Here is a 144,179-nt window from a genome sequence, read left to right as displayed (position 1 = left end):
TGCCATTTTGTTTATTCTGTGACATAAAGGTTAGCTCAGAAGATGAGTCTGCATGATGATGGTTAAAGAGGCGGCACACTGGATCCTTTACTGAAACCAGGAAAGAAATCTATTTAAAAGATTTGTGTGTGTGTGTGTGTGATAAACACAGTAGTATGGAGAAGAACATGTAAGTGATGATGTGCAGAACTCTGCCATAATCCTGTGTAGTTGCTATACTGTTGTTCTAAGTGGTTTTCTTAAATTTTTGCAGTCATCCTTCAAGGCAAGTGTATAACTTTCCTTATATTAATACCTCTTATATCAAGGCTTACTGTCTAATTTAATACTCCTCTGTGACGGCAGAGAAACCATGACGCAAAATGGGCTGATGGTACAGCTGTGCATTGTCCTGTTTGCCAAATTCAATGGTCTATAAAAAAAATACTGGTACTGTGTAAAATAATTTGCTTTCGTTAGGGGATGTATGTTAGATTTCAAGGCCTTAGGTCTGCTTTAATGGATAGCCTACTCTGTGGCAACCAATAAATTACACCCTGAAATGGCCTGATTGCTCAAAGATGAGTCAATTGTAGCATTTAAAGCAACTAATTCAACTTTTTTTTCCTTTTTTCATAGTTTTAATTTAATTTAATTTAAATATTGCATGATAGTCGTGCTTATACCTTTAGAAATCACCACTAATTAGGATTAAAATGTCCATGAGTAAATATCTAAAAAGCTATATTATATTAAAGAATGGACTTCCTTTATAATCTGTGCAAATGGATATAAAAAGCAAAAAACAGAAAATGTGATGGCTCAGGATTAACAATTGAAGATCATTGTACTGTATGTACTGTAGCTCATCTGTATCTTCTTTAAGTCCCTACAAAATTTGTATATAGAAATAATACACTGGATATAATCACCAAATGTGCTCTTGAGTCGTGGACCAGAACACCACATGTCAAGTTTTATTTCGTGATACTACAGTTTTGTTCAAAATAATAGCAGTACAATGTGACTAACCAGAATAATCAAGGTTTTTAGTATATTTTTTATTGCTACGTTGCAAACAAGTTACCAGTAGGTTCAGTAGATTGTCAGAAAACAAACAAGACCCAGCATTCATGATATGCACGCTCTTAAGGCTGTGCAGTTGGGCAATTAGTTGAAAGGGGTGTGTTCAAAAAAATAGCAGTGTCTACCTTTGACTGTACAAACTCAAAACTATTTTGTACAAACATTTTTTTTTTTTCTGGGATTTAGCAATCCTGTGAATCACTAAACTAATATTTAGTTGTATGACCACAGTTTTTTAAAACTGCTTGACATCTGTGTGGCATGGAGTCAACCAACTTGTGGCACCTCTCAGCTGTTATTCCACTCCATGATTCTTTAACAACATTCCACAATTCATTCACATTTCTTGGTTTTGCTTCAGAAACAGCATTTTTGATATCACCCCACAAGTTCTCAATTGGATTAAGGTCTGGAGATTGGGCTGGCCACTCCATAACATTAATTTTGTTGGTTTGGAACCAAGACTTTGCCCGTTTACTAGTGTGTTTTGGGTCATTGTCTTGTTGAAACAACCATTTCAAGGGCATGTCCTCTTCAGCATAGGGCAACATGACCTCTTCAAGTATTTTAACATATGCAAACTGATCCATGATCCCTGGTATGCGATAAATAGGCCCAACACCATAGTAGGAGAAACATGCCCATATCATGATGCTTGCACCTCCATGCTTCACTGTCTTCACTGTGTACTGTGGCTTGAATTCAGAGTTTGGGGGTCGTCTCACAAACTGCCTGTGGCCCTTGGACCCAAAAAGAACAATTTTACTCTCATCAGTCCACAAAATGTTCCTCCATTTCTCTTTAGGCCAGTTGATGTGTTCTTTGGCAAATTATAACCTCTTCTGCACATGCCTTTTTTTTAACAGAGGGACTTTGCGGGGGATTCTTGAAAATAGATTAGCTTCACACAGACGTCTTCTAACTGTCACAGTACTTACAGGTAACTCCAGACTGTCTTTGATCATCCTGGAGGTGATCATTGGCTGAGCCTTTGCCATTCTGGTTATTCTTCTATCCATTTTGATGGTTGTCTTCCGTTTTCTTCCACGTCTCTCTGGTTTTGCTCTCCATTTTAAGGCATTGGAGATCATTTTAGCTGAACAGCCTATCATTTTTTGCACCTCTTTATAGGTTTTCCCCTCTCTAATCAACTTTTTAATCAAAGTACGCTGTTCTTCTGAACAATGTCTTGAACGACCCATTTTCCTCAGCTTTCAAATGCATGTTCAACAAGTGTTGGCTTCATCCTTAAATAGGGGCCACCTGATTCACACCTGTTTCTTCACAAAATTGATGACCTCAGTGATTGAATGCCACACTGCTATTTTTTTGAACACACCCCTTTCAACTAATTCAACTAATTGCCCAATTGCACAGCCTTAAGAGCGTGCATATCATGAATGCTGGGTCTCATTTGTTTTCTGAAAATCTACTGAACCCACTGGTAACTTGTTTGCCACGTAGCAATAAAAAAATATATGAAAAACCTTGATTATTCTGGTTAGTCACATTGTACTGCTATTATTTTGAACAATACTGTACATGCAAAACACATCCTTCTCAGCTCTGGCTAGAGAGATTCATAAAGTTCACTGAGGGAGGTGGATGACTGCAACCTGTAAGCTGTCTGTCTGATTATAATATGTGCTACCAGGGGCATATATGCCAAAACTTATGACCTGATTCACACTGACGAACAAGCTCTGAGAGTCCATGCTGACATTCAGACCCAACACGGAGTTAACAAGTCTTTTAGTCATCTCAAGCATCTCTCAAGAAAAGACCTGATGTCTGAGTCACTGGGGTTAATGGCCTGAGGCCCTTCCATTGTTAACTAGAAAAATCTCAATGACCCACAAAAAATCAGTCTACTTCTGCCGACTAAAAACAACAGAGAAACCTGAAGAAGTTTGCTATTCTGTTAACATTTGCGTCAGTGTGATTCAAGGACACAAAGGCAGTTCTTCTCAGCTTGTCATGTAGACAGAGAGTCTCTGGCAGTGACACTGATGTTTTATGTTTTGTTGGCCATTGGCTCATCCGTTGCCTGTCCAGTGCACATCTGCCATCAGCAATATACATGTACACCCTGACACAAACCATATTTCAGATCTTTGACTCTGAAAACAGCCTCTGAACACACACACATCCATTAAGGGTGATTTGAGCTCATTCACATTGCTTTTTGTTAGTCGGTCTTGATAAGAGCATCTTCTGAAAGCTTTAAATGTAAATGTTTAGCAGTATTGCTTAATGTCAGTCAGATACTGCACATCTAATAATGTGCAATCTGAAAGAAATGGGAGATGTAGGAATATATGAGAAGCATTTTAGTAGTAGGAATCAGCTAAAATGTAATATTTCTTATTCAGTTTGTGTAAGGTCAAGTTTTATTTATGCCATCCGTTCTATAAATAGGTGGTCCAGTACTTTTAACAGAAAAAAGAGTGATTTTCTCTCTTCTGTCTTGGAATGGACTAAAAGAATACAGTAATTAAATGAATATTATATTGTACAGTAATAACTTACATTTTAAACACAATACTGTACAGAATCAACCATCTTTCAAGCAACACACAGTAACTGTGTTTAGTTCTTTAATGAATCATTGTTTTTAAACAAATCAGTTGAGTGAATCATTCAATGGCTCATTCACAAACACTTTCATTTGTTTCATTCCTGGATAAATCTGTGTTTTTCATTGAATAGGGTGAAATGAAAGATCCAATGATTCACTCATAAAGACAGTCACTTGGTGCCACCTAGTGGAGTGTGTAATAAGAGAGTAAAAAAAAAAATACTGTTAACTAATGTTTATGCAAATATAAATATTTCATGTTTTCATTTTTTCTTAAACATTGTCACTTTTTTCATTAATGTATTTAAAAAAAATTCCAGTAAAAAAAAAAAAAAAGATTTAAAGTTATTTTTGTGCATATTCATTATCAGTGAGTGAGCTGAGTAAAAATGTGTAAATCTAAATTTAATAATCTATAAACTAAACAATTTGGTAATTTGGCTTTACTGCAGGTTGTGGAAATGAATTTAAGCACACAAGCTGAGCTGTACAGAAACCTGCTTTTTCATCTCTCATCCTTGTCAGTCTTCCTTCCGCTTTACCTCGACCCCTCCTCTCCTCAGCACCTCTTCATACACCTGTCACACACTCACACATTCTGCCTCCCTGGATGCGGCAGCCTGACCTAGTTTCTATAGCAACCGCACAGGTCCTCCAGGGCAAAGAAAAGGCCTGTGACAACCACCTTGCAGGTTCCTCCTCTTCTTTCATCTGCAGAGAGGCTGGTGAGATGGAAAGAGAGAAAGAACAAAACAAACAGTGAGCAATCTATCTATTAAACGTCTACTTTTCCGTCCTTGTTTTCTGCATATACATGTTACTATAAATATCCTCTTGCTTTCTCATTCCCATGCCGCTCTCTTCTTTTCTCACGCCAGGGCTATTAAGCATCTGATCTTTCCTGACCTCATATAAACTGTTACAGTGGAGTATTTCTTATACTTTCTGTACAAAAACACTTGGAAGCATTTTTTGATGTCATTTGCAATTTTAGATCACAAGAAATACTTTACATGTAATTAGATAAAAAGAATATGGTCTTCTGTATTTAAATGTGTATGTTCCTATAAATGAGAAAATTATAAATTATAAATAATAAAGTATTGTATTATATATATATATATATATATATATATATATATATATATATATATATATATATATATATATATATATATATATATATATATATATATATATATATAGTTTTTTTCAGGATTATTCTCATTAAGAAAAACGAAAAATTATTATTAAAACATTATTTTTGTTACAGATATAAAGCTGAAATAAAGTATAGATATTAGATAAAAAGAATACATTTAATTCAGTTAGTTGCCAACATTATTATTTATTTATTTATTTTTATTGTAAATTCAACAAAGATTATTCGCGACTATTTTACAAGAAAATGTTTCTGTCTCTCTGCTTCAAAATGTCACATTTAATTCAATGTGTTAATTATTTGTGACGTTTATTAGCCATTTCTGAGTGAAAATTGTTTCTAAATTATTTGTGTGTGTATATACAGTATGTATTTAAAAAAAAATATATATTTCCTTGGTACATATCCAGAAAAACATAGTGTAACCATGGTACCATATTCAAAACACTATAGTACTTTCCTAACAGGAGGGGATCCGACTTCCCTTTGGAGGCGCTACAGGTGTTTTCACCACTGCTCCAAAAAGCCGTGTGTATGTGGGTTTTCACACTTGAGCCAGGCCTGACCACAGGCTGACCGTAGATGTGTGTCCGTGTTGTGAGGAGGAAGGGAAGGTGCCTCAGATTAACACTTCAAAGGCAAAAGAGCTCAGTGCGGAGATTAAAGCCCAGCACGTATCAAAGCCCCTCAGGTGGCCAACAACACACAGGTGTCCCACACAACAGTGTTTGTGTGTGCAGGTGTCAGGGGTGCTATAAGGAGTACAGTGTTGATGATAATGTGGACAAATGACCACGAAATGTAAGATTATGAAAGGAAATGAGCTTTGCTGATAAAAAAAGGACACTTATTTAGCCAGCACTTGTTTTGCTGTTTTTGTTTGCTTTTATTATCCCCTGGATAGGCCTTTTTCACACTAACATGCATGGGTTGTGTTACTCCCAAATCAAAGTAGGAACAAAAACAGCAGTACTACTACTTCTAAAAAAAAAAAAAATCAAATTTGGATATATTTTATTACAATAACAATTAATTTATTTTTTAATTTGACAATTTCCCATTAGTTACCTTTTACCACAATGTTTCTAGTGTTTATATATATATATATATATATATATATATATATATATATATATATATATATATATATATATATATATATATATATATATATATATATATATATATATGTTCTTCTCATAACTGTAAATAGGTTTTTTGAAAATGTATTTTCTGTAATACAGTATTTGTACAGTACAGTGGGGGAGGAGGGGTTCAACAAATATATTTACAACAACAAAAACATGTAGGATCAGTAAGATCTTTATAAGATATTTTGTAATGCAAATAAGTAATTTAGTCAAAAGTTAGTATAAACACATTTTTACATTGTTACAAAATATATACACATTTCAAATAAATGCTGTTATTTTGAACTTGCTATTTATCAAATTATCCTGAAAATTGATTAAATAAATAAAATATGAGCAGCACAACTTTCAGCTTTGCATCTAAGTACTAAATTAAATGAAATCTATTCAGATAGAAAACGGTTATTTTAAATTTTAATAATATTTTACAATATTACTGTTTTTGATCAAATAAAAAGATAAGAATTTGTTCATACAAAAAAAAAAAAAAATCATAAAGATACTTTATGCACTCCCTATGCAAACATACATTGCTAACTGCTGAGACAAAACAGCACAACACAATCATTTTCATTGTCATGTCTATATCTAGTGTAATGCGGCATCTCCCTTTATCACTATCCAGATGGTTACTCCATTAACTTGTTTTTGAACAGACATTTATCCACAGGGTCTTACAGTAGACTGATTACAAATATTGAGGTTAAGTGCAGTTCTGATCTGAATGATGGCAGAACTCTAATCTGTTTCATGAAGAGTTTCCAACTTCTCACCCTTCTCTGATCCTTTACCTCTAAAGACCGCCCCATACAGCAAACGATGTGAAGTGCACCTTACATAGAGGGAATATGTGGGATATGTGATGTGCCAAGTGGATATCATGATGCATCCAGACGCACAAACCTCCCTGAGGATGACTCAACCTCTGAACATCCATTAATTATCCCAAGCATCATGCTCTCCTCTTTTAGGGAAATGAATGCTTGGAAACACACCCACCATCACCTCTGGAGTAAATGATGCTCAGTATTACTCTTTAAACACAAATTTCTTTGTTTTTTTGGAAACCATGTTCCGACTATTTGTCTAAAACAGGGCTGCGGCTGAGAGCATTCTGGGTCGAGTTGTCAAGGTTGTGCTGTAGTTATGACCCGACCTCACAAAGCTGTGATGTGACCGGGACCATCCACATGAGAGAATTTTTATCCGATATCCGGATCAATAAAACTCAGCTACTGATCGACAAACCACGGGGGTGGGAGAATAGAGGGATGAAGAGAGAGCAGTAAAAATAGAAACAGAAATAAAAAAAAGAGGACGGTAAGGTAGAAAAGACAAAAATGGGGGAAAAAGAGAAAAGTAAAAAAGAAACAAGAGAAGACAGATGGGAGGAAGGAAGAGAAATGTCCTGATTACTGATTCTCACTAGTCCTATTTATAGACTAAATGGTCATGTATGTGTGAGTGTACGTGTGTGTGAATGCACGCATGTGTGTGTGTGTGTGTGTGTGTGTTTTAGGGGGTTGGAGTGATTGATGATGTGTAGAAGAGGAAAAGAGCCCAAATCAACCAGAATCACCTGTTACACTTGAGATAACAATGTATGATTCTCAACACCACACGCACTGACACACACACACACACACACACACACAGATAGACATATGCACACAGCAGCCTATACACACCACACAAATACAGTCAAATAGACAGAAGGGGTTGGGGGGGGGGGGGCATGCCCTGGGATTTTTTTTATTTTTTATTTGCGAGTAATTTATTCGCAAAATGCATTTCCATCTCCCATTATTTGCATTAAAACCCACCTCAAGCGAGCGTAAAAACGTTTTTTTTTTTTTTTGCGAATTAAGACATTTTATTCGAAATTCAGCTTTATCATCACTCGTTTCTGATGCGATACTTCAAAATGCGCATAAAAGCAGGGTGATGGAAACCCAACTACTATCTCAACAAATTAGAATATGGTGACATGTTAACCAGTTAATCAACTCAAAACACCTGCCAAGGTTTCCTGAGCCTTCAAAATGGTCTCTCAGTTTGGTTCACTAATCTACACAATCATGGGGAAGACTGATCTGATAGTTGTCCAGAAGACAATCATTGACACCCTTCACAAGGAGGGTAAAGCCACAAACATTCATTGCCAAAGAAGCTGGCTGTTCATAGAGTGCTGTATCCAAGCATGATTACAGAAAGTTGAGTGAAAGGAAAAAGTGTGGAAGAAAAAGATACACAACCAACCGAGAGAACCGCAGCCTTATGAGGATTGTGAAGCAAAATCAATTCAAGAATTTGAATGAACTTCACATCAACTGAGGCTGGGGTCAAGGCATACAGACGTGACAAGGAATTTGGCTACAGTTGTCATATTCCTCTTGTTAAGCCTCTCCTGAACCACAGACAATGTCAGAGATGTCTTACCCGGGCTAAGGAGAAGAAGAACTGGACTGTTGCCCAGTGGTCCAAAGTCCTCTTTTCAGATGAGAGCAAGTTTTGTATTTCATTTGGAAAACCAGGTCCTAGAGTCTGGAGGAAGGCTGGAGAAACTCATAGCTAAAGTTGCTTGAAGTCCAGTGTTAAGTTTCCACAGTCTGATGATTTGGGGTCCAATGTCATCTGCTGGTGTTTGTCCATTGTGTTTTTTGAAAAAAAAAAGTCACTGCACCAAGAAATTTTGGAGCACTTCATGCTTCCTTCTGCTGAACAGCTTTTTGAAGATGCTGATTTCATTTTCCAGCAGGATTTGGCACCTGCCACACTGCCAAAAGCACCAAAAGTTGGTTAAATGACCATGGTGTTGGTGTGTTTGACTGGCCAGCAAACTCACCAGACCTGAACCCCAGAGAGAATCTATAGGGCTATTGTCAAGAGGAAAATGAGAAACAAGAGACAAAAAATGCAGATGAGCTGAAGGCCACTGACCATTTATTGAGATGCACCCGTTTATATATATATATATATATATATATATATATATATATATATATATACATACATACATACACATATACACATATATATATATATATATATATATATATATATATATATATATATATATATATATATATATATATATTTATATATATATATATATATATATATATATTTTATATATATATATATATATATATATATATATATATATATATATATATATATATATATATATATATATATACATAAATATTTATTTATTTATGTATGTATTGAAACAGGTGTTTCACCTGTATTATTGAAATATATACAATTTTGCACTTTGCATTGTGTTTTAGGGTTAACAGAAATGTCTGTATAATTAATGGATTGGTTATTGGCAGAAACTTACCAGTACATTTTCCATAATTTTATTTTATGTTAGTATTAGTATTATTTTACAAAACCAAAATGCTAAGAAATAAAAATAAAAACAAATAAGTTTAAAACAAATTAAGTATAATTACATATATTACATATAAGGCTTTTAACAAGGACACACATTTAGGCATTGTGGGATAAAGTGAAAACGTGAGACAGTGAACAAACACTGACTAAAACTATAAGCACTGAACTTTCACAAATATTTACTGAACAATTATTTACACTAAATATAGAAGATCAAATATTTATTCTACATTCAGTTTATAGGCATATATTAAGATACACAAATATGAATCTTTGTGCAATATATAAGCTACCCAACATCCAATTAAAGTTGCACCAAGATCAATTTAATAACCCAAAGAACAGGTTTGGGAACGGGATTTCTAAGATCGTATCTCTATTCCAATGAAAACAGGCACTACAATGTCCCAGTGGCCTGAAATATGCCCTGGGAAGTTGAAAAGTCAGTTCTGCTGGAACAAAATGGCAAAAAAAAACAAAAAAAAAAAACACCCTTGATGAAATGTAGATGCAAAAATGAATGTGTGGGAATGTAATTAAAAATGAGAAAGGATACTGTAATTGTTTGTGTGTGTCCTCTAACCATCTCCTGTCAACCTGAGAAGGTATTGTAGCATACAGTCACACCTGTGTGTTTCTGCTCCACTGGTTCCATGTTTTTATGTGTCAGATCAGCTCTGCATGAGCACTGCTGGACAGTGATGTTCTGCCCATGATTATTACATCATCATCATTATCATGCTTGGAGATAATAGACTATGTCTGCCTTCTGAGTGATGGAGTGGCTGTCTCTTCATCCATGGTCCAACAAAACACTTTGGCCTCAGTGACTCATGTTGCCATAGCAACAGAATACACGCAATGTGGCTTTATTGAGCATGACACTGATGCATGTGGGCAAACATGCAACACACACACACACACACACACACACACACACACGCACGAAACTAAACGTACTCACGCATCTACGAAAACACTTAAACACAGCTTATACTGGCTCTGCTGTATGAGAACGCATACATTAAAAACAAAAAAAAAAGTTTTACTAACTGGCAACTTAGATGATTTGAATAGACCGCCATCCAGTGGCACGAGCCTGTATAAATCACACTTCACGCCTCGTCTGACTAAAACATCTCATTCAAACAGAAGCTATAAAGAGCATATATGAAATTACTCAACATATGAATATTTGTCTATGTTTGGTTCCCACATATATTGGCACAAATGTATTTTTTAGCTCATGATAAAAAATGGGAGCAGAGAAATATGAATTAGCTGATATTGAACACTAGATGGAGCTAAAGATCAGTTTATTGATGAACGTTTAGGCGGTTATTGGGTTTATTAGAATGAAATCAAGCATGACGTTTCTTGATCAAATGAACAACATGCGCAATTAAGCAAGTATATACTACAAATTAATAAGGTGAACAGGCAAACTGAGTAAATACATGTAGATACATGGAGAACTATTTCATTATATTGCAGTAGAATGGCTCTTAACAGCATGAAATGGACTAATATTTTCCTCTGACAACAGCTCACATCAGATGCTATTTGCTAAAGAACGACTTTGTGGCTGTCTGCTGCATTCTTTTGGTGTCATAAGCCAACCAGGAGGTACATTTCCTGTCACATGACATTTAAGGACTAGTGTATTGGCTCTAAATCACTTACAAAGTTAGAAGAAATACATTCATCCATGTAGCCAGCCAAGCATCTACCACTGACATAAATGCAAACACTTTTACATGTATTAATACATAATAACTTATATAACTATATATGTGTGTGTGTGTGTGTGTGTGTGTGTGTGTGTATATATATATATATATATATATATATATATATATATATATATATATATATATACAGCATTGTTCAAAATAATAGCAGTACAATGTGACTAACCAGAATAATCAAGGTTTTTCGTATATTTTTTTATTGCTACGTGGCAAACAAGTTACCAGTAGGTTCAGTAGATTCTCAGAAAACAAATGAGACCCAGCATTCATGATATGCACGCTCTTAAGGCTGTGCAATTGGGCAATTAGTTGAATTTGTTGAAAGGGGTGTGTTCAAAAAAATAGCAGTGTGGCATTCAATCACTGAGGTCATCAATTTTGTGAAGAAACAGGTGTGAATCAGGTGGCCCCTATTTAAGGATGAAGCCAACACTTGTTGAACATGCATTTGAAAGCTGAGGAAAATGGGTCGTTCAAGACATTGTTCAGAAGAACAGCGTACTTTGATTAAAAAGTTGATTAGAGAGGGGAAAACCTATAAAGAGGTGCAAAAAATGATAGGCTGTTCAGCTAAAATGATCTCCAATGCCTTAAAATGGAGAGCAAAACCAGAGAGACGTGGAAGAAAACGGAAGACAACCATCAAAATGGATAGAAGAATAACCAGAATGGCAAAGGCTCAGCCAATGATCACCTCCAGGATGATCAAAGACAGTCTGGAGTTACCTGTAAGTACTGTGACAGTTAGAAGACGTCTGTGTGAAGCTAATCTATTTTCAAGAATCCCCCGCAAAGTCCCTCTGTTAAAAAAAAGGCATGTGCAGAAGAGGTTACAATTTGCCAAAGAACACATCAACTGGCCTAAAGAGAAATGGAGGAACATTTTGTGGACTGATGAGAGTAAAATTGTTCTTTTTGGGTCCAAGGGCCACAGGCAGTTTGTGAGACGACCCCCAAACTCTGAATTCAAGCCACAGTACACAGTGAAGACAGTGAAGCATGGAGGTGCAAGCATCATGATATGGGCATGTTTCTCCTACTATGGTGTTGGGCCTATTTATCGCATACCAGGGATCATGGATCAGTTTGCATATGTTAAAATACTTGAAGAGGTCATGTTGCCCTATGCTGAAGAGGACATGCCCTTGAAATGGTTGTTTCAACAAGACAATGACCCAAAACACACTAGTAAACGGGCAAAGTCTTGGTTCCAAACCAACAAAATTAATGTTATGGAGTGGCCAGCCCAATCTCCAGACCTTAATCCAATTGAGAACTTGTGGGGTGATATCAAAAATGCTGTTTCTGAAGCAAAACCAAGAAATGTGAATGAATTGTGGAATGTTGTTGAAGAATCATGGAGTGGAATAACAGCTGAGAGGTGCCACAAGTTGGTTGACTCCATGCCACACAGATGTCAAGCAGTTTTAAAAAACTGTGGTCATACAACTAAATATTAGTTTAGTGATTCACAGGATTGCTAAATCCCAGAAAAAAAAAAGTTTGTACAAAATAGTTTTGAGTTTGTACAGTCAAAGGTAGACACTGCTATTTTTTTGAACACACCCCTTTCAACTAATTGCCCAATTGCACAGCCTTAAGAGCGTGCATATCCTGAATGCTGGGTCTTGTTTGTTTTCTGAGAATCTACTGAACCTACTGGTAACTTGTTTGCCACGTAGCAATAAAAAATATACTAAAAACCTTGATTATTCTGGTTAGTCACATTGTACTGCTATTATTTTGAACAATACTGTATATATATATATATATATATATATATATATATATATATATATATATATATATATATATATATATATATAAACACACACACACACACACAGGCCTAGATAGACACACACTAGGCTTAGATATAATAATTGATATATATAACGCTATTAAACGCCTCAGTCATGATTAATAGTGTTATATATCATTATATATTACATCTCAGTAGTTCTTTTAACCCTGAATGGGCATCACTGTAGTACACAAAACGGTCTGCTGGTCCCGATGGGCCAAATCTGCAGCTGTGCTACACTATGAGTGTATTGTGAGAGCTAAAACTCACATGCTGATTGATTGTGGTGAGTATTGAGTGTGGGCTCAGGGTGTTGGCTGTGCACAGAACAAACTGGCTCAATGTGGCTCGTGCACTACACCACAGTTGCCTTGGTGATAGCTCTATGTGACGTCTGAAGTGAAAGGATGAGTATGTTTGGAGTGAATGCGCCACGTGGAGAAGCTCAGAATGAAAGGGAGCGAAGGATGGTACCATGACTGATACCCGGTAGGAGGAGGCTGGCCGTGGCAGAGGGGGCATCTGTCTAACATCGTTCCCTCCCCTCCCGGCTGGAGCTCAGGGCCCAGCGCACAGACACACAGGTGGAGCAGTGCCAGGGTGGCTGCCTGCAGAAGAGTGTGTCTTTGTAATGAATGTATTCAAACACTATCAGTGAAAAGCAGACTGTGGATTATTAGTTGTGTGTTTGTGTGTGTGTTTGGGCTCATTCCAGGCCTTCTCCATCTCAGAGCAGACCTCTTCGCCCCAAAATAACATGCATTGAGGAGCTGCTCACTACGTGAATCACTGAGTGTGTCACTCTCTGGTCATCCGCGTCTTTCTTTTCCCTCCTCTCCATCAGGTCTCCATATGGAGCATTGTGTGTGGGGGCTTGGGCTGCACCCCTTCGTTTCTCACACACATACACACAAATTAGCCTAAGGGGTGTCAGATCGCTGTTAGGGTACCACAGCAGATTATACTAGAATAATACACTTCTGAAAAGGGTTAAATGCAGATGCCTTCATGAGTCCTACTTTGGAAAATTCAACTGAATCTCTCACTGTGGGTTATTCACATATATATTTTTTTAGTGTGGAAATATAATAAATAAATAATTAAAAACAAATAATGAATGAATGTTTTTGTCCTGAGAAAAGAAGGACAACAACCGAGAGGCACTTAATGTGATCACTAACAACAACCAGAGAATAAATACTGTGGTGACAGAAGAGCGTGATGAAACAGATAAGATTAACTACACAAGTGAAAAGGGAACACAAGCTGGTCAAACAAGAGTAGTGAGATTAAAAAAAAGACAGTACTGATCTAAACAAACCTTAAAGAGCTGCCACTCCATTGGTCCACTCTCATTCATGTTCATTCACTAAACGACTGCTTCAGGGTCAGGAGGACACATCGGATTTAAGCTCTGACCTTTAAGAAACGTATATCCCTTTTTCATTTCAGCCCAGTGGTGTGTGTGTGTCTATATCAACTCTACGTCTGTTTTATGCAGTCAGGCTTAAATAACATGATAGATATTAAAGACCGTATTATAAGTGCTGTGTTTGATATTAGTAGAGATAATTAGAGTCAAAGTATTTATGTGCAGATGAGAGGAAAAGGAAAAATGTTGTTTCCACTTTTGCTGTAAAAAACGACCCTTGTATTCTCATATGTCTCATTTGTCAGGAGAGTTCACAGCATGTCAAAAGCTCAGAAAACATTTTGTGACATACAATCAATTTAATTCATATTTATATGATGTTTTATTAGGAAAACTGACTGGTTTGGCAGTGACATCTAATAAAACTACTCTCAAATCAGCATGTACAATCGTAAATTAATGACATTTGTGATCTTCAAACTGTGCCTCTTTTGCCCAGAGGTGATGACAACAGTATTGAGGGCACAGATTTTTTGGTAAAGAAATTACAAATACAAAATTAATCTTAATATGATTTTAAGTTCTGAAGAAAAGTGGATATAGGATCTTCTTGCATTGCACAGTTCTTGTTAATTCACTACAAAGGGGAAGTTAAACAGCCTGATGGGAGACAAGCACAACATAGTAAGATTCTTGCCTATTTTCAAACCATTAAACAATGAAGACCCTTCAAAACTAGACACTGAAGATGTTTTGCTTTAAAAACATAGGGGAACAGAAGATAAATTCCCCCTAGCTGATTCCCCCTCTTTATAATGAATTTTAGGAAAAACATCTCAACGTTGATATTTAAATGAAGCACACTTTAACTGCGAGTTAAGTCTCTCGAGTTATGAGCAATACAGTTTTCCTAAGAGAACTTCTGAAATGCATTTTTCCATATTTGTGTGTTTTCTCATTATGGTTAATGGAGAGGGACAAGGACATAGAGTGTGTGCAGTCTTCCTGATACCACTTCTCGGTTATATTGTTTTATCCTCTGTGCTTTTATACCTCTCTTTACCCATCATTTCATCCTCAGATCCTCAGGAGAGATGCATCTAACACACTTCAAATGGGTATGTTATTGTGAAGCAACATCAAACACAATATTCTCATAGCTTCCAGCTGTATAAAAAAAAACTCCCACAGTCATCATGACTCTGGTTTTTCATAGGCCGGGCCAATTCCAGCACGGCAGGGGAGAGCTGTTTTTCCCCAGAGAGAAGTGAAAGTGAAAAAAAAAAGAGGTTGTGAGCACTGCTGAAAAACACACAAGCGCTCCTCTCAGACAAACTGCGTCATGCAACTGTAGTTAAAATAATTTTTATATACATAATGCTATTGTATGTCCATGTAAATATGATTGCAGAATCCAGCCCTCTAAATAAAAGTTCAAGAGGAAATGGACATTAAACATACACAAACATGTACACCGATACTGTAATGCTAAATCCATGTTCACTTGCATTCACATTCCTGAACAAATCAGTGTTTTTGAACAAATCAACTGAGTGAACGATTCAATAATTCACTTATTGTCATGTGTCATGTTTGTTCCTTAGCGAATCAGTGTTTTTGAACAAATCACATTATTTAATAATTCACTTATTAAGACCATCATGTCATCATTGTCATGTGTCATGTTTGTTTCTCAGTGAATCAGTGTTTTGGAAAGAATCAGCTGAATGAATTGTTGAATCAATTGGAATAGTAAAGTGTCCATTGGATTCACACTTCAGAATCTTGTCTGAAGTAGTAGGTCTCCAGGTAGTTTATGCCTACTGTTTTGTGAATTCAGAAATACTATTTACTAAATAATATTTTTTTACCTACTACTGTATTTAATAGGGAAGTGTTCATATTTGAATGCAGCCAGCCAGTCACTTGTGTAATTAGTGTATTTTTTAATGAATCACTTGAATTAATGATTTAATGACTCACTGGTGTAACAATGTAGCAATTTTCAGAAATAATATGAGAGAGAGAGAGAGAGAGAGAGAGAGAAACAACTAATAGAAAAGACTGAAAATGTGGCATTTATAAATACATATTTCCTGCAGAGACCAATCATTTTGCTTCATAAAACCTCAGTTTATTGTCAGGAGCCATGGGTATTAATTTTGTGTTGCCAGATGGAGCAAGGGGCAGTCAAAATGTTTCAACAGATGTGCATATTGTTGTTGACTCAGTGCTCCAGTTAACTGTAGTGTTCAGGTCAGGCGCATCTCTAATCACAGCAGTGATGAAGTGGAGCACAAAACTGAGTTTGTTTCCATATGGGAGCAGCTGCTTTTCCTAAACTCACCATGGGCCTTTTCCAGCCAGTTAACTAACATACATTCACACACATGGGCACACACACAAATACACTCCAGCAATTACTCTCATGCACATATTCACTCATACAGATGTGCACACATACACTCATAAATACACACTGTATGTACTACAGCAACATTGAAAGAAATCATCAAACCTATCCTCTTTCTTAAAGCATGATTCTGCTGATATGCCAATGAAGCACATTCCACACAAACCTGTACACACACACATTTGCTTGAGTAATTGTGTAGGTGGCACATTTCCTTTGTTAGACTGCTTTTTTCTTTCTCTAGAGAAAGAAGAATATGCACACAAAATGTGACCCTGGATCACAAAACCAGTCTTAAGTCGCTGGGGTATATTTTTAGCAATGGCCAATAAAACATTGTATGGGTCAAAATGGTCTTTTATGCCAAAAATGTCAGGGTTTTGCACTGTGACTTTGTTTTATGTTTGTTTCTAGTGTCAGCACATGGCCTTGTTAGTTATTTTCTTGTCCATGTGCTCCTTTAGCCCCTCGTCCTTGTTTCCTCTTTACCACACCGTCTTGTTACCCAGTTGGTCTAATTGTGCTCACCTGTCCCTCATGTATTTTCCTCCCTATTTATAGTGCATCTTGCCCTTTTGTGTTTGCTGGTCTGTTGTCATCCTCACTCACTCTGTCTGTGGATTTGGCTGAATATGTGTCTCTGTCTCCCTGTCTGGTTGGTCTTGTGCCCTTGTTTTGTCTATTCCTTGTGATTCTATGTTCTTGTCTTGCTCCTTGTTTTAGTAATTTGTTTGTCCTTTGCCTTTTCTTTCATTTGTAATATTTATTTAGTTTTCTAGTCTTGATTCTTGGTTTTGTTTGATCATTCTCTTAAATTGGTAATTTCTTATTTTGTTACTTATTTAGTTTGCTGGTTTATATTCTTTGTCTTGGATGTAACATGTTTTTTTTGTGGCGCTTTGTCCTGTCTTGTGTTCGAGTTCCTGACCTGTCCCCATGTGTCCTGCCCTGGTTCTACCAGCCTGGCATCTGGTCTGTCTCCAGAGTCCGTGGTCAACAAGTTTCTGAGCTCTGCTCTATGGTGCCTTGTGTGGCCTTCTCTCAGCTTGGTCTTGTTGCCCAAGTATTCTGCCAGTTGTTTCCTGAAGCCTTCCTTTAGCTGTTCTGTTTATTGTGTTCCTGTTGTGGTATCTGTTGTGCACTTCACTACCTCTTGTATCAGTCTGTCTTGTCAAAACCTTATCTCACTGCAATTGGGTCCTCCTTCCCAGTTCCACGACAAAAAAATAATTAGGATATGAAGTAAAGATCATGTTTCATGAAGATGTTTTGTAAGTTTCCTACTGTAAATATCACAACTTAATTTCTGATTAGTATTATGCAGTGCTAAAAATTCACTTGGACAACCTTAAAGGTGATTTTTCTCAGTGCTTACTTTTTTGCACCAGATTTTCAGATGGTTGTATCTCGACTAAATATTGTCCAACCCTAACGAACCATACATCAATGGAAAGGTTATTTATTCAGTTTCAGATGGTGTATACATCTCAATTTTGAAGAATTGACACTTAAGACTGGTTTTGTGGTCCAGGGTCACAAATGTTGTACACACAGAGCAACATCTCATAATTCAGAAAAAAAAGTCTCTTATTTGTCTGTCTTCATCTTACACCCTTTAACTTCATCTTCCTGCCTCATATTTACATTGTGTCAAGGTGCAGTGATGGTGAGGGGTTTACTAAGGATTTCTGCATTTGAACAGTTCAGTATGTGGGTGCCCATCCCCGTGGCAGTTATAGCTGGTATGATGTATATAAAGCTCACTATGAGTCACTGTACAAATGTCTATCTCCCCCTCTTTCGCCATGCGTGGGAATGAAACTGTGCCAGCTCTGACTGTGAACATCATGCCTCTCCGTCACGTTTCTCCCATGACAGATATGTCTTAAATAAACATCTTGAATGACTGCATATTCCAAGTAGCTGAAATACTTCCTGTTGGTAGAAGAGCACTCTTTAATCAATAGAACACAGTATCATTTAAATAGGCTGTATTTGATCAACAATTTTACATTTTCGGAAGTTGCCTGTGCATTGCTAGCTTACGGCTTCATCTTGTTCTTCTATCTTCTATATATATATTCATGCATGCATATAACTACAGTTGCAGACACACAGGAAACTTGTTCTCGAGTGTTCATGGACCTGCTTTGACTATATCAATATGGTGGATGGCTTACGTTTAGCAGCCCACAGAAAAAGCTGCTAATAGGACATCTAGCTATACATATCTAAGTGGTTGGTTACTGGCCTAATTTAAAAGATACCTCTGCAATGATAATATGATCCCTTTGGCCACGTACACACTGTAGCTAAATCTGGTTGTCAGATCAGTTGTATAGCTCAATCCTGTTCTGTACACACACAGTTCAGTAATTTAAGGAAGTTACAACCACATTCTACAACTGAATTAACTCTCAGAAACTAGTAGTGTCAACCGCATTCACAGAAACTCACTCCAATATTTAAATGCGGTAGTTATTCCTTAAAGGGTTAGTTCATCGAAAAATCTAAATTATGTCAATTAATAACCCTCATGACGTCCAAACCCGTGAGATATTTTAGATTTAGTCTGAGAGCTCTCAGTCCCTCCAGTGAAGCTGTGTGTACGGTATACTGTCCATGTCCAGAAAGGTAAGAAAAACATCATCAAAGTAGTCCATGTGACATCAGAGGGTCAGTTAGAATTTTTTGAAGCATCGAAAATACATTTTGGTCCAAAAATAGCAAAAACTACAACTTTATTCATCATTTTCTTCTCTTCCGTGTCTGTTGTGAGAGAGTTCAAAACAAAGCAGTTGGTGATATCCGGTTCGTGAATAAATCATTCGATGTAACCGGATCTTCTTGGACCAGTTCACCGAGTCATTTGAAACAGTTTGCGTCTCCAATACGCATTAATCCACAAATGATTTAAGCTGTTAAACTTTTCAAGGTGTCTGACACTCACTCTGAGTCAAAATAAAAAAAATATCCCGGAGTAATTCATTTACTCAAACAGTACACTGACTAAACTGCTGTGAAGAGAGAACTGAAGATGAACACAGAGCCGAGCCAGATAATGAACGAAAGATTGACTCATCGGTTTTCAGATCACCAGTATTTATTTGGACAATTCAATTCAATAAACCGGTTGAAGAAAACGGTTCACCGGTTCTTTTGCGCTCGACGTAATGGCATCATTGGTGATAATTGCCCTTGATTAAAGCCTTCGGTTTACCCGTGCTCATAATAGTAGCACAGAATCAGTTCAGAATCAATCACCAAAATAATCAGTTCGGTTCAGACGCTCTCTGTGTGTCAGTCTGCTTCACGCTGAATCACACATGCTCAGTATCATCAGCTCCTGGGTTCACGAATCGGACGCGTCTGACAGAATCGGTTCTCGACTCGAGAACGAGTCAATCTTCTGTTCGTTATCTGGCTCAGCTCGGTGTTCATCTTCAGTTCTCTCTTCACAGCAGTTCAGTCAGTGTACTGTTTGAGTAAATTAATTACTCTGGGACATTGGTTTGTTTTAACTCAGAGGGAGTGTCAGACACATTAAGAAAGTTAACATCTTAAGTAATTTGTGGATTAATGCATATTGGAGATGCAAACCATTTAAAATGATTCAGTTTGATTTGGTGGATTGGTTCAAAAAGATCCGGTTACATGAAATGATTCGTTTACGAACCGGATATCACAAATTGCTTTGTTTTGAACTCTATCTCACAACAGACACGGAAGAGAAGACAATGCTGAATAAAGTCGTAGTTTTCACTATTTTTGGACCAACATTTATTTTTCGATGCTTCAAAAAATTCTAACGGACCCTCTGATGTCACATGGACTACTTTGATGATGTTTTTCTTACCTTTCTGGACATGGACAGTAAACCGTACACACAGCTTCAATGTAGGGACAGAAAGCTCTGACTAAATCTAAAATATCTTAAACTGTGTTCTGAAGATGAACGGAGATCTTACGGGTTTGGAACGACATGAGGGTGAGTTGTTAATTACATAATTTAGATTTTTCGATGAACCAACCTTTTCAACTTTACAGTGTGTATTCTGGCCTACAAATCAGCTTAGAGTGGCTGTTAATGTTATAAACAAGTTTCCATTCATTTTCATGCACAAACTAATCATTCCGCTTCATAAGACCTCGGTATATCGCCAGGAACCACGGGTATTATTTTTGTGTTCCTTGATATGCCTTTTTTATTCTTAAAAAAGTGCAGTTGCTGACTTGCATTTAATGAATCTCCATGGATCATGGTTCAAAATCTTCTTTAATGTTCTAAAATTTTACATTTTTAAGTGAACTATTATGTTAACTATGAGAAATACTGTAATAATAGTAATGTTTGCCTGAACAAGCATCGGTAATTCAGTACACACATGACTCTCACCTCACAGTTCTCAAGTACTGTCAGTAATCCACACTTTCGTCATGAGAGTATGACTATGCTTCTCCCAGGCAGTTCTTGCAGGTGATGCAAGACTTATCCCCAAATGCTCCATTATTCCATCCCACTGATACTTCTTCCCTGAGATTGGTCTCCCTAGAGGTTCTCGCTGAAATCCAGGACTCTTACTGGAGGCTCGAAACAAGCCTAGAAGGATGTGGGTAAATTGGAGAGCCCACAGGTTAATAGAGATTAGTAGAGCAGATGTTTTGTCAAGATAGGGAACTCCCAGGTCTTCACAGTCCCACACCACACTCACACACAGATGTTTGTGAGCCGTACCAATGAGATACGGCTACACATTAATAGAGTTAGTTGAGGTTTAACTCCCAGATCTCCTCCGGCGGGCCTCCTCCGTGGAACCTGTGACTAAACAGATTTGCATCTGCAGTGCATCATTATAGTGGAGATCCGTCAGAGATTTTGTTCCTTTACCTCACCACAATAAAACCACCCAACACATTCTCATGTAGCTCGGTTCACGATTGCACAGAAACCAACTCACACAAACAAGCTTCCAAGGTCTCCGTTTTACAGCTACCCACAAACAAACACTTGGCAAGCAAGTAAAAACCAGCAAACGCTGCTACAACCATGGTGCCAATTCACTCCCAAACTACGTTATATTTTGGGTGAAAATAAAGTTGGTAGAATGAAAGAAACGTTTTTGGAACTTTTAGACAATTTTATAATCAAAACAAGAAAACTAAGAATATGAAAAATAAATATTCAAATAATGTTGTGTGTGTGTGTGTGTGTGTGTGTGTGTGTGTGTGCGTGAAAATAGAGTTAGTAGAACAGTGTAGGAAACGTTTAAAAATAAACCTCTAAATAAAATTTATAATGACAAGAAAAACAGACATTTTATTGTCTTAGAAACACTTCAAAATAATGTTCCCATAACGATTTTAGAACCGAAATGTGTTACCCGGGTCACATGTTATCCATTTTTCCAAGAATAAAAAGATAATGCTTCAGTAGTTCGGGTGAAACATCACAAAACAGTTAATCCATGAAGTCTGACCATCTCTTGACGAGACTGCATGATTGAGTTGACCAATAATATTTGCTTTGGAGCAGAGTTTCCTCTTAACTGAAAAAACAAAAAAAACAAAAAAACAAAAACAAAAACAAAAAAAACACTTATGTTGCCTACAATTACCAAATTCAAGCCTTGAATGAGATTCATGTCAACCTATTATATCCATCTGAATGATTTTTCAGGACCAATAAAAGCTAATGTGGCAATATGTAAGATATGATACAGTTTATCAAGAACAATATTATTTTTGAAGTTATTGGAAGAAGTAAATGAAACAAAGATTATTGAAATACATTTAAAAAGAAAATACTATTTATATTTATATCTATATTTACTCTCAATTTTTTTTAATTCAATGTGTTACTTGATGTTTCTTTGAGAGGATTAAGATTGTGTTAGCTTATGATAAACACAAATTCCCTATGCAACCCTTAACCGTCAAATTAAGACACAAAAGACATACTCTCACACAAAGCCTTGGCAGCAGCAGCAGTTTGAGATGCTGTGGGCAGACAGGAGATGATATTGGTGCAGTAACATTAATTCCAGCTCTATTCTCCAGTCAATACAGCAAAGAAACTCAATACCTCTAAACTGCATTCGGCAGAATCTACTAACAGAATCATTAAATACACCATTCACAGGTCAATCACAGGAGTGCTAACAAGAATTAAACTGTGACAGAAAGATAAATAAATAAGGCAATATACAAGCAAGCAGATGAGCTTGGAATATGAACACAATATGCTAAATGGTTAAGTATTTTCTTTATAATGGTTTGCTATGGGTAAACATTTAATGTGAATCTTTGCACATTACACTTTTATTCTGGGTTCATCTTCTTATTTGTGCAAAGTATGCATCATCAATAAAGTGTATGCTGAATTTGGGCTTTAAATATCACTGTATTACTACATTACTACTTAATGCAAACAACTTGAAAATAAAGCCTTGTTTTGCACTCCATGTGGGCGTTCCTGAGTGTGATGTTACATGAAAACTATGAATTCCTACGAGTGTTAAAACTGGTTGCTAGGGGGATTTCTATTGTATACTATGTGGTTGCTATGCCATTGCTAATTTATTTTGATGTTTGTTCGAAGTTTTGAAAAGTTGGTTGCTCAGATGTTCTGCATTTTTTTTAAGTTGTTCTGGCTGGTTGCTTGGGCATTTAAAGGGCATTGTTAGATGGTTAGGGCATTTTTACACTGTTCTGAGTGGATGATTGCTAGGATATTGGTAGGCAGTTGTTAGGGGTTCTGGCTCGTTGCTAAATATTTACTGGGCATTGCTTGGTGGTTGCTATGGGTGTTCTTGGCAGTTGCTAGGCAGTTGCAATAGACTAGGTTATGACATTTTTGCTATGGGATCGCTGGTGGTTGCTTAGGTGTTCTAAGGGGTTGGTTGGTCTTAGTCACGTCTAGGCAAGTCTCTAGACATTGCTTGAGTCTGTCCTTCAGTGTATGTCTCTAAAATTTTTTCCTCCATTCTGATCACTTAGAAAGGCATCCAATCACTTAATTTAATATCACTATGGTATGAGAAATAGCTGAAGTGATGCTTGCCTTATACTCTGCTTCAGAAATGAACATAGAAACTGAGAAAGCATTAAAACAAAACAGAGAAAGTTCATAGTCACTAATCGGTCAGCTAGACTATTAGCGTTGTCCTTCCCTTTCAGTTTATTCATATGTAGCTCTGATTCTTTCCTGTGTGTTCTCCTGCTGTCATAAGGAACATCAAGGCGCTGTCCTTTCAGAACCCTCCCCGCCTCTGCTTGTTCTCTCTCTCCACCGAGCACCGGTCCCCCTGCCTGGCGCTGAGAGCTGGTACGGCCCCTTCTCCCACTCTTTCTCAATGCATTTTGCCCTTATAAGGAGAGAGTGAGAGCAGCGAGATGGACAATCAAGAGTGTAGTTGGACCATACTATCTGCTCACATTTTACGGGGGTGATCAGAGGAGCTTTGTAAGAGTAAGAGGAAGTGGAGGGGGCAACTGATGGAGATGGTGTGAATAACGCCACCTCTTTGAGTTGCACCGTATAAAAGGACGAAAATAGGTTTTGTAGCAGGGAGGGAGAGAGAGGGATGTGATTAATATGCCTATGGATTTCGCTGTGGGATGATAGCATGTTACAGCATGTTTGTTAGGGTTATTTTCAGACGAATGTGACATCAGTCTTGTACTGAGTATCATTCATTGAGTGGAATCATTTGAAGACTTTTCTTTGTGTCGCTCACTACCTCCACAAATGCACAAACCAAATGCCATCGCAGGTGTCACAGATGAAATACATCACACGGGGACAGGTGCAGACTTAAAGGTACCACAAAAGCCCTTGCCATAGATAAAACCAGAAGAATCCAAGGTTACAAAACCCTCATTGATCAAACATGTCATCTGTTGATAAAAGTTCTCATCAGTTGGTAGAATTCTAGCAAGGATTGCTGCATGAAAAGTGAGTGCTAGCATCTTATGTGACCTTTTTCAGGTGACCAGGCATCTATGGGCTACTTTATTTTGGTCTGCAATCATAGGCAACTGTATGGGTTGACACAACTGACCCAAAAAATAATGGATGTTGTATGAATTATAGACAGCTCAGATTTGAACTGCATGAATTGTTGCTCAAATATAAATATTTCAGCTAGTAGATGATGGAAAAACCTCACTCCCTTATTGAATAGACTTGCATGGCTGACGGGATGATGGTGTGCTACCAGACCTACCAGACATCTACAACCTCAACTTCAAATAGCTTAACTTGAAATAACATAATGGTTGACAAGTAAAGATTTGAACATGTGAACATCTTGACTATACAGCTCCACCAGAACCAATCTACGATGGTCTTCAGAAGGGCAACCTTAAAGTATGTAAAAGCCAGGGGTGCTCAGTTCTGTTACTGGAGATCTACTACATGCAGAGTTCAATTCTTACCCTGATTAAACACACTTCTCTTTATTTATTAAGTCTTTTTTAAGATCTTTTTAAGAACATTTTTCAATTTCACGCATGCACATGTCACCATTTTCAAAGATTCCCATACTGGGTCTTTACAAAGAAACAATAACAGTGGCTTTTTCAAAAACTTGCACTTTGAAATCCGTTTTCAAAAATATGCGTTTTCACTCCCCAAAATGCTGTTGTCGTGTAAACGAACAAGCAAAACACATACAAAAGTTTCCTGTTTTTGGCTGAAAACATTGTCCTGTAAATGCCCCCTTAATGAGCTGGTTCAGGTGTTTTTGAACAGGGTTGGAGCTGAATTTTTAGGAAGGTTGATCTTCAGGAACAGGACTGAGCACCAAAGTGGACCGTGTTCCAGGAGAGAAGTCAGAAAACGAAGATAGAAGAATCCATTTTTAACAATAACACTCCATTAAACATAAATGAAAAGAACAATGCCATATTATCATGTCCAGAAATGGAGGTTGTGCAGTACTGTGATCAGCACTGAGATATTGAGTCACAGACGAAGATAAGTGTAAATAACAATATATTGTTTCTCTTCTGTTAATGCAGCCATATTGGATTCTGAAGTTGGAGCTGTTGCGATTCCTCCTGAGATTCCGAGTCAGAAACATCGACCTGTAAGGGCTTTCCAATTAAAGTTCCTGCTGGGAACTCAGAATTTCTAACTTTCGATACAAATGGTATGCAGCATGAACACAGGATCTCCAACCCTGCTCCTGGAGAGCTACCATCTTGCAGAGTTTAGATCTAACTCAATCAAACACACCTGACCCAGCTAATCAAGGTGTTCAGGATTATTTGACAGACTCAGGCAGGTGTGTTGGAGCACAGTTGGAATGGAAGACTGCAAGATGGTCCCTAACTTAAAGGGACATTTCTTTCAAAAAGATAATTAACTCTGCCTCATGCTGTTCCAATTTTTTGCCTCATATTGTTCATCTTCAAAACAAAGATTTCTGTCCCTCCACTGAAAGTCCATTCCACCAAATAGATGGTTTGGAACAACATGCTGTATTCATTTTTGTGTGATCTAATCATTTAAGAAGAAAACAAAGTTATTCAATAAAAAAATGTACTCCAAGGCATTCAAAGTAGGATTTAAAATTTAAAAAGCCTTAACTGACTCATGGCTTACAGAGATACAAAACACCACATACTGACTAAAAAGCCAGACTTGTCTAAGTTGTGTTATTGTTTCAGGATTAAATGAAGGGAAATCAATATTACAGTACTATCTGCTTAGCACTACTGTCCTCCTACAAGTGATAAATGTACAGTTCCCACTAAAAACCCACTGAACTTAGTCTAGCTGCTACTTCAGAACTTCAAATAAAGTTTGCTTGATTTAAGTATCAGCCTACGCAGAACATTTCAGCAATTGTATGTCATTGCTTCTCTTGCCTCGACTGGACCAATAGTTAAAGGATAATAATGGCAGAAGTTTTGGCCTGACGGTGGCTCTGTGTAGAGATCGGTGTTGGAGTGGTGAAGGCCAGAGTGCTATGATTTCATGCAAAGGTCACACACACTCAGCTAAATGACAATTAGCATGAATCTTCACATCCATTCAAAGACCTGAACGCATTATGCTACATATTTAAATGTGGCAGATCGCACTTCAACATTCATTACCATCAACAGCCTCAAATTACAAGCACAGATTTATTCCTGAACTGTCAGGCATAAGAAAAGGATTCCAAACTAATTTGTCTCAGCCAAATGCTAATCCTGTAACAGACATCGTCACAGACATGCACGCTCTCTCACACGTACACACCAAAGACATTTTAATGCATTTCTGTGTCACATACTGTACATCGTTTCACAGAGTGCTTGGAGTTCAGTAATACAGCTGTTAGCTTGGATTCAACATATCTGTTTACCAAACCAACACTATCAAGCAAGCTGGCAGTTTCACCCTCCATTGGAAGATTTAGGTCACTGGGCTAATATTCGCACAAAAAAAGAGGAGTATATGGAAGAGGATGATAGTGAATGACAGGGCATTGAGGGAAAAGAAAACAACAACTGGTGCTTCATACATGATGCAGTGGCAAAGAGTTTGACTGTATTGAGCTGTTGACCTCAGATATAAGGCATCATTCTGAAAGCCTTTGAAGGGGTTTCCTCTATCATAAAAATGTTTATATTACATTTTAAGTATCTCCTCATAAGCAGAATGGATTTGTTTGTGCTATAATAGACTTTAGTCAGAGTAGCCATTTTAAATCGTTTATAACAGTCTGCTAATGTCGTAACATTGTGTATGTTTGATGTTCAGATGTTGAAATATAGAAATATACACTACCATTCAAATGATTTGGGGCAGTACTTTTTTTTTAATTAAGAAAGATAAATTAATACTTTTATTCAGCAAGGATGCATTAAATGTTAAAAAGTAACAGTAAAGACATTTACAAAGATTATTTAATATAAATGTTGTTCTTTTGAACTTCCTATTTCAAATTATTATTATTATATCCTAATTATTTTCAACATGTATCTTTGCATCACAGGAATAAATTACATTATAAAAATTAAGTTTTAAGTTTTTTTATTGTATCTGATTGAAAGACCTACACTGTTGAGTAAATTCTGTAAAAAATAAAGTAGAAATTCAGTAGAAATTATAACTATGATGTCATGAATAAATACAACAAAACCTAAAACAAGAGATGCATGCACTTATTTGTTAAAGATGTAAATGTATTACAAAAAAAAAAATTCTCCTCATTTCTCATTTCCTGTTATTCAGTCAGTATTATCTCACCTCCAAAGTTAGAATGTGTCATGAGAAAACACAAATGAACGGAATCAAAGATATGAGAGTATTTCCGCTCTGTTCAGGACATTGTCAGGTGCAATATCTTCAGTCATTTTTTTTATGTCACAATAGCATTTCCCCACACACCAGCTCAGCACATCTCTGCCACCTGGCAATAAGCAGGACTGTTTATGACATCAGCAGGAACAGACTCTGCTGATTTGGTGCCACTGTGTCTGTCACTCATACTGCTTCATTCTTTTATGTGCAGTGCTTGCTAAAACAACCAATCAACCTCATACTTTTTTTAATTATACAATTTATAAAGCTCAACTCATCCTCACTGAGTGAGTAACAGACATGTATCATGCCACAAATCATGGAATTTTCAATGTAATAGGACTTATATATACTAATTCTATTTATATTTATAACACTCAATGGGTTATATTAACACAATGCATTGGGTAATTAGTTTTACCCAATAAATATTTATAAAAAAATATAAGTAATTATAAAATACGTAATTTTTCAGGGTTATTTGGCCATACATAAATAAAAATTAACTTACAGCTTACAAATATATTAAATGTATCCATTGAATTTAATAGGGTCACATGATGCTGCTAAAAAGAACATTATTTGGTGTAATGAAATGTGTTTATGCGGTATAAGGTTCAAAAACACATTATTTTCCACATTCTGTACATCACTGTTTCTCCTCTATGCCCCTCTTTCTGAAACATGTTGATATTTACAAGGCTCATCGATCTGAAAAAAAGAGGTGTGCTCTGATTGGCCAGCTATCCAGTGCGTTGTGATTGGCTAAATACCTCAAGCGTGTGACAGAAGTTTTACAGCCCTTTACATACATTATAGTGATACCCTGTCCAGCCGGAGCGACAAGACATTAACATTCTAGTCACGTCCTCTTTTGGAAAGGCAAAATAAAATAGTTTCACTTTCTCAATGAAACAGCATCACACACCGAAGCCTTGAGTAAGTTGCGGTCGAAGGTGAGCAGAGGCCAGCTTGAGTGAGCAGAGGTTAGCCAACTTGAGAACGACACGGCTGATTTAGGTTAAAAGTGATTTAGGTTAAAAACGCATAAAAACCATATTTACAAAACCATAAGTAGACCATATTATGAAATCATTTACTCACATGGTGTGACATTACTTTTGGATCCAATATAGTTGGCACAGCACGGTCTTTTACTTTCAATCTTTCTGAAAATCCTCGTTGAATTATGGCTTGTTTGAAAACGAATCTGCGGTAAAATGAAGTGAAAAATAGACCAAGCTCTTACTGTTTCAAGTCTTCAAGCTTTGAGTTCTGAAACTTACAGAATGTCTTTATGGTACAATGACCTCTTATGTGTTGAATTCTCAGTTCATGACCCCTTTAAAATGACCAAGCAACCATCCTGAACACCGTACCATCATGGAGGCATCTTTTGCACGAAAAAGCAACACGTAGATTTTGTTCATAAAATCGAAACATCTTGTTTACTTTCAAATGAATCCTGTAATTTAATTATGTCCTCTTTATTAAGATATCGCTTTGCAAATTAATTACATACCTAACAGTATAGTCAAAATAATCTAATAATAAGTACGAATATATTTTCAATATAAAAACATTATGATGTTTTATAGCAAATTTTGGGAGAACCAAATTCAGCTAACTGATCTAATTAATAAGAGAGGAGCACAATCAGTTATCAACCCAATAACCAATATAAGAGGTGTATATATACACAGCAGACTTACTGCTGTTCCTTGATCAATCCATTTTTTTATTTCTAAGGTGCTTTATGCAATACAGATTGTACTATTACTAACTTTTCCTATCTCAAACCCGGGGGACACGCTGGGTTCAGGTCTAAATTCCAAGCTCAGAGCCATTCTCTTGGACAGCACGCCAAAAATACTTAAACTTTACTCTCTTTATTATATGTATGTGCAAATTCATGAAAGTATATTTAAATTTGCTGTGAATGCTGTCTACAACCAATAATTCAAATCTAAATAAAATATCCATCAGACTGTGACAAGAGTAAAGCACATTACAACAGGAAGAACATGTGAATAACTCTGAAAGTGAAACCTTACAACATCCTCTTACTTAGGGGAGAGCAGGCTGACAGGAAGGCTTATATCTATAATTAGATATACATTTGTTTGACTCTTTTTTTTAATGCACTGCCATTATGGTGGAGACTCACACCGGGGGCAAGCATGTCTAAAAGAATTCACACTGACACACACACTTGGAGGTCAACACGATCTTGTTCTACTCGATTTCGACAAACCAATTTTTTGTACTTTTCCACAAAGTGTGATTCACCCACTGACGTCTCAAAACACTATGCTGTCTCCCTGAACATTTCGACGAAATGAAAGTGACTAACTCTGTTAAACTGCAACTTTTTCAACAGAAAAAGCAAACCACCTTCTGAGTTTTGAGGTACTTCTGAGTACTGAGTTTTAGTCATCCTCATGCTTGTGCAGAGACCCCCAAACTTTTTTTTCAGCTGAACCCCTATGACAATAAAATTTACTTGTAATACCCCGTGAGATTTCAAGTAAGTATTTCAATAATTTAACACCACATTTGCATATTCACAATGATATGATCTGATGACAGGGACTGGTTACATGACATACTGTATGCAGGTTAAAAAAAGAAAAGTTATTGTTTTAATTTTACAATTTTATGATGTAATGAATTAATTAATAGCTTATCATCAACTCACAAATCCCCAGCAGTTCCCTCATGAAACACCATTTTTGGACACACTGAGGAAGTGTATTTCTATTGACAAAGTCTTTTTCTTCAGATTGAAAATATTGATGACTCATCTTGCATTTAGGCGTGTATCCAAATTTGTGTTCAATCAGATTCTTTCAATCAGAATGATAATGCTCCTCCTACCTATTTTTTTACTAGCAATGTCATCATCTCGCATAGACTAAACATTATTGGCCTTTTAAAAAAAATATTCAGATGGTTCCAGACTTCCTGTTTCTAAAACAAATATGTCATCATAAAGAGTATCACTGACAAATACATTCAGGGCCCTATCTTGCACCCAGCGCAATTGACTTTGTACACCGACGCATGTGTCATTCCTATTTTGCACCCGCGCAAAGCGCGCTTTTCCCTCCACAGAAGCACGTTGCTAAACTAGTGAATGAACTTGCGCTCCCTGGGCGGTTCAGCGCAAAAAAGGAGGCGTGTTCCGGCGCAAACAATCCCTGGTGCTATTTTGATGTTCCATTAAACAATTGCGCCACTGACCAGAAAAAACCTAGTCTAAAGTCAGTGGCGCGTTGCGCGTTGTTCATTCTGCTATTTTAAGGGCGCATGCTTGACCATAATGTATAGCGTGCACAACGCGCATACACTTTGCTCATGTAATCTACACAGATGCAACAGTTATTTTTGCAAATCATAAATTGTTACACTTAAAAAAAATATTAACACATGAGATGACGGAAATCATTGTGGTGTGCCACGAAGATGTGAAAAAATAAATCTAGCTTACAAATTATTCAGGCTAATTGTAGTAATTAAGGATCAGACCTGTTTGAGGTCATATATGTATAAGGACATCTGACAAATTGGTTTGACCGTCAAGAACCAGGAAAAAAAAAAATCGATGAAACAATTGTGGCTATTTCCTCCCACGCCTGTTTAACCGACGCTATTTTGGGTGGGTTTCTCCCATCCCCATACAACACAACTTCTGTCTTTCACTGCTCTTACAAGAACATCAGTCTCCTGGCTGTGAACCGCTCCTGGCGTGCGCCTGGTAAATACGCCATAATAATAGCAATCCATAATGGAACTTGCGCACCTGCTTTTAAAGGGAATGTTGGATGACGCTCTGATTGGTTTATTTCACGTTACGCCCAAACCACACCTATGAATAATGAAGCTACTTCAGACCAACCCATTTTAGATTTGCGCCGGGCGCAAGAGCCATTTATCCCGCCGGGAAAATAGCAACAGCGCCGAGACCCGCCCACAAAGTTACTTGCGCTTCGCGCTTTGACACTTGCGTTTCAGATCGTTAAAATAGGGCCCTCAGTGTATGTTGCCATCTACTTATTTGCAGTACTTAAAAACAAATCAAAATACAGAATGTTAGTTCGCAAATGAAATGGAAGTTGGCCATTGACATTCACTGAAACATTTAGTGCAGAAACATTCAGAAATTGTTAGTAAATTTTAAAAAACTCGAAATGGTAAGAAATACATAGAATTATGCATGACATTCTGAAGTATTTTGAACCACTACCCTGGTTTGCTTGGCTTTAACATACATTTTACCGTACATCTGAAGACATCTTCATACCTTCCCTCAACATCAGTCATGTGCAAGTCTACATGGCTGGATATCTTCAAGTATACATTAGTGGTATGAATCATGTGACGACCACAAACAATAGCTATCCTGGCCATTTAGACATGCCTCATTTCACCTCTCCCCATCGCCGCTGCAACTCATCGCTTTCTCGGAGGGGCCACATCCATGTCACCCACCAACACACGTATACACACACCTGCTGTTGTAGCCTGAAGGAGAAGAGTTAAATCCCCCCACCCTTATGCACACAAATAAACACGGTGCTCGTGCAAATGGTCCGCTCGCATATTCACACACTCCCGCCCCCCCCCAACCCCAGTCCTACACCAGAACTCAGTTGTTGGTTGGGGGGAGGGGGTGTGACGGGCAGAGGCTAGCGGAGGTCTTTGTGAGAGAGAGAAAGAGAGAAAGAGAGAGAGGAACGGAGCGTTCCATTTCTCATAGATGAGCAGCTGCTAGGCAGGACTGTCTTGAAAGCAGAGAGACAGTGAGAGAGACCATTTGGTGCCTGAATGTGAGTGAGCGAGGGAGTGAAAGAGAGAGAGAGACACACACTCAGCGTGAGCCTGTGGTTTAAGCAGACACTAGCCGTGTGTTTAGGGGAACCCACAGTCTCAGCTCCTTGGGATAAAGGAGTGTTGTTTTTGGCCCTGCTCTTTTCCCCCTTCTTATTCTGTTTTGTTTTATTCCCTCCATCCTTTCTCTTCTTCCTTTTGCCTGCGGAGAGAGCTGGACCGCTGTTGTCTCCCTGAAACACGCCGAGCCGGTAAGCGGGCACACTAACTATTTCTGTTTCCTGCTTTTTTGTGTGTGTGTCAGCCTTGTTGTGTCTCATTTCTGCTTCATTCATTCTAATTGCTTGGGTAGAGAGAGGTACGGTTGAGGTGCTAGTGCGATGCCTAGGTGATGCTGTACCGGCATCCATCGCAGCCGGCTGGGTGTGGAAGAAGAAAAAGCGAGGGATTGGAGGAGAGAATGAGAGGGGTGTTCTACTTTCTCAACCCCACGATCAGTCAACTGGGGCTCGTCCTCTTTCACTGCAAAACACTCCAGTTGCATTAGATATACATGAACTGTAAAAAGCTAATTAACACACCTATTAGCCTAATCAATACACATCCTCTCACATTAACTGAGGCCAGTGGTGCATAAGGAGGCGTTATGGGGAAATAGTCAGGGGTGCTTTCATAGGGACACTATAGAAGTGTTTTCTTTCTCTTGTGATAAGCGCGGTGTTCACAGAAATCATCTTTTATTCCCAGGTGAAATTTGCACAGGCATTCAGTGCAAACGATAAGCCACACAGGGCTAATTAAGCTGCATGTGTGTACGTTTGTGCATCGTTGTAGCTAAAAACATGTAGCATGTGAAGGGCTGGGAGAAATGAATGTAACCATGAATGGAGAAATGAACCACTCCTTTTTTCGATCTTCCCTCGCTCTCGTGTACATGAGCAGGATATGGGAGAGAAACTTCTCACCTGAGGGGAGAAGAAAGAGGCGGATGTATGAATGGAGCCCTAAAAAATGGAGTCTGGTCATGCATGTCAGGATACGAATGCTTTTTGTTGCCAGACCCCTGTTATGCTGGTTAAAAAATATCAAGCTGGGTGGCTACAAAATCTGTCGTTTACTTGGAGTGAATTTGCAGGATTGGCGAGCTTTCGCTTTCTCTCCTTATACAAAATCATTTTTCCTTGCACAAGTACAAAAGACTCTAAGTGTGTATTAAACAGAACTTGAATCATAACAAATTTGTTGTGTATCCTATTAGAAATTAATTCAAATAAAAGCAGCTGAAAGCAAAATATGATGCATATTGTGAATAGATGTATTTAATGACCACAAGCAATGATAGAAAACGCTTTTTAAACAAAAACGTTTTGAATACGACCACCAAATACCTCACAAGTTTGTGTCAGCATCCTAAACGCATTAGTTTATCGCAAATATATGCTTTACCTTTACATGAAATCAATCTGAGGCTGAAAACGTATTTACTTGTCTGTTGCTAGGACACTCCCTTTGAACATTTTATACGAGGCCTCTGATTGGCTGCAGCCAATGATGCAAGTTTCTCACCCCAAATCTTTCCCCTTCGCCCATGGAAACATGCCTGTCTGCATTTCTTCCTTTCCATCCTCCGTGTCAGAGACTGTCTGAACCTGATCTCCGTCATGCATCTCTCTATCTCTTCTTTGTAACAGTCAGGTTAGATGGATAGAGCTGACCGTTGACTCTTTGTGGTATTCCTATTTCAGATAAATTGCATAAAAAATCTACTGGCCTTCTGCTCTCTGCTGATTTGTGATTTCTGCCCCTGTGCTGGTGGCAATGACTCTGACCCCCACCTTCCACATGAGCATTATATATGTGCTGTGCTGTACTGTAAGTGGGTCAGAGTAGGGAGTGTGGCATGTCATGTGTGTCACGGGGAAGTGGCCTGAAGCAGGGCAGTCATATAGAGCGTGGGAATCAGAAGCCCCAGGCCCCGCAGCAAAGAAGTCTGCTCATATATACAGTATTGTTCAAAATAATAGCAGTACAATGTGACTAACCAGAATAATCAAGGTTTTTAGTATATTTTTTATTGCTACGTGGCAAACAAGTTACCAGTAGGTTCAGTAGATTGTCAGAAAACAAACAAGACCCAGCATTCATGATATGCACGCTCTTAAGGCTGTGCAATTGGGCAATTAGTTGAAAGGGGTGTGTTCAAAAAAATAGCAGTGTCTACCTTTGACTGTACAAACTCAAAACTATTTTGTACAAACATTTTTTTTTTCTGGGATTTAGCAATCCTGTGAATCACTAAACTAATATTTAGTTGTATGACCACAGTTTTTTAAAACTGCTTGACATCTGTGTAGCATGGAGTCAACCAACTTGTGGCACCTCTCAGCTGTTATTCCACTCCATGATTCTTTAACAACATTCCACAATTCATTCACATTTCTTGGTTTTGCTTCAGAAACAGCATTTTTGATATCACCCCACAAGTTCTCAATTGGATTAAGGTCTGGAGATTGGGCTGGCCACTCCATAACATTAATTTTGTTGGTTTGGAACCAAGACTTTGCCCGTTTACTAGTGTGTTTTGGGTCATTGTCTTGTTGAAACAACCATTTCAAGGGCATGTCCTCTTCAGCATAGGGCAACATGACCTCTTCAAGTATTTTAACATATGCAAACTGATCCATGATCCCTGGTATGCGATAAATAGGCCCAACACCATAGTAGGAGAAACATGCCCATATCATGATGCTTGCACCTCCATGCTTCACTGTCTTCACTGTGTACTGTGGCTTGAATTCAGAGTTTGGGGGTCGTCTCACAAACTGCCTGTGGCCCTTGGACCCAAAAAGAACAATTTTACTCTCATCAGTCCACAAAATGTTCCTCCATTTCTCTTTAGGCCAGTTGATGTGTTCTTTGGCAAATTGTAACCTCTTCTGCACATGCCTTTTTTTAACAGAGGGACTTTGCGGGGGATTCTTGAAAATAGATTAGCTTCACACAGACGTCTTCTAACTGTCACGGTACTTACAGGTAACTCCAGACTGTCTTTGATCATCCTGGAGGTGATCATCGGCTGAGCCTTTGCCATTCTGGTTATTCTTCTATCCATTTTGATGGTTGTCTTCCGTTTTCTTCCACGTCTCTCTGGTTTTGCTCTCCATTTTAAGGCATTGGAGATCATTTTAGCTGAACAGCCTATCATTTTTTGCACCTCTTTATAGGTTTTCCCCTCTCTAATCAGCTTTTTAATCAAAGTACGCTGTTCTTCTGAACAATGTCTTGAACGACCCATTTTCCTCAGCTTTCAAATGCATGTTCAACAAGTGTTGGCTTCATCCTTAAATAGGGGCCACCTGATTCACACCTGTTTCTTCACAAAATTGATGACCTCAGTGATTGAATGCCACACTGCTATTTTTTTGAACACACCCCTTTCAACTAATTCAACTAATTGCCCAATTGCACAGCCTTAAGAGCGTGCATATCATGAATGCTGGGTCTCATTTGTTTTCTGAGAATCTACTGAACCTACTGGTAACTTGTTTGCCACGTAGCAATAAAAAAATATACGAAAAACCTTGATTATTCTGGTTAGTCACATTGTACTGCTATTATTTTGAACAATACTGTATATATATATATATATTTTGAATATTGTTTTGTATACAAATTGATATAAATTGTGTACAGTACACCTGCAGTACAGAGTCGTTCACAAGCTGCACACATGATAAAGAGCTACTTTGTCATTGACAACAATAAAAGCCAATTGCAGGTTTTGTTTTCTACAATGGAAAACAAAACAAATATTCACCTCATCTAGCTTTTAATTAGTTTTCTTACTTATAAAATATCCCGTTATTATTTCTGTGTGGGAAACTGCTGCAAACGATCCAGTGCTTGAGTAAATGAATCAATCTGAAAGAATAAAAATTCATTGCAAACAATTTCAGACTTGTTTGACCGATTACATCAAAAGAGATTATCATTCTTGAATCTGGTATTACTAGTTCAGATTCTAAATGGCTAAAAAACACTATTATAATATTACCAGAAACATTTTTCTTAGGTCGGTATACATTAATGTTCATTGGCATTTAAGGATTTATCAATAATATTTACTATTTTATCAATAGTAATATTTTACATTTCAGTGACGCCCCTGGTCGCGCCAAATTTTCATGGCATTTTATCTTCTGCAAAACATAAGAGAAGATATTTTCTTCTATTAAGAACGTTAAAGTCCAGTCAACCATTGGGAAAAAAAAAACGTACATTTTTCAAAATACCCTCTCTCTGTATGTGAAATGAAATATTATTTGAAAGGAACACCTTGCTCTGCAATCTTGAGCTTGGAGTCGTTTATCTCCACGAGGATGCCGACATCTTTTATGAGAGGCCTAATGGATTCAATCAGAAACTTCTATAAAAAGCAAGGCTACTTTTTGACAACCTGATAGTATTAATAACCCAAATCTAACCCAATCCAGAAAACTGATAACCTGTGTGCCTTGAAATTGCTGGATTAATGTCTACACCACTAACTTAAGTTCAAAAGACATTTCAAATCAAAAGATGAGGGATTACAGATCCATTGTAAAGTGTAAAGACAGATATACTATTTTCAATAGCTTGTCTGATCCATCCTTAAAGTCTCACTACACTTTTACTTTAATGACTTACAGGAATAATATCACAAATTTTCCAATGGATCTTATGGTATATTAATGAAGGTTGTCTCGCTAAACGAGATCAGGCTTTTTATCAGACTTTCTTTAACGCTTATAATTAATTGAACGAATTAATGCAGCAACTTCATGTACCCTCAACGTGCTCAACAGCAAGGAAAGAAATTAAGATTGATTTTGCCATTTTCATGATCGGTGTCTCGCTTCAAGTGCATTTTTGCCACTAATCCTTCAAACAAATTAAACTCAAATTTCTTAAACATATATAAAAATGAGCTATACAATATGAACATCCCTCAGAACGGCTCTCACAGGAAATGGTTACGGATACTGTGTTAGGTCACAGTGACCTGTGTCCAGATTTTGATTTCCTACAGGCCTGAGGCGAGAGCAACGGCTGAGACAGCGCTATGTGAGACGAATAGCATGTACAGGCCAGACACTTTACACTGCTGCAGACTTATAGATCTCTTTCTGAAGGACCATTTTATGCTTTTGCATGCGTTTTATGATCATCACATCACCACATTAAGAAATATGAGAGATTTTCAGAGGTAATGTAAGTCCAAAACCCAATGCCCATTGTCCGAAAGCTCAAAATTTAAAGAGAATCTTGCAGAAATTGTAATACTGAAATGAGTAAGCTTCAACTATGTAGCTTCACTTTACAATCAGAATAGCGAAAATGACTGTTTTCGGACAGGTTTTCCCAAAAGTCTCATTCACACTAATGGGAGCAGTGAAGATTAGATGACCACTGTAGGATTAAATCAAGATAGAGACTTTTGTTTGGCAGACAAGCTCTGTGGAGCAGAGGCAAAGTGAGTGATGGTGGAGCTGATACCCGAGTTCTCATCCTCTCTTATCTGTCTATCTGCCCTGCAAAATCAGACCAGCGAGAGCAGGGAAGTTGCAGCCAGATATCCCACCAGATGCTTTGATGAGCAATCAGAAGCTTGAAGAGCAAGTTAACACAAGCTCAAATATCCTCGCTCCAAAACAAGTTTTAAACTGGGTCATATTGAAATTTCCATTAACTATGGATATCAAAAGCCTCCTTGTGATCAAACTGTGCATCCAAACTCACAGTTTGTAAGGCAAATAAAATAACTAGCATGCAGAGAGGACATAACATTCCCACACACATGAACAAAACTACCAAAGATCAATAGTATATGAACCAAAAGGCATTAAATAATTGTCACTTATTTAAAAACATTTAAGAACATTTGTTTTGTGCGATAGATTTGGCCAATAACAAATACCTAATAAATATAATAAGTAGGCAAAATATTAATAATACGATTTTAAGCACATATTAATATAAGTACATATAAGTGCATTGTATAGTGTTACATTATAAAAAGAATGTTGGCAAGTCAAGTTTATTGCATTGCAAATGTTGGTAACACTTTACAATACTTTCCACTTGTTAACATTAGTAGACTACACTATTAACATAAACTAACAATGAAAAATTCTTCTAAAGCATTTATTGATCACAGCTAATATTACTTTCATTACGTTTTTAACATTACTAATACATTCTTAAATTTCAAATTTGATATCCCTTAATATTATTTAATGGACCTGAGCTAACATGAACTATATACAATAAACAATAAAATTATATTTTTATTAACTAACATTAACAAAGATTAATAAACACTGTAACAAATGTATTGCTCATTGTTAATGTTAGTTATTGTTAACTAATGGGACCCAAATTACCCTAATTTATAAACATGGGTAAATGAATAATAATAATAATAATAATAATAATAATAATAATAATAATAATAATAATAATAATAATAATGTGAAGGGTTTAATTTTAAGGAAATGTTTGTGTACTTTTATTTTTTTTATTGCCACTTGATCTCTAGCATAAATCTGCATCTTAAAGCAAAGTCATCTGAGAATCATTACTTTAGGATGCATATTTCTCTTCAAGCTGTTTTGAATATTGCAAAGACATTTTGATGAGCTATAGTAGATCAAAAGGACCCACATAGCTGGTGTTTTGGATGCTAGTCCTCAGGATGGGAAGCTTGTATGCTAATGACTTCCTCAGTCCACCAGCTAGACAGCATAACAGCTGGGAGCACAGGAAATTCATGTTGGTCTTCCCAGAACAGTTCTGAACTCAGACAACTAAGAGCTAAGACGTGTGACGGGAGCTTTATTCCAAGGAGACTGCAAGTGTTCTTGCTATATTTAGCACCTGGTTTTGCTCCCTGACCTTGAGCAGGTGTGTTCCACGCGGGGAGTGAGAAAGCCAGAGAAATGTGTGAAATAGACACAGACTGGCAGGTAGACCTCGATCACACCAGTCTTTTGTTTTCCCATCAGAACAGGGCACGTGCCTACATGTGTGCAAATGGCCATTCTCTTAATGATGCTTTCTGGTGTTCTGCTGACAAAACTGCTACTAAACACATCATAAACTCTCAGGGGATGTTCTGGTTTTAAAAAAACAAGAGATAAAAATGAGCCTGAGGGTAGAATTTGGTTATTATAGATCTGGATATCTCTGCTGTATTTCTATTAAGGAAATAATGAAGCAAAACAGTGGAATTAAAAATCCATGTATCCATTCCTGACTGTTCATTTGATGTTAGCTAATTGTTTTGCATTGTGTTTGTGCTAATAAGGTCCTAAAAATGTAATTCATTGGAAAATTCCAAAATCTAAGCTTCATTTTGCGCTATAATTAATTCCACTCATCAAAAGGAATGAGCAAAACAGTGAGAGATTCTCTGCGATCAAGACTTTTGTCTCCTGTCAGCCCTTGAGCAAAGGCACACAATGCTAATTAGCAATTGCCCTGCGTGCTATTCTCCGGTCTCAGCCTTTTTTCTTCCAGTGCCGTGGATGGAGAGAGCATGGGGGAGGGGTGGCGGTGGAGAACTGTTCCTTTCTTTCTCTCTCCTCTTCCTGGTTCCTGTTATTCTCTAATATTGGTGTAGGTGACAATGGGCCGATGATGGCCGAGCATCCTCAACCCTGTCAGCTGTAGCATTGGATTTCCATTCATTGGCTTCATCCGGCACTGACGCTGTCATCTCCATCAAGGCCAGAGGCGAGCCCACTGTCAATACCGATTTTTTTTTGAGGACCTACCTTGCTAGGCTAATGCTATCGCCACACACTGCAGAAGTGATGATGCTCATTAAAAAGTTGGACCTGTCAGACAGGAAGTGAGAGGGATAGGTAGAGTGAAAAAGAAAATATAAATCATCACTACTATTATTCCCTGACTTCCACCGTGAAAAAGAACTACACTTTAGCATACAGTACTTTTAAAAAGAATACTTATTGAGGAAATAATATAATTACGAGAGTGTAAACTTAATGTGATACTTTTAAACACTTTCTTGCATGTTTATTACAATTAACTGAAAAGGTATTACAGTTTAAAAGCTATTTATATTAATTGCAATGTGCTGAACTTTAGAGTGTTTTTCTAACCCACTCTAGACTTAAATACAGCTTTGTATGTAATTTCATAATTCTGTTGTATTAAAAAAAAAATTGTTTGTGTTGAATGTACTGACAAGGATTTATAGTAAACTAATATATACTTGTATGGACCTGTATGTTGTGTATTTAAATATATATTTTAATTACACATTTGAAATGATGAAGCTGCAATTAAGTACATTTACATATATTGAATAACACACTACTGATCAAATTATAATCAAGTACTTTACATGGGCTTTGTTAGTCAACACATCAAAATAAGTGTAGTACTTTATAGAATGCTAAAAAAATTTAAGCATGATTCAAAAATGTTCATTAAAGTAAAACTTTTAATTTGACATTATTACAAAGTCTACTACAGTAAAAGAAGAAACGGAGATGAAAGTTTAGTAGCTTTTCATTTCATTAATATTCTATTATCTGCTAAAATACTGTATTTAAAAAATAATTTTAAAATAATAATTTTCTCTGCCTGAGAATACAGAATTGTGTGGAAGAATAAGATAGGGTGAATTTAAGGCCATGTTTCCGCATTCATGCCAAAATGTGTTAAAACACTTTCATTCTTTGGAAGAAATATATGAGACTCAAATGGTATATTTAAGTATATCAGGGAACCATTTTGATAAAGAAAGGTAAAATAATGTGGCCTAGTTTATCCCATACCCATACCTTTATGAATTTGAATTATAAATAAAAGATTCTGATCAAAATGATCAGATAAAAACAAAACATTCTGATCAAATGGGTGCTTCATTCAGGGTCATTAATGTGTTTGTTTGAAGCCTTTTACTCAAGTTTGCAAACAGTATTTTCACATATTTAAGACCTTTCACATTAAGCCTGATTGTTCATTGTGACAATATTTTGAATAAAAAAATTGGAAATATATTCCACATTTAAATTTATGCATTTGGTAGATGCTTTATTCAAAGTGACTTACAAATGAGGATCATCACAAGCAATTTACCATAAGAGCCTACAAAATTTGCGGAACACAATGCTAGACCAATGTTTCTCTTTAAGTAAAAGAGCTTGTCACTGGGGTAGTACACTTAAAGGGACAACTTTGTATCTTATTTAATCCTAAATGGCTCATAGTAGCTCCTCAAGAATATTACTACTCTTAAGTATGAAGATACGCTTCTAGTTTTTGTATCCCTAATTTTTTTTTCTGGAAGTGTAGAGCACTTCACGAGCTACTCTGTCGGTGACCATAAAACAGAGGTGTATTTTCATAAAGTGCTCTGCTAAACAGTTTAGAGTATATTCCCACTTATTTCTGTTTCAAAAAACGAAAATAAAAGTGGCATTAGTGCAAATGGATCTATAAATGGGCTTTAAAAGAGCTTTAAGAGCATTCTGTAAAGAGTGAATGCAGAATAGAACATCTGTTCCAGTTTTTTTTTTTTTTTTTTTAGAAAGCTCTTTATTGTAATGCAAGTCCTTTAGATAAAGTCTTTTTGAAGTGACCGTGTCCTGCCAGGGCTTTGTTAGGATGTTGCTGGCCTAGGTCAAAGTTCATTAATGCTTGACCTTGTGTTTTGTTCACTGTGACATGAACATCGGTCAGACCTACATTGTACAAATCATTACAACTTTATCCTTTGACATTTAAACACTCGTTTTCTTTTGGGGGTGGACAGGTTTGGTCTATGCTCTAGGTACGCTGTCAAAGACATTTCTTGCTCTCTGGTGACCCTGTCCTGTGCTCGGTCAATAAGTCTGAAGTCCCTTAACACTGCAGAGAATTCAATTGCAGGTCATATACTGTTGGACTACACTGAAACTCCAAAGCTTGCAAACAATGTTTTAAATATTAATGGTTACTTTAGCAGAAAAGCATACAACACTACTGTTTATATTCTGATAACCACCTGTTGTACACTAATAATGACACTTTTTTAATTAAATTAATACTTTTTCAGCAGTAAATTGATGAACAGTGGCAGTAAAGACATTAACAATTTCCAAAATATATGCTCAACTGTTCTCTGTTTTATATTGATAATAAAAAGAAATGTTTCTTGGACATCCAATCATCATATTATAATTATTTCTGAAGGATCATGTGACACTGCTGTCTGGAGTAACGATACAGAAAATTCAGCTTTGATCACAGGAATAAATTACATTTTAAGATATATTTAGTTATATCAAAGTTATTTTAGTAACATTGAGATACTATTACTGTTTTTATGAATGAATCAGTTTTTTTTTTTTTTTCCATTTCCATTTTAATTTTAAAGTTTTAGCAACTGTGTCGTTTTGATGTTTTTTCTCGTTTTTAGCTGTCAGTTTTTTTAATGTCTATATAGTTTAATGTATTTCTATTTAGTTTTAGTTATTAGGGTTAGGGTTAGGGCTATTTATTAATAGTAGGTAGTTGTTAAGTTTAGGTATGGGGTAAGATTTAGGGATCTAAAATATGAACATGTGGAATAAGGCATTAATATGTGCTTTATGAGTACTCATAAACAGCCAATATCCTAGTAAAATGCATGTTAATGAGCAACTAGTTAATGGTGAGACTTGGTCTTTAAAATGAAGTGTTACCGTTTACATTTTTTGACCAGTTGAACCTTAAAATAGCCTACTTACTGTAGATGTCTGTGTGTGTTAAGCTAAATATTTTAACATCTTAAATGAACACATTTCAGTGGAACTACAGTAGAACTGATCCTGAGTCAGGTTACATTATACTGGTATGTTAAATGACCCCCAGATGTTATTCTAGATGAAGAAGGATCAGATCAGTCATAAAGCCACTGCAGTGAGCAGATTGCTTTGTGTGCTGCATGATGCTGCACACTGCCTCAGATTTATGAGGGACATTGGCGCATAATGCATTGAGCTAACTGTTTACATGCCTCCTTATTTGGAGGGTGATACTGCGTGTGTGTGATGATGGATTGGTGACCGGCTGTGCCACTCAAGACATGAATCAGACTGTGACTTGTCAAATGTATCCATGAATCCCTCCCCAGAGGTCAATCACTTTATTGTGTGTCAGACTGACTGCTTTAAACCACTATATGTAAGCACATCCATAAGCCAAATTTCAAATTTGTGGTGAATTTAGTATAAGTTTTCAGTGACCGGTTATTAAACTGTGCAGGTCTCATTTGTGGACAGCCGTGTGATCACATAAAATAAATTAATTAATTAATTATTAATTAATAAAAATGTGTCTAAAGAAATTATTACTAATAGCCAATAGTAATAGTTTTTTCTTAATTTTGACAAATACTGTACATCCACTTCTAAATTAATTAATGAGTCCTATTATTCTCAAAGATATTTTAATGAGAATTTTAAAATAGATACTTCACACTTTAATATGAATATGTATCTCAGTAATAATACTATTTTTTTAGAATTACACTAATGCGGGTTTGATGAGGTATGCACAGTGTCATGAAACAATGTCATTAATGCAATAAATTTATAAAATAATAATAAATAAATAATAATATTAAAAATAAAACCTAAAAGGCTTGGTTTCCAAAATTCTAAACACATGTAGAGATTTTGTTAGATAAAATGATCTGGCCATGTTTTTCCCATTTTTAGTCTTTTCTCTGAAAAAAAAATAAAAAAATTATATGACCCTTTCTTGTTGTTTCTTTCAGGTAGGGGAGACTGATGCTGTGATACTGCAGGGTAAAAATACAGGCTCTCATTTGATGCAGTGAAGTGCTCTGGAAGGAAATTCGCAAGCAAAGGTATGGACCAAAAACAATGTAGCCCTATTGGCTGAGCCATATGGCGCCATGAGTGAGAAAAAGATGTGAAAATACAAGGCGGAAAAGGCCACAGAAGTGTCTGAATGCAACTGCATTCTGTCTGCCCACTTTGTAATGGTGCATATTTTCTCATCAGTTTCAGCACAAACAGCAGTCACAACTCTGATCAAAAATAGTCTATGAACAGATGCCATGCAGAAACATTTATAGATATTAGTTTCCATCTTTGAAGCCGTGCTTATTTAATACAGTCAACCGCTCATCTCTCTATGCAGTAATGAAACCAACAGATATTTGAGACAAAAGCTTTAGTGTTAAAGTTATTCAACTTGCTGGATGTGCCATTATAAATAATATGCATTTCCCTGGTCAAGTCTGGAGAAGTCTGAGCGGATCAGAGAGGGACAGTGTGAAATTGCTATGTAAGCACAAGTTTTTGCTCGAGTTTCGATCTCAGGCAGTTGCAATCCATTTTTGGTCAGCCCAACAAGCTGCCACCAGGGTCACTTCCTTATAACTAAGTATACTGGGGCTCTGTTCTCATCAATATTTTACTCTACAGTCTGCTTTAATAAATTTCCTTTTTTTTTTCTTCAGTTTAGCCCAAACTAATATTTTAATATCACAGACCATTTTAAACAGGGAAAAAGCAAAAGATACATAACGTTGGGCACTGCCTGTTACTGCAGAGCATAAATCGATGACTGTGTTATTCTAATTTTGGTAGAGCGTATATTTCATATACAGGAAACTGCAGCTAGAGCGCTCGAGTTATCGGTAAACCCCTGCACTAGTATAAGCCACAAGGACCCTATCTAAACCCACCCTAAATATACAGTGATACCACTGATAAATAGTTTCACCAGGCTCTTTTAAATTAAGCCTTGCCTTTAAATAGCAGTCAGAAAAAGAGAAGTGTGAAAAGAGCAGAGCGATGTTGAGCGCAGAGCTGACTGTTCGTAAGGCTGAGAGGGTTCCTGTGGGGCTGTACAGCAGCCGCATTAAGACGGACTCTTCACAGCTGGGTTCAGGGATTGCTCTGAAGGAGAAATATACAGTGGAGGAAGACTCTCGGATAGGAGTGGAAAACTGAGAGGACTTTGTTAAGAGGACTTTATTCAGAGGCTTTATTAAGGGAAGTCGGCAGAAGGAAGGCAAACATTTGTTGGCTGGTGAGTAAAGGACAGTCACATATGTCAAGCTGTATGCTTTTTGTTGACGTGACAGATACAAAAGATGGATTATTGTTTGACAATTTCCTGAGTGAGAGCTTTGGGGAGAAAAAAGATTGATGGAACTGAGGTTTACGTGAAAGTTTCTGTTGGAATGAGGCACAAGAGAAGGTGATAAATAGATGGTGGGTGGATGGGTGGGTGGATGGATGGATGGATGGATGGATGGATGGATGGATGGATGGACGGATGGTTGGGCAGATAGATAGAGACAGACAGACAGACAGACAGACAGACAGACAGACAGACAGACAGACAGATAGACAGATAGATAGATAGATAGATAGATAGATAGATAGATAGATAGATAGATAGATAGATAGATAGATAGGGTCCGCTCCATGGACAGTGCAATTATTAAAGAAAACAACACAGATCAGGCTACGGAAGCGCTTACCGGATGGCATCAAAGTGAAAAGATGGTTACTGGGGTGGATAGAGTCCTTGATGATTTTAACAGCTCTGCTTTTATAGATAGACAGACAGACAAACAGACGGACAGACAGACGGACAGACGGACAGACAGACAGACAGAGAGTCAGTTATATACTTTAGACTAGGATTTGGCTGGTATCTCATGAAAGTCTCTGATGTTGAGAGAGTACAGGCGGGAGAGGCAATGTGGTCCAGCCATGGAAACACATGGAAACAGGTCTCTACTGGTGGTTGCCAGGAGACAGGCAGAGGGGGAAATATTGCCTCTAAAGTGATTTACAGGCTGAGAGGATGCATCTTTGCGTTGTGTGCCATAAGCAAAGGGTATGGCTTGATATGAAAGATTTAAAAGCCTAGGTTTGAAACAGCTACTGCCAATATGCACATTTGTTACTCTTGGGAAATGGCATGACAGGTTTTGTGTTGTTATCAGTGCCATGATAATCCAGCTATTTTATTTCTTTAATGTTTCTAGATAGTAATGTGTCCAGAATTATTCCTCTAATGAAAACTATTACCAAGAGAAGCTGCCCCATTTGGTGTCCATTGCTAACTGCAGCCGATATATTTAGTGTATGCAAACTATACAACATTATGTTCTAACCAAATCCAATGCAACAAAAAGCAACGAGCAGCAAAAACATTTATTCTATGTAAGTCAGAGTTTTTGTCCAAACCAGAAGTGAACACCACAGGCAACTGGATGTTTTGTCAATTATTTAGTTTCTATTTATGTTTTGTTGAGCTGGTTAGCCCCACCCATGGTGAAATCTCATTGTTCCAAAATCCCACCTCACATAACTGATTATCTAAAATTTCGTCCTGTCACATAGTATTTTCACTTTCAGTGTGGACAGTAAGATTGGCTATAAGCATTAATTCACAGCTAATAAGGACAGACAGACTTCAGCTGTGTGTTATTATGCAGGGTAAGTGCTAGTTAATTTAATATGATCAAGCCATTATAGTAAGTCACTGTACTGTAGGTCTCAAGTCACAAAATGCTAAATCACCACTAAAAGGTTTTTGTTCCTGCTTGTGTGGTTTGCCATGGTTTGACATATCTCTGCTCTTTTCCTGAATTATATTCAAATTCTGCATTGCAGCAAACAACATGGTAGCAGAAAATAAGACTAACATTATATTAACATCTTTATGCATTCATTTTATCCCACCATTATAATGAAGAAAAATACATGTATATAAAAAAATTATTCCTGTATCAACAACAAACACTTTATTACAACAAGGTTACAGAACTTTGTCAGAAGGATTATTTTGTTAAATTATTACAGCCACAGCCTTTTCATTACAATCTATAAAAAAAAAAAATTGCATCATTTTCCAGATTTTCACAATACACAGTCTAGCTTCTTACCACAGCCGATGACATCATCCAGTGTTTTCGCAGGAGAAAATACGCACTGACAGTCTAGGAGTCTTGCAATGAGTATTATCTAGATTGTATTTCTTTGTACTGTATTTATTTGTCTTCCTTGCCCAGGTTTGCCGGCCATGGGGAACCTCATTAAGGTCCTTGGCAAAGATTTAGAGAACTGTCCTCATTTTTTCCTGGATTTTGAAAGTAAGTGTTTCGCTGGTGTACGGTGTGTGTGTGTGTGTGTGTGTGATTGGAGATGGAGGTGTCAGGGTTGGAGCAGGTGTAGACACATCCTCTAGGTGGATTAAGACAGACTGAAGGTCTTTTTTTTTTTTTTTGGAAACTGGTTCTTTTTGCTCTCTTCATGATTCTATTCATTCGTTTTCCATTAATTTATATAAAGAGAGCAGAAAAAACGAGTTTCAGTGTGTTCCATGTGACCATATCAACATTTCCCGAGAATCCATCCCACACCCAATATGCCCCGGACCCCATCCCAGACTCCATGCACATTCACATAAACACACACCCAACACCAGACACACATCTGTCACATGTCCCATGACCCACATGCTTCTACCTTCTCTCTGTTCCAGGGGGATCATGGGAAATCTCCTGAAACCGCTGGCTTGCAGCGAACTGGAGCATGGCCAAATAATTTTCCTTGACTTTGAACGTGAGCCCATCAGCTTCTTATGTTTTGAGTTTGCTTTTCTTTCCTTTTTGATCATGGTTCCTTGTCATTCGCTGTCCTCTACATTTTCACTTCCTTTTTTCCACCATCCCTCTGTTTGTGCATCAATGCCTGGCATTCAAAGTTTTTTTTGGTGACCTCGATTTGTGATGTGACTTTATTTGCACTCATTTCCAGGTCGGCTGTGAAGGGCTAAGCTAAAGGTCGTCGTTCGAATGCCATGCTTTTTTAGCAGTTAGAGTGGGATGGAAAACAATCACATAACACTTAACTTGTCTCCTTTTTTCTTTCGCCCAAAACTTTGCAGACTTGTAAAGTGTTTTGGCTCCATAATCTGTTCCTGTGTGTCCTTGTGCATCTGGATGTGTGTGTGATCTGTGTGAATGCATTATTAACCAGTCTAAGGATTTAAGGAAGTGGGAATGGAAGCTTGTTTATTGAAAGGGAAGCCTCAATTTCCTTTTTCTCTGATGTTGTGTTCGCTTTTAACCCTTACCTAAGCACTTCTCTCCCTCCTGAGTAATCCTTGTTTTTATGACACCTCTAACAGCTACATGCCTAACATCTTTTTTTATGGAGGAAATAAAACTCCTGTGTCTCACATGTGAAAGAAACCAGAAGACTTGGTTGATCTCCAGTCATAAATTGTAGGGTGTCCTTCCTCTTAGAATATTTTAATTGGTTGGAGGTGTTCTTGAATTGACACAAGACACACAGTATAATGCATTTGTCTGTAATTCATTACAGGGTCAATGACATAAGTTCAATTTCTTCCAAATATATTAGTTAATTGATCTGAATATGTCTCTTGTATGATGCACATCTGTTCAATTTGAATTGGTCAGATAATTAGACATTTTAAAGCCAGAAAGTTTGGTTCAGCTTGTCAAAAGCCAAATTGATAAAACATTGTATTCAAGAAAGCACAGTTGAAAATGATGATCATTACTCATATGCATTTAAGGTGTAAAGGAAAAATGTAAAAATACTTTTCTTTGAAGTTTATAACACATTCTGCTTTAAAAATATATAATTTATTTAATGAAAACATTGTTGTAAACGGTATAAAAACAGTAAAAAAAAAAAAAAAAAGCACACAGATATACAATTGATAAGACCTCGTCATGTGTTCTAACTTGACAATTCTTACTCGTCATTGACCCTATAGCAGGATTTGCATAATATAAATGTGGAATACAACAAGGACACAAATTGGACAACAGCCGCTCTCTTGATCAGCGAAAAACAATGATCACCTGTGTTACACCGCACTGGTTTACATTTCCTGAGTTCTGATATGGGGTTAGTGTGCTAGTAATGGCATACAGAAAAATTGATTATCTCCAATACAATACACAACAAAAACAGGCTTTGAGTCCAAGATCAGATCAGTTTTACTGAAGAGCTGATGATAGCCTACATGTAATGAACCAAAAAGAGTGTACTGTAGCATTGACGCCCGTCTTCACAGACTCTGTTCTTTGAAGATCACAGGCGGGATGAGCAAACAGACATGGTGGTGACTTGACTGGGAGGAGCCATTGGTAATTTCACTGAAGTATAGTGTGTGTGTGTGTGTGTGTGTGTTTGTTTGCGCTGAAGTGTGTTTGTTCAGCTGATAGCAAAAACAGCTATGTGTGTATTCAGTCAAACACTGGCAGAGAAAATGCATCAAGGACCTCTGATTGGGGTAACTGCTTCTATAAACATTGCGACACCTGAATGGATGCAGGATAAGGGGATTGTGCTTGAAAAGCAAGCTGAGATGAAAAAAACTAAGAAATCTGATCTAGCAAATAGCATTTCCCAAAATACCTCCTACTGCAGTTTTTACACTTCAAACTCCATACACAGTATAAAAATAAAATGTATTTACTGACATGGTCTCACAAAGAACCTTTCCATTCAACAAAATATTTTGAAAGTTGAAAAATATTTTTTGGATGTCAAAAACAGTTACTTTGTCCATATTAAATAGCAGAGATATATTAAGCACAGTTCACACAGAAGTCGCTTTCAAACCAAGACAAAAACTGCACTGAAGAAAGTCCCAATCACATAGATTCCTACTGAAATTCCTACATTTCACCCAATAGTTCAGGAATAGATGTACTCACCCCTTAGGCTATCTGGGATGTAGATGAGTTTATTTCTTCATCAGAACAGATTTTGAGAAATTTTTTCATAAAATTTATTGCATTTACCAATGGATCCTCTGCAGTGAATGGGTGCATGGGTGTCCTCAGAATGAGAGTCCAAACAGCTGATAAAATCACAATAATCCACAAGTTATCCACACTACTCCAGTCCATCAGTTAACATTATGTGAAATGAAAAGCGTGTTTGTAAGACACAAATACATGAAGACGTTTTATGTTTAATAATCCAGAAAAAGCCTACATCAAAATCCCCTGACATATTTGTCTTAAACTGTTTTCAACTGCTATACTTTGTACATATTTCTCTCCTGATTCAGGTGAAATTAATTTTTTTAAGTAATATTATGAACCAAGTGTAACCCCTGTCTCCTGGGTCCTCACCACCACACCTTGGTTTTGCTCTGAGTGGGCTTCAAACCCAGGTCTCCGACACACCCCCTAATCCTCACTACCATCCGGGTCATGGCACCAATGTAACCCCTCTCTTCCGGATCCTCACCACCACACCTTGGTTTTGCTCTGAGTGGGCTTCAAACCCAGGTCTCCGGCACACCCCCTAATCCTCACTACCATCCGGGTCACGGCACCAATGTAACCCCTCTCTTCTGGATCCTTACCACCACACTTTTGTTTTTGCTCCGAGTGGGCTTCAAACCCAGGTCTCCGGCATGGGAGGTGGATGCACTACCAAGGAAGAATTTTAATGATGAATTTATTTCTAACAAACACGCAGCTTTTTACTTTACAAGATGGGTATTGATGTACTGGAGTTGTGTGCATTACTTGTGGATTATTATGATGTTTTTTTTTTTTTAGCTGTCTGGCCTTCTGTTTGGATGTATTGCATATCATGTGGTTGAAAACTGAAAGCTAAATAGAGGTTTACAAACTAAATTGACGTCCACCAGGGCATGATATTCTGTTTGTCTTCCTGCCTACAATCATCAGCCAATTAATCAAAAGCCTGATGCTTGCTGTGTTGGAAGCTGACACAACTCTTTAAACCCATCCCAGCCTCGCCAGCAACTCCATATGGAGCTGCTTCATTGGCCGTGGCCTTTCATCGACATTTCCCACCAGAGCTGTTAATTTCAGCCCTAACAAATTCTGACACACACTGACACAACCTAAATCCTCCTCATGTACTTCCGACTCACAATAACATCATCATTACCAGATTAATCCATATGGATTTATGGTTCGAAGGTCGTTGGAAAGCGCTTTCACACTCTTGGTGCCAAACGATGAAGATAATCCAATGTTAGCACCAAATTAACTCATGCCATGAAGCTTTCTTGTAATTATTTTTCCAATTTTCCGATGTAACTCTGATTTGACTGGTTGAACGCAACCCAACTTATCCAAAACAAAAACCCATCAGGACTATAAGAAATTCTATCAGTATGATAGTGTGACAAAGGTGATCTATAACTCAGGTTGGCCGAGAAATTTAAAAAGGACTGTGTATATTTTGAGCATTTATGTGCAGTGAAGGTCAAAATTAGAGCACAATCAATAAATACCTGATTTTTCCAGAAATACTGTTCATCGCTTTTAAGCAGTATTAGTTGTAAGTATACCACTGACCCACTAACATGTTTGACAATATAACCAAGGCATTTCAACAAAATCCTTTATTTTGTAGAAAAACACAGTGATCAAAATTAGAGAACAGTAATCACTTTAGAAATAAAGAAGATTTCATCTAACATTTTGGATGGTTACGGCTGTCAGAAATTTGTAGGAAGCCTTGAATGACTTCAGTACATCTGCTGCTGCAGGACATCACTAGTTTCTCACACTGGTCCACTTTTCTTCCACTCTCTTCTATAGTTCTCTCTCTTCCTAGCCTTTTGATTCTTCTTGCTGATGAGAGGCTACATCACTGCAGACTGTGCTTTCAGTCCGACTTCTCTTAAGATCCTTACCCTGTTCAGCACTGACCTGGGCAGCAATTCCAGCTGCAGTGCTGAACCGATAGAATAAAATTAATTTACGAAATATGCTTAAAAAGCTGCCCTTCTACTCCTGCTAGGATGACTTCAAATAGGACTAAGCATTGACCCTGAAATTTAGGAAACTGTTGGTTGTTCTCTGATTTTGATCTCCACTGTACATCGATCACATTCTGACCAACTCAATCTGACTTCTGTCCACAGATGCTCAGCCCACAGAGGCTGAGACAGCCGTGTGGAACCAGGTTAGTGCTGTGCTGGAAGAGGCCCATGGGATACTGGCAGAGTTACAGTCTTACAATGGAGCAGGACAAGAAATAAGAGAGGTGGGCATATTTTTACATTTATTAATTACGCTTACCTTTGCAAAACCTGCTGCTACAATGCTAGAATGCTCTGAGTGGTTGCTTACTTATCTAAGTCAAAAAAAGGAGCCATTCCAATTCTAAAATGCAACTTTTTTTACCTGTTTTATCATCCTCCAGGTTAATTTTGTATATATATATATATATATATATATATATATATATATATATATATATATATATATATATATTTCTATTAATATGAAGTTCAAAAGAAAAGCATTTATTTGACATAGAGATCATTTGTAACAGTATAATATAAATATTCATCCTGAGCCAGGAACCATTTCATCAGTTATAAAACACAAAGGATTTGATTCATTCTGGTCCATAAACAGCAAAAGTGCAAGAGTTATTCAGCTGTGAATGTTTCACAATGTTAAATAAATCTAACAATGTACATTTATTTAAAGTATACAAATGACCTTGAGTTTATAGTCAGTGTAAATGACAGTTGTGGTCTCAAGTGTTCTCGCTCGTCCTCCTCTCCAGGCGATTCAGAACCCCAATGACCTCCAGTTGCAGGAGAAAGCCTGGAATGCAGTCTGCCCTCTAGTGGCCAAACTCAAGAGATTCTATGAATTTTCTCTCAGGCTAGGTAAGTGGGTGGCCATTTTTTTTCCAATGGTCTTTTTCTATAGTCAAGTAATGGGCCTTGCGTGCACGAGTCATCCAACGCACTGACCGTGTGTACAACGAGTGGTGCAAGCATCCGTTTCTGTCCTCCTCTGCAGCTGACCTCGTAAAGACTTGGCATAACAAATGCGGCAGCAGAGTGTAGAGGAGGCAGTGTTTCTGCCTCCCATGCTCGCTGACAATTCAGTATAATGTTTGCAATAGTCGATCAGCTGCCTCTTTTTTCAAAGCAGTGCTGACTAGTGAGAAACACAGATCTCCAGCCAAACAGATAACATGCCGATAAGCTTTTCCCTGCAGAGGTATGGCATCACAGTGACTCATGAGGAAAAGAGGCCCCACCCTCTTCAACACATCCTGCTATCCCCAACATTTAATCCCCAGCTACTAGAGTCCGATTTCTCGGTAGACCTCCAGATAATACATATCAGCTTCTTATTTATGGCTGCTACATATTTGATGAGAGGAAAGGATAGCTCTTCTGGAGACATGCTTAGGTATACGAATGACATCCAGACATTGCTTAGCTTTGAAGGTGTAGCTGTATGTCTTCTCGTCGCCAAACAGGACACAAATGTTAAGAGGTTTACACCAGCAATGAATACAGCAAATACAGCAGTCCTACAGCATGAATTCACTCTCATAACATTAATGCAGTTATAATATTGATTAAACTGTTTATGAAATCTCACTGGAATTCTTGATTCAGTAATGCCATTGAGTGGTCATATATTTTTGAATAATGGTGTTTAAACTGGATATTTCATCGTCATACATGACAATATACTGATGCTATTTTCATAGCGGTCATATATTGCAATATGGCCTATAGGAGCACTTAATACTAATATTAATTTCAATGTATATCCTATGGTGAGCATACAATCTTTGATAGATTGCTAGAAGCTCAGAAGTATCGAGTTAAAGCAAGAAAACCAAACATTGTGGCTAGAAATGATTACATGGAAGAAGTAACTTGGCTGTGTAAAAAAATAATAACGATAGCAATAACAATATAGAGATATATAGATAATACAGATATAATAATAAGAATAAAGAAATAATACATTATTTAATTGTTTATTATTTTATTTAAACCTACAGTATTGTTGTTGTTAATTATTATGCAAGCTGCATATATACAGTAGTGGAATATTGTGAAATATTATAAAATGCCATTTATTTATGTGACAGCTAAATTTTCAATTGAATTTTCTTAAATGTTACAAGATTCTTCAGAAATCCTTTTAATGTACTAGTTTGTTAATATTGTTAATACTGAGTTAATTAAGTTAATATTGCAATATTATTCTTGTTGCTTTGTTGCTAAGTGTTGTAAAAGATAATTAATAAAATTAATTAATTTAAACTTAAATATATTACGTTCATATATTTATAAATTTGGTAAGCCACCATGTAGTAACTGGAATAACAGTCAGCTAGTCATTTTATTTCCCATCAATATTAGTTTGGAGTTTGGTTATCAAATGACTTTTAAAAGCAACTAGAAACATGCATTCATTATCATGGTCATATCCTGCAGTTGGAAGTCATTAATGCTGGCATCAGCTGCGGCTTCCAGTGTTCTTCAGTATCTAGGCAACACTGACGGGATCACAGGTTCTTATGATAAATTGCAGCAATTACAAAAAATACAAAAGAGAGGCGTTCGAGGTAAAAACAATAGTAACTGTTGTGCTGGTGACCATGAAGATCAAGTACACATATTGCAGAGCTGTGCTTTTGATACATTATGTTGGTATGCCGTGTGGATTACATTAGATTAAAGGCCAGAGGTGGGTGGGTGGGTCTGTGTGTGTGTGTGTGTGTGGTGCAAAAGACGATAACAGCTTGAGGGATGACAACCGCATTCACAGTGAATGAATTTGAAAAGACAAATTGCTATAGAAAATGGACTGTATAATCTGTAAAGGACAATAAAATCTGTAATCAATATGTATTTGCAGAGAATGCCCTGCGCAGTCTTTTGGAGGCCCTCACTAGCCCACCCTACGCTCCCATGCAGCATCTGGAGAGAGAGCAGGCCCTCGCCAAACAGTTTGCAGAGATCCTGCACTTCACGCTCAGCTTTGATGAGCTCAAGGTGAGCGATTCGCACACATTGCTCACTTTGAGTTCACGTGGCATGAGTAAAATAATGTAGAATGTGTAGAAGATAACAATATTAGCTGCCAAGTCTGCCTCTGAAGAATTATCCATTGGATTATTTCCTTTAGAGTCAGATGCAACATTTCTCTCACTGCTTGAAGTCAGAAGTATCCGTAATAATCTTTATTATAGATGCTTCTGATGTTTTTAAATCATGTCTTTTGTAGATGACAAATCCAGCCATACAGAATGATTTTAGTTACTATAGGAGGACCATCAGCAGGAATCGGCTGAACAACCAGCAGGTAACTACTTTGGTGTAGTTTCACAGACAGTACAAAGAAATGGCAAGTGACACAATGAATTAAACATACAATTCTGACACTAAAAAAATGAAATAGTATTTAAAACATACTCCAATAATCGATGTACAACTTTTTTTTTTCTTTTACAGTACAGGAGTTTTCACTCTCATTCATTTATTCATTTTCAATTGAAGTTGTCGACTTAATTGTAATGACAAAACCTGAGAATGAAGCTAATGTGATATGCCTCATGACAGTTTTATAGTGCAATGCACCTAGTAGCAACCAGCACTTTTCGGTTAATCATTGTTAGTGTGAATGACCCAAAATGTAAAGGTATTAAAGTTAAAATATGAATTGTCTGAGCAGAGCGAGCATTTGTATGGGGAGGTTACTGTGTGACTTAAGAAAAAGCCTAATCATCTGACACAACATTTACATTTGCATTACAGTTAGAAGCTGAGAATGAAGTGAATAACGAAATGGCCAATCGGATGTCGCTCTTCTACGCTGAAGCCACACCCATGCTCAAAACTCTGAGCAATGCCACAACTAAGTTTGTGTCAGAGGTAATTTATGATTTCACCGAATCTTCTGTAAATACTTAAAGGGATAGTTCGCCCCAAAATAAAAATTCAGTTTTTAATTATTCAATGTAGGTTTTTTTTTTTATTTCCAACCTTTTGATTTAATGAACATAATAAAAACTTGTGTTTTCCTGTGAAATGAAGAGAACAGACCGGTGTTAAAAACCTATGCATGCATGTTGCAGAACAAGACTTTGCCAATTGAGGACACCACAGATTGCCTGAGCACTATGGCCTGTGTGTGCCGTGTCATGTTGGAGACTCCGTACGTTCATCTGATTCAATTCATTTTCAATAAAACAATGTGATTTTGAACATTTATCCGTGTCAACTATTCAGGATTAAATCCACTATTTCCTGTCCAAAGGGAGTACCGGTGCCGTTTTACTAACACAGACACCATGCTGTTCTGCATGCGTGTGATGGTGGGCGTCATCATCCTTTATGACCATGTTCATCCAGTGGGTGCCTTTGCCAAGACCTCCAAGATTGATGTAAGAACACCTTATTGATCTTTGGACCGAAACAAGTATTTGGACACTTCATCCTCACCTACACTATATGTCACTGCATTATGTAACAAAATATCAAACCTCAAATGTCCTCTATTTCCATAGTGAAACAGAAGGACATTTTCCTAGCAAAACATTTCACAAAAATAGTCACACTGTACTGTTTAAAATACGATATCTAGACACTTTCTGAATGTCAGTGGATCACATGCACAGTTAATATGATCAACTGCGTGAATTTGGAAGAAATGATGTCATTCAGTACATCCACCTAAAAACACCATGAAACTAGTTTGGTTTATAGTCACTGCAAAACTGGCTTGTAAAAGGGAAGCTAGCATCACTGGTTTGCACGTCTCTTCATTTGATAATATCTAATGCAATGAAATTCATGCACCTAAGTGTGGCTAAATTGTCTACAGGCAGATGCAACTGCTGCATGTTTTTGATAATATTATACGACTGAACTGCTATCTTAAAGGCACAGTTCACCCCAAAATGATTTACCCAGCCTAATGTAGTTCAAAACCTGTAAACTTTACTTCAGGGGTGTCCAAATCCGGTCTCTGAGGGCCGGTGTCCCGCAGAGTTTACTGTAGCTCCAAGCCTAACTAAACACACCTGAACCAGCTAACTAAGATCTTACTAGAAACTTCCAGACAGGTTTGTTGAGGAAAGTTGGAGCTTAACTCTGCAGGACACAGGCCCTGCAGGAACGAGTTTGGAGACACCTGCTTTATTTTTATCCAGATTATCCACTCTTTTCCATATAATAAAAATGTATGGGGACTGCTTAAGTATTCGATGCATCTCTTATGCTTACCAAGGCTGCATTTATTTGATCATTTATTTTGAACAGGTTATGTGGACTATTTTGATAGTGTTTTGTGTCATATGTGGTCCTATTTGTTAAATTTATGAAAAAAAGCAGCCTGGATAGTTTTACCTACACATGTTTTGGTGCTTCTAAATCTGCAGCAGCGCTAGAGGGGTTTGTGGTTATTCACATATGCTTTTTTTTGGGTGTGTGGGTGGGTGTCCATGATCACAGTCAGGGGTTAGGGACAGAGACGGGTGACCTTTCTTTTAAAGCTGCATTTTTGCATGCATGTGTGTGTTGTGCAGATGAAGGGCTGCATCAAGGTGTTGAAAGAGCAGCCTTCAAACAGCGTAGAGGGACTGTTGAACGCACTGAGGTGAGTGTGCAGTAAATCACTTCCCAACTGTGCATGGATTAAAAAAGAAACCTAAATGTGCCGCACAGTGTATGACCTGAAAGCTTTCTTTGTTTCATCCAGGTATACAACAAGACATTTAAATGATGACAGCACATCTAAACAAATCAGGGCCCTGCTTCAATGAGAGCTGGAGGAGCGTGAGAAAGAGCGACCGCAGAGAAAGAGACTGTCAGAGTATATATGATAGTGGCTGGCAAACCTCTGAAACCTGCTTGTTTACAAGAGCAAAATGCAACTTGATCTCAAATTAAATAAGATATTCTAGAAAAGAGAAAGAAATATGAAGAAATAATTTATATATATATATATATATATATAGATTATTGATGGTTCATCATCATGTGTCATTTTATATAAGCAGGAAAAATAGAGAGATATATGTATATTAAAATTCAAAAATCAAACAAAACTACCCGATACAAATACAAAGGTATTGCGAAAACATGAAACTTTGTGAACATTAAAACCACCAACAAAATGGTTCATATTCCAAGTTACGTTTGAGAGTATTTTTGCACACTTGAAAAGGATTCCCACTTCACAGGAAAGACTTTTAACGTGGCTTGAAACCGTGTATAGTTCATACATTTAGACTCGATTTGATCTGTAACGCCTTTGCCTCATTATCCTCGGTATGCTTCATCCACTTCATTCTGGGAATCTTGGGTTTCCTGACAAAACTGCAGTCCATGGCATTTTCTCTTTGGCACAAAGTCTGTTACAGAATAAATGTAAAGATCACATACTTGAGACACATCTTGACAGAAATCAAACGCATACTATAACCATCCAGCTGTATATATTTGGAAAGCACAGGATAGTTTTGTAAAGAAACGAAGCGTTTTGTTAGACTTCTTCACTAGTGCTGTACAGCAATACTCTACTGAGGTGACAACTGCAAACACGATCATTTAAAATGCCTTCATACCAATGTAAGAGACGCTGGATAATGCTAACAGCTTGTCTGTGGAGGTTAAAGGCCAGTTGCACATATCATAAGACGAACAATCCTTTAAATAGCTTGATTTTTCTTTTTGCTCTTGTAAATTTTGGATGCTAAACAGAGCAAGTAAGCCATGAAACTGACAAAGTCATAAAATTCAGACGCAAACACACATTCTGCCCTGTGCCATAGCTGCTTCGCATACCACTGCATCTCATTCAGAGTCCAGACGGAGCCACATATTATAAACATCATCTGTAGAACGTTAGAAACAAATAAACCAAATCACACCATTGTGAATGACAACACAAAAGCAAATCATTTCCAAACGAGACTGCAACATTGCCTTTTAGATGAATAGAAGTGATGCACTGTGTGACGTATGAGTGATTCGTTTTGTCATGAACACAATCTAAAACCTGAGATACATTATATACACTCAGAAAACAAGCTGTAAAACACGGTGTAAATAAGAGGATTTTTCTTGTGGAATCTTATAAGGCTTAAACAAATGTTCAGTAGAGATGTGAAAAAGATGTGGGCTGAAAAACAAAAGACAGAATCAAAAAGATTACAGCGACAAATGCAGCGATGGACTTTGGGTGTCTCTCGGCATTTGTCAAACTTGATTTGGTTTCTAGATGGAGTTCTGTTGAAAAACAAAAGCTCTGTATGAATATATAGATGGCATGCTGTAAACGTTCAGAAAAGACTGTAAATACGGTGTTTTTATTCATTTTTAATTGTTCGGTGAATCTGAATTGGGTATGTGTTGTCTCTAAGAAAGCCATGCGTTTTGGCTTGGACCATTGGACTTGCCGTAGACATTTGTTCCAGATCTTCAACTTCATATCAGCGGGGAATTCAAACAGGGCAGGGAGGAGGGTGGGGGTGGGGTGGTCCATTTGCTTGTTATTTTGTACATTTTGTGCAAGAAATAAACTTGTCATTTACTACATTCAAATTGGTGTTTTGTCATTGAATTAAACTGCTCTCACAGATCATTTTCCATCATCAAATGAAGCACGATGTATTTCCGATGTCAGGCTTCTGGATAATGAAGCACTGACTCACACTGACTGAATGAGTTGCTGTCCATGGTGCTGTTTTCTGAGCACACCTCAATAAAGCAAATCACTGCCAAGACAGTTTAGAGAAGGTATGGTTTCCCCCTCGGACTAAAACTAGAAAGTCTGTATTTTGGCAGAAGTGAGTGTTTAAGTAATGTGAGAGTACTCTGGTTCTCCAAGGTCTTTGTATTGGTGCATTAAGCATTTCCACATGTTTTAGAAAGTCCTTAAAATTGAATTCTCAAAATACTGCTACATTTTCATAAAAATATTGTTATGTGATTTCCAAAAGCATGAATGTTTAACATGGCACTAAAACTCAGCAGTACAAAACAGAAGTATTTTCAGAAATACTGTATTTAGGTTTTACAACCCAACCACAAGGGGGCAGCAACGTACTAAAATTGAGACTTGTTTATGTTCACAGCCTTACAGCATCAAGGGGCCCTAAAAACTTTAATTATTAAAACATCTACACCCCCATAATTCATGTGTAAATAAATGCTGCCACGTCTTTATGTAAGCCCCAGCGAGTATGAGGAAGGTCTGGTGTATATTAGTGCAGAGAAAGCTTTAGAGACGACGTGTGCACTGTTATTATAGGAAAGCTGTGAAAAGAGCTTTCACATATGATTCATACATAGGTCTTTGCAACAATTCAGGAAAAATACATAAATAAATCTGCACAATACAATCCCATGTTTTTAATAACTTAAAATTCACCAAGTAAAACCGCTTGTGTTCATGTTTGTGTTGCTGTGACATGTTAACCTAATTAAGTAATGACACACACAGCTGTCTAATGATTGAACCACTTGGTTCTGGAACACCCCCTTAATGTAATTACACTTAAGCAAACTAAAGCTCACTATAGTCATCGGCACTACATTATTCAGATTAAATGTTTATTTCAGCTCTCAGTACCTTTGTACATTCAAGACTCCCATCCATTTGAAAATAAATATTTGATCAGTGACTGATTATCCTGTCATAAACTGAGCTGACATGTCTAGACGCGTCCAGTGCTGCTGACCCAGTACAGATGAAGGCGGTCCATCATCTCCATCGAGACTACAGTATCACCCTTCCTGCAGATGATGCATGTTAGACTGGGATCTGCCTTTGGCTGTATTTTTGAGAGTACTGCAGGTAAATCCATTAGCTAGTCCGTTGGCAGGTGAACAAACCGGTAAAATATGAACCAGGCTGTTCCACCCTCGACAGCAAGGGAAAAACAAGAAAGAGAGGGAAGTAAAGTGTGATATTTTCTATCCGGAGGGTATGTACCCTGTGACAGTTACTGGCTCTGTTTTATGACAGAGGCCCTTAAGGGCTGATAAAAGGAAGTGTGAGTCGGTCTCATTTAACTGCGTTTGATTACCTTACTTTATCACTACACTCCCCATAACTTTTAGTTCAGGTTACTAACAGTACAGTTGTTGTGGATATCTTTTTTTCTATTGTTCAAGGGAAATCTTGGCAGAGGGCTGCAGTGAAGTGCGGTTATATTCCCCAACCGTCATCACCTCCACCTGGCCTGTCCACACCCACACCAACTGTAACAACAGAGCGGTTACACAGCATGTCCTATCCAAAACATTAACATGTACGCATGATTGTGTCTAAGGAAATGAGGCTTATCAACAGTGCACTTAAATATATTTGCTAAAAATGCATTATAATTTTTATTTTTTTGTTTACAGTTAAACATAGTTATATATATATATATTAAAAAAATTGTAAATGTTTACCGGTAGTTTGCAATTAAGATGACATTTTCATTTAATGTTTTTTTTATACATTTTAAAATTGATTTTTTTTGTTGTTGAAATAATTATGTACGCAATTCGTTTAGCATTTATTTATATACAGATATTAAATTGATATTTAAATATTTACATTTCTAAATAAATATATATACATTTATATAAATATATTTAGTTTCACACACTTTTATTTATTCTTTTTTTTTTTCTAACCATCTTAACTGTCATATTTAACACATACAAATCACTTGCAAAAATTCACCACTAAAAATAGCAGTCTGTTGCATGACTGTTACATGTTACAATAGTTACATGGAAATGTTCAAATGTTCAAAGACAGTCTTCTGTGAGGGCCAACACAAAACATTCAAACAGCCAGAACTTCAGAAATCTATTTAAAAGTAATGGAAAGATCATTGAGATCAAAACCCAGCAGTCTAACTTACATTACTGACAACCTTACAATAATTACTTAAAACCTTCAACAGCTCTGCATGCAAATCTCCCACACAATGTGTAATAAATGCATTTCCAGGCATGGTAAAGTCATTAACCTCACACCTACAGTATAAGTTCTTTGTTACTTATTATTAGAAATTCACAGATGTATACATGCTGAGAGATCTAGAGTTTCTTTAAGTTACATAACATAAACATACGGTGGGACGGTGCGCTTATGTAAGTCATCTTTATGAGGGGTTATGTAGGCTTTATATCAGCACTGAAACAGTTAACCGCAAATGATTGAATTCCCCTCCCACCAGGGCTTATTTACATATGAGGCATTTGGCGGGAAATCCTCCCCTCTCTGCTCTGCCAAAGCCCCTCCCTAATGGCGGGAAAGTGAGCGCGCTAAACTGCAGCGGACGGCTCTGGCCACGCCCATGCCTGTCTCCCTCGGCAACCGGTGACCAACGGCCCCACCGTACCCAGGCAACCAGTGAAAACATTCAGGGCTTGATCTAGAAACACACAGGCACTAACGTACACGGCTCGAGGAAGGAGATAGTGCTGAACAAACACACCCATATAAAGACTCATACAGTAGACAGCAATGCCACACTTATCAGAAACACACACACACACACACACACACACAATGCTGTAGGGGTTAAAGGGAAATGGTTAACGTCCACATTGTTCTGTCCCTGAATTTGGCGCGAAATAGCTAGAAAAATGAAAGGTTACTTTAAATGAGAGGAGGAAACAAGCTAGGACACAAAAGCGACTGCAGAGCTGTTATTTAAGACAGACACCACACACACACACACACACACACGTATACACCAAGACCCTTTTACTGCGTATTGACCCATATATTGACAAACTAAACATAGACAGTGGTGAGGAAAAACTGTTCAGGTAAACACAGAACAAACGGTGATATCTTCAATCTCACTGCTGTTAAAGACTGTTTTCCCCTCAACTGTTTCTTCATCTGCGCAGCTGAGAGTTTTTTGGCGGGATTTTTGCCGGCTTGAGTCTGTGTGTGCGTTCGCACAGTTTTTTTCATAAACGAGTCATTCCAGTTATGCAGTGCCATTTGAGCCGTGTAACTTATCAAAAACGTGGACGTGTTGTAATGTAAGGAAGTGCTTCTATAAAATGGTACTTTCAGAAATACGATCTGGTCAAGCTCAGACTTCAGTTATATCATATTTACACAATCGCATGAAACAGGCTGTGAAACAGAGTTAGTGTGGCATCGACAGTTAGCTTCTCGACAGTGTTCATTTCATAATTAACACTTTCTTCACTGGCCTTGGCTGTCATAAGTTTTGTTGTTGTTGTTTTATTTCAAGAGTTTGAATTTGACCAAAATGTTTATAAGGAATTACGATCCAACAAGGTATTTAGAATGACAATCGCATTTAAAGTAATAAAGAAACCAAAAACAATTGATTTAAAGATCTTTCTGTGTTTCACAGAAAAGAAAAATGCATAATAAAGTAACACTGGTTTGGATCAGCCAGTATATAAATGCACAGATGATTGCATGCATACTGCATAGTAAGAATGACTTAACAGTGTTGTGGTATGAAGTGAATGTGACTGGGCCATTCTTTCAGCTCTCTTTCCAACATTTTCTAGCTGCAGGGTCAACAATCACAACCAGACCGACTGCCTTACCTCATCTAGCCCACATACACTTCAGCTCTGTCTTATTAAATGTTTCTTACACTCTTTTAATAACCTTAAGAACATTTTTTTTTTCCCCATTATAAAGAATTATAAAGATTAGATTATAAATGGATGCTAAAGTTCTTCATGAAACCAAATATGCCTATAAAAATCTAGTATTTTTATGGGTGACAACATAATTCACTGAATGACTACACGGCATGCCTTATACTGTTAATAAAATGCATGCTTCGACTTAAAAGCCTGGATAAGAGGACACTGTGTAACCCTAAATATTAGGAACAACAATAGTAATGCTCATCTCAGCAATACATCACAAAAACACAACAGCACGACACAAGCACAGGGCATATTATGGTTATGATATCCGAAGTGTTTATGATGCAAATTAAACGTGCAGAAGGGCAGAGTAGTACTCTGGGGTATTGGGGGAAAACCAGCTCTCTGTGAGTCATGGTGGGCGTATCTTCAGGCTGAGCACCTCTCATCCCGTCTCTGGGAAAGAGTCCAGTGGGCCGCTGAGAAAACAGGAAGTTCTGGAAGAGAGGTGCTGCGCAGCTCAAGGAAGAGAAGAAAAAAAATAGCAGGAAAGACCCCACTGCCCTCAGATTACATAACACAGCAGGAAATCTGCAGAGCTTTAACAGTCTACGGCAAAGTCACAAGAAACCCAGCACGCTCTTACATGACATTAATATGCAAATTGGCTACTGTTCCCCACCAAGACATTTTTGAAGTGTGCAAACACAAGGTAATTAAGCTCACTCAGAAATGCGTGCTTAATAAATGCGTCTAAACTGCACTCTTTGCCCCCGGTTTCCTCCTAATAGTGGCAACATTCACACAAGGACAGCCACGCACACACAAAGCAGACAGCAGAACCTCAGATTTCTCCCTGCAGGCCTCTCACATCAGATCAGTGGCATGCGTCCTCTCTGACCTAGCTGGAGAATGAAGCACTCCACTTCACATTGCCGACACATGTCTGCTTCATCCAATCAGATAGCGTAATGCTCTAAAACTTCCAGGCTTATTTTTGTGCACCTTTGAGCTACTAAAAGCCATTACACCACCACAATTATCACAACTGCAACAGCATGCACCAAAGTTTTCAAAAAGCGCTGCATAAATCTATCTGGGATGCTTGATTCTGATTGGTCTTCCGTTGCACTCTGTCAAACTGATTAATGTAAGGACTGCTTAAATCACTACATGCTCTTCTCACATGGTTATTAAATAATTACTCAAGTACATCATTATTGAAAAATGACTAATTGAATCATTAAATTCTTGCACATGCTATACTAGAATGAAGGAAATCTTTGATGTAAATTTAAAAGCATAAATCTCTCTGTAATACTATTGCATTCATTTAAATTAATCAAACTTGTTTTATATAACCACTAAAATCAGAATGAAGATATTCAAAACAAAACAAATTATTATAGTAATAATTTTTATTTTATTATTATTATTATTTTTAATACACAGTGCAGTCTAAATAATCGTAACACTTATTCAGATGAAATCATCCTTTGGCCAGTTCAACTTCCTTCCAGCATAATTAACAACTCAAACACAACAGAAAAGGTGATGCAACATTGACGTAAGAAAGTTATGCGAGAATGCAACTTGCTCATGAGGTGAAAATGATGAAAATCTGTGATGGAGGAGTGTTGTTTTTTCCCCTTTTATTGCGAGAAAGAGAGAGAGCTGGTCTGCGAGTGGGAGCTTGGGAAGAACAGAAGTGGAGACGGGAATCAGTCTGGCAAAGAAAAGAGCCAAGACGTTATTGAAACATCCCAAGGACGAGTTCAGTCTAGCATGGGCCTATTTACACCAACCGCTGCTGAACGGACTCGTCCTCCAAATCTCTAAAGGCAGTGAGGTTAGCCTCGGTAAGAGAGAAAGCAAGAGAGTGAGATGGGGAAAAAAAGAGAGATAAAAGGACATATTCAAGTGCATCTTCAGTATGAGAGTTGAGAATCCCCAATGCCTTGCCAGCTGGCAGTAAGAATGAATGAGAACATATGAGTGTGGTGCATCCTGTCAAACAAAACCAGAGTGAGTCAGCAGCGTGTTTTTAACAGGTGGCTGCTTACCATAAGCCTGAGAGGGCTTCTGACAACAAACACAAGTCCAGAGATATCCTGCATTCGACTGGCAGGCTTCCTCAACAACGACAACTGACCAAAGGACACAAACTGTGGTCAGAAAAAGGAACAGGCACAAATGGAAGATGTGGGAGACTGACTGCGCTCGTAAAAAAAGATTTTAATAAGAGTACAGTTACATAAACCCGCTTCTTGTTATTCTACTCCTGCCAAGGACATGTGTTCAAGCCAAGCTTCTGTTCATCAGCTCTTTCCCACAGCTGCGTGTTACCTATAGTCCTGGGGTTTTTGAACATTTCATGCCACGGACCCCAAATATGATGATCCTCCTATGAAGGAACCCATTCTTAAAACATGAAGGCAGCTATAAATGGTGTGTAAATGTAAAAAGACTGCAATTTATGCAGAGAAACAAATGTAAACATCATTGGGAAATGTTATTTGGAATATAAATTATTTTGGGTACACTTTATTTAAAGGTGTCTTTGTAACAATGTAATTATACATTCTGAGTAATATTAATGAACTACATGTACTTACTATATGATTAGGGTTAGGGTTACTTGCATGTTATTATGCATGATTAATTGTTATTATAATAGTAAGTACATGTACAAGTACAAACGTGTAACAAGGACGCCTTAAAATAGTGTTATCAATATTTTATATAACATCTGTGAATAAGTTTTATACAAATATTTAATGTCATTTTTTGTACTTAGTTATTAATATTTTTTCCGATCTACACTTATGTTAAATGTATAAACTTGAAGATAATAAAATAAATGGGACAAATTCCAAGTTTTAATTAATTAAAGTCTTCATGAAACAGAAAAAAAAAAAAAAAGGTGTTAAAATGATAATTAATTATAAATAAGAAATTAGCTGGACATGCTAATAATTAAACTTGCAAAATTTTAAGAAAAAACATTTTAAACTTTAATAATTTTTCACAATATTAGTTTACTGTATTTCGGCTCAAATGAATGTAGTCTTGGTGAGCAAAAAAAAAAAAAACCTTCTAAAAAAAAAAATCATAAATAATAATTTCATATTTTAACCTGTGGTTGCTCACTGTACAAGATTTTTCTTGTCTAAGCTCCAGTGTGGATCAAGCTTACGCCAACCTCAAAAGTCTGTTTATCTCTCCTCATCTTATCTCAGCAGATATTCTTAAACGTTTATAGGGTGTTCATTCCTAGGAAGTCAGTTAACTGTTGTTACTTTACAGTTGTATCAAGGTACATGCAAATCTGAGGCCTCCTGACCAGGGAAATGCCTAGGGCAGATTCACCAGGTTCAACGGACACAGACACTCAAACCATAAGAAACAAAACTGCAACCGTTTAAGCTGAGGAAGTGCTGACAGAGAAAACCACTCTGTGTTTAAAAGGGAACATGCTGCTCCCAAGTGATGGCTAAGACCGTTCCCTGTGGTATTGATGGTAAAGTCTGTTATTGCGAACTGATGGGCTTTTATCGAACAGATCATGTTAGGCCACATTAGTGTGTCCAATCCACTGTTATTGGGACATTACCAGGCAAGGTCCTTCCCTCACCACAGGAATGAGCTTCAAGCTTCGTAAATATGAGTCTCTGTTTATTTTGCATGACTTTCACGCTGAGAGATGTGTGGAATTCAAGTTCAGCGTTTTAATCCAGATAACAATACCCTGAGGCTTTCAGATGAAAATACTATGGGTTAGAATAACAATATCCATAGAGCATTTAGGGAGTTGTAGGGTGAGAGCATAAACATATACAGACGTAAATGTATTGTTAAGTGGCAGGACACCTATTGATTGAGGTCAAATGGGGACACAAAGTAGCAGACAGGCTGGCAGCCAACTCAAACAAGGAAACGGGCCGTCCCAACCACCCTGCCAGCATCTAACCACCACAATCGTGCAAAGAGGAACTGAAAATGGATTAAATGTATGTTTAATTGAGTCAAGTTATGCAGTCCAGACAATACAGAAGGGTTTCCCTCATTCCTGTCCAGATTCCCTCCAAATTAAACTCCAGGCTCATTCGGCTGAGAAACTATGACATGATAAACATTCAAACCAGACTAAATAGCCATCAAACATGTCAGGAATCCAGCTGAGAAAAAAGGCCACAAATTATAACCTTGAGAGCATGAATGTGAAAAGATAGCGGACCAGGCCTTCACTAAAGTTTGGCGTTAGTACCATGTGTTTGGGTTAGAGCTAAATCTGAGAGAGATATCCTAGTTCTCTTATAAAGATAACATGATGTCTTCTGCCAGTAAATAATGAGTTTTCCAGCTGACAGCATGGTTACGGTGTTAAAAACAAGTGCTAGTGCTGAAGTCATGGGTATTTTGAATGTCAACACAGTCCCGTATTATGGGTTCTCAAATGAGTTTATGGTGAAAACGAGTGATTACAAAATGCAATGTTTGTGTCCAAACCTTGCAACAACGTTACTACTACCCTTACTCTTAACTTCTGGTAAATATTATTCACAGTTCCACACTATTCTGGGCAAAAAAAGGACTGATTCACTCTTCAGGGTTCATTACGAGTGTTCATAGTGTGCCGTCACTATCAAACACTGCATTTTCAATTACATCCAGTTGCTGTACTTAGGAGACGAGACCAACATTGCTCACACGTCTGTCCATGGTAGTTGTGTTGGTTGCGTGTTAAATTGCCATCAGTGTCTGTGAATGCCTGGCTGTGGCGTGTAGATTAGCCGCATTTGTCAGGCTAGCTCCAGATGGTCTGGTGTTTTGTCTAAAGGGATTAGGATTATCTTGTAGACTCGCAAGGCAAGTTTAAGAGCGATCATACTGACTCTGACTACACAGACCTAATCCAAACCGCTCAGACAAAAAGAAAGATATATAGAAGACTAGTCCAATTCAGGCACATTTAAACTTGGTTACAAAATTGCCCTGCTCCCTGCAAGGTATACTTGGGTTTAATACAAACGGGGTATGTGCATTTAGGGCTTGCGATAGAAATTTCATAAAACATGCACAGCCCGGTTTTTCTAAAGACCCAGGTAGCCTAATCTATTTTCCTCATTGCGCTCTGTCAGACACAAAGTTGGACTAACATTTGCATGTGTGCCGTTGTCTGCAGACATCAATGGATTATCCTTATGAAAATTACATTGCATGAACAAAGAAAGCATACTTTCATGTACTTTCTTAAGGTAAATGTGGTTTCCAGTGTTGTTTGGTGTTAACACGTTGCACGTAAGCTAATTCCGAAATACATCAGTTACAATACAGAGTACACAGATAATAAAATAGTTTTTTTATTAGTTTTATTTATTATTTTATTAACTATTGTGTAAACTATTTTTAAATAAAAACTCTTCATTGAATGAAGCAGAATTACATTTCTAGTTGCCGTTTTCCCCAGAGGACTGCCTTCTACATCCAAGGACACATGCATTAGATATATTGTTCTTGCAATTCTTCAAAACTTCCATTTCCATCGTCATGAAGTCTATGGGCTTTTGGCTGAGGTTTGTGGTTAACACAAGTTCAATATATTTTTATTTTATGCCATTAAATACGTCAGAAATACCACCTTGTGTTTTTTAAGATTTACTTTTACTATGCAGTTGCTGATAGTTTCCTGTTATTTCGAAATAACACTCTTAATTCTATCTCAATCTTTCAAGGAAAATGTTTAAAATAAAGACTCAAAGCTGTCAAAGCTTTGTGGTGAAGTCATGTGATTGTGGCATTGATTGTTTTTAGCCTACGTTTAGTTTTTTTTTTTTTTAATTCAAAAGTTTTTAATCTGTGAAGTGACAAACAGCCAAGTATGGTGACCCATACTCAGAATTAGTGCTCTGCATTTAACCCATCCAAAGTGCACACACACACACCGTGAACACACACCCGGAGCAGTGGGCAGCCATTTATGCTGCGGCGCCCGGGGAGCAGTTGGGGGTTCAATGCCTTGCTCAAGGGCACCTCAGTCGTCCTATTGAGTTTAGAGCTGTAATCTGGCCTTAAAAGTTAGGCCCGACAGATTTCGGCCCGAGCCCGACAAGTACATTTTGATTGACAGCTTTTTAAAAGCCCGAACCCATTTACAGCCGACATTATTCAAATGTGCGCACTCACACAGCTCTTTTGCCTTTTGACAAAAAATGAGTCATTTATAAATGTTTTAACAATTTATTCATGACTAACGTAGGCTATAGGCCACTTGGGAGTTGGAACTAAGAAATAAAATAAGTCCTCTGTAACATCGTAACATCTCAGCACTCTAAATAGGCCTAGGCTCATTTAGCCTATAAATAGACCAACGCACCAATAAAAACAAGTCTTTCTTAAATAAAAATAAATTCTAAAATAAGATTGGTGTTTGACAATAAATAAAGATAAAAGCTCCGCCGGATTTGCTTCACCACTAGAAGCTGAAATTTAATAAAAGTTTAATAAAAGAATAATTAGCCTATATACTCTGTCTACATTATGCATTTAAGACACAATTAATAATTAGTTCTAATTTGAAAAACCTTTACTCACCAAGATTAGGCTAGGCTTACATCCACTGTAGATGTTCTTAACGCGTTCCTATTCACTCATTATAAACATGGTCAAAACATTTCCACACCTCAGACTTTGCTTTAGTTGTAGGTGCAACCAAAACGTAATCGCCAGAGGGAAGCCTCCGTTCCTCCATCTTTCTGGCGCTAATCGAAACACATTACATAATCGCTCATTTACCTCGCAAACCGGAGCACAAGCCCGAGTCCATGTAAAATTATATAAATAAAGCCCGAACCCGACCGAACCCATCGGGTACGGCCAAAGATCTTTAGCTCTAATTGAGTTCTTGTCAAGGGAACCAGGGTAATTCAAACATTGAGGTTGGCCTACAAAATTGGTCATCACTGCAGACCTCTATGCTTCCCAGAAATTGGCCAAAATTAGGTATTTAAGGAGAGTCTTAAAGTTGGTATTATACAATGACTTAAATGCTGCCTAGTTAGGAAGCTCACTAGGTTTTGGAACATAGATTGACTAAATCATACCAGAAAACAGCACCTGTTTACGGTCCAATTTTCAAAGCACTCTAGCTTGAAACCAATCCATTCAAATGTAATACCACAGTATTCTGGCATAAATAAAGAAATAAATCCATAAAAGCTACACACACCTGTCATTAATAACTACTGAGTTATAGTAGAGATTAACAGACGCAGACATTCTTGACAGTGCCCACGCCTCAATGCAAACAGATACGACACAGATACAGGTCACAGTACAGCAGGTTAAAAGGCATATTATCAGCGTTCTGGTTTATGCAATGCAATATATACACCTTAACTCTCACTTGTTCTCCCCAGTGAGGGGAGATGGTGAGTTTGAAGCACAGTCTGCTGCATGGCTATAACTTACTCAATCACAAAGTTGACCTCAGGTAAGGACTGTGTGTGCAGACTGTTCCACTGCACTCCAGAACAACATGATTTATTCTCTTTGCTTTCATTACTGCAAGAGAGAGAAAGCGGATAGCGGAGGGAGAATGGGAAAAGCTGAGAGAATATGAAGACATGACTTCCCCATTTAAGCAGTTATTCAGGTAATGGAGGAGAAAGGTAAGGAGAGAGGAGACATGGAGAAAGTGAAGGAGAGAAAGATAAGACAAGGAAAGGAAACCGACTCATGCATGTCGGTCAGGTTTCAGAGGTTACCGGACCTTGAAGGGGGCCAGTGGAGAGAATGGACTGTGTCTAACCATGACGCTTATTCACTCCACACAGATACACGTCCTGATAAGTCACTCAACAACACACCAACACATATAGGCTGAATCCCAATTCTCATACTTGCACAAAGTAAAAACTGATAAATAATATTCAAAATCTCAAGGTCAGTAAGAACGGTTTAGCAAGGACCAAAAGTTACATTTCCATGTCCCAAATGATTTTTATTTCAAATAAATGTTGCTGAACCTGGATATGAAATAAATGTTTCTTCATGTGACACCGAAGACTGGAATAATGATGCTGAAAATTCAGCGGTCATCACAGGAATAAATTACATTTTAAAATATACTAAAATAAACAGATATGCTGAGATCAATGTAATTCCTACAATGTAATGACAACAAATGAGTTACACAAATCCCAAAATTAAACCAAAACAAATACTTCACATAATATTTATAAGCAGGCATATAGATGCAGGAATCCAAAAAGGGCCAGATATTATACCTATGTGCAATACAGTATATAAGTAATACTATGTGCATTGGGAGTGAGCCTTATGATTAAGTGCACACTTTACGCAGTTCTTTTATAATCATGACTTTCTATACGTGTTTTAAATGGGCTATTGGAAATCGAAACACGACTGAACATAACAGGATAATTATCCAACCAAACTTGACCCAATTCTCCAGTTCTCAGCGTGGCTTAACTTGCGCTATTTAAGTATTACATCTGCAAGTTTTCTTTTATTCAAGGAATGAATCAGCAGTTGTGAGGGAAGGGGGAAGAAACAGAATCATTAAATCATCCCAGTGTGAGGTAAACAAATGTTCTGCACAACCAAACTGCATATAAACAAAACAGATTGTCATTCATTGTCACTGAATTGAAATGAGCGACCAGCACATTCTTCAAAATTTCCCACTGCATTCCACAGAAGAAAGGCAAAAGGGTATGTAAATAAATAATACAAAAAAAAAAAAAAAATCTTAAAAGCATTGGTCAAACTACTAAAATAGTGTTAAGTACTACTATTTCTTGGAATAAACAGTCAGATGACATGCAAGGTCAACAAAAGCCAACTGACTGCTGTTTGTCTTTGTTCTTTTTCCATTCGCTTTCATCCTTGAGAAAACTCCCTGAACTAAATGAGCTGCTATCCTTCAAGAGGAAACTCAGCTGACCCACTAAGACTTTCCCGCCAAGCTTTGGTCTCTCACAGAGCTAAAATAAAACTCACAATTGCACACACAAGGATGAGAGGCTGCCTCTCACTCCCTCATACTGGAATCACCAGCACCCGCTCAGTTCAAATCAGTGACCCAAATCAGTGCAAATATGGGACAGCCACTCTCCCTTCCAGCTATTGTATGTGTGATGTATATTTAGCCTGGGCAGGGAGGTTAATGTGTGTTATATTGTGAACTTGCTGTATTTCCACACTGAAGCACATACATCGATAAGGAGCAGGAACCAAAAGAGAAGGAGAAAGAAAAATTAGGTAATCTTTGTTACCCAGCCAAGGATTGAAGGCAGTCATGCTCCCGTATGAGCAGGTATTGGTGGCTCATCGCCAAGCAACCCGGATGACTTCACGCAAAAAGTTTTTCTAACTCGTTTGATTAGATAATGAACACAGATCTGTTTAGATACGTCATTCTAAAAATGATAAAATGCTCTTTAATTACATTTACATAATATATACAGTGACAGACAGATCATTTTGTGAACTCTGTGGAGAAGATATTTTGAAGAATGTACACACTGCTCTTTTCCATACAAGTTACAATGAGACGAAAAAATACATATATGCCATATAATATAATTTATTAAGTCAATGTATGGAAAAGAGCAGGGTGGACATTCTTTGATATGACATGTTGCATGTAAGAATTAATGGTTTTGGAACGGCATGAGGGTGTTATAAATTAAGTTTTTGGTTGGACGTCATCACAGAGCAAAGGCACTGGTAATCCTGAGGATGAACGTCCACCGCTTGAAGTCATAGTTAGATTCTGAACCAAACTGATCAGACAATTACAAAATGTAAGGCTTTCAAATTAAATCTGGCACCAAATTTAACAAAAAAAAAAAAAAACCTCCATTCTTGATCCGCAGCAAAAAAATGTGATGCAGTAATCCAAGATCAGCAGTGATGTGTTTCGAGTTCAGTCAGAACAGCCAAAGTGGTTAGTACAGCTCGCCACAGTGTGGTTTAAAAGAGCATCAGACACGGTGCAATGTGGTTATAAAGTGCACCGCTCAGACAAAACAGCAGGAAAGACATCTGTCCAGCACTAGAATCCAAATCCAGACATCAGCCGTACCCCTTGGTCTGTGGCAGATGGGAAAAACATCAAATCCTCGTGTCCAAAAATCACAGAACCGGAAGTGTGTTCTGCAACTCCACAGGGAGAGTTAAGATATCACTGCTGCTCACTGCCAAACTATCAATCTGAAAGCACACTGATCTAAAACTTAATTTCTTTGGTCCGCCTGTGAGCTCGACCCCAATAGCTCCAAAGAGGGGAGCGCTATAGTACAGGTAACTGCCTGTCACTGACATTTTTGATGTTTGGTAGCGTTTGGGTCCTGATCTGAGGCCTTTCTCCTTGTGCGGACTTGATAAAGATGGTTTCTGGACTTCTGGTGTGCTGGAGAACAGGACAGGACAAACTTGAAGGTTTTTTATTTTTTATTTCTTGTTTCTTGTTGCAAGACGTTTGAGAATGCATTGGTTTGAAGAGAAGAAACTCACCTGTCCATTCGAAGTCACCAATGATCACCTTCTCACACAGGTCGCACATATGATGACTCCGCTTGTTGCGAGAATCCACCCCCTCTGCTCTGATTGGCTGTGCAGATGGTTGTTCTCCCTGAAATTATTTTAAAAGCAAAAGCCCTAAAATAAAATGACTTATTACTTAAAAATAAATAAATATAACTCTTAAGTAAGAAAATGCCACCAAAAATCACTGACAGGGAACTAGCAACACAAACTATTTTGCAGAACTGCCATGGTTGGGTCCACAAGACAAATGATGAACAGCGGGGTGTGAAGGAGACATTATTTGCCAACTAAACCAGAAAGAAAACAAGTCAAACCTTTTGAAGGCAGCCCAGGATCTCTAGAGCAGGAGTAAGTACAGTAGCCTCCCAATTGGTCACATCTGTCACATCCAGACCGTAAACTGGTGGCACATTGCTAGCAGGTCCTGAAGAATCGGAAGATAAATTGACAAAAGATGAAACTGATTAAACAGCATCTTGATTAAACCTGCAGAATAAACAAGGAGCAATGTAATGGTCTGAACACTGTACTAAGCTGATGTTCTCAGACAAATTCTAATTGAGTAATGTTAATGTTAAACCTTAGGCTAATGGATAAATTACTTTTATTAACTTCCAGGCTTGAGTGCTTTGGGGAAAACAATGACCATGATTTGCTGGTTAGGGGGGAAAGGCTAACATACAAGGACTTAAGGTAAAAAATACTATCATGGGATTCTAAAATGTGTTCATCTAACAATTCAAAATGTTGAAGGCAAAAGGGAAGAAGGGAACAGAATACGTCTGGCTATAGTGTGGTGCAGTGAATCAGTATGGAGAAGTGGGAAGGGCCTGCAGCAGCCTGAACCTGCTGAATCACTGCCGCGCAATAATCTCAAACAGCATTCTGACTCTGTCAGCACACTCTGCCGTTCACAACGCTATTGATCCACGCACATTACAGCAGACATCCACAGATCATGAGAGGCCTGTACATTAAACACATGCAGAGGAAAAAAAGTCACAGACACACAAAAAGCACTTAAACTTCAGAAAATATTAGGTTTATTAGGGTGTTCTGGGTCCAAGTAGAAAAAAAATCTCTTTTCATGATTTGAAGCATCATTCATGTCTGCAGCGCAAATGGTGCAGGCTGAGTTAGGTTCCAAAGTTTAATATTTAGGCTGTTCATAAAAACCCAAACCAATGCTTGGCTTGGTAAGCAACGCTTCGTGTGCTCAGAACTTGTTACAAAAACACTGAACAGGCATTCTGAAATGTTGAGAAAAATTTAAAATACTTTTAACACAAACCTTTGAGAGAAATAAATCACAATTGGCCGTCTGGAACAGAAGCAATCTTTTGTCATAATCTAAAAATCTGTCTATCAGCAGGAGGGAAACTCATCTCTGTCTTTAAATGAGAGGTCATGACCTGCTGTCATGCTTTACTCACATCCTCTTCCTTGTCTAATTAGACACAACGACCACATTATCCACATCAATTATAGGTTAAACTCCTCAAAACAAGAGAAGAAATGATATAAGAAAGAATAAAAAGCTTCCATTAGCGAAATCATCTCTCCTCTGACCTTGGCTGTCTGGTGCTGCAATTAAACTCTTACCATATCATACCATAACTCTGACCATATCCTTTAAGACAACATTAAAGACTCTTGATCTGTTTGGGAATATTCAGAATTTTTCAATAATATTACATTCTATGTGCAGTACTGGGGTGGCACCATGTTTTAAATGGTGTCTGGTAGTAATAACTAGTAGTAAATAGAACTGTAATAAACTATTATCATATTCATGGAAAGGGGTTTTACAAGGTATACAAAACCACCTAAGAAAAAACTACACTAACATGTCCTAAAACAAGGTAGTTTAAAGATAAAATTGGCATTGCCATGGTGCATTGTTGGAGTTTTACAAATTAATAAAGGCAGAAACAAAGTAATTATTGTTAAAAGTATTACTGTCTCAGCTAAAAAGTAAATGTTGCATCTCTAGCCTTTTTTAGTGGCGAAAACAACTTGCTCAGCAATTAACTAATGCAATTTGATTTGATCCAAGAAAGCTAACTCTGGTCACTGAAGGGTCACTATGACCAATAGCAGTGGTTTGGCTCAGGGAGGCTTAATTATGTCCTGGTGAAGACATGAACAGTTAAAATGTTCCTGCTGTGATCACCAGTGTCAAAGCAGCATCTGTCTAGCACAATATTTTTTTGGAGCTGCTATGTTCAAATACTGTCTACAATACTGTCTACAACTACTTGAAGTGACATCCTAGACTTTATTTTTTATTTCTTTTTCTTGTACACTGAATATGAAAGATCTCTCAAGATGTCTGAAGATGTGTAGACTGTTTATTCATTCATATTACCGCATTGCACAATAGTGCTATAAAAATGGAGTGTTTGCATACAAGAAGACTGTTACACATTTTTTTCATTTTTTAAAAAAAATTTATTTAAAAAGGAAGAAACCTGGCCTCTTACAATTTCCAGAATGCATTTTGACAACCTTCTGGGGTCAAACATTTCTGAAATTCTAAAACTAACACTAAGCACTAACAAACATGATTTCTTGTTAGTACAAAACTGCTGCATTTACAACTGCTACTATATTTTTTTTGCTGTTTAAACCCTTTTAAGAGATCACAAGCAGCCCAGCTCAAAATGACAACAACAGACAATTTGGGAAAGTCACAATCTCACAAGGACACTGCTGATAATATCATCCAGCCTTCACACCTGTTTGCCTGAGGCACGTTACAGAAGTCTAGCACTGTCACAGAGAAACATGCACTGAAAACACCCTTAAAATGCAAGAAGGCTCTTAGTTTAAAAACAAAACAAAACATACTATGCATTTTATGTAGATCCAGCTTTTGCAAAGTACATATTATAGTTAAATGCTTACTGCAGAAAATCTAATTCTTTGTCAAACAGTTCCACCACATCTGGCAAAAAGGATGCAACAGTTTCTAATTTGACCCTGGGCCAACAACTGGAATGACTCCAAATGCAGTTTACTTCCTTATCACCCTGTGCTTGTTTACAATTACTGCAAAACCACATGACACCACAAAGTATGACATAATCCTGAAACACAACAACAGCAACATCCATAATATTAAACAAGCACAATAAAAGAATTATAATGCGACAGGTATTCAGAAAACCTGAATGACAACCAAATAATAAAATGCATATTGTGCAAAAAATATTCATAATATATCATTACATTTATTACAATTATGATTTTAATATACCTCAAATACATATTGTATCAAATATAATAAATTATATATATATATATATATATATATATATTAATTGCTGGAAAGTAAAAGCACTAATAGCTTTTTGCTTAAGCTCACCAAATATAATTTTTTCAATAAATCAAAACCAATTACTTCCAACTCAACAAAGATTTCCCAGCAAAAAAAAAAAAAAAAAAAAAAAAACACTGAAAGTATGGATCATGACAATGTTTCATGCACCAAATGAGATCCAAACAGCATTATAGGATTAACTCCTTTTAATTTGCCTGCACATGTTTCGCATTGGCATCAAACACTCAGGTGTCACTGAACCGTGTTGCTTCTTGCTTTCAGTCACTTTTAATCAAAGAAAGTTGTACAGTCTTTGTCTGCTATTGTGCTTATCAGAAAAGAGCGGCAGCAGGTGGGCCTGCACAGAGACACCTGGCCTACCTGAGCCATGTGGGGAGTGGTAAAGGATTTTCTTTTTTTTGGACCTTTACCTACCTCTTTAAACTTCTACCTCTCCATCTCTCTCTCTCTCTCTCTCTCTCTCTCTGGGGTATTTTAATTAGAGGGAACAGGGCGACGATGGCCATCTGGGGGTAAACAGATGCTGAACGGAGGCCTTTCCCTCCTGTCCAAAATTAAAATCTCAGTGAAATCTAAATCAAGTAATCTCGCGGATTTGAATGGTGGAAAAGACCAGATTACAAGGGTTTCTAAGCACAGAGATCTGGCATATATCTGCATCAATGAGGTGCTGCCTCTCCAGCACACCCACGGAAGGCAGACGTACATCTGCCGTCTCTTAAAATCTGAAAAGACCCCTCGCTCACCAAATGGCAGATCCACTAGAGTCTCTGAAGTCATGGGCATCAGGAAACTCACCGAGCAGACACACCTGCTGCTGTTTGTGTGATAAGAGAGCCTAGGGCAAGAAAGGATGAAAGTAGATATGGATTTCAGCACAGGACACCTGTTGCAATGCTGGATGGCTGTAGGACTTTGTCAGTCATCTTTGGACATTCCAAACAGGAAGTGAGTGGTATGAAACTGAGTGGCTACGAGGCGTAATCATCAGACTTCCAGCTGTAGGTTGCAGCCAACACATCAGCAGTTGTGTTTTTGCTTCTCTCATCCCTTAATCTCATTTACACTTGCATCGCATTAAGATTATGTGGCAGTCTTCATCTACACAGTACTTCTCTGTATGCCATCTCACAAGGTCATCAACACACATTTATGTATATAAATGCACACAAAGACCCATACGCAAGCAGCTGGCAGCAGTCTTGTAGTAGGACTGTATTTTAAGGAGTGTGGGGGTGTGTCCCGAGGTGTGCAGAGTGTAAGGGGAGACTTTTCTATGTCGCACCTGTTGCGCATCCCACTCATGTTTCCCCTATCGTTGACAAAAGGCAAGAGACTGTTATTTAACGCTCACGCTGCCACCCTGAGCCGTCAACTGAGTCGTTGTCACAGTTACCCCCCAAGCTGCTCGGCCCAATCTCCCTGGGGAAGTATAGGGAGATATGGAGCTCAGGTTCACCCTAATCCCAAATTCAGCTGTTACACTGTCAACAGAAGGGTTCAAAATGGGCTCAGCTCTACAAGGAAGCGTGCTGACCTTTGAGCTGGCTAATGGCTGCAAATCAGTTAATTTTAATAACGGTGGCACATCACAAGAACTTATTTTTCCCAAAAAAAGTTTTGACTGCTCTTAGAGTAATGTTCCCTTCTTGGGCCAACATGATCAATATACCAAACCAAACCTTAGAGCGCAATTCACAAATAAATATTCGACTGAAAAATTAAAGAAGAATTGTTGATTGCCCCATAGAGGCCAGGAGGACAATGAACCCAAGTTTGCTCTCAATGACCCCACAGTCTTTATCCCCTAGAGGCCACACCACAGACTCCAACCTCCTGCCACCAATCTGAATTCCTAGCAGTACACTAATGCCTGCAGGATTAGACCGGTCAGCTGAGGGCCCCATGAGGCGCTGGGATGTGTGGGGTGCGGAGGGAGGGATCAGTTAGGCCACTGACAGACAGCCACAGGAGCTTAACCATACCAAAAGCAGGTCAGACTCCCAATAGGGTCTAGCCACAGACATGTACTCTAAGACTGCACTTGCACAAGTGACGTCACTTGCAATCTTTTTACTTTGAATCACCCAACATTTTACAACAGTAACCAGGTGGTGAAGACAATTAATCAATCAATCAATAAATAAATAAATAAAAAAGAGGAAGTCTTAGAGTGTATGTGCATGTCTGCAGAGCCAGCAAAGTGTAGGAGAGTGTTGGGAATGGCTAGACTTACCACTGGGTTTGACCGGGCTGCAGCCCATGGGCCCCGCTGTGTAGGGGGCCCCGCCTTTCTCCATTTATGTTTGTTTGATTTGGTCAGTTATATGCCAATAAAAAATTATTAGCCGCATTTCCACTGAGCATGCAAGGGCTAAACAGGTCAGCCGGGGCTAACAGCTTCCAACTGTGACCTCCAAGGCCATAATCAAACAGTGTTAACTGGTATTAATCATTATTTCACACAGGAGGAGGACACACGCACTGAATTGCATCTGTGCCAAATAATTTGATCACATGGTTACTTTAAACAGCTCCATTAAGCCTTTAGCCCAAAAGATAGTGATACATTCTCATATGTTCATGACTCATTTCTTTAGAGGATGATTGTACAGTATATTATATTAATGCTCCACTAAATTATGTGATCTGAAGAGTTTTGGGTGCTCGCTCTCATCACGCATATTGGGCAGAAATGTCTTCAAAATTATTAAAAATAAATAAAAATGGCCATTTAGGAGTTCCTGAAATAATGATACAGGACAAATATTCATATTAAAATAGTAGCTTTTTATTTCATTTTTGACATATTACATTTTTTCTACAATTAAATGTTATATTTAAACTTAATTTATGCAGAATTCATCTATGGATTTTGTTGATAGTGATTTCATTTAATTGTTAATAGCCAACATGTCTTATTATTTTGATTGAAATTACTGATTAAATTTAAGAATCTGACATAAAAGGACAATACATTTTTATAATACTAATACTAATACACCCAGGGTTTTGGTTTCTCAACTGATTTAATAATACATCTCAATTTTGATGAGACAAGTTGCATATAATTTGTACTAGATATAAACCTCAAAGCATGTGTGAATCTTTGTACATATGTAGTGTATATGTCTAGGGCCCAAACATAACCGCAAGTCCAGGGACCCCCAGCCATTTAAGTCCTGCCCTGGTGGTGATGGATACAAGGGGCTCAATGAGGACGAAACAACCAAGAGTTGTGACTTGAGACAGACTGGCCTGCTGAACTGTGTTAAGTAAGGCAACAAATAGGTGACCCGAGTTCAGCTGGTTCTTAGAAACCTAATAGTAGTGTTGTAGCACTCTCACTCCAGGTAAGATCAGACTCTGTCTCAAATCTGTCTCAAGTTTGAGACCATATTTTCAGAAGCATGTGAACTCGGCATTGGATTTGGAGCTGGTCTCGAATAGTCATAGAAGATATTGTCTGGAACTCTGCCTTGAGACGGACTGGCTAAAGAGGAAATTTAGAAAGAAATTGTGTAAGGTATACTGTATAAATGGAGTAGGAATTTACTGTGCTACAGAACTGAACACTGATTAAAGTGCCAGAGATGATCTGTTGAAGATGATGACTAAAAGGCTCCTCCTCATATAACTCAAGAGGTGAGGAGAGGCTATGGAGGAAGGCCACGTTCAAAGACATCTCACCTAATGCTGCCTTTGTGTGTAGGGTCCGGCCACATATGGCGAGACACAAAACTACTCTTAATGAGGGCTAGCCACTGTCTCTGCCTAATCTCATTAGGGCTAACAGGATTGCTGGTAGTCTCTGTAGGGATGAGGAGCAAGGGGTAATCCAGTCCACGATCCTCAGAAACAGGGGTCAGAGCCCAAAGTGAATGCCCGGATAATGTTGGGAGGAACAGTCCAGTTAATGGAGGCTATGTACTAGTTTAGCGGAAATCTAAGGTATACCGAAGACATTGGTTAGGTCAATGCTGAAATGTGTACAGAAAGTAGAGTAAGATACGTTAAGAACCAGAAAGAGAACAAGTGGAAGAAATTAATATTTAAATGGAAACTGCCATGTCATGACCAGAAATGTACAAGTTCTTGAGTTTAAGTCAGGAAGGTTTGGAACAACATGCTGTCTGACAATACGATTATTATTTTTGGATGAATTATTCCTGCATAGCTTTTATTAACAGGATGAGTTGTAGCATTCTGTCTGTACTATTGTTTTATTTTTTTGGTTTACGTTCATATGCATCAAGCAGTCCACTATGCCACACCTCAATGTTTTTTCAGCATCTCACTCTACAACCAACAAGTTAAAAATAGTTTAACTTTTAACAACCCCACCCTTGGGACTCCTGCCTGCATTTGTCCCAATCTTTCTAGTTGTTTCTGTATACAAGATAAACCAAAACACAACTCAACCTGTGTAAACGTCCCATGTGCCACACACATAAACACCATCCTTTTAAATTTACAGCTTTTATTATGTGAACAACTATCAGTACATACTCTATTCTTATGAAGTGCCCTTCACTTCCTTTCTCTAGATAAACTTCACACCCTGATGTCACCAGCACACACATACACACACAGCTGTTCATCCATTGAAGGGTTCGCTGATGCGGCTGTTGTCTGTTAGGAAGTAAAAGTACAAACTGTTCTGACTGACCGTGTCTTGAAACACCCAAGCTTTACAAGTATTTGATCTTTTATCAACCCAAGGCCAGTAAATACCGAACCCTGAGCCTTGGAATTTGGAGACTGTCTGTAAGAGAGGGGTAGCCTTCAAACACACACACTGTATTTCTACACAGCCGTTTGTGTGTTTAATGGTCTGTGTGAAGTCCATCTCCTTAAAACGGCTGTGATTAACAGACTATTGGACCATTATGAAAGAAAACTAAAAAAGGCACACATACACAGCTCAAGTAACCTCTGAGTGTGACTTAAGCCAATATACAACAGACAAGCCAAGAGTGAAGCCAACATGTAATGTGCATCAATGAACTAAGAACTCAGATGAGGGACCTGTGGCTGCAATACCTGTGATCCAAATTAAAGCCAGTGGCTACGATGCACTAGCACAGCTGTGTTGTTACAGAGCATCCAGCAGCAGAGACCGTACCTCACACATCATTAAACTCTCAAACGCAAGCAACAGGATGGAAAGGGGAAAAGAAGTCACACTAAAGGTTTCATGCAGTGCAATTCCATGAATTTATTCCAGGAATATTATGGCTAGAATGACCTGCAGTATGGTACCTGCAGCACCCAAACTTAGAAAAGAGTGTATGTTGAGTGAGACTTACTCTTGAGGAATCGTTTGCGGACCCATTTGTTCTGTTTTCGGGCGTAGCAGCGGGTCGCCTGCTTGAGCGACTCGATCCCTGTGAGAGGGGGAGGATATAACAAGATCGATACATGAATGTCACACCAAGTACTATGTGAGATGTTTGTGGGAGAAGAAAAGTAAGAAATAGTCATGGTTTCAGAGCACACCGGACTGTGTCTGGGTTCTACAACAGCAAAATTAAGTCAAATGTAAGATTTTTGACAAATATTGGGATTTGAATTTTTTATTTTTATTTTATATATATGAAACCTTTCACTTGACCTGTGTGTGCGTAACCTGCTTTTAGAGCATTTCATCCCCCTTTAAAAAAATAAATAAATTGCCAGTGCCACTACACAGGACTATGGTGAGCAACTACCGAGCCTATAGGTATAAATAGATTTTGTAACACTGGTAAGTCAGCTATAAGGATAAACACCTGCATCCTAACTTCATCTATGCATTTCTAAGAGAAAATATATAAATAAATAAATTATATATGTATATATATATATATATATATATATGTATATATATATATATATATATATATATATATATATATATATATATATATATATATATATATATATATATATATATATATATATATATTACACCAATGTTGAGGCAGTTCTATGTGCAAAGGCAAATGTTCCAAAGCTTCGGATCTGACACTGCAAAAGCACGATCCCCCACAGTTTATGTCTGGATCTCAAAACTAGTTTATGGTTAGAGGACCTACAGTAAGTGGTCTTGATGGTAAGGTTGTAAAAAAAAAATCAGAGAGATAAGATGGTGCAAGCCCGTTTAAAGATTTAAAGACTGACAGCTAAATGTTAAAATCAATCCCATAATGGACCGGTCACCAGTGTAAAGACAACAAAATATATTAATATGGTCCTTTTTTTGGGGTACCTGTCAACAATCAAGCAGCTTCATTCTGGACAATCTGTAATCGTGACAGCATGGACTGACTAATCCCTATATACAGGGAATTAGAGTAGTCCAGCCGAGAAGACACAAAAGCAAAAATTACACCTACATTTTTTTAATAAATAGATAGAGGGCCTAAATCAATATTAGTGGACCCAGATGCATTGGAGTGTGCAAAAACAATAGTCTCAGTTTTACAATCATTTAGGTGCAGAAAATTTACAGCCAACAATTTATTCAAGTCCTTTAAAGGTGCACTCAGCAAATTTTGCCAAACGATGTTGATATCTGAAAACATCGAAACAAACGCGCCCATACCCCAACAGGACCTCACCCCTATTTTAATAACTCTGCCCCACACGAATGTACACAACCCTGGCATCGACGATGGCAGAATCTGCTACGGCTGCTGGCTGTATGATGTCATCAATAATTGAAAGTAACACTTTTAAAAGTAGGATATTGCAATACCTTTTAAGTGCAGATATATCATGCAACACTACAGTAGTCAACAGAACAGAGTGCAGCCCATTCAATTTGAAAATGCAGACTAAATTAACCATTTTCTTTTTTAAACACTTTTAAAAAAATGATTTCCTGTGATGGCAAATCTGAATTCTCAGAAGCCATTGCTCCTGTCTCAAGTATAACGTGACCCTTCAGAAATCATTCTAATATGCTGATTTGTTGCTCAAGAAACATTTCTTCTCATTATCAATGTTGAAAACAGTTGCTGCTTCATATTTTTGTGGAAACCATGACACATTTCTAACCAGAATCCAAATGCAGGTACAAATGTTCCATCAGATCCCAAAGCAAACCACAAATGGTGCTAATATACACGATTCTAACCTTTATCTCCATATTGAAGTCTCATTTGGCTAGACAGGGATTTACATGAATATGTTAAACTGCTTCCTATCTGGGCTCACAGGAAGCAGAATCCCCACAAAACATAAATGCAATTCACAATCCATCATATAAACAGCAGTGCAACACTAACGAATCCAAGAGCAGTACTGTTGACATCATGGCCTATTGATAAAGTCAGTAATGCTCAGCACTCAACACTAGCAATCCGCACTTATGAGCTTTCAACAGACATAAGTGCCGTTATGAGTTCTGCAACTTTCATGCTTAGCACGCCGGTAATTGATCTTGACACCGATCCAACTGACTGACTGACAGGAAAAGCAAGAGAGAAAGAGAGAGCGACGTCTCCCTCTCTACAGCCCCTCAGCAGCTGTTAACGGAGACTGAGAGCAATGAACTTGTCTGATGGTGGAAGTCATATTTTGTATTACAATGATGATGTAATGATAATTTGAGTCACTGTTGGACCTAGTGTTTTTGCTTTGTGTTTTGTTTAAAAGCTGCTTTGTTTGACGGTTACAAAAAAAACCTGCTTGGAAGAGCATGAGAATATTTTCAGGATGAGTGTCTGAGATTGGGTTTGCTCTGTTTTGTGCGAAGTCAGAAAAGGTTTCATAACTGGTCTCATGCAGAGAAATTTCAAGAACATCAACATTCTCACTATGTTCTCAAGGCCTGAACTGACAGCTGTTTATAGTTGAACAACAAAAGACTGAAGACATTCAAGTTCAAGCAAAATGAAAAGGAGAATGAATCCTTACCTTTAATCATCAGTTTGTCACGTTCTTCCTGACTGATGTTCTCACTTGCTGTCAGTTACTCATGAAACTCTTTAAAGCCAATAGACTGGAATATGCCATGCTGATAGTCCTGACTGCAAACATACAGGAGAAAACTAAATTCCTTACCTACACTGAATTACCATTATTCATGCACAAAAACTGAAGGACTACAGTACATTTGTACTAAAGTAAATGTAAGTGATTTTTGACCACAACGCTAGAATGCTCTGGGTTTTTCTCAGGGTGTTTAGTAATAAATAAATAAATAAAAAAGATAGGAAAACTGGTCCCAAACTTTTAAACAGTAGTGTAAATGCATGCTATACAATGTGTGAATAAATAAATAAATACCAATATAACAATAACAGAAACATTTCTGTACACGGTTTTAAAGCAGCAATAATTTAATGAAAATAAAAATAAAATTGAGGAAGAAACATTTTCTGCATAAACAGCAAACCATAACTGTATTTTCTCCTATAAAATGTAAAGGATAGGTAATATAATGTTTATAATGCTATTACAGCTATGATTCTTTAAGCTATTAATTTCAATTGAAGATATACACTGGTAAAAGTATTTTGAACCCATAAGCAACCTGTCAAAATATCAACAGTCTCATACAAAACTACATACTTTTAAAAAGTTTAAAAATAGTTTAAAGTGCACCCATGTTTTTTTCAGAACCATCCACAGCTCACATTTTTAAAATGCACTTCATTATACAAACACACCTAAAGCTACAGTAATTAAACCGAGACTAAACAACAAAGTTTTTCCTTTTAAACGTTTCATTATCAATGTTACTTCATAGCTATAACAGAATTGAAAAGAACAATATCATAAGTATTAGACCCTATAGGCCAACTCAAGGGTGAAATCAAATTTAATGTTTAATGGGTCTCAATTTTACATGATAACGTAGTCGCTGGGTGCATGAGAACACCAGCCCCTGGGGTAAAAATGAGTCGTCATACAGCTCAGAAAACAGATTTGTCCCTCATAGGGACACAGACTGTGCAGCGGGGGAAGGGGGTCTATTGACAGTACAGAGTGAGATAGACCAAGAGGGAATGGAAAGGAAAGACAGACAGAGGCTGACCTTGCTGCTTTGTGACTGCTCCCAGTGTGAGGTAAGAGCGCTGGCGGAAGGACGGTAGATGCAGAAAAAATAAGAGAAAAAGGGGAGGAAGAGAGTGGGATGACGTGAGGAAAGAGGAGAAAAGAGCTTGGCTGGCAAATCTGCCAATGAAGACGTCTCAGAGGGAAGGGTTGTGTGCGTTTGGCTGGACGGTGCGCCTGGCATTCGGCCATCAATCAGCAGAAGCCACACCCACAGCGGCCCAACCCCAGACACTGCTGTGTCATCAACATTCACACAGACACAGACAACACTGCAGTGCAGTCCATTCACTAACATCCCCGCACAACAGAGCATGCGACAGCACTAACTATCAATAATTAATCACCTTTTCTAACAAATATTGCTAGTGCTTCAGTAAATACGGTCTAAACCATGGGATACAGCATCATGGGCTTCGCTGATGTTCTGATTGCTAAAAGATCTGAACATTACAGCTGAATCTGCTGTGTCATATATCTATAGCCCGACTACAGTGTCATTGGTGGATGGTGGGGCAATTCTATGTGGTTGCTAGGGTGTTTTGGTTGGGTGGCTACCAGGCCATTTCCATCTGATTCCTATCCTGTTATGAGCGGTTGCATGGTCATATCTATGTGAGGGTGTTATGAGTGGTTGCTTGGGCATTTCCATATAACTGTTAGGCTGTTATAAGTGGTTGCCAGGGCATTTTTATATAATTGCTAGGCTGTTATAAGATGTTGCCAGGGCATTTCCATATAACTGTTAGGCTGTTATAAGTGGTTGCATGGGCATATCTATGTGAGGATGCTGTGAGTGGTTCCTATTGGGCCATTATGAGTGGTTTCCAAGGTGTTTCTAAAAATTGTTTGGGTGTCTGAGCAGATGCCATGGAGTCCAGGGTGTCATGCATTTATCGTCAACAATTCCACTGATGTCTGAACCTCAAAAGATGTGGGATAAGTTATGTCTCAAAGTTTAACACTGAGTTATGCCTTTGAGGAGCATACTACAAAGATATGCTGTCATGGCATTGACTGTCCTTGAGAACATTACATTACAGTTCATTTTAATCTTATATTTACATATACATATATGCATGATGATAGTTATAGTCTTATAGTCTAATGAAATGTAAATATCAGTCTATTAGATAACAGGCCCTGAATCACAGTCTAATGCTAATGTCACGGCCACATCAAATGTTAGTCAGCAGTTTGGACGAATTCATTACTTGTATATTCAAAAAGCATACACGTGTAAGTGCAACCACTCGTTACTCCATGTACTCGGACATCCTGGCCTTAAAAAGGGTTTGAAGATTAGTGAGGTCAGGGATGGGGTTAGGAATTGTGCTAAAATAACACCTACAAAAACAACTGTAATATAAACAAGGGATAAACGCTAGTGGTCGACCGATATATATCACCAAGGCCGATATATCGGACGATATTTGCCATTTTTCAAATATCGGCATCGGCTGATAAATCTTTCTGCTTGGCCGATGTGTTTGAGGCGGGATTTTTATTATGATGGCGCTGAGAGTGCACAGTGCTCACACTCTTTCTCTTGTTCGTCTTCATCATTAACAGTTGTGTCTAATATGGATAAAAGTCTGTTTAATAATCAGATAAAACGGTTAAACAAAGGAATTAATGTATAAAGAAAGTATTATAACGATTGCTTTTGTATTAGGCCTGTTAGTAATAGAAAGGCAAACATTATAATACTTTCTCGTTTGCCGTCAGCATTAAGAAAATATACATATATATAATTTAAACAAATCTTTGAATGACTAATTACTATTTAATTTCACAAACCTTGCCAAATTAGTCGAATCCAGCTGTGGGTTCTCTGCGTGATGGTCAGTTAGTGTGAAATGAATGCTTTAACACTCTGGAGTCTAAGGGTATTTTTGGGGCCTGGAGAAGTTTTGTCATGCCCTGACATTTGTGCTTTTAGATGTTTCTTATAAACTTTTAACTAAACAAAAACAACAACAACAACAAAAACATGCATTAATTGTTATTATTATTATCATCATTATTATTCTTAAATATTATTGAAAAGAGCTGATAATATTTTTTTCAGGTTTTTTAGGGGGAGTAAATCGAAAGAACAGCATTGTTTGTTACTTTGTTACGGTTACATTTATTTGTTACATTTATATTATTTACATCAAGCTTTTGAATTGCATATTATTGTATATTGTTATTGAAACTTAATATTTCACTTGATTATACATTTAGTCAGGAATTATAGTTTGGAAAAAGTCTTTGGAAAAAGTCTAACTAGTGAAAAGTTTACAAGTTATGTGAAAACTATAGTACAAGTATATAAATAAATAAAAACAGACTTACTCATGTTTATGATCTCTGCTGAATAAAGTGCTTCATTCTTTTTTTCTGAGGAAATCCAAATCTCAAATCCTCAACCACATCACATCTTTTTGGGGTGAATTATGTCTTATTCCTCTTATCGCGAAGCAAACAGTAAAATAAAAACATTGAAGAACAGTCTGGCTGCGTTGTTTTCTGTTATGTGCCATATTCAAGCCGCGAGCTTCAGTGAAACATTAGAATCTGAATAGCGCGTTCAGCGCAGGGACGTGGTCACTTTAGAAGATAATGAAGGGAGATGTGAAAAATGGACATCGTGTTGTTCTCATATGGATTACTTTATCACAGAATATTTGTTTTCGGGCAGCACTTGTTTAGTTTAAAAGTACACATGTTAAGATTTTATAGATATTTCTCTCATGTCTCTTTGTTGAGTATTCACTGAGTTACAGTTCATTTTAATGACGTGTTTGTAAATGAAGATCAGCGCAAACAAAGGCTGCAGACAGCACACCTTGTTTATCTTTATTTTATAAATGCATAAAAAGTTCTGTTGTTATTATGTTTGAATACAAAAAAAAAGTAAATCCTTTACAGATTCGATTGATGTTTTGCTCTTATCTGTACGATCAAAACTGAAAGTGTAATTGAAGTTCTTTTCGGGGTTATCAGGAGAAAATGCCTCATAATGCGTATACATGTTAAAGCTGCAGTAGGGAACTTTTGACGCTCTAGCGGTTAATAAACAGAACTGCTTGCGTCTTGCGGAAGAACATTGTAGCCGGAGCTACTTCTCTCTGTTTATGTCTATGAAGAATCACAAAGGTACTGGGGTTACTCCGCCGCGGTACCCCCGAAGCAATCTAAAATAGTCCGAATATAAAAACTTATTATAGATGTACCCTAGTGATTCAGGACAAGCTAAAAACACGGTTTGGAAAATGGATTCATGGTGTACTCGCTTATTATGTTCATTTTTCTACATTTTGAACACAAAGTTAGGGACCGCAGCTCTGATTGGTTATTTTTTACCGGGAGCGCATGACTTTCTGCAAATGGCAATAGGACCACTGGGAGGAGCCAGAGGAGCTTGATTTTTTTCACAGATTATCTGTCTCATATTCTACTGTCAGGACATAATGACAGGTTTAATAAATATGTAAAAAATATTTTTTTACAAAAGTTCCCTACAGCACCTTTAATCGATTCCAGAGGTTTAACTTAAAAGGTCTGATGTGCATAACAGGTTCAGCCTGTAAAAACATCGCTTTCTTGTATTTCTCTGACAGATTAAGAAAGGAAAAGACAGCTGTGCTGCTTTTGTGTCAGGCAGCTTGTGTGAGATAAGTTTCACATGGTTCATTCAGAGGTAATACAAGGATTATACATAAAAAAGCTCCAAAACTAGAGGTGTATTATTTACAAATTACTAGTAAAATGAAGTAATTATAGATACTGATGAATCTATCAAGCCAACAACAAATTATGACAGCCTATATTTAAGCTGCTATTTTTTTATCCTCTGAAATGGATGTAAGACAATGTAATATTCAAGTTAGCATATTAGGTTATGCGTTGCTATAACATTAGAAGTGTTTAGTTTCATAAACTGTTTATCGTAAATCTAAAAAGTTCTGTTTCACAAGAGTGAGAAGCTACCTGTTCTCTTTGATCTGTCCTTGCTGATCCTCCAAAAGCCGACTGTGTGGAACTCCAGTGTCCATATAAACCTGAAGACTCCTGTTCATCAATTAACCCATCAACTGACCATCTAAAAATACCATATATGACTTCAGTTAAATTAGCAATGAATTTCTCAAATGCATTTGAAAGATTTACACATGCCAAATATTCTCTTAGCTGAACATATTATTTGAAAAGAACACACCACGTACCAAACAGGAACATGAAGAACTAATAACAGACAACAAAAGATGTACAATGAAGGTTGAGTTTTGTCACACTGCTTGTCAGTTTCTCAAAAGGAGCTGATATCAGAAGGAGACATCAGCACTGTGAACAGTGGGAGAGGAGCTCATCCTCGGCAGCAATACTGCACATGCAGTGGTACACAGGCTGACATCAATTAAGCAAGCACACAGGGCTCAGTAGAGGTGCCGACCAGCCCCTTGATACCAATCAAACACCAATTGAGGCATGTGAAATCATATGTGTATAACACGCATGGAGGCCACAGCACAACAGCACTTCTCCCACACAGTTAGAAAAAACAGATGCACAACAAATGCCCAAATTTACCATGGCAAGACAGAATGAAAAGGTTTCTACCCAAGTTCATGTCAAGTTCCGCTCTTTTCGTTACTATATGAGGGAGGAAAAAACAACTCAACACAAAAAGTAAAAGAGAAAACCGGATTCACTGAAAGAGGAACAAAGGGTAAAAGATGCAGTATATAGGGTAACTGGTATCTAAAAAGGTTGGAGGTTCAAGCCCCATGAACTATAACTATTGTGCACTTGAGGAACTTTACTCGATAGCTTCAATTTTAACACCTCAGGATAGGTACAAATTAAGAAAATGGTTACATTTGCATACACAGAGCTGGAGTTAAAACTAGATGTTCCATGACCAAGACCATTCCCAGGCTCACTAAGAACAATTTCCAAAATGCATACTTAATCCCAAGAGTACTTAATCTGCTGGGTCAAAACTTTTCACCCCTGAATTGATTGCAGCATTTCTTTCAAACACTGGACTATTTTGTATAGTGTGTAAGTACCCATTCAGAGCCATAGAATTCTTACAAATACTTTTAAATTATACCATGCTGATCTGTGGCAGTGTTAGAAATAGTCACTCGGTGGAAATAAACAGTTGTCTTTTCTGTGACTTGTAATTAAGATTTGTCGCAATGCTTTATGCCATCACTGAAGTAATTACCTTGCGATCTTTCGTGCATCATGAGGGTGCAATATGGCTGCCATGGGGACCTCCCAGTTTCTCAAGCTTCACCCTTGACTCACCCTTTTCTGGCACTGTGTCACTCCCCTGCTGTAGGTCAGACAGAGAAGGTCTCGATTAGAACACATCTGCCAACAGATGCACAGAAAGCCTTTTAATATTACTCAGGCTTACTAGCTCAGTTTCAAAATGTAAAGAGCTGCCACGTTGCATACTGCCTTTTAAAGCAGCATACTAAACATCACAAAACGTCATGAGACTTATTAAGAAGCCTCGAATTAGGCAGCAACTCTGTGACACACAATTAGCGGGACTTGCAATTTGTTTCAACAGTTTTCCATTAACATGTTGGTAAGCTAACAGCATGTTATTTTAATAAAGAGTACTCACAAAACTTCAATTAATAAAACTGCATTCTGTGGTGGTCTGCTTTCTAGGGGTATCTGAAAGGGATACTCCACCCCAAAATGAAAACTATGATGAGCAGCTTTTTCCGATGATGCATGTCCTCTATGTATGAAATTAAGTCAAACTCCCAGACAATGACGGCATAGTTACAGTACAAGCAATACATAAATTATGCACAATTACCATACATGTGCAACCACATTGGGTAAGACTGCAGAACACACCAGTGCTACAGTGTTCGGTAAAAATGTAATATCATTCCTAGATCTATAGCTGCTCTAGCAATAATGCATGTAATGTCCAGGCCCGGTGCCGTGAGAGGGCAGGTGGTTCAACATGACTGCTGGGATTCTGCTTAAGATAAACGGCATCAAAGGCTGCCTCCGTGGAGCAATTCGATAACTGCTTCAATATGAATAGATGCATCAGCACTCCTCCTAAGTCGAGACGGACAAACACACACTCCCAGATCACATTCATCAAAATGAAAGCAGACTGGATGCACACTGTCCAACCAGCCCGCATCACTCTGTGATCCCTGTGGAGGGAGGTGGAGAAAACAAAAGAGAGGAGGAGAGAAGAGCAGGGAGTGAGAGGCAGCCATGAGGAAAGGGGTGGGGACGAGATTGCGAGAAATCGATAAAGAGTGGTTTAGCATTTCTGAATGGCTACGACAGAAGATTGACAAATCTAATTTCTCTTGATATCTTAATTGTGATTATAAATTTTAAATGCAGCCCTATTTCTGCATGCTTTATAGTGGTTATCACTGCTTTTTAGTGTGTGTGCAAGCCTGGGGTGCTCATCACCCGCCACTCCTTATTTCTTGCGTGCAAGCGTCTAAGGTGTCTGCGGAAGTGCTCTTCCAGACACTGTGAGAGCCGACGCACCTCCTCACAGCATCTCCTTCAGCTATTAATATCCTCCTCATCTCTCAGCAAACATCTGCAGCAGGCGGGCGGGGAAAACGAGGACAACGACACACCTCGCTCTCCGTCTCCGGTACACGCATTTCCAGTTATGGCCTTGCATGTTCTGAAAGAGCATGCCAAAGGAGACCAGCCCAGTGCCTAGTCATAAAATGCCACAGCCATTCATATGGCTCACTGGGAAATGCCACATTCCACAAAAGATGAGAAATTAAAAAATTGGGATTCGCATTCAAACAAGACTCAAGTCTCACAAAAGCAGTGTCACTGATGTGAGGCAGGCGATGACATTTTAAAAGGACAATTACTCAGAATGATCATTAAGATGTTTGCAGATCATATCTTAAATGGCTGAGTAATGGCCCATTAATTTCATCTGCAGAGGCAAAATAAAAAGCATTTATATTTAGAAGGGGCTGTCAACTAAACGTGTCAAATAAATGAATCTCTGCAACCATTAATTACGGGGAGTATGTAATGTGCAAAATGGCCGACTAGTCACCAGTGATGCGCGGGTCAATGTATAAACAACCCTCACCCGACCGATGTTTTCAACAAACCCGCCCACTACTCGGACTGCTAAAAAAGAAAATATTGTAACTGACCCGCTTCCTGACCCGCATTTTATAAAAGTAGTAAATGCGTCGCCCCTTTATTTTAATTTAATTACTTAAATAGGCTATAGCCTACAGGATAATAAGCGTTATGACTGCACACATAAGGCTTGCCACAAAGAAATAGTTAAAGTAATGATTATGAATGTGTCTAAATTACAAGGAGACTTTTAATTTAGTAATAATCTGGTGTTTTCTCTGTCGCTGCTAAGATGAAGTTGATGATGCGGACTCGCCATGAACGCACGAGAGAAATGTATATTTCATATGGATTACATAATCAGAGAGTAGCCTATTTATTTTGGCTTGAATATTTTCATTGAAAAAGTAAACATTTCAAGCTTTCTGTAATATATCGCCTATATTTATTTTTAAACCCACCGACTAAAAGGTTAAGACACTACCAGTCCCAAAAAAATGACTGGGGCTAACTTGTTGTTGTGCAGTCGTTAGAGCGATATGACTGTGAGTGATGTACGGCATGATAAATGCTCATCACTTCTGCTGCTCAAACTTTGTCAGCCTGTGGGTCATTTGGATTATTGAAAAACGATTGCACTGATTTGCATGTTTCTTGATGAAGTGCTTTTTTTCTGCAGTACTCACATGCCCCATGTCGCTCACGTCATATTCTCCACCATGTCCCACAGAAAAACTGCTTTTGCATAAAATGCAAAAAGCTCTCTCTGCTTCGCCATCTACAGGTCTTAACCAAGAGTATGTTGTGGTCCATTCGCTATTAAAAGTGCATCTTCTCGTTTTCGTGACCATACTGGCCATGACTGCTTAACCTGACCGAACAGCACGCATACTCCAATTTTAGATTGTTTACAATGTTTGAGGAGGCGTTCGTGCACCAGTCAACAGCTTGATTGACGTACGAATCAGCCTATCGACTAACGCTTTTATTGCGGTCTATAGTTTTCTGAACTATTGGACATAAGTTAACAGTACGCCTATGGATGTATCCTTGTATTAATTAGGCAAGGTCAAATGAAAAAGCTGGACAGATGCTCAGTTTGCGTGAGGCAGGACAAAGGGTAAAATTGGTGTACAGTACAACGTAAAGCGGGACAGTTGGTCACTCTATAATAGCGCCAGTTATTCAGCCAATAAAGTGTAGGCCTATGCATTTCAAAATTGTGTCTAGTACTATATAAATTACAAAGGTTTAATTGGCATCTTTATTTTAAATGACCTGACCGACCGTGACCCAAATATCATGAAAAATATTTTTGGATGACTCGTAACCGCGGGTGACCACAGGCACCTGCTCATCTTGGATCGACTCGCGCATCACTACTAGTCACCCAGTTAACAAGTCAAAGGGTTGCACACTATGGAGGAGAAATTGGCTCATCAAATTACAGGACAATCATAAAAATTACTCACTGTTCAGTAAAGGAGTCGACTGAAAACTCAGGAACAGCTCTGAATGCTTCCCTGGCTATGATTCAGATCGATTCACACAGAGAAAAATATCTATAAAAATAACTACTTCCTGTTGCATCTGTGATGTTGACTTAGTTTCACGTAGAATACTTTTTTTCATTTTACAGTTATAATTATTATCCTTGGAATTATTAAAGAGTCACTCGTTCATGAATCAATCACATACATGGAAAAAGGTCTTAAATAAGTTAATTCAATCTGGAAGATTCTGAAATTTCACTACGAAGGGTCGGACATATCATGAAGGATATGAGAGACAGAGCCTTGTTCCTGAAGTCCACCACTGTATATCCACTAACCAATGGATCCACAAAGCTGATCATATGATGACGACACTGGGCTTGCTCCTCCTCTGTAACCTTATTGGTGATGATTTCCAGCCCTTTGTAAACCTGCAGTGAGACAGAGGTAGAACAGGTCACAGGCATGTCCTCACTCATTTCCTACATAACTATTGTCATCATTATTTTTTTAAACAAGGAATCTTTTGTACTGCAAGTTGGCTATTTTGCAGGCTAATATATCGGTGAATATTTGGCATTTTTCAAATAGGTTAGGTCCATAGGTTTTTCTGTTTTGCCGATGTGTTTGAAGCAGAACTTTTATTTTGACGACGCTGAGAAAGGCAGCGCCTGAGCACACAGTGCTCACATTCTCCATCTTGTTCACCTTTAGCGTCAACAGTTTTGTCTAATACAGATAGAAGTTTGTCTAGCAATCAGATAAACAAAGGAATTAATGTATACAAAAAGTATTATAATGATTGTGTAATGATAAAAACTCCATACTCATCGGGAAGAAGGAGGCGGGAACCGGCACACAATCAAATGAAACTTTAATAATCTCAAAATAAACACAAAACAGCGCACCAGCCCCTCACGGACGACTGGTGCGCATAAATAAAAAGCAAACATAAAATAATGGCCCAGGCCTGGTCCTCTCTCGTCCTTCACTATAGTCGCTCCAGTTTTGTATCCTTCCATCTCTTACCGTGGGACTCGATACCGGCGGTGGGGCGCAGGTGTAGCTCATCTCCAATCACTACACCTGGGCTCACTCCTCGTTCCCACGCCTCGCGGCCCCACCCCACTCGCCTCAGATTGCTTTTATATTATTAGTAATAGGCAAACAATAATACTTTCTTGTTTGCCGTCAGCATTAAGCAAATACGCATTTATATAAATTAAACAAATCTTTGACTAAATAATGAACATACAAACTTAGTCGAATCCAGCTGTGAGATCTTGTGAAGTGTACATGTGTATCCAGCATAACTGCATGTTCTCTGTGTGAAGGTCGGCCCATGTTAATTGAATGCTTTAAACTTTTAATAGTGGTTTTAAATTATGCTGTGCTTTATGAATTAGCCCACTGTCATTTTCTCTTTGTGCTGTATGTAAAATGAGGGTTACCTTGGCTTTATATGAAAAATATGATTCCCAATGCACACAAACTTCCCAGAATACTGAGTGCCCTGCTGGTTAGTGTTTACTTCCTTTTTAATTATGTTGTTATTAAATATATATATATTTAAAAAATACTTTGTCATAAAATTTTTTTTACACATTTATTTTTAAATCAAGTCAAATTATAAAGAATTTCTTAAATATTCATTAATTTTGCAAAAATTATATCAGTTATTGCTGCACCCCCCACCCCTGCTTTCCAAGATATCGGCATTGGCTGTCAAAAGAAACAAAAAACAATATCGGTCGACCACTTGTGTGAGCAGTCATGGCTTACCGACCAGCTTACCGTAACTCCTCTGCCCTTGCGTATTGATTTCGGCAAGTTAGGAAGAAATGCTACTGAATTATTAAGATCTTTCCCCCTGTGCTCTCCACAGGACATCCCTGCCAGCAAAATCTTGGTAAGGGTGAATGGGGAGAACAGCATTTTAGGAGAGACAGGAATTCAGCCAATTATCTCCAGAATAGAATGGTAAACACTAATAAAGGGGTGTGATTAAAACATGCAGAAGTTCTAAACAATCGAAATTGTCATGGTACTGCTGTTCTGTTTTTACTGCCTAAGTAAATGCCTACTTTTTAGAGCCAGCCCCTCTTGAACACAATACTTCGACTTTACAGGCTGGAAAACTTGGAATCTTGAAATAAAACCAAAACACAAGAGTTGGTTCACTAAGCTTGAGACAGACAAACAAAACATCCATAAAAGTGCAGCTTTAGTACAGAGCACAACACTTTTGGACAACTGTTGGCAAAAACAATGTGCTGAAACTGAAGTTTATCAGGTCAGATCAAATTGCTGAGTACGTTTATATGTAAAGTGGATGTTCATATGTTAATGTGCCTTGTTAATTTCCATAAACCGCCTGGATGGACAAAGTTCCAGAATTTTGTGAGCTATCTATGGAAGCAGCATTTTAAGACCACTAGGAACAATACAGCTCTGACACAGAACATTGACATTAGATATCCAGCTAATATGGTTACATTATGAAGGATCAATACAGCAAAGCACATGGCCTGAGAGACCAGCATGCTGGGAGCATTACAGCGCTGTGGTGAGGGCATTTCAGGTCAGATGACAGATAAACAAATGAGGGCGGTGACAAGTTCTGCAGATACTGGAAGCAGCACCTGATATAGTATCCCTTGTTATGGTCAATGTGCTTTTAAATTAATAATAAAAAAAAGGACAGAAATGAACTATGATTTACTATTAATAAATTGCACAAATGAAAGCCAGTGCCAATAATTTCTTAATAATTTTTCCTTTCCCAAAAAATTCATCAAATCACGTTACGGTTATTTTTTCCGCTGAAAATCTGCAGACTAATATTTCAAATGTTCTGTCATATACACATTGAAGATGCTGAAGATTTTTATATGAGCAACTTATAAAACTTTGCACAGCCTTGCTAGTGGCAACTTTTTGTGCAACTGGTGGAAAGTTTCTCACGAATAAACAGTGTTTGAACGGAGTGAAGATTTAGATTTTTGTTCACTGAAAATGTGGAAAGATTTTAATTTAAATCATCAATATTGAGATTAGATGTAGATTAAACTCCACCCCAAAGAGGTGTTCAAATTGTAACAGTAACTAGGCTGAGTTATAAAATGAATAAGTTAATAAATAAACTGAATAAATTGTAAATAAATCAAAGTAATGGAGAAGTGGCAAAAATCTGTCAGGACATGTCAATGCCCTCTACATTTAGGTCCAGTCAGGTTAGAAATTAAATCAAATTAGATCAGGTCCCCAATTCCGTCTCGGGTCGGGTTTTTTATAAACTTAATAAATGCACGTCAGCTTCTGGTAAGAAGTGAATTAGGTACAGTAAACATTATAGGACCCGAGAAGACCTCTAGTTTGACCACTAAACTAAAAACCATAAAAAAGAAACCTTGCAACCACCATAGAAAAAAATCTGCATGTTGTGTTCTTCAGAGGGGCCCTAGCATGTATGAGCTAACCTCCAGGATAAGACTAAAATGACACAAAAGAGAGAACAAGAAAAAGGGGGTGGGGCAGGGGTGTATGTGTGTGGGCCCTGTGAATGCAGAGCCTGGTCATGTGGCTCTCATTAGGGGCCACGTTTCTTAAGTGCTGCAGGCATTAACGGGTTTTGTTACCTACACCCGTTTGTTACACCCTTTCATGAGAATCCATACCAGCCTCTCACTGATACGGAGCCCACCCGGCGCTCCAAGCTTCAAATGACCAGCGCATCCATTCCCCAGTGGTTATTTTATTTTTATTTACACTAGTCGTTTAATAGAAGGCATATTTAATCTGGCATAAATACAAATGTGCCTGTAAAAAACGGAACTACAACTTGTTCAATGTGTCATGCTGGTGTGTAACATATTGGCGAACATTTTACAGATGAAACTAATATTTTGACAACTCAAAAAGATAGTGGATAGTATATATATATATATATATATATATATATATATATATATATATTAGTGCTGTCAAAATTAGTGCGTTAACGCATTCGATTAATTTGAAATATTTAACGCGTTAAAAAAAAATAACGCAATTAACGCGGTTGCAGTTTTTTTTTTATTTCCAGTTGTGGCCTATGTGTGTTCAACGTGCAAAGAAATATGGATAAGACCAAGGAAGGACTTTTAGACGGAAAGTTTCAGTATAAAACTCGGATAAAGCTGGATTACTCTTCAGTCTGCCACAAGAAACATTACTCTTCATTTAGTCTGCCACAAGAAACAGCAACATTAAAATCATGAACTCAAATGTCATTGTTTAAAAAAAAAAAAAAAAAAAAAAAAAACAATGACTGTAACAGTGCGTAAATCAGACCTTTCTGTAACGCTAACGTTATAATTGTGTAGCAGAGTATTTTTTGTACACAGGGCTGCGAACTGTCAATCACTCCTGTGCGCGTGCATCACTGTCCTCCTCGGCTGCAGCAACTTGCGCTCTCTCTCTTCATCAAGCTTTAAAACAAAAAGGGGACAAAAAGATCATATTGTCTTTGTGCATAGGCTATAGATGAATTAGATAAATGAATATCTAAATTTGTGCCTTGCTGTCTACGGTATTTTTTTAGAACTTAGAAAAAAGATGCTGCAGCCAATGAGCAGCCGGCGGGGGCTGCAGGACGACTCAACCTCCGCAGACAGTTTTTAATGTTTATCAGACAATAAATACTCAAGATTTTGCTTTAGTATAACTCACAACGAGTTTCACACACCTTCTCCGGCCACGTTGAGTTGTTGACACTTAACAGTGGGAAAAGCGACACATGCGCTATTCACTTGTATAACTTAAGGGTGAATGGGTAATGTAGTTTCTGCTCTGGGTGGGATGAATTAGGAAGCTTGCATTGTGAAGAGCGCTCTGAAAATCGGCAGTGCAGGTAAAAGATTAAAACCTCTATTAAAACAGATGTCCAAATGAGCGTACCGGTACGCTACAAGCACGTTCTGGGCGCACGGAGAGGTGGCGGTACGCTTAAGAGCTATAACGGTACTGAGTACGGTGCGTACTGGCCCACTTAAAGCACTGGCAATGACTATACTTTGGAATTTTTTTGCAGTCCACTTAGAATTCAACATGGAAATCATTTTTGTTTTTTATTGGCATTGATTGTTTTGAAATTCAAATGGTACTTACATGCCTGTGTTTTTATTTCTGTAATAAATATGGCTTTCAAGCCAACAGTTAATTTGGAGGATATTGATATTTTATTGCAGGTATTTTGTGTACATGAGAAAATCTGTGTTACAAGTTAAACAAAAATTCCAATAAACAATCATATTTTGAATTTAAATAGTTTCTTTGTCTTGAGTTTACATTAATTATTTACATTTTACATTTACATATCCAAAAAGTTTCAGTCTTTTAATTGCGATTAATCGCGATTAATCGCGGTTAATTTTAAAAAATTGTGTGATTAATTAGTTAATTTTTTTTAATCGATTGACAGCACTAATATATATATATATATATATATATATATATATATATATATATATATATATATATATATATATATATATATATATTTAAACATTGGTACAACCTTGCTTTGAGGTTAATGTTGAAAATAGACTTCAAGTTTCTCACAAATGAACAGATTTAAAAAAAGATGAGGAGTTAACAATTCTATTAACTGGAAATCTGTTAAAAGATTTAAGTTTTGATGTTCCTCTCAGCTTCATATTTATTTGCGTCAAATTTAAACTAGTTTCCTGACCTCTATCTCACAGACATGTTTGATTTAATTGATTAAACCATTGGGGATTCTTTTTTAATGATTAGCCTTCCTGTTGCGTTCGCCCTGGTTTGTCTGGTTAATGTCGCAATGGTGAAGTCCTGCTGTTTGGTTTCATGCCCTTCCATGATTTTAATGGAAGGCATCTAATCCCATGCAGCTGCCTATGCATGTGTGTGTGTGTTCTAGAGAGCCAGAGTGTCTAATTGAAACTCATTATTAATGAGGACAACTGGTCCATGGGGGGGATGGGGGTGTTAGGAAGTGAACAAATGTGGAATCCTTATATCACATCCATCATTTTCCATTCTCCAATTGTAAAAAAGACAAATAACAGCATTTATGAGGTAGTCACAGTTACAGCAGGGTGTGATAATCCAAGTGCTTACCATACACATGAACCGAGCAAGAGACGGCCGACAGAGTGGTCACAAGTCTGTGTATCGAACACAGCCCAATGGGGTGGGGTCAGTTTTTCTTTGTGTGAGAGTGAGTGAATGGGAGCGTGTGTGTATATGTGAGACCCAAAGGAAGGTAGAAAGCAAGGGTAAGGGGGTGAACAAGCAAAAAAAGCTGTAGTGAATCCAGTGACCCACACCACAAACACTTAGACGAGTCCCCAGACAATGGCTTTAGTGTTGAGCTGTTACAGCCTGCCGCGGCTATGATCCACACAGAACCTCAGACCATGCGCGAAACAACTGCTCCCCACTGTTCATACAGAATCACACACTGTCTGAGTACTGTAGGTCATCAAAAGTGCTAGCACTGGCTAGAAAAATTTTTTTTTTTGCTGGTGGGGAAAGTGTAGTATAAGCTAAGATAGTGGTCTAATCAGCTAACAGTGGGCTACTAACAGTTAGTGGAAGTCGTGGCTTAGTGGTTAGAGTTTGACTCCTAACCCTAAGGTTGTGGGTTTGAGTCTCGGGCTGGCAATACCACGACTGAGGTTCCCTTGAGCTAGGCACTGAACCCCCAACTGCTCCCCGGGCGCCGCAGCATAAATGGCTGCCCACTGCTGTGTTCAGGGTGTGTGTGTGTTCACTGCTGTGTGTGTGCACTTTGGATGGGTTAAATGCAGAGCACGAATTCTGAGTATAGGTCACCATACTTGGCTGTATGTCACGTCACGTCACTTTCACTTTCACTATGCACAGCAGTTAAATACAAGCTACATAAACACAAAGAATGAGAAATCTACATATTTGTTCATACAGTATTATGCTGTAACATCTAATGTACAAGATTAGTAAATGATGTCTGGGAAGCACCACGTTTCACCTGGTTTATCATCAATTGTTCTGTGCCGTACCAGGTAGGCTCACATGGAAATATAACTGTAACCATACCTGACAGTCCTTAGAACTGTTCAGCCCGAGAGTAAAAAAACAACAACAATATTCAAGTTCGAATCAAGACATGCCAGAAAAAAAAAAAAAAAAAGATTATTAGAATCTCAAAATTTAAAATCGAATGCAAACACACCAAATGAATATTCGAATAATCGAATATTCTGGTTCAGTCCTACTTTAGAGTTTCACTGTTCATCAAGCATTCGTCTGAATGGATGCGCAGCGCACCTATTTGATGTACCGTAAACTAGTGTGAACATGCACAGCTCACCAACGCTTTGTCTCACACACACGCAGAGAAAGAGAATTAACACGCTACATGTAAACAATATTCTTTGTTTTTTTATTTTCCTGTCTAAATAACAACGTTCCCTCGGAATTCTTCATCAGTTTGGCAAGTAAATTAAAACATTTACTAGCCAATGGCGATTCAATTGCCAAGATGTCTGTAGGTGAAAAATTGTTCAAGTATTAGTATACCGCTCCTCAACAAAAAGCTTTTAATTTGCACAAATGTATGACATCTTGATGGCAATGATAATTAATGAGAAGCCTAGTGCTTCTGTATCAGAGGTGGAAACTGGAAACTGATTTTTTGCAACACTGTACCTCCCACTAAACATCTTTAACGCCCCAATCATGCAGTCATTCATGCTTCCCCACTCTCCTCTGTCTTTCCATCCATTCCTCCTCTCCTCCAGGAATGGCTCAGTGAAGCCAAGCTAATAAATCATTCACAATGTCGCTCTTTCCCCTCACTTTAGCGCTATTGTGCAGTCATCATTATGGAGGCTTTCTGAATCGCGCCACACTCAACACCCCACCCACAACTAACCCACTTCAACACCTCTTTTAAAGCTTTTCTAGGAGGAAAGAACAGGGTGCCAGAGGAGATGAGCAATGGAGAATAAATGAGCGACATCACTTCTATTTCTCGCTTCAGTCTGCACCGAGAGACCAGTGTGGGAGTTTAACTGGATATCAGGCAGATCTCTGGCTCTGTTGAGGTTTCTCAGACACCGGGATGAATGCAGACGTCACAGCGGGCATGTGCTGCGCCGCCAGTCCTAGGCAGCCAGACAGACTGACACAATTGGATTTTCATTCATTCAGCTCAAATTGAATTTAGCTGCTGATGTGTTTGGCAAAAGGTGGAAATGGGTCCTTCCAAAAGCATTTAGCGCCTGAGCTTCAAAGCATAAAAGGCCACATTAACCTTTTCCCTGTCACCTGCATCTGTCAATTAGGTTATAAATCAGATGTTTACAGCAATAGTTCTGCCAAATATGACAACTCTGTCATTATATACTCATGTCTTTATATAAAAAAAAAAAAAAAAAAACGTAATAGTGTATTTTTTAAGTTAATTTTAGCTTATAAACACATAATCTTTGTCTGTACTAGGCGCATATGAATGCGCAGGACGCATTTGCTGCATGGACTTACATACCGGAAGCGTTCACTTAGATGAGAGTGTTAAAACATAGCACAAAAATGAATGAAACGTATAGCTGCAGCTTGAGACAGGCTATTGTGACTGTTCAAAAACAGGCCACATTAAAAACGTGAAGCTGAGTCTATGGTGCGTGCTTATTATGATTATTAGGAAAGCGCAAAAAAACAATAGTGTGAGTTTAGGTGCATCATGTATTCATTCAGATAACGGCTGCTATTTTCATCTTAAGAAAAAAATTAAGATGTTCTTAAGAAAATATTTGAGAACTTAAGATTTTTTCAAGAACTGCACTTAAGAACATTCTTACGAACTTCGTGGAATTTATCTTAAGAAATGTCAATTTATTTCTTAAGAAGATTTTCGTGAATCTGGCCCCAAAAGCGCAAAAAGACAAGTTTGAGTTTAAGTGCATCATGTATTCATTCAGATAACGGCTGTTATTTTCTTCTTAAGAAAAAAATTAAGATTTTCTTAAGAAAATATTTGAGAACTTAAGATTTTTTCAAGAACTGCACTTAAGAACATTCTTACCAACTTTGTGGAATTTTTTTAAGATCTTAAGAAGATTTTCGTGAATCCGGCCCCTGGTCAATAAGAATGTTGTACGGAAAAGAACTGTATGAACATTCTTCAAAAGTTAGTTCTGTGTGTTCCACAGAAGAAATAAAAAGCCTATAATTAGGGCTGCACAATTTATCAAATGTCTAATCGCGCTTTATGGATGCCACAATTACCTAATCGTTCAAAGTCAACTTACCGTATTTTCCGGACTATAAGTCGCACTTTTTTTCATAGTTTGGCTGGTCCATCTACTTATAGTCAGGTGCGACTTATCAAAATTAATTTGACATGAACCAAGACAAAAAATTACCGTCTACAGCCGAGAGAGGGCGCTCAATGCTGCTCACTACTCCTGTAGCCTACACTAAGCAGCAAATAGCGCCCTCTCGTGGCTGGAGACGGTAATTTTTTCTCTTGGTTCTTGGGTCTAAATAAATGCGACTTATAGTCCAGTGCGACATAAATATTTTTTTTTTCCTCATCATGATGTATTTTTGGACTAATGCGACTTATACTCAGGTGCGACTTATAGTCCGAAAAATACGGTATATTATTCTGGGTGCTTAAGATGTGTTTATTTTTCTTTCTTTCTACATGTTATCTTAAGGGTTTTTCCCATTATTAAAATTTTAGTTTTAGTATAACATTATAAATACCATTCATATTTTTACTTTTTTATAAATTAAAGAAGAAACCAATCCGATATATAGTTGACATTTGAGGCTTAATACTATAGAAAAGCACTAAAGGTTTTTCAGTTAGTGTTTTAAGCTTGTTTATTTTCATATAAATATACGACATGCAGTTGCATCGAACAATGATATGAACTTCATTCAATGTAAATTATGACAATCGTAATAAATAATCACAATAACAATTTCAAGTGAATAATCGACAATTATGATTTTTGTCATAATCGTACAGCCCTAATTATAATGGCAGCTATAAAACAACAATTTATTTTGCCTAAATTGTTAAAAAATTAAATAGTAAAATATAGTAAAAGAAACAACAATAAAATTGTTGGCAACAAACTACATTTAAGTAAAAAAATGAAAGAAAGAAATATATATATATATATATATATATATATATATATATATATATATATATATATATATATATATATATATATATATATATATATATATATATATATTTACATGGAATGGCCCCTGTGGGTTTCCAGTGCTGTCCATGCAGGTTCTGTCTGCTTTAAGGTCTGATCCATTAACCCAGCACACAGGGAGGTGTAAGTGCAAACAAGTGCTCAAACAGGTGCAACTCCTTATCAAAGTGTTTAGAACAAGGAACAGAAATTAGACAAATGCTTTAAAGGCCTGCGTCCAACAGAGTATTCAAATCAGGTTGATAAATGATTCTCTTTGAATTACGGCTATCCTGTGCAACAGGAGAGCACAGATGAGTCAAGGCCTGTCATTTGTCATGTGCTGAAAGTTCGTGGAAAAGAGGCAGCAGATCCTTTGAGTCCAAATCGGTCTTTGAAAGAGTCTTCACATCGTGTCACAAGGTTAAATAAAGTTCAGGTAAATGGTTACTGACTATGTGAATTCACTTTCAAGGTCCTACACAGAGTCTGTTGAAAACTCAGTGCCTCTAAACATCAGTATACTCCAGTTTACAAGCCATGAGAAATTATGGGCATTATGATGAGCAAAGGATCCTGAGAAACATGTGATGCTGTGTCTATAAATCTTAGTGATTAGCTCTCTTTGAATCACTTAAGAGGCTCCGCCACATTTATTATATCAGCACTGAAATGATACTTTGAAAACACATTTTAATATAAATAAGTTGGATATTTAAATCTCTGATTTAAAGTGTCAGCTTGAGAAAGAAGAAAAATTGATTTGATCCGATTTTCAACATTACCAATATCAAATTCATATGGTTAACTGTTTATCTGTGTAAATTAGATTACCTTTAGATCATATGGCACGTAAACATATGCCATGAATAACAACTTTTAAAATAATCTAATTTAGCAAGTCATTGTAGCTCAAACACGGCAGCGTGGGTGTTTGTGCAGGTTTGTGCAGGTCTCGTTTTTCTATAAACCCTTTGGATTCCTTTAACACTGATCAAAAGATGACACCAGCAAATTGTAATAAGAATCGGTTCCGCATCAGTGAACCCAAACACCTACTAAAGTCCATTAATAACCGCTTGCGTTTAGGTCTCCTGGTCCTTCATTCTTGTGAATGGGCCTATTAAAAAGGCTGTTGGGATCTTGAAGACCTCGTGTGAAAAGCAGGATGCCCTAAGCACCCAAAATCCCTTCTTTCTTTTCTCTAGTTACGGCCTTATTGACCACAGCCGGGGTTCCCATGAGCAGTTCGTCAACCCGTGGTCTATTGAGCCAATCCCTCTGTGACCTTACATGACACTGCTCGCACCAACAGCAAGAATTTGGGTACCAGACTTCAATAAACTATTATTCAAATATTCAATCCCAACCTGACCACACAAACAATCGGTCGCTCTCACGGATTAGTCCCATTCTAACCCTCTGTACAGTACTGCCATTCAAAATGTAAATAGTGTCCTGTGTAAGCCGCATGGCAGTTGAATGTCCATTGAAAGCTACTGAGCATAATAGGCGGGTAGGCACCATTTCAGCACGTCAATAGCGTGCAACAAAAAAAGCCCAACTCACTCTTGCACAAACATGCATTTACTATCTACGAACAAATGCGATACTTTTCAATATACTCCACAGATACACGAAACACACTGCTGCTAGGTCAATCCAAATCTTTCATTGTATCTCTTGTGGAGCGTTACCACCAGTGAGGGGTTTTGGAGGAGCCAGCTTGCAGCACAGTGTGTGAACAGTGGATGGGACTGCAGTGCAGCACAAGGGAGGAGTTTTATTAGTGTAACCCAATTAACTGCACCAGGTGACAGCCATGCCACTCTTAATAGAGCAATACATCCTCAAGGAGGACGCATGAGGGAATGACTACTAAAGGTTCAAATCTTCTATGAAGAACATCTGTGGCACTTGCCTGTACCAAAGTCGCCATGGGAGTTGTTAGAGTATTCAAGAGCATTCAAAATAAGTATAGTGCAATTATCAAATCACAAAGGTTGACATTTTTACTAAATAAATACATGTGCTCCATATATTCTAGTGAAGTGAGGCACTGTGTTTGTTTATCCATTCATGATCCAGTGTTTTCAGTATCTCAGAATGGCTCAGTTCGCAATAATTTATCACCGCATGTGGTTTTTGAGTTGTTTATAACAAGTTGGAATCCACCAACCATCTTAACAATCTTGGAATGAGAAGCTCTTATATAGCGCCTGTTCTCAGTAAAAGAGCCATTTTTAAAAGCGCTCTGTGAAATTCAACCATATTTCTGAAACGTTTCATATTTGATTTTGTAATAAAATTATAATAATAATTATTATTTTTATATGTTTATATGAATGTATGTCTGAGGGGAATTCTGTATTTGCTTCAAATTTCAAATTAATTTAGTTTGAAACTGCTCATTGTTGCATGTATGCGGCATCTTTGTTCGATCATGATTAAAATTCAATGGTTGCCACATTTTAAATGGAAAGAGCACTGACAAAGTCTTATTTTGTTTAGATGAAAATATATATACTTTTATTTTTGCTATTTATTTGATTTTGGGGCTTGTTTTAAAATGTTTTTATTTATATAAAAAGTATTATTATGGAAAGTGACTTACAAATGAGAACAATAGAAGCAGTCAAAACCAGCAAAACAGCAATAATATGCAAGTGCTATATTAGTATATTAATATAGTGTTATATTTCAATTTCACAAAGAAATGTGCAGCATTTTGTCCAAGCAAATATAAAAGGACACATTTAATTTATATCTGTAATTTTATAATCTGTCTAAAATCTAATTTTGTAAAATATAAATAAATAACTTCGACTCCTGAGTTGAGTGAATCGTTACATCCCTACATATTATAGATATATAACCACAAAATGTTTGGCCAAATTGTGCAGCCCTACAAATGGCGACAGAAAATTTTTCCCAAATCTCGGAGCCCTACCTAAATGTCTATGATATTCTTGTCTCTAGATATGGCTCAAGGCCCTCCTTGAAATGTAAATTTATTTCGCATGTTTCACCAACTAGGCAAAAGTCATAAGTCAAAGCCCATCTCTCTTCAACAAGCCACACAATTTGAGGTATCATTCATGCCTTTAGCCCAAATGTGCAGGACACAAACCGAAGTTTAATACTAAGGGTTAGGGATTGACCAACAGCAAGTAAGTAAACACAGCTGATAAAGGAGTCATTGAATAGCAAATAGGGCTAGATATTTAAACAAAAATGCATGTCAAATTTTTTAAGAGAAGCTATAACAGAGCAATCGTCTTAAGGATACTTTGCCAATGATGTAATCTATGTGCTGCATTTAGAAAGATTATGTAATTATCTGAGAAAATTATCATAATTTTAACTTTGTAAGTCAGAGCCGCACTTTCAAGCCATAAAATACACAAAAAACACCCAGTTAAGCTTAGGGTACGGTTTAAATTTCAACATCCTGAATGAGGCTTTAATGTACAATTAAACTGACCCAAACTCAAAAGCAGAAAAGTCCCTTTCTACCAAGAATAATAGACAAGCGTATATGCAAATGTTGTACCAAACCTTCACTAAGCCCACCCCCTGGGCTCCCAGTCCTTGCTTCCAGGGGCCCTGAGGGCACAAAAGGGGTCCATACAGCCAAAGCTTTTTCATCCATTACTGACACAGATTTGGTAGAGGATGCACCTCAGCAAATTTACCTGATCATAGCTGCAAAGTGCTGGAAGATATGGTAGTAAAAATAAACTTGACTAATAGGCCAGTCACGATTGTCGATAAATCAATTAATCGCACGAAAAAAAAAATGCTTGATAATTTTTTCAATTTTTATAAATAAAAAATAATAATTTAACACGTCATGATGTGAGGTTAGTCTCTCCGATGGCACAGATGTCCCGGGAATGATAAGATAACGTCTCGCTAGAGTGACCAGCTTTGGGAAGCGCATTTCATGCTTGCGGATGTCTGCGTCTCAAGTGATATTGCATTGTACTTGCACTACTTTTTTATTTTAATATTGCGTAGCATATTTTGCAAGTAACTTCGTTGCCCTTTCTCTCGAAATGGTCCCACATAGTACCCTACATTTCGCTCACTTAATTTGGCTTGCTCAGCTAAATACGTCTGTAGGCGTGTGGTTGCGTGTGTCATGAGTTCACACACACATACACACACACACACACACACACACAGGGGCCATTCACACGTTGAGCCTAAAAAAAGCATAGAAAACGCTAGGCGCGTCATTTTCTCCTCCATTCCAAAGCGCTCGGGCAGTTGCGCCCCTGAGGCGTCTATCATTGCTAAGCATCCATCAGCCGCAATATCTGTTACAACAAGGAAATTTCAGTAATGGATTTCCACCACTGAAAAACCCTAGCTGTAACTCTGCTACAAGATTTATTTATGAAGAAATGTAAAAAAACTCTGTAGTGTCTGGGTGCACCCCATTTTTCAAAAACAACGGGGAATTTCACCCTGAAGGAAGCTGATCGAGTTGGTTCTTTTCACATGACCTGGTGCGTCATTCTGAAAAGCTAAGATGTTTTTAACTAGATGCGGCACGGCGCGTCGCACAGTGGCGCTTCCATCATGAGCCTGCATAACGCATTTGAAATAACAAACTTGAGCACCCAAAACACGCGATATGTGAACAGCCCCTTCATCGGTCAAAATGTTTACTTCCGGTTAAAGGTTAAACTGTCAAAATGAGCATCCCTAACTGGCAAATAAAAATAATATAACATACAAACATACAAAATGTATTAATTTTAAGCCACACAAAGTCAACATGTTGGTATTTCTTGCTCTGAATCTGCCATCAAATAAAATAAAAGTTTATTAATCTTTGAAAAGGTGTACCTGCGTTATTATGCCATTATCATTATATTAGTTGAAACTGGTCTTAGAACGAAAATTGTGTTATTTCAATAATTTCTTGGACAATTTATCATCCAGCAAAATTTGTTATTGTGACAGAGTAAAGCTTCGTTCCAATTCTCAATATTTGCACTACAGGACTCGAGGTAAATAGATAAGTATGATTAAACCAAAATGCGTTTGCATACAAAGTAAAGCTACAGTGTGCAAATGTCCAGCACATTTGAAAGTGTCATCGACAGTGACCAATGGGCTTCTACTCACATTGAGGAACTAACAAGCCACTGTCGTATTCAAATCTGATTCAAACCACATATTACAAATGTAGATTGTTATCTTTCACTATAGCTCACAACAACTGCATGTAGTTTTGTACATTTCTGTGAATTTTTGGAGCTCCCTACAGTAATACACTGTAATTGCAGAGGATAGCTGTACACAGGCATTTATTGTTAACAAAGCAAACCACCCTTTTCAATGTATTTCACTCCCACTCACTAAACTTACATACTCCCAGAAAGGATGGGGACAGAGTGTGGGAAAGAAACAGAACCCATTCGCCCTGTTAGAAATAAGTGTATCATAAAAAAGATTCACTGGTTTAGCCAAGATATGTGCCGGTATTCGGTAAAGCAATACATCACGTTAATGAGTATGCACGGTATTGTTATTGTGGGCACTTCTAAATACCGTGAATAATTATATATTACAAATTATTCCGAATTTGGAATTAATTTTAAGAATACTATTCCCATCAACTGGTCAAAATGCACAACATGCTGTATGCTGCTTGAAAGATACCTGTGCGCTCTGATGCACTACATTCTAAAACATATTTAAATAATTTAAAATATCCATTCAGATTTGTGTATTCGCTACGGTGTTCATCACAGCACCAAATACTTAAATATTTAGACTTAATAGGCTATTTACTTTTTTTTTTTTTTATCTGGACTACAACATGCCATAGATATTTTTTGAAAGTGTTTTGATTTATCATTTATCTAACACACATACTTAGTATACACTTAAATTTTGCACATAATACACATGTACATACATAACTGCATTTTGTAATATACCTGCCTACAATTGTCAATTTGTATATTGTCATTCACTATCTACTTATTTGTATTTTTTATTCTTTTATTATGTGTTTTATGTTCTACCGCTGTCATTCTGTTGTACTGTGGAGCTTCTGTCACGAAAAACAAATTCCTCGTATGTGTAAACATACCTGGCAATAAAGCTCATTCTGATTCTGATTCTGATTCTTTATTGTTCGTTCAAACTTTACATTAGGGCTTCATTAGTTAACATTAGTTAATTCATTAGTGAAACTGCCAAAGAAAAATTATTCTGAACATTCATAAATCTTAGGTATTCCAATATTTAATAACACGTTGTTAAAAAAAAAAAAAAAAAAAAGCTGCAAATGTGTTATTTAATGAGCTAACATGAACAAAGACTTTTGTTTTTTTTTAACAAAGATTAATAACTTATTTAGAAAATGTAGCTATTGCTCATTGTGAATGTTAATGGTTAACTAAAGAGGTCTTATTGTAAAGTGATACCTACGGGTCTTTATAGTTCTTTTGCACTTTAATCTGTGTAAAATTTTCAACTTTATATATTTTTCTGTATTGCTTTATTGTATTTAAATGTTCAGTTATTTTTGTTATAAAAACCTGTTAAACCTGTTATACTGTATTATGACAACTTTTTTAAAAGAATTAGCAATACTGTGATAATACCATGATAAAAGCATTAGCAATTAATTGCTGAAGGAAAATTTTCATACTGTCATATAGAAAAAAAATAATTTTTTCTTTATTTATTTATTTTAAAGGGACAATAAGTAACTTTTTAGGTATTTTATTATCTAAAATCAATATTTTTATTCATAAATATGCCCTCAATGGTGTACAAATACCTATGCCAATGTTTAAACTAATCCTTGTAAATTAAGAATTTATTATCTTTATATACATGGGACGGGTAGGTCGACGGAGGCTTCCATGTAGTTCCGCCATCTTGCAAAACTATAATAGCAGAGAGGGACAAAAAGTACTAAGCCAACGCGTTTCCACAGCGCGTTTTCGGTCAGAGCCAGAAACGCAGGTGCAGAGCAGTGAGAGGCGCTTGAAACTGCACCGGCAAGTTTAAAAGTCTGGATTGCATTCTTATTATGGACCACACATATGCCGCGCCACAGGAGAAGAAAACATATTCGCCAAAACAGTCAAAAATAGAACGTAAAAGGAAACGTGACCGTAGATTACAGAAAACAAGAGTTAATGTCGGGGAAGCTTTTTCTAGGTGGAAAGAGCTAATGCTGGATAAAGATTTCAAAAGAGACGCTGAAGTGGCCAGTTTTCTTCTCGACAGGTAAGTCAGTGTTACAGTCTATATTATAATATTTTTTTTTATATCTAACAATGCATATAATTCAGAAAATATAACGAATAAATTAGACATAACTACTAATTACAATATTTCATGTTTTCCACAGTCAGTAATTCATACTGTAACATTCGTTTGTTAGTTGTCATGTTGCAGTTTGTTTGAAATAACACACCTGTTCACCTGAAGGAAAACTCGACGAAGTGCTATTAGAAGACATCCTGTCAAAGCTTTTTGGTACATATCGCCTACCGTAGATGCAACACGCATTTGAAAAAGCGAGGCGCTGGCGAGCAAAATTAGTTTGAATGCAAAATACAATTTCACCACTAGATGGGAGTAATTCCTGCTTAGTGTCCCTTTAATGCTACTTGAGCATAAGACACAATATTTATGGGGCAGTTCCTGTCATTGAAATATTTCAATGTGAGTGTGGCAAGTGTGTTTTTTTTTTTTTTTTCATGATTTCCTCATTCAAGCAGACAGCCCTTGGCCTTGCACACCCTAAATAGCTGCCCAGAGTCGTTGAAAATACTCTAAAAATATATAAATAAAATAGCAAAAGATATCTTGCCTATGCACTGCTTTTGAGTTCGCAACCTGGCAGCAGAACTAAAAGCCCATGCAACAAGCAAAGAAGGCAGACATCTAATCGTGTACTTCTCTGGGTATCTGTACCAACTGAGTAAATGTCTCTGCGATTCACAGCAATGCTAACGGACAGCTTTCTCCAAATATTATATAGACCATGATCTAGAGTTGGCACTGGATGGTTCAATTATTTTGTAAGACATCATTCATACCGTTATGCAACATGCTCTGTTATGCGCATGCTCAAAATATCTCCAGCTTTGGTCAGAACTATTCATAACCAAAAGTAGCAAACTACTGCAGATGATCACTTCTATCCATTTAAGGAAACCCGTTAAAACAGATCCTGTCAGAAAACTGAGGAATGCTCACCTTTAGATTACCAATGCATGTAAGATAAATTACCAAATCAACTTAAATGTAAGTCAGTTATTACACGTTGCTTGACATAACCCTGGTGTTGGTGACAGACCAGTAGACACGACTTTAATCTTGGCATTGTCAAAAAATTTCGACCAAAGGTGGACACGAAAAAAAAAACTAAAAAAACCCCAAACGTGTAAGATGCGTTTTCCAAGTTTAAACAATGTTTGCTCCTATCTATATTTGGAGGGAAATCTAATTACTAATCATATTTTGGACTCCAGATGCTTTGGAATCGCGATGCTAGTTTAATACGATATAAAACATGCTGCATTTAATGTCTCACCAAACCAAAGCTTCAGACAAATCATGCTGTTCCAATGTAAAGCACTAACTAATATTTCAGCTCTGCTGTTTTAAGATGACCTGTCATTTATTAATCTCAATGCCCTTTCACTTTCTTCTCTGTTTGAGAGATGAACCAGTGGATCGCTCGACTCACCTGCATGGAATCGCCGCTTATAATTTCCCCATTAAGCCTTTTCCCGATCTCGATAGCTAGTTTGGATTTGCCCGTTCCCGTGGCTCCTAAAATCACCAGTAAAGACGGGCTGATGCCTCTCCTGAGCACACGCGTGGCGGCCGCCATGACAGCAACCTCTCGCGTCTGTAGAACGATCTGAGCACGCGCGGAGATCTCGCGACGGAGGAGGGAACTGTCTCCAAGCAACCAACACTGTTTCCATAGGAACGGGATGGAAGGATTCGGCTTCAGCAGGTAAGTCACGCGAAGGTAAGGGTGTCTCATTCAGAAACAGGACAGAAGTTCAACAATCGAGCAAAAAGTAATTGGAAAACAGGATTTGTTATATATATGAACAATAAAATGGGTCTGCTTGTTCCAAACAAGGAAAAAATTGTTTGGAATGCATTAGTATATGGATGCATTAGTAATCACTAATGCATTCATATAGAATCCTGTAATAACTAATAACATAATTATTGCTGGCTAGTAACCAAAAATTAAGTACATTTATAAATTTAGCAGCATTTATTGATTTACTTTTATTTATTAATTCTTTCATTTATTTATTTGTAGTTGGATTATATTACATTTCAAAATGCTCAAAATCAGATTGCAGTTATGGATTACATAATTACATACCCACACAATGGCATTAATCATTCATAATTTATTAATTGTTAATTAATATATAATTTTTTACCCTATTTCTTTATATATATATATATGTATATGTGTGTGTGTGTGTGTGTGTGTGTGTGCGTGCGTGTGTGTGTGTGTGTGTGTTACAAAACAGTCCCATTAGAATTTACAGGATAAAGGAGACAGTACTCTAAAAAGTTGTCAATAAAAGTAATTAAATATGTATTTGGAATATGTTACATAAAATTAATAATCAAATAGTTGATATTAATAAATACCATTTTATAGTGTAATTTGTAATCAGTAATGCAATTAATTTAGCAATTAATCTACCCAGCAATGAGTGCTATTTATTAGTAAAATGGTGAAACTAGTATCTGTATTCTTCAATGCATTGATGAGGGCTTTCAGCTTTCACTCACTTATCTTATGAGTTGGCACAGTTCTTTAATCTTTACGTTTGCTGCTTTGACTTTAGCAGGTTGGCTTGTGCATCTTCCGGAAGAACAAGGGTATGAATAGCTCTCTTCTGTCTCCTTGGCAACTGAGCGTTCTGCGCCACGGAAGAGAGATGCTCGTTGCCATGGTAAAGGCCACTACGACGTGTCAACTAAAAGTAGCTCTCGCTAATGAAACGATCAAATCGAGTTCACACTCTCACCCAGGTGCTGATGAACTGAAATAGCTCTTATGCCACACATAGTAAAACCTCGCCCTATTTTCTGACACAAGCGAGCCAGGATAATAATATTTAAACAGTCATGGTGCATTTCATAACCACTCATTGGCTCATTGATCAAGAGATTATTTAAAAACTGCCAAAAATCTGTCTTAAGGTCATTTCAAAGAGAAAGTTCACCCAGATGTCAACCATTTACTAACCCTGTTGTTATTCTTAGCCTGTATGAGTCACTCTTCACATTCATTGCATCTTTTTTTTTTTTTTTTTTTCACAAAAGGCATCTTATGTTCCACAGAATTAAATCATGCATGTCTGGAACAACACAAGACTGAATTAATGACAGATTGTTTACGAGAGAACTAACATTTAAGTCTTATTCTGTAAAAATGTTACAATTTTCATGCATGGCTTCAGGTGTATGCAACCAAATCTGAAAGCATTTAAGTGGCGTTAAAAGCTAATTAACAAAGAAAGACAAGGATGCTGACAGGATTTGAACTGAATTTATTTTATTGTTCACCCAATTTTGAGTTTATGTATATAGGCTTATGAGGTACAGAACACAAAGTGCTTAGACGATGCTGCTGCCATTCTCCTCCCGTTATGACACCTGATGACAAGTGACAAAAGTGAAAGAAAAAACAACAACAACAGGTTACTGATGGCATATGCATCCCTGGTGTGAAGTACGGTCTATTTCTGAAAGTATTTATTTCTGATTGATCTTATGGCAACACTGAATATACAAACAGAAGTCACCTCATTCAGTAAGTGGTGATTGCTTTGAGCACATGGCCTTTATTTTTGACAAATAATTGCGTGACAAATGACCATGTGCATAAACTTCAAATGACCACATGGTCATATTGGGAAATAAGTAAGCATATGCCATCAGTACAACTTTATATTTAAATAGAAATCAAACAATGATACAATTAATTCTGTAAGAAAATATAACTAGTACAAAATTCTTTTAGCATTTTTTTTCTGCCACAAGAGTGAAAAGACAAAGAAATTTCCAAACACAAAGGGAATAGTCAGTGAAAACAGCATAAAGTGGCTAGTGATGGAAATGAAACATTGATAGTTTTGTTTTATTTATCTTTTTGACATTTTTTACAACTTTTCTTAACAAAATAGAAACTTTGAGATCTCTAGGGAAGGCAGGTGGGCCAACCAAGTTTTAGGACAGATGACAGAAAAACAGAAAATAAAATCTATTAACAGTGCTGATTTTCATATTTCAAAGTATGTATTTTTACACAATGTCCTGTACACCACTATTATTATATACATATGTCTGAAGAATATGCCATAGTTTATATACACTGCAAGGCTGTGCTGGACACTGTCCTGAATGTTAACAATAATATACAACAATAACTGAAAAAAACAGTGGAACGCAAATGTAACAAAGCAACAGTGATGCAACTTCCTGTCTGTTAAACTTAATCTGTCATCATGTGGCAACGGGGGCACACAGCTCTCCTTAAATTTAGGTTAATTTAGATAAAGCACTATTAACGGAGAAGTTACTTTGAATATTTACCTAGATAAATTCAAGATTCCCCCGCCAAAAAAGGCTTGATGGTTTAGAAGATCAATTACACATGCATATAAATTTGCTACATTTTCAAACAATGCTTAATTTGGCATGCTAATTCAATGAAATAATACTTCCCCGCCCAAATACTTAAGCTTTCGCAAAAGAATTTAAGATAACGCACATTCATGGTTTAAATCTTGAAATTTCAAAATGAAAATCTGAAATTATGACCCGCTTTGAAAAATGCTCGAACCAGTTCCACAGCTTCCACAAGTTCGTCTCCCCCGTTGCGAAGGCAAATGTGCAAAGAACAAAAACTGAAGAACCAATCTCAAAATACAGAGTCCGTTCCATTAAATATCCCACTTTTGGAGAAAACGTAGTTCTACACAGTTCCTATTGAAAAAATGGTTGGACTATGAAGGTTTATGCACGTTTTAGTTCAGCAAGTCTTCGTAGTAACTGCTGTTGTCTGTTTTTCAGCTGCTTCTTCACGTGCGCCTTCTGTTTGTCGCTGACGTGCAGCGTACGCAGGTATTCTGTGGCCTTGGTCAAGATCACAACTTTGGGCGTCTTGGGACAGTCAACCAGACCTGGGATCTCATCCCGAAGGGCCAGAAATCTGGAACGGAGGTCATTGCGTCTTTTCCGCTCCAAGAAGTTATGTGTTTTACGCTTGTCCGTGTCCTCACAGTCTGAACTCTGAGGGCTGGATGGTTGGGATTTGAGGTGGTAGGATGTGTGTGTTGGAGAATCAGAGACCGTCTGAGATGGGGTGGGGACTGAGGGGGAAGGCAAGGGGCTTTTTCTTTCTGGGGTTTGGGGTGTGGAACCCACTCGTGGCTGCAAGGTCTCTTGCCTGATCTTCTTGCGAGGTGGCTCCTCTTCAGGATAACTGTCGGGAGAGCGGGCAGCGTAGTTGTGCTGTTGCTGGTGAATGGAGATGTGGAAACGCTTCATGCAAGTGTCATAGGGGTCTGCACGAACTGTGATGGTCACTGGTTTACGGGCGTTCACCAAGCGCGATTTCTTCTGCTTATGTTCCACCGTCACTACATCAATCTCTTCATCATCTGAAAGAGCAACAGAAAGAAATGTAGATTGACTGTATGTGCAACACCATTCCACTCACCCATAGAAACTCCATTCAGAATGTAAGATCTTTAATTAGATGGGTTCCGAAACTACAAGATGAATCGTAGGTTTCTTTCAGTTCCCTATTCTCAGCAAGAGGAAAGTAAGAGGCTTTGAACTGCAATAATGAACTTAGAGTCACCTCTGATGTGTATTTTGATAAGAGAAGCATCTGTTGTGAGTTCCCTCTACTCTGATTTCACTATGCAATTACTTCTAGTGCTCAGCACAAAGCATAATGTTTGTCACAAAATCAGAAATCCACTATTAAAAGTTATATCGAAGCTGAAAATAAATTAATTAATAAATATTTTTTGGGTCCATAAAAAGAAAGTAAATGGTATCCAGTGTTTTTTTGTTTAGTTTTTTTGGACACCTTTGATTTTCATTGCATGGATAAAAAGAGCTGAAATGCATGTTTGGTATTCTGCAGAATGCCATACCACAAAATGACATGAGCAAATGATACAGAACTTTTCTTTTTGGCAAAACGTAAGCTGCATGTGCCCTTTAAGTAAAAAAAATCTAGAATATAATTAAAGCCCCCCCCCCCCCCCCCCTACAACCCTCCCTCCCAAAAAAGGTGGAAAACTTCAGGTACTTATTGTTCTTTCATGGACAACTGAGTGGCCCCTGGGTGTCCCTTTAGGATCCAAGCATCCTTATTATAGGTTTCTGCTGCTGGCACCGCCCACAACTAAAACAATTTCTCCTTTTGTTCCACTTGAGGAATGTGGAAGCTCAGCACACTATTACATTCCACACATATTCGAAATGAAATGCCAAGCTAAATCCCATGGCACCAATGCAACTTTTCTATTCAAGTATGTCAGGGTTTTTCTTAGTTCTACTTAATGCACAAATGAATGGTAAAAATACTGCACTGCATGATCATTGACATTGAGATCCGTCAGGTGTCGAAATAAGTTGTCAACAGAAATGCAAATTTACATTGTTCAGCAAATAAAGTGAGATGTATTGGGTATGTCGCGTTTAAAAATTAACGTCTCGTGCTTTACCAGAGGAGTCGGTGCGAGATTCTGACCCGGATGACACCTGTTTCTTGCAGCTGCTGCTCAGGGGGAAGGTAAGGACAGCTGCTGGATCCACGCAATCTGTCGCCAAGCTGTTGAGAGCAGGCGCGTCCGCTGGGACGCACTGCGCCTTGCTGGAGAGCTTCGACTGTGCAGAGCAGGACAAGCGCCCGCTGACAACTTTCTCCTGCTTCTGACTGGCGGAGAAACCGCTCCACATGCAGTCGTGAATAATGATGGAGCTAAAGTTCTCCAGAGTCTCCTCCGCGTTCAGTTTGCACGGTCCCTCCTGCTCGTCGTCCTGTCCTATGAACTGGGACACCCACTCTAGTCTGTCCCCTGGAGATGGACCGGTACCTTCCAGTCTCCTGACGGGCGACAGGGGCGGGGTTGGCACGAGCTCGAATTTCTTCCAAATGTCCTCACTTGGCGCCGTCGATTTGAAGAAGAAGTCCTCGTCCAAGTTGAGATCGTCGTAGAAATAGTGCTGATATTGGTCGTATTCCTCCATCTCCCACTTCTCATTTCGCGATGCGTTTGCACTGATTCCTGGCATTGGTGTCTTCCTCAGAGCTCAAGATCTGAAAACCACAATTGATCCGCTTTTAAAAACAATCCGATCTTACGGTGCTCTGTGAGAGATAATCGACTTACAGCACTTCATTTTTATTTTCAATGAGCTTCTAGTAGCTATATAATTACAAAAAATGAATTAATTTAAATCTTAATATCAAATTATACTAAATAATATAAATTATGAATTAATTATGAATTCATTAACAATATGCATGCAAATGCATTATTATCAAATGTGATTATTTTATAAACGTCTTAACGCAATGCTAGAGTATTTGGTCTGCATGCAGTTCCACTGTATAAAACTTGAAGTTTCGCAACATAGGTTATTTCTATTACATAATACAACCATTTAACGCTTCATGTAAGTAAATAGGTTACACTAGTGTATACTGTCTCATAGAATTGCTTTATTTGTTGTGAAATGCCCCAAAATCGATTAAAGTCAACCAAATAAATTAGGCGTTCCTTGCTTAAACACTTACCGTAGTACAGATCCGGGAGAGAGTATGTTGCCTGTCATTTGAGACGCGAAAATAAGGTGTTGCGGTTCACCAGTGAGCCTCAGCTAAATGTTTTGCACAAAAAGCTTTCATGTCAACAGGTTAAGAAAGCGTCATCAGCTGTTTGTTGAATAATCCTGTCTTGTGTAGGGTTTCTCGAGTGTGGTTTAGTATTATCCGGCTGTTGTTTAGAACTTGAGTTGCGAGGATGTTTGCTAATTTGCAGTGGGCTTCTTCATGAGAACTTAGCTTCTTTCTGTGCCCTTTATCGTGTCTGTGTGCTCCTTCTCAAACCGCGGCTCGCGCTCACTATAGACACCTGAAACGAGTACCCAGCCAAAGTAGTGGCTGGATTTGCATATGGGCTCTGACCACGCCCACTGCTTAAAGTGACAGGGTCTGAGGTTCATTTGAGATCTGGGTGTACAGGGATAAATTCAGATCATGATTGGGAGAAATGTTTAATAGACTTGTCTCTTTCAGATTTGAAAACACTTTTAAGACGATATACTCTATATCAGCTCAACAACAAGACATTTGCAAGATTTAAATAAAAATGCATTTTACATTATATCAATGCCAGATATTACTATCTATTTGACAATTATTTAATTTCTTATACTACAAACAAATATAACAAAATATATTTAATAATATACTTAAATTATTTATTAAGTAAGTTATACATTTGTATATATTATCATTTAAATATATAAAACTATTGTTTAAGAATAATGTTGTTAAAAATCAAATAATAGTCTTGTTTTAAGAATGTTTAAATAAATACATACACACAAACATACATACATACATACATAGGAATTATTATTATTTATTTATTTATTCGGAATTCAAGCTTTTGGTTGAAATAATTATCACGTGAAGGTAAAAAATAAAAAATAAAAAATAAACCTCCCAAAAAATGTATTCCAGGTTGCATATTTTGTCCCTTAATAAAATAATCATAATATTATTTTTGCAATGCAAAATGCTAGCACATCATTGTGCATGAGATCTGAGATTCGTTATGAAGGTTCGTTGACAAAAACTCAACTGAGAGGTCAAATAACAAGTAATGCTGTGGAGGGCAAACTGTGAGAAATGTGTTTGGTTTATCAGAAGATAAGGCTTTAATATGTAACAAATGCAATTCTTTCTTCCAACATTCTCTGGATATCTAAACTCTGTTTGTTGCTCTAATTCTTACTGAAGTGCATCTATCAAAGACTGGTATTATGAATCCCCAGTAGCCTGAAATAACAGTTTTTAATAAGACGTCCAAAGGGAATACAATGGAGAGAACAGAAACAGGTGGAAACTAATCAATGAACTAAACAAACTGAAAACTAGGTCAAAAGAAAGAAACAATGGAGCACAGAACATAACAGACACTGTCAATAAAAATGTATAGGCATATGGCTGTGTACATTTAATTATTAATTATTAAAGTCATAATAAACAGGAATGTGAGTGACTTCTGGCTATGCATCTTACAGCATAAATGTTAAGGTTAATGTAATAAAATTAATATAAAATATTCTATTCTATTATTATAACAATATTTTAAAGTATTAAAATAGATTAAAATCTTGTATATTTGAAATATTATAAATATTGTGAAATAATTTCATAAATAAAAAGTGTTCTTTTTCATTTGTATGTGATAAGGTATTCTGTGTTATCAAATAATTGGACAAAAAAGTCTTGAAATAAGCACATGTGAGAGGCAATATTTTTAATAAAGTATAAGTATATAAGGTATAAAATATAAGTATATACGGTAGTCTTTTTAAAGTTAATAAATGTGTTAAGTATACTGTGTTTTCAAACAATTAAATACACAAAAGACTCAATATCCACAAATGTGATAATATAGGGCTTTTGGTAATGCTTCTTGGGATCATCTTTCAGCAATTTTTAAGTTGATTCAGACTTATTACATACGTCTGAAAGTATTATAACGTTAAGAAATCTTTCTAATTTTAATGTAATTTTTTTCATTTTATGGTAGTTTTTGCACTTTTACATTCTTTTTCAGTTAAATTGTATGTGTGTGTGTGTGTGTGTGTGTGTGTGTGTGTGTGTGCGTGTGTGTGCGTGTGTGTGTGTGTGTGTGTGTGTGTGTGTGTGTATGGGTGTGTGACTAATTTAATTGCATGAGATGTCATTACATGCACTTAAATCTCTACTCCAGGAGGGGTCCATGAGGGAATGTGTGAATTAGAGTTAGATCTCCTGGTGACTCTTTGTTTTTCCAATTGGTTGGATTTTAAAAGATGCACAAGCCAATGCCAGCCCATCTATTGCCTGCTGTGCGCATGCCAATATGGTGATCATGTGTGGGTCGACATCACTTCAAAGTGTATGTGAGATTGACGTCAGACAACAAGTGAGAGCCAGAAAGCAGATTCTGGTAGTAAATGTATATATTTATTTTAATATCCTTTATTTGTACAAATGAAGTATTTTTAAAAGGTTGTAGTCTTTATACATTATACATTTCACTGGAATTTTAAGCAGCGTATAATAAAGTTATAAATAAATGAAGCTGAAGTGGCTTTCTTACCCTAGCTGTGTTTGTGATGAATAGCTCTTATAATTTAATAGGTGCTAGTTCACATTTGCATGATTCAGAGGGTGATACATGAAGATGAATGTATGAGATACATATGGAAAAGATAGTTAGATTTCATAGGTTTTTGAATTGCTTAGAGCTTTACAGCAAATGCACAGATTTTTATGTCCATGTGCTTGCATGAAAGAACATATACTTGCAGAATGAGCTGAGTGTAAATACATTTTCAGCATTTCAAATATTGTGATCAGTGACTTTAAAGTGATCAGTGACTTCAGAAATAGTCACTGCTGACTCTTGACCACAACAACGGAGAACAAAACCACCACTGATAGTGCAGGTACATTTAGTGTCATCCATGCATTCAGTTATGTAAATCTCAAATGTACCACCATTCCTTTTAAAACCATTCTTTTGTATTCATGGCTTTGAATATGTGAATTTTTCATGCTTCTCATGAATAAATAATCAGCCCAACGAGAGGTCCAGGCATGGAGGTTTTGTCCTGCAGCAACTATTGACCAGCAGGGATGAATGTGAGTGGGAGGGTCACGTGGCCCCATTGATTGATAGATGCTCATTAATTGGAAAGGGTGTGGGAAATTTACTGCATTCTTCCAAGACTCAGCCCTGAGAGAAAGCCGGATGTCAGCTCAGTTCTGTGTATGCCATGTTGCAAACTGCACCTTGGCAGCAGAAATCGGGTGAGAGAGAGAGACTGAAAAAGAGCCTGGGAGAGAGAGAGTATAGCTGGAGATGGAGAGAGAGAGGTGCTGTATTTCACAACAACAGCCAGAGAGTGAAAAGATTTCATAACAGTTAGCATTGAGAGAGATGCAAACGCTTCTAAATAAACAAAGTGAGCATGAGTTTTCCTTTTTGACAGTTCATTGCAGATTTGCATGTTATTGCACTGAAATACACATTTGCATATGAGCAGGAAGGTGCAAATATGTAGTTGTACTGTATCTCTCTGCTCGAACTATTAGTTACATAATTTATATTTGCACAAGAATGCACTGATACCTGAGACAAACTTGAGGTTCTGTCTGGGCTGTTCAGATACAAACATTCAAGATATTATTCAACATACCATTTAGATCTTGTCTGATGTTGTAAATGTGTTACGCCATGGCTTTTAAACAGCTGAGAAAGAATTTGTGAGTCATGTCTGTTATAGATTATGTATGGACACTTCTTCTTTCCACCATACATATATATAAAAAAGAGGAAGCACAACATCATATTCATAACCTCATTTTTTATGTTCTTGGCTCAGGTTTGCTTACAGTTTGGGTATCAAATATCCCCAAAGGATAGTAAAAACCTGACATCAGTTACATTACATTGTGGAGACTAGTCCTTTAATGTCCTTATGAAAAAAAGAAGAAGAGGAAGAAGAAGAAGAAGAAGAAGAGATAAGGTTTCTGTAAGGGCTAAACATAGCATTGGGGATAAAAACCATGATAGAAAAACAAACTTATGTGTGACTTTTTTTGGAATTGCTTATTTTGTGAATGAATAAAATACTATTAAATAAAATATTATACATTTAAATGAATTAATTAATGGAGCTGTGAGTATTATAAAAACAAAAATATGTGCAGAAGTCTATGCAGCAAATGTGTAATGAGTAACTTATAGACTTCCATTGTAAGTGTACTTCTGCCAACACGTATTTCGTTGTCATTCACATTTTTAATGTGCAGCCGTTAAATATACAGCCTTTCCATGTCCAATCTTTTCTTTTATTTGTCTCTACGCCTCCTTTTTTTCCCTTTTCTTTTGTGTTTCAGCTCAGTAGTCAACAACACCCTCCATCTGAACACAGCCTGCTTCTCACACTTCTGAACACTTGCAACTGGGAGACTTTGCTCACACGCTAACTTTGTAAGGTTGTACATGTTCATGCTTGTAGGATACACCACATCAGGGCCATGCACAGACTTTTTGGGGCAGTGGCCAAAATCACTGGAGGTGGGGCAGTTATTGCTCAGCCATATGTACATCTATATGTGTGTGTATATATATGTTTGTGTGTGTGTGTGTGTGTGCATATATATATATATGTATGTATGTATATATATATATATATATATATATATATATATATATATATATATATATATATATATATACACACACACACACACATATACACATAGTTTATAAGTAGTACTAAGTGTTTTACAAAATATTTACTCTAAATTATGCACCATGGTGTAACCATTATGGCTGTATAGCCCTATATTTAAATATATAAACAGGGCTGCGCATTCCCTAGTTGCTGGGAACATAGTTTTCAAACATAATGACTTACTTGTATAAGATTATGTATTTGGATATATACAGTATTAAAGAGTACTTTTTGTAAAAGTTGACAGTGTCAGTTTTTGCAATATTATTGTAGAGTTGCTATATTATATTCTATTATTAAATGCTAATCCATCAGATTATGCTTTATTAAAACATACACCTATCCCAACCCTAAACCTAGCCTTACAGTAATGCAAATACAGTAATTATGTGTTGTTCAGCATGAGAATATTGATTCAGTCTTGATGTGCACAAGCGCAGTAAGCCCTGGTAGGACAGTCTGATGGGTAGGATGAAATGTCAGGACAGCTGTCAAATCTGGACACAGGGAACACATTTTGTTATTCATACTAGCTACATTTGTGTGCAGATTTGTGTTGACATATATATATTTTTTTTTTTTTACACTGCATGATGGTCACAGACTTTATTTTGCTTCAGACTATGATTTCATCCAGTTTGAGGATATTAGATATGTTTGACAGCACATATTGTTTTCATTTGTCACCCATCTCTTAGTTTGGAACAACTTGAAAGTCTGGTAGTGTGTGATCCTCAATCATTCATTGTATGATGCCCAGTTTTTCTTCTGTAAATGTTTCTTTTTTTTAAAGTCAGTAAGTGTGTGATGCCTAGCATTTTAAAATCTGTTCAGATTTAAAGAAAAATTGTCTGTATTCCAGCCTAAGGAAATATTTAAGTTTCTTTGACTGTGTGTGTGCTCTTGTTTTTGTGACATCAAGACACAACTCTGTATAATGACATGGGTATGACACAGGTATTACAAGGAGAGGGTGACTTATGAAGACATAACCCATGTCCCCATTTTTCAAAATGCTTAAACCACACAAAATTAGGATTTTTTTTTTGTTGTTGAGAAAGTAAAAATGCACAAAGTTTCCTGTGAGGGTTAGGTGTAGAGTTGGTGTATAGGGCCATAGAATATACAGATTCTACAGTATAAAAACCATTATGCCTCTGGGATGTCCCCACTTTTCACTTTTTGTGTGAGTATACAGTACAGCCATATTCTCCATATCCTGGTTCAGGCTGGTCCTCTCTTATCCCCACCCACTCATCTCGAGAGCTTCTGCTTGCTCTGCAGTCTTGGTCTTTGCAGTGTGCCAGACCGTTACCCACCACCAGCTTACACATACGTGTACACTTGAACATAGTGTATTAAAAGGCATAACAATTTTCCTGTGAAATCACCGAAAATTCGAAAGTTCACCCAAAAATGAATGTTTTGTCAGTATTCACTTAAGTCACTTCAAACCTGGATGCGATTTTTTTTCTGTGGAAATCAAACATAGAAAAATAAAAACATATGCATTAAATGCCTATACATCTTGTTTATTTTGAATCCTATGAGTCATTAATGGAATTCATTTGTTTTATGAAAAAACGAGAAAAAGGGAACAATTTTCTTATTTTTCGGTTTTAATAATAAAAACATTAAAGGCATTTTTTCTCCCATTTATACGGTTTTCTCTTTAAAGTAAAGGCAAGGTATAGGATTTGGTTCAAATAAGTTTTTTTGTCATGCTGGTTGAAAGTCTCTTCAGTTGAGTAGTTTAAATGAATTTATAATTATTCTGTAACGCGTAAATGAAGGATGCCAGACTAAAATCCAAAAGGAGTTGGTTTTAAATGATCACAAGGGAGAAGAACGAACATATAATTTTACTTTAACACAATCATACATTAAGAACCGACAAACTAGAATGAAACAGACTGGGTTTATAAACAAAGTAATCAGAAGAACAGAAACAGGTGGGGAGTAATTAACAAAACCAGAAAAGGAACATCACCAAATAAGGAAAACTCCAAAGAAACTGGGGAATAGAAGTCCATGACTGACTTCTCCTTCCTGGAACGCTCGTCCCAAGCTGTAACACCAGGGAGGAGGGGGGTGGGCATCCTGGAAGTCCTCCTCAAAGCCACCCTGTTCCTGCCCTGCACCAACCTCAAGGGCGCTCAACCCCCTCCTCCACGGTGTTACAGCTCGGGACGAGCCTTCCAGGAGGGAGGACTAAGGTCACAGTAGATCTGGAGACTACATGGCTCAACCCCCGCCTCAGCCTCTATGGCTGGATCTCTATAGATAAAAAAAAATAAAAAAAGTACAGGCCTGGAGCTGACACTGGAGCGAGCTCTGGGGCTGGAGCTGACACTGCTGGGGTTCAGAAGCACTCCCTGGGCTCGGACTGGTGATCTGGAGGAGAGGGCAGTTTTTATATATAATTATTATTATTAGGATTATGAATTATATATATATATATATATATATATAGCCATATGACTAGTCACCGGCTGCCACATTGGTGGGCTGAGGGAGATAGCAGAGTTCGGGAGGCTACTGGGGTGGTTGGGTTTGGGCAGGCGGGAGGAGCGGTTGGTGCTGTATGCAGAGGTTCCCGGCTCGGGGTGAGAAGGAACAACATGGCTCATTCCTGAGGGGACTGGACAAGGAAGTGTTGGCTGATTACGAACTTCTCCCACCTCAAAGTCAAAATTGTTAAACCAGAGGACCAGATTAATAATCTCAATCAAAAAAAAAAAAAAAAACAAGCGCCTATGAACGAGTCGTGATAACTCACCCGGTTTGCGAGTTTGAGGACATCCTCTACAGATCGCTCCAACTTCAGACTGCTCTGCCTCAAACACCTCAGCTCTTCTTCAGCCTTCATTTTTCTTCAGTTTAGGTTGCTTCTTCTGTAACACATGCGTGTCTACAAATGAAGGGTGCCAGACGAAAATCCAAAAGTAGTTGGTTTTAATGAGCACCCTGGCGAAGAACAAACACATACATGATTTAACACAATGATAGGCCTACTTTGAGAACTGACAAACTATAACTGAACAGACAGGGTTTATAAACACAGAGGAAGTAATCAGAAGAACAGAAACAGGTGGGGAGTAATCAATTAACTAAACAAGAAAAGGAACATGACCAAATAAGGAAAACTCAAAAGAGACAGCGGAATAGAAGTCCAGAACTGTGACATATTCATCATCTGTGGAAGGTGTAGAACCATGAAATGTTCGTCCAGTCAAAATGTTCAGTCCAAACATTACAATAGGCTGTCCTGCCTGCCTGTCAAAATATGAATTGGCATATTTCTGCAGACCCGGTTTGTACAGAAAATACACCATCAGCGCATTCCAGCAAATATAATGTGTTACTGTATTTTTTTTCCTACAATTAATTAGTTAGATTTTTTTTTGTTTATTTTCAGATTTTTTTATTAATATTTAAACATGAAATAATTTTTAGCGAAATTATACTCTTAAAGAATCTGAAAATAAATAAGAAATAACTAATTAAGGGACTACTCACCCAAAGATTAAAAAAGAAAGAAAATTAAAGGAAAGGAAAAAAAATCTTTCTAAAGCTAATGTTTATTAAGTCTATTTCATGTTTTTCTCATGTAACTCTATAATTGCTTTAAATTATCTTTACAGAGTGATTTCTTAGCCAGATTTGATGTGTGATGAATTAATTAAATACTGCATTGTGTCATTAATTGGATTTAACATTTTATTGATAGACAGTCCTATATATATATATACACACAATCACATACAGTATATGTATGTATTTATGTATTTCGCAAATATATTACAAGTTTTAAAAAAAACACTTGTTTTTTGTATTTTGTTTATGGTTCTTACCTTTGTTTTCATTTTCTTTCTTTTTTTACATGTACAGTAAGGCTACATTACATGTGTTTTAGGATGATATGGGCTTTGAAAAAAGGGCCGGAAGGAATTTTAGACAGAGATTGGCGTCCAGATGACGTCCCTTGGTGCATGTGTACATGATAGGAATCTCTCTCCTCCTGATCACCTCTTCAGTATTCCCAGAAATCCATGCAGCAGCCAAAAATAATAATCACATCATTGATTTGATGCCATCTTCGTTTGATCATACCGGCAGCTGTTCATTTACAAATGGGTTGCAGACATCCTCATGTGACCTGACAAAATGAATCAAACTCCCAGCAGAAGAGATACAAAACCACAAATGTCAGAATAACTTTCATTATCAACCCAGATTCTGCATCCAGAAATCTTAATATGATTGAAGGTCATGGATATGATTATAAGATAGCAAACTGCTGCCCAGAGCCGCACAATTTAATCTGTAAATACATGAATGACTCATATAGGCTTCACATTCCCAGAATAAACCAGATGTATGGACATATAATGGATCTTTGTCTCCAAAAAGGCAAGTTATCTTAAAATTAATTTGTTGTCATTTACTCAAACCCTGTTTACATTTACTCACTAAGCAGACACTTTAATCCAAACGAGTAATATCACAAGCATTTTATCACACAAGAAGCCAATTTTAAGGATTATATAAGAAACCAAAATTTACAATTGCTAATAGTAATGATTTCAAATTTTAATGTTAGGTGTGATTCAATATAATCAGGCTGAATAAAAGCAGTAAATTTAGGTGTTACCGTAAACTTTTTTTTAAAGTGCGCAATTTCAATATCTGCAGAGATTGACATTTAGTTTGGGAATTTATTCAGTTGTTGCTGATATTTAAACTCAGAAGGAGTTACTTGGTCTCTTTCTTCTGTAAGATTTCCCCAGTCTCCCAGTACTGCAAATAGAAATTTCATAAAAGAATTTGGTAAAAGACTGAAATCATTCTCTCACTTTAGTTGTAACCACAAATTCATGCCCTTAAAAACAAGGACACAAACATTTTTACAGTTGAAGGAAACACAATGACATTATCTCCTCTCAACTGTATTTCTGGCGCATTGCTGCTTTTTTATTCAAATTAGAATGAGGAGAGTTTCCAACGGACCCATTCATTTGTTAAAGTTTCAGGGTTGCCTTCATTGTAATGCAGTCCTAGCACAGTTAGACCAAAGAAAACAGCTGTTGCTGTACCAGAAGACTATTGCTTCCTTTGTCAACAACTGTTTGGCTGCCAGAGCCTCAATCGTGCAGGCACACACACACACACACACACACACACACACACACACACACACACACACTTGTGTTTGCATTTTATCAAGGAGGATCAAAGTCAGGACAATATAGGCTATGAACATCTCTGGACCTTGGTGTTTTTAGTGTGTAGCCTAAAAATTAAATTAAGACAGATCTTTCAAAACAAAAACATAAATAAAATACCGATAGATAGATAGATAGATAGATAGATAGATAGATAGATAGATAGATAGATAGATAGATAGATAGATAGATAGATAGATAGATAGATAGATAGATAGATAGATAGATAGATGGAGACGATGAATACAACTCATGAATAGTGGAGTCAGTGAAGCCTTCTGCATTGTCTTTTGTGCTCTTCTGTGACACTCTCACTGTTTTGGAGACACCCCACAATCTGTTGCACTTATGCTTATGTGATATTTATTATAGCCTGAGAGAATGACCAGTCCTTTGGCCTTTCATCTCCTCCCATGGCCTGCCTCTGTTTCAGAGTCCCAGCATTCACATTTGAGTCCCAACAATGGTTAACACTGACAACACCATCTTTCCCACCCATGAGCCCTCCAGGTTAACTCAAGCTGAAGATACCTCAACTCATCCACCCACACAAACCCTCTCCATTGTCTCTCCAGCATATGTTTGTGAAACAGTGAGGAGTAGGGGGCCTTTGCTGGCTTTAGGGAGAAGTCAAGCAGGGCACATTAAGCACATTAGCAGCCAGTCACCCTAAAGAGATGGGCCACCTCAGCAGGAGAGGGTGGAGCAATGGGGCAGACCACTCTACAGGAATTCAAGACACCCTTACAATCCTCTGCATTGATCTATCGATCCCAGTCCCAGAATGCTCTCTTTAGTACAAAGCTTTCCAATAGCCAACAGCCTCTTGTCCCATAGCGAAGCACTCAAGCCTACACCTCCTCCAAAAACTCCTCCTTTTCCAGGAACGTTGTTCCAGCCCGGAGGGAGCCCCGTACATCAGTGATGCAGGAGGACTGATGTCATGCATCTTATGGGACACCAATCAATCATTTGGTAATAGCCCAATAAATGCACATAGGGTTGTGGAAAGGGGGATGGATGGAACCTTCTTACTGCTACTCCAGAAGATCAGGCTTTTTGTAAAATAAATATTTCTGAAGAAATTGTGGCTTTAGAAATAGAAATTTGATTTCCACTGTTGCTCCCCAGTGTGTCTGTAACCTCAGTTACTCCGGTGGGACACAGTTAGCATAGTGTAAAATGAGCTTGGGTGAAAAGCTACCAATTTTTCTGGGACAGTGAAGTGTTTTATTTGATCTTTTATTTTTTAATAATTTATATTATTTTAATTTTCATAATTTTTGTGCAACAGACAGTTACCTATTATTTTTGATGTATTTGAGAAAATAATCACTATTCTTAGCATTGGTCAAATTTGTGTATGAATAACCTCAAATCATGTACACTACCTTTAAGTAAATATATATATTTCTTATTTAACAAGGAGGCATCAAATTAATTAAAGCTGGTATTAAAGACATTCATGTTACAAAAAAATATACAGAAAATAAATGCTGTTCTTTTTAACTTTTTACTCATCAAACTATCCTGAATATTGTTTCTGCCAAATATTTAACTGCTTTCAACATTGATATTCATTTTAAATGTTTCTTGAGCAGCAAATCAGTATATTAGAATGATTTCTGAGGGATCATGTGACACTGAAGACTGAAGTAATGAAGCTGAAAATTCAGCCATCACAGGAATACATTATATTTTCAAATATATTCAGACAGTTATTTTAAGTGGCATAATATTTTGCAATATTTACTGTATTTTTTTATCAAACAAATGCAGCCTTGATGAGCATAAGGAAACATTAAAACACTGAAAAAACTTCCTGACCCAAAACTTTTAGTAGTTTAGTTTGTTAATTGTACTATTGTTTTTAAAGTGTTCAGACTTATGATTTTATTCTGGAAAATGAAAAAGAGACAAAAAAATAAATAAATAATTCTCTTAGACCCTTACTAAAAAGAGGACTCAGATGGAGACTGGAATATCATAGCGTATTCACCTAGCAACCACCCAGAACCCCTTAGCAACCTCATAACAATGGCCTAGCAACCTCCTAAAATACCCTATCAATTGAAAAGAAATGCACACTTGAGCAATATTGCTCATAGCTTCATTACTGTAATGTATTTCAGAAAACTGATGTGTATGTGTGTTATCACTGGACAAAAAAAGCACGACTCACTCAACAAGTTCTTTATTGGCTGTGGAAAAAGTCTTGATTCAGAAAGACACTCGTTGAAAGCAGATTATTATTGTGCTGCTAATGACTCCGGGGCCACTGTAGAGAGCAGCTATCATGATCAATCAAATATATAGCTCCACCAACTCTCAGCTCAATACTGATCAATGCTCTCCAACAAGCCCCAATAAATCACAATCCTGACGACTTACTGATGAATCCAGTATCAATATCATTCAATTGACTCTAATGAATATCCATACACAGCAGCAGAGTGTTAAATAAAGAAACAATGAGCAGATGCTGAGTAAGCACTATACAGAAACAATCCTCACAAAGACAGTAAATCTTTCTTTGTTCAATCCATGTAGAATTTATGGCACAGAGCTAAAATAAGCACACAAACAAATCAACCCAGTTGGTTCTATAAAAAGTCTTTCTGATGTGTTGTTATGGGATGTGTTTAGATGTATCAAAAGGATGAGACATGAAGAAGATCATCTTTTGTCTGGAATGCTGTACACAGGAATTAAAGTGCTGATGCAAGTTGTTTTAGGAAAATATATTGTGTCTCCCATCCTACTACTGATGGCCCACTAATATATACTAAAACATAGAGACACTGAGCATTGTCAGGTTTTTTAATAGATTTATCTGTAACTGTAATGCAAAATGTGTTATGCAAAAAGAAAAAAGAAAAAAAAAAAACACTTTCTAAATGTATTCTATTTTGAAACACATTTATATTTTTATGTCTGGCAGTTTGCATGTCTATTATCACTATTCTATTGAATACATGTAATGGGCTACAAAGAATTAAAAATAAAAAAAAGACTAAAGACCAGTGTTTTAATATTTTCACTTATATTGTTAATATCAAAGTCAATGCTTTGTTATGAGATGGAAAAACCCACCAAAATGAAGTGATCCAAAAAGCGGGACATAAAAAATTATCTCATAACTATTTTACATGATTTTGTATGATTGAATTAGTATGAAAGCATACCATTTCCAGGAAAAACTGAGCATGATGGTTGAACCTTAACCCCATCATACAAAAATTTATGAATGAGATCATATAAATACAAACAAATTCTCCAACAATTTGTCAAAACATACAATAGTCAAAAACTGCCATGAATGTTAAAACTTAAGTTTAGTTGCAATCGTTTTCCAATTAAAAACAAACAAACAAAAACATTTTAAATATTGGTTGCACTTTATTTTACAGTACGTGTACTAACATGTATTTATAGTGTTCTTACAGTGTATTTATCTGGGAAAGTTCTGGTAATACACGGTAACTACATGGGGTAGAGACAGACAGACAGACAGAGAGACAGATAGATAGATGTGCGGATAAGTGTAGCTTTATGTGTGACATCCATGTCCCGACAGATGGGATGGTCACTGCATCCCATCAGCCCCTTCTGCCAACTGCAGGATGGACCACTGTATGAATCCCTTGAGAGAGCCCTAATCCCAGGATAAGAACAGTCAATGAATGTGATTGATCCTCCTGCTACATTCCACCCTCACACACACATCTGGAGAGTTTACACCCAAATGCTTCTTTTCCTGCTCTCTTTCTGTCTCTATCAGTCACACATGCACTGATCCATCCCTCTCTAGATGATCAAATCACTATTCATCACGCACAGGAAGAGGGCCGAGGGGTGAGGTGGAGAAGAAGACCTTCTGTCCACTTAGAAATCCATTACAAGAAGAACTACAGAACCTCCCACAGCTGTAACGGGCCATACTCACATACTTGTGTATCAAATGACAGATCATCTTATAGTTTATCCTGTTAAATTCTAGTTCTTCAGAAGTTTGAGGATTAACAACTTTTTTTTTGTGCTCTTTTTAAAGTCTTAGGGAAGATAAACTGAGCTGCTGTAATGTTTACTGTAGGATCTTCTTGTCTCAAATGCTGCTTCTAAAATTCCAATTAAGAAATCAAAATTAGACAACTGTTTTTATGTATTAGATTATACGGATACAAAATGGATAGCAGCAGCATAGCCCACATAAGGGGTCTTCAGTCTAAGTACAAAAAGTTGTTGTCATTATTTACTGTTTACTTATTTTTTGGGTCAAAGAATGGAAGTTAGCTGATCTGCATTTAATTTTTTTTTTTTTTTTTCAGATCTATTTGTTTTTTTATTATGCTAAATTAAGATTTTTGTGTTCTTGGCATAAAAAGTCTGAAAATCAAAGGTCAGATAATGTGATCCCTGAAGAATTTCATTAGAAATGTTTGGGTTCATATTGAGATCTTGAGTCTGTCTTCTAATTGAAGACTTCTGTATCTTTGCAAATCTGAGCTCATTTTGAGAAACTGATGAGATCTCATCTTCAACGAAAAAACAGTAGGAGAAACATGTTTTTACTGCAAAATCATCTCTCTCTCTCTCTCTCTCTCTCTCTCTCTCTCTCTCTCTCCAAATATCATTGCAATTTAGGAGAAACATCTGCGATTGTATGTAAGAGATTTCATTTGTGATTTCTCTCTTACATGTATGTGTCAGGTTTTTATGTGAGTTAGTAAGCAAATTAATAAATCTTTCTGTGGAAAAAAAGTTCAGTTCAGACAATAGAGGACAGAATGAAGACTACCAAAGCATTGCTTTTATTTGTAGTAAACACTGGCAAGTTGAATTTTTTAGACAGCTGAGGTACTTTAGCGCTACAGAATAAGTGTAACAACATTCAGCCGTTGGGTCTGGCACCAGGAGGAGCTCCTCTGAGGAGGAGAGAGAATCAGCTGTTTTAGCATGCATGCGTTTGTTTGAGTGTCTGCGGAGAGGCCCTGTGCTTTTACTGCCCTGCAATTCAGACATAAAAGCAATAAAATAAAGTGATACCCCATGGAGAAAGAACACTTTGTTCTAGGATTTTTGTGTGCATGTGTGGCTGCATGAAAAGTGTGCTGTATTATGAGGACAGTATGTGGCATATCATATGGTAAAGGGTAGCGGGACGGTGGGTACATTTGCTCTGGGATCTTTAGGGAGGCTCTTAGGTTGCTGTAAACTGATACAGAGGGGCTCTGGACAGCTGGACTTGCTCATCTGTCTAGTCTTTGATCAAAGAACTGCTTCTTCTGCTTCAGCCCCTAAGGAGTTCATTACAACCAGCCTATACTCTCGCTCTGTGGGGGGTCCCGCATGATCATGCAACCAAAATTGATTGAACATACACCATTTATCAGAACTTTTATTTTAAGTGTACAATTGGTATATCCAGAAAAAGTCATAATGATCAAACCTTCGGTGTCAAGTGGGTCTTCTAGATTATCACACTTATGAAATATGTTTTTAATTGAAATTACTTTATGAATAGAAAGAGGCGACAAAGTGAAACAAGAGACATCAAACAGCACAGAATTGGTTTCCAGTACATGGTCAATTACAGTTTACACTTTAGTGGTCATTTTGCAAGGGCTGAAGTACATATATAATTTATTTTTTTATGTGGATGAAAACAGACTGTGAGATATAGACTTACAATGGCATACAATGGATGAAGGTCCTAGATCATGTTATCATAGTATGTAACGTTTAAACTGTTTTATAAAGTGTTTTCTCCTGAGATTTTTTTCTTCTTAAGAAAAGGGTTTTGTCAGCTGAACAATCGGCATGTCGGCAACAGCACAATCATTATTGAATGCACTGTACTCCATCCCTCACAACTTACAGTTCCTAAAAATTAATGTTGTTACCTGGACTAAGGTCTATTGATCAAACAAAAACAAGAACACATTTTCTGTTCTTAAAGTCTTTTGAAAGGCGATTTGATTTTCTGGATATCCATCTGTGCTGCTAAGATGTGTGAAGGGTCTGGAGTGGGTGGCTTGGGATTGTGTGTTTTTCTGTCTCTAGAACCCATTTAAGAAGATGCATGTCAAGTGTGATTGCATTATTCTCATGGCTGTGACATTTCTCACAACTAGATACTGTTAATATATAAGAGATGTCTTGGAGGTGTTTAAAGTCATATATAAAAGGCATGAAGTTTGCAAACAGATCCAACATACAGCTAGTGGGACTACAATTAATCAGATACTCAGTTGTTTACCATTATAACAGAGATTTCATAATTTGACAAGCTGAACACAGGAGTATTCACATTATCACAATATAAACATACTCAGAAGTGCACGGCCACGCTTAAGACTGCGAAAAACTTTGTGATCCAATTACGCCACCTACTGGTGATATAACTAATTCAAAACTTTCTAATATGGACAAAATGTGTTGTCAAATAAGCAACACAAAATCAACAATAGACTATAGACAAAGCACAATTAGACTATATTATTTTTATTTTTTAAAATAGAAATTGCAGTAGGAAAAAATAAAAGGAATAAAAAGTAATATAATAATTACTGTAAGCCTTCCCTGAAATAATTTATATGAAACGACGAAAGGGGTCAGTAACAATGTAAACAGCACAGTTATAAAGATAAAAGCTGAATCTGTGGGAACCCAATCATTTTAGATGCCTACCTGATTACTCTAGATTTTATTTTTCTTGTTTTCAGCTGAAAGGGAGTTAAAACATGAAGCAATATTAAACAATATTCAACAATGTTAAAGGTTAACACCTCATATGTGACCTTAAGTTGAGGTATATTTGTTAGCAAATGTAAACTTATTGGTCAAAGTCATTGATTTTTCTTAAATGCCAAAAATCATATTCCATGAAGATATTTGTAAATTTCCTACTGTAAATATATAAAATTTGCATTGCTAAGAATTCATTTGGACAACTTTAAAGGCACAACTTTTGCATCCTCAGATTCCAGATTTTCAAATATTGTCTGATCCTAATAAACATCAATGGGAAGCTTATTTATTCAGCTTTCAGATGATATATACAGTGGGTATGGAAAGTATTCAGACACCCTTACATTTTTCACTCTTTGTTATATTGCAGCCATTTGCTAAAATAATTTTTCCTCACTGTACACACAGCACCCAATATTGACAGAAAAACACAGAATTGTTGACATTTTTGCAGATTTATTAAAAAGGAAAAACTGAAATATCACATGGTCCTAAGTATTCAGACCCTTTGCTGTGACACTCATATAATTAACTGTCCATTTCTTCTAATCATCCTTGACATGGTTCTACACTTTCATTTGAGTCCAGCTGTGTATGATTATACTGATTGGACTTGATTAGGAAAGCCAAACACCTGTCTATATAAGACCTTACAGCTCACAGTGCATGTCAGAGCAAATGAGAATCAGGAGGTCAAAGGAACTGACTGAAGAGCTCAGAGACAGAACTGTGGCTGCACAGATCTGGCCAAGGTTACAAAAAAAATAATAATAATAAAAAAAAAAATTAAGGGAAGTCGTGGCCTAATGGTTAGAGGGTTGGACTCCCAATCAAATGTTTGTGAGTTCTAGTCTCGGGCCGGACGGAATTGTGGGTGGGGATAGTGCATGAATAGCTCTCTCTCCACCTTCAATACCTCGACTTAGATGCCCTTGAGCAAGGCATCGAACCCCCAACTGCTCCCCGGGCGCCGCAGCATAAATGGCTGCCCACTGCTCCGGGTGTATGCTGCGCATCATCCAATCGTTCATGGCCGTTCATGGCCGTCCGTTGGATCACCTGACCAAGGGAACACTGGCAGTTGGAAATCCAGGACACATTTAAAGGGAGTCAGACCAGTTGAGGGTTTGAGAAGGGAGTTCTGAGCATATTCTTCCCATAGTAAGTATCTAGCCCAATCTTTCTGATTCTGATTACAGTAGGTTCTTAGGAAGCGGTTCAATTCTTGGTTGAGTCTCTCCACTTGTCCGTTGGCCTGGGGATGATAACCAGAGGTGAGGCTGACATTGACGTTCAGGGCTTTGAAGAAGGCTGACCATAATTGAGAGGTGAATTGAGGTCCTCGGTCTGACCGATGTCTTCGGGTAAGCCATACAACAGAAAGACCCAATTGCAAAGATGTTCTGCAGTCTGGAGAGCTGTGGATAGTTTGGGTAGTGGAATGAGTCTGCAAGCCTTGGAGAATCGATCGATTATGGTAAGTATGGTAGTGGCCTTCTGAATTGGGAAGATCCGTAATGATGTCTATCATGGCAATGTGAGACCAGGGTCGTTGTGGGATGGGTGGATGCGTGTGTGTCAATATTCAGGTGAGGGTGCCCTCTGCTGGCCAGCAGAGGGAATCACGGGGTTCATATCCGTGACAAAGGCTGGTTTTGTTGTCCAGGGTCACATATATCCAGTGCAGTTTTTTTGAAAGGGTGAATATTTTATTTCCATAATCTTAATTTATTTTAATTTATTTTTTTAATTGTCATCTTGAGGACCCCTAGTGGGCCCCTGCCCCCCTTGTTGAAAACAAATTTTGTTGGATATTCCTTTTGCATTTTCAGTCCTGACCATTTAAATGGCAACAAACAATGGCAGATCATTTGCTTATATGAAAGTTAAGAGTGTTTATTAATTTGGTCTGAATGTAAATCTAAATGTCTAAAATTAGCAGTGGGTATTCAAACCAATGTGACGTTTCTACTGTACATTTAATCTGCCCTACAAAGATCTCTAGACCATTGTTCTTAATCATAAATTATGTGGCACATTAGTAGATTGTGCATAGCATTAGCACTTTTTACTCCCGTGAAAATTTCTTAAACATAAACTTAAACAGTACCTTAAACATACAGATATTATGAGGAATGTTGGTAGCCTATCAGTTGATGGTAGCCATTGACATCCATGTTTTTTTTTTTTTTCATACTATGAAAGTCAATGGTTACCGTCAGCTGGTTATGAACATTCTTCAGAAATCTTCTTTTGTGTTCAACAGAAAAAAATAAACTCCAATACAGATTTGGAACAAGTAGAGTAAATTATATCAGAATTCAAATTTTTTGGGTTAACTGTCCATTCCAAGTTTTACACCAGTGAGTGTCTTTATGTTCAGGATTTCAGCAATTATTAGTACTAGATATTTATAAAACCGAATCCAAAGTGCCTTTGTATGAACAGTATGTGTGAATCAGGGTATTTCTCCAAATTAAAATAAGAAGGGTACTGCCAATGACCACAAGATGACAGCAAAATCTCATCGAATGCAAATCAGTCCCATTCTGCTCTGCCTCTTCTCAAATCAATTCTGGTTTCATGCTGTTTTATTGTTTGAGTGCATTGACTGACGGGGACTTGACTTCTTCCATCAGATATTGCTTGTGTGGGTGTTTCATGAGTAAAATGACCCAGTTTGTTATGAATTTACTAAAACAATACTTATAGGTAACTGCTTTTTTCACTTTGGAATAACATGCAATGATGAATAGTTTACAATAGTTTACAATAAGAGTTATACATAAACCCGATACAGATTGTAGCCTATGGTCATAACTTTTCAATAGTAATGTGCAGGGCCGTAGCTGGGATTTGCAGGGCCCCGGTGCAGGGTGTACCAGTGGGCCCTGTTTGAAATTGTTTAATTTGTATGTTCGTTCTATTTATTTATTTGTGCTATTTACACCATGTTTAAGTTTTTTTTTTTTTTTTTTTTTTATAAGTTTGTAGGCATTCAGGTACAGAAACCATATAATTAAATGTAAAATAGCACTGCGGTGTCTGCACTGTAAGAATTAAATATACAACCAAACCAAAATGTATTCAGACACCTTGAACATTTTTCACATTATTACAGTTTATTTGCTATACATTAGATAATGGGGTAACACTTTAGAATACTGTTTCGTACTTACTACATAACTAAAAAGGAATTATTGAAGAACTAACAGGTGATTATCCATTAACACTTAACTCACTACTGTTAACTACTAATGAAGATGTGTTAATTATTCAGTATGTAATATAATTTTATGATTATATTAAGTAACCGTTAGCTAATCAGTAACTAATGTATTGTGTGATACCTCCTGAAGAACTACTATTAATGATCTATTAGTTAGGGTTGAAGATAAATATATCTTGAAAAATAACTATGAAGTAACTACTAATGAACAGTTTTACATTTAACATTTACATGTTATTAGCAGTAGTCGTAGTAGTAGTATGAAAATGCAATATTAATAAATGCAATACATTTTATAGAGGTTTTGCCTGTGTAGTGAATTGTTTTGTGAGTGTGTTTAGTAAGAAATCAGCTTCCAGTAGGAACCCCACCATGACTCCAGTGCCTTGTGATAACTTAACTTAGTTTTTATATTTTATATACAGTACTATATGTGTGCCTCATCAGCATATACCACATTATCATTAATTCAATTTCTATATGTAAGGCAAAGCCTGAGGAAAAGTGAAAATATTGGGAAACCATTAGTAATTAATAAAGAATTATCAGATTATTCCTGAATAATTACTTAGAATCTGAAACAGTATTCTATAGTGAAAACATAGGGAACCCATTAGTAATTAATAAAGAATTATCATATAATTTTGCAGGACTTAGAACCTGAAACAGAATTCTAAAGTGAACCTATTAGTAAATAATTATAAACTTCATCATTTTGACTAAAATCTGTTTATTTCAGATGAGAACATTTCTTAATACAGCATATTTTATTCCATTTTAACATGTATACTGCCCACATTTTAACTAATTTAACAAACATTTTATAATCAAAAGTTAAACATTTAGAAGCCAATATAAGCTAAATAAGTGGGCTGTAACAAAGATGCTACCGTAGTAGTACTTTATACTTGTCCTTTTACTCAAGTAAATTTGAAAAAGAACAGGCCTACTTATAATTTTCCTGGAGTAATATTTTATTGGGGTATCTGTACTTTTACTCAATGCTTGTGGGACACAACCTGATTATTATAGTGATTATTTGCGTATAACTGTTCAGTAGTAGTTATTTCATAGTTATTTTTCTTGAACCTTAACTAATACTGTATTTTCCGGACTATAAGTCACACTTTTTTCATAGTTTGGCTGGTCCTGCGCCTTATAGTCAGGTGTGACTTATTTATCAAAATTAATTTGACATGAACCAAGAGAAATTAACTAACAGAAAACATTACCATCTACCGCGGCTGTAGATGGTAATGTTTTCTCTTGGTTCTTGGGTCTAAATAAATGCGACTTATAGTCCGGTGCAACTTATATATGTTTTTTTCCTCATCATGCCGTATTTTTGGACTGATGCGACTTTTACTCAGGTGCGACTTAGATAATTAATAGTAGTTCTTCAGGAGGTATCACAGAATATATTAGTTATTGATTAGCTAGCTGTTACTTAAAGGGGGGGTGAAATGCTCGTTTTCACTCAATATCCTGTTAATCTTGAGTACCTATAGAGTAGTACTGCATCCTTCATAACTCCAAAAAGTCTTTATTTTTATTAAATTTATAAGAGAAAGATAGTCTGTACCGATTTTTCCCGGAAAAACACGAGCGCCTGGAGGCGTGACGTGTGGGCGGAGCTAAAGAATCACGAGCGCCAGTAGGCTTTTGAGTTGAGAGCATGTGGAAGCTGTGACACAGATCCAGAGGCTGAAATTTAACAAGAGCAGCATCAGCAAAGGCGGTATGCTATGTGGTATGTACTGAATCTGTATATATTTGCTTAGCGGTTTTGGAAAATGACTAAGTTCCACTTTATGTCGTCTTTTTTTTTTTTTTTTTTTAAGCTGTACATGTGGAAAGTGAAGTTTGATGACAACATCGCATGTTGTTTACTTGATGGATTAACATTACAGAAGCTAGTAGCTAAATTAGGCACAGTCACTTTAAGAGACAATGAATGCATCTAATATAATATGGAATTACATTTGCTTCAATAAAAATAAACAAAACTTTATAAAACAAAACGTAACTTTTTCAGAAACTATCAAAAATATGCCATTACAAAAGAAGAAAAACACAATGAAAATGAAAAAAATTAACACCGTTGCACAAATTTAACAGGCTCTCCAAATATGCTTCATTTTTGTTAATGTTTTTTAAAGATCTGTTTTCGCTGATCGTGGACTCTGAATGCATTGCCACAGATTTCGCTTTTGCTTTGCAGTTTTTCATTTCGTGGATAGTGAGCTTTTCATGGACAGATGCTCTCTGACCAGGAAGTACAGACGCCATTCAGTGGCGCGCATATTGGAAAGCTCTCGCGGTGATTTGTGTATTACTAAATATGTAAATAATATTTGACATTCAATCGTCTCAGTCTGTTAAAGATGAGCTCTTGTCCTTCAAGGCAGCTTGAAGTAAGCTTGTGTTACTGAATGACAATGATACTTGTTTTATTTAGTATATATTTAGTAATACAAGGCACGACGAATTGCATACATATCACCGCAAGAGTTTTTTTTTTCTTTTTAATTTTTAATAATGAAGAGAACAAAACCATACAAAAGTATAAACATACATCACATAATATCAACCCAAAAAACAAACAAACAAACAAAAAAAAAAAACAATAAAGAATAAAATAGAACTAAAGAAAAGAGGGCCAAAATCTGAAACAAAATTACACATGATCAAAGTCAGAGCAAATTCTAACCATCCTTATAGCTTTCTTATTAGTAGATACTGAGATTACATTCAAATAGTTTTCCATTTCTTTTAGAAAAACAGAGAAGACAGGTTTACAGTTGGAGAATTTGCATTTGTAAATGTGAAATTTGTTTAGGAATTTTTTTTAATTAATAATGTTTGTGGGGTCAGAGTCATAATACCCAAATATAATGTTTTTCATATGTATTGAGAAGCCTGGCAAAATCTTAAACTTGACAAACACACCAATGTCATCCCAAAGTTTCTGAGTGTAGTGACATGACCAAAATAAGTGTACAGTTTCTTCAGAACTCGAACAAAAAGAGCATGTAAGATCAATGTCAGATTTAAATCAATGGATAAACTTCTTTACAGAGTAGAACCTGTGTTTGAGCTTAAAATAAATTTCTTACACTTTGTCTGTGACAAATAATTTTTGTGGTAGAGACCAGATTTAATCACCATGAGAGCTTTCCAATATGCGCGCCACTGGGTAGCATCTGTACTTCCGTGTCATAGAGCACCTGTCCATCAAAAGCTCACTATCCAATCAGAGTAGATCACTGTTAACCCTGCCC

At 37.3% G+C, this 144,179-nt stretch overlaps 2 protein-coding genes, 1 long non-coding RNA gene and 1 pseudogene across 9 annotated transcripts; 1 reads left to right on the top strand and 3 right to left on the bottom strand.

The window, feature by feature from the left end:
- Window positions 1–32,720: 32,720 nt before the first annotated feature.
- fam49al (family with sequence similarity 49 member A, like) lies at window positions 32,721–60,258 on the top strand. 7 transcript variants are annotated; one of them, XM_026256987.1, is made up of 13 exons: window positions 32,723–33,075; window positions 44,634–44,726; window positions 47,919–47,999; window positions 48,392–48,471; window positions 52,808–52,929; window positions 53,461–53,566; window positions 55,572–55,708; window positions 55,941–56,018; window positions 56,471–56,587; window positions 56,791–56,870; window positions 56,973–57,099; window positions 58,243–58,313; window positions 58,416–60,258. In XM_026256987.1, the coding sequence occupies exons 4-13, from the start codon at window positions 48,399–48,401 to the stop codon at window positions 58,477–58,479; spliced, it is 975 nt and encodes a 324-aa protein (XP_026112772.1). In that variant the 5' UTR covers window positions 32,723–33,075; window positions 44,634–44,726; window positions 47,919–47,999; window positions 48,392–48,398; the 3' UTR covers window positions 58,480–60,258. The 7 variants fall into 7 exon arrangements, with proteins under 7 accessions (XP_026112778.1, XP_026112772.1, XP_026112773.1 ...); XM_026256988.1 differs by lacking the exon at window positions 47,919–47,999; XM_026256991.1 differs by lacking the exon at window positions 48,392–48,471.
- Window positions 60,259–73,759: 13,501 nt separating this feature from the next.
- Window positions 73,760–115,007, bottom strand: LOC113091465 (tRNA dimethylallyltransferase-like; annotated as a pseudogene).
- Window positions 115,008–116,682: 1,675 nt separating this feature from the next.
- Window positions 116,683–121,306, bottom strand: myclb (MYCL proto-oncogene, bHLH transcription factor b). The gene is made up of 3 exons (XM_026257039.1): window positions 120,965–121,306; window positions 119,889–120,484; window positions 116,683–118,808 (listed from the first exon to the last, which is right to left on the bottom strand). The coding sequence occupies exons 2-3, from the start codon at window positions 120,457–120,459 to the stop codon at window positions 118,162–118,164; spliced, it is 1,218 nt and encodes a 405-aa protein (XP_026112824.1). The 5' UTR covers window positions 120,460–120,484; window positions 120,965–121,306; the 3' UTR covers window positions 116,683–118,161.
- Window positions 121,307–127,538: 6,232 nt separating this feature from the next.
- LOC113091469 (uncharacterized) lies at window positions 127,539–128,732 on the bottom strand. The gene is made up of 3 exons (XR_003287352.1): window positions 128,474–128,732; window positions 128,184–128,375; window positions 127,539–128,088 (listed from the first exon to the last, which is right to left on the bottom strand). It is a non-coding gene; the product is annotated as an uncharacterized LOC113091469 (long non-coding RNA).
- Window positions 128,733–144,179: the final 15,447 nt, after the last annotated feature.

Source organism: Carassius auratus, unplaced genomic scaffold, assembly GCF_003368295.1.
Source record: "Carassius auratus strain Wakin unplaced genomic scaffold, ASM336829v1 scaf_tig00214186, whole genome shotgun sequence".
Classification (NCBI taxonomy): Eukaryota; Metazoa; Chordata; class Actinopteri; order Cypriniformes; family Cyprinidae; genus Carassius; species Carassius auratus.
This window is presented reverse-complemented; position numbering and strand designations above follow the sequence as displayed.

Coding starts and splice junctions, on each gene's coding strand:
- fam49al (XM_026256988.1), top strand. CDS start 48,399: ATGGGAAATCTCCTGAAACCGCTGGCTTGCAGCGAACTGGAGCATGGC. Junction 52,930..53,460: donor CAGGACAAGAAATAAGAGAG/GTGGGCATATTT, acceptor CCTCCTCTCCAG/GCGATTCAGAACCCCAATGA. Junction 55,709..55,940: donor TCAGCTTTGATGAGCTCAAG/GTGAGCGATTCG, acceptor TGTCTTTTGTAG/ATGACAAATCCAGCCATACA.
- myclb (XM_026257039.1), bottom strand. CDS start 120,459: ATGCCAGGAATCAGTGCAAACGCATCGCGAAATGAGAAGTGGGAGATG. Junction 118,809..119,888: donor ATCTCGCACCGACTCCTCTG/GTAAAGCACGAG, acceptor TTGCTCTTTCAG/ATGATGAAGAGATTGATGTA.